Below are 144,179 nucleotides of genomic sequence, written 5' to 3' on the forward strand. Positions count from 1 at the left end.
GCATCCTGCAGACAGGCAGCTCTGGCGGCTCCTTGCAGACTGGCAGCTCTATGCAGACTGGCAGCTCCTTGCAGACTGGCAGCTCCTTGCAGACTGGCAGCTCCTTGCAGACTGGCAGCTCCTTGCAGACTGGCAGCTCTATGCTAACTGGCAGCTCTATGCTAACTGGCAGCTCTATGCTAACTGGCAGTTCTGAACAGGCGGGAGACTCCGGCAGCGCTGTAGAGAAGGAAGGCTCTAACAGCGCTAAACAGGCGGGAGACTCCGACACCGCTGGAGAGGAGGAGGGCTCCGACAGCGCTGGACAGGCGAGGCGCACTGTAGGCCTGATGCGTGGTGCTGGCACTGGTGGTACTGGGCCGAGGACACGCACAGGAAGCCTTGTGCGGGGAGCTGCTACCGGAGGGCTGGGGTGTGGAGGTGGCACAGGATGGGTTAGACCGTGAAGGCGTACTGGAGATCTTGAGAGCGGTGCTGGCACAGGACGTGCAAGGCTAGGGAGGTGCACAGGAGGCCTGGTACGTGAGACTGGCACCATCTTCACCAGCCAACTAACACGCACCTCAGGACGAGTATGGAGCGCTGACCCAGGTGCCATCAAATCACCGACACGCTCCGTCGGGCGAATTCCATGTTTAAAACACCAACATAGCAACTCCCTCATTTCTCTCTCCTCCAATTTCCCCATTAACTCCTTCACAGTCTCTGTTTCGCTCACCTCCAACACCGGCTCTGGTTCTGGTCTCCTCCTTGGCTCCTCACGATAAACAGGGAGAGTTGGCTCAGGTCTGGCTCCTGACTCTGCCACACTCTCCCTGAGCCCCCCCCCAAGAAATTTTTGGGGCTGACTATGGGGCCTCCGTCCGCGCCGCCTTGCTTGCTTCGCAAACTCCATTCTCCTATATCCTTCCGCGCACTGCTCCATCGACTCCCAGGCGGGCTCCGGCACTCTCCCTGGGTCGACCGCCCACCTGTCTATCTCCTCCCAAGAAGTATAGTCCATACTGTACTCCACTTTGGGCTGTTCCTGCCTGTTGACACGCTGCTTGGTCCCTTTGTGGTGGGTGATTCTGTAACGGTTTTCTTGATGAGAAGGAGAGTCGGACCAAAATGCGGCGTGTCTATTGCAATCCATGTTTAATGAAGTAACACACTAAACACAAACACTACCAAAACAATAAACTTAACGAAACCCGAAACAGCCTATACTTGTGTAACCTAACAAAGAACAATGACATCAGGACACTAAGGACAATCACCCACAACAAACTCAAAGAATATGGCTGCCTAAATATGGTTCCCAATCAGAGACAACGATAAACACCTGCCTCTGATTGAGAACCACTTCAGACAGCCATAGACTTAGCTAGAACACCCCACTAGCTACAATCCCCATACATACACACCACATACAAAAACCCATGCCACACCCTGGCCTGACCAAATAAATAAAGATAAACACAAAATACTTTGACCAGGGTGTGACACAGCCGTAGAAAAATGCTTATTGAAATTCTCAATTATGGTGGATTTATCAGTGTTTCCTATCTTCAGTGCAGTGGGCAGCTGGGAGGAGGTGTTCTTATTCTCCATGGACTTTACAGTGTCCCAGAACTTTTTTGAGTTAGTGTTGCAGGAAGCAAATTTCTGCTTGAAAAAGCTAGCCTTGGCTTTTCTAACTGCCTGTGTATAATGGTTTCTAGCTTCCCTGAACAGCTGCATATCACGGGGGCTGTTCGATGCTAATGCAGAACGCCATAGGATGTTTTTGTGTTGGTTAAGGGCAGTCAGGTCTGGGGAGAACCAAGGGCTATATCTGTTCCTGGTTCTAAATTTCTTGAATGGGGCATGTTTATTTAAGATGGTTAGGAAGGCATTTAAAAAAAATATCCAGGCATCCTCTACTGACGGGATGAGATCAATATCCCAGAATAACTGAACAGGAGTTATACTGCAGTGTGAAAAGTACTGCAGTGTTATTTTGGTTGCTGTATTTGTAGCATACTGCAGTAATACTGCACTCTAACTAAGTGTACTGCGGTTATACTAAACTCTGACTGCAATCTTTTTTCGTGAGGGCAGGAAACAGGAAACAGGAAACAGGACACAGGACACAGGGAACAGGGAACAGGGAACAGGAAACAGAGAACAAGGAACAGGAAACAGAGAACAAGGAAACAGGAAACAGGACACAGAACACAGGACACTGGACACTGGACACTGGACTCTGGACACAGGGAAAAGGGAACAGGGAACAATGAACCAGAAACAGGGTACAGGGAACAGGACACAGGAAACAGGAAACAGGACACATTGAGCAAGACACAGTGAACAGGACGCATGGAACAGGACACAGGACAAAGTGAACAGGACACAGGGAACAGGAAACAGGAAACAGGAAACAGGAAACAGGACACTGGACACTGGACACTGGACACTGGACACAGGGTAAAGGGAACAGGGAACAATGAACCGGGAACAAGGAACAGGGGACATGACAGAGGAACAGGGAACAGGACACAGGAAACAGGAAACAGGAGACATTGAGCAGGACATAGTGAACAGGACGCATGGAACAGGACACAGGACAAAGTGAACAGGACGCATGGAACAGGACGCATGGAACAGGACGCATGGAACAGGACGCATGGAACAGGATTCATGGAACAGGACACAGGACAAAGTGAACAGGACGCATGGAACAGGACGCATGGAACAGGACGCATGGAACAGGATTCATGGAACAGGACACAGGACAAAGTGAACAGGACACAGGGAACAGGACACAGGGAACGGGAAACAGGACACAGTGAACAGGACAATGGGAATAGGACACAGGGAACAGGACACAGTTTACTACTGAGATATGGATAAATATGGAGGTTCCAATTATTTGGGTAATTTCAATGTAACCCTCATATTTCTCAAAATGAATGAGCTTGCTATCAGCGATGTATCGTATTTTTTGCTGGAAACGCTACCAAGAGGGTAATCGAAGAAAGAGCCAGTTATGATTAGTTGGGCTATTTAACAACTTTTCCCCCAATACTTTCGGCCAAATTTGCACTCATAGCATATTATCACCTTGTATTTGATCCGCTTGTAGCCTGCAAGTAGAGAAACAAGCTGGATATAATAACTTAACACAGTTTCTTGAAATCTATTTGTTCTCCACAGTGAAGTCAAACCAGCGCAGTTGTCAACGACGTAATAAAGTTTCAAATGAAAATATTTCCTTTCCAAGGTTAAGAACTTTGGTCCTTGCCATCTTTATATGAAACACCTAAGCTGAGTTTGAATACTCATACTAACTGCACTAACTGCACTATTTGTACTAACCGCACTATTTGTACTAACCGCACTATTTGTACTATCCGTACTATTTGTACAAACCGCACTATTTGTACTAACCACACTATTTGTACTAACCACACTATTTGCACTAACCGCACTATTTGTACTAACCACACTATTTGCACTAACCGTACTATTTGTACTAACCGCACTATTTGTACTAACCGTACTATTTGTACTAACCGCACTAACCACACTATTTGCACTAACCACACTATTTGTAATAGCCACACTATTTGTACTAACCGCACTATTTGCACTAACCGCACTATTTGTACTAACCACACTATTTGCACTAACCGCACTATTTGTACTAACCACACTATTTGTACTAACCGTGCTATTTGTACTAACCGCACTATTTGTACTAACCGCACTATTTGCACTAACCGTACTATTTGTACTAACCACACTATTTGTACTAACCGTACTATTTGTACTAACCACACTATTTGTACTAACCGCACTTAACACACTATTTGTACTAACCGTACTATTTGTACTAACCTCACTAACCGTACTATTTGTACTAACCGCACTAACCGTAGTATTTGTACTAAACTCACTAACCGTACTATTTGTACTAACCACACTATTTGTACTAACCGCACTAACCACACTATTTGTACTAACCGTACTATTTGTACTAACCTCACTAACCGTACTATTTGTACTAACCGCACTAACCGTACTATTTGTACTAACCTCACTAACCGTACTATTTGTACTAACCACACTATTTGTACTAACCGCACTAACCGTACTATTTGTAATAACCGCACTAACCGTACTATTTGTACTAACCGCACTAACCGTACTATTTGTACTAACCGCACTAACCGTACTATTTGTACTAACCGTACTATTTGTACTAACCGTACTATTTGTACTAACCTCACTAACCACACTATTTGTACTAACCTCACTAACCACACTATTTGTACTAACCGTACTATCTGTACTAACCTCACTAACCACACTATTTGTACTAACCGTACTATTTGTACTAACCACACTATTTGTACTAACCTCACTATTTGTACTAATCGCACTAACTGTACTATTTGTACTAACCGCACTAACCTCACTATTTGTACTAACTGCACTAACCTCACTATTTGTACTAACCACACTATTTGTAATAACCACACTATTTGTACTAACCGCACTAACCTCACTATTTGTACTAACAACACTATTTGTACTAACCACACTATTTGTACTAACCGCACTAACCTCACTATTTGAACTAACCACACTATTTGTACTAACCGCACTAACCTCACAATTTGTACTAACCACACTATTTGTACTAACCACACTATTTGTACTAACCACACTATTTGTACTAACCGCACTAACCTCACTATTTGTACTAACCGCACTATTTGTACTAACCACACTATTTGTACAAACCTCACTATTTGCACTAATCGCACTATTTGCACTAACCACACTATTTGCACTAACCGTACTATTTGTACTAACCGCACTATTTGTACTAACCGTACTATTTGTACTAACCGCAAGAACCGTACTATTTGTACTAACCGCACTAACCACACTATTTGCACTAACCACACTATTTGTACTAGCCACACTATTTGTACTAACCGCACTATTTGCACTAACCGCACTATTTGTACTAACCACACTATTTGCACTAACCGTACAATTTGTACTAACCACACTATTTGCACTAACTGTACTATTTGTACTAACCACACTATTTGTACTAACCGCACTTAACACACTATTTGTACTAACCGTACTATTTGTACTTATCTCACTAACCGTACTATTTGTACTAACCGCACTAACCGTAGTATTTGTACTAAACTCACTAACCGTACTATTTGTACTAACCACACTATTTGTACTAACCGCACTAACCACACTATTTGTACTAACCGTACTATTTGTACTAACCTCACTAACCGTACTATTTGTACTAACCGCACTAACCGCACTATTTGTACTAACCTCACTAACCGTACTATTTGTACTAACCACACTATTTGTACTAACCGCACTAACCGTACTATTTGTACTAACCGCACTAACCGTACTATTTGTACTAACCTCACTAACCGTACTATTTGTACTAACCGTACTATTTGTACTAACCTCACTAACCACACTATTTGTACTAACCTCACTAACCACACTATTTGTACTAACCGTACTATCTGTACTAACCTCACTAACCACACTATTTGTACTAACCGTACTATTTGTACTAACCACACTATTTGTACTAACCTCACTATTTGTAATAATCGCACTAACTGTACTATTTATGCTAACCGCACTAACCTCACTATTTGTACTAACTGCACTAACCTCACTATTTGTACTAACCACACTATTTGTACTAACCGCACTAACCTCACAATTTGTACTAACCACACTATTTGTACTAACCACACTATTTGTACTAACCACACTATTTGTACTAACCGCACTAACCTCACTATTTGTACTAACCGCACTATTTGTACTAACCACACTATTTGTACAAACCTCACTATTTGCACTAACCGCACTATTTGCACTAACCACACTATTTGCACTAACCGTACTATTTGTACTAACCGCACTATTTGTACTAACCGTACTATTTGTACTAACCGCAAGAACCGTACTATTTGTACTAACCGCACTAACCACACTATTTGCACTAACCACACTATTTGTACTAGCCACACTATTTGTACTAACCGCACTATTTGCACTAACCGCACTATTTGTACTAACCACACTATTTGCACTAACCGTACAATTTGTACTAACCACACTATTTGCACTAACTGTACTATTTGTACTAACCACACTATTTGTACTAACCGCACTTAACACACTATTTGTACTAACCGTACTATTTGTACTAACCTCACTAACCGTACTATTTGTACTAACCGCACTAACCGTAGTATTTGTACTAAACTCACTAACCGTACTATTTGTACTAACCACACTATTTGTACTAACCGCACTAACCACACTATTTGTACTAACCGTACTATTTGTACTAACCTCACTAACCGTACTATTTGTACTAACCGCACTAACCGTACTATTTGTACTAACCTCACTAACCGTACTATTTGTACTAACCACACTATTTGTACTAACCGCACTAACCGTACTATTTGTACTAACCGCACTAACCGTACTATTTGTACTAACCTCACTAACCGTACTATTTGTACTAACCGTACTATTTGTACTAACCTCACTAACCACACTATTTGTACTAACCTCACTAACCACACTATTTGTACTAACCGTACTATCTGTACTAACCTCACTAACCACACTATTTGTACTAACCGTACTATTTGTACTAACCACACTATTTGTACTAACCTCACTATTTGTACTAATCGCACTAACTGTACTATTTGTACTAACCGCACTAACCTCACTATTTGTACTAACTGCACTAACCTCACTATTTGTACTAACCACACTATTTGTAATAACCACACTATTTGTACTAACCGCACTAACCTCACTATTTGTACTAACCACACTATTTGTACTAACCACACTATTTGTACTAACCGCACTAACCTCACTATTTGTACTAACCACACTATTTGTACTAACCGCACTAACCTCACAATTTGTACTAACCACACTATTTGTACTAACCACACTATTTGTACTAACCACACTATTTGTACTAACCGCACTAACCTCACTATTTGTACTAACCGCACTATTTGTACTAACCACACTATTTGTACAAACCTCACTATTTGCACTAACCGCACTATTTGCACTAACCACACTATTTGCACTAACCGTACTATTTGTACTAACCGCACTATTTGTACTAACCGTACTATTTGTGCTAACCGCAAGAACCGTACTATTTGTACTAACCGCACTAACCACACTATTTGCACTAACCACACTATTTGTACTAGCCACACTATTTGTACTAACCGCACTATTTGCACTAATCGCACTATTTGTACTAACCACACTATTTGCACTAACCGTACAATTTGTACTAACCACACTATTTGCACTAACCGTACTATTTGTACTAACCGCACTATTTGTACTAACCGTACTATTTGTACTAACCACACTATTTGTACTAACCGCACTAACCGTACTATTTGTACTAACCGCACTATTTGTACTAACCGCACTATTTGTACTAACCGCACTATTTGTACTAACCACACTATTTGCACTAACCGCACTATTTGTACTAACCACACTATTTGTACTAACCGTGCTATTTGTACTAACCGCACTATTTGTACTAACCGCACTATTTGCACTAACCGCACTATTTGTACTAACCACACTATTTGTACTAACCGTACTATTTGTACTAACCACACTATTTGTACTAACCGCACTTAACACACTATTTGTACTAACCGTACTATTTGTACTAACCTCACTAACCGTACTATTTGTACTAACCGCACTAACCGTAGTATTTGTACTAACCTCACTAACCGTACTATTTGTACTAACCACACTGTTTGTACTAACCGCACTAACCACACTATTTGTACTAACCGTACTATTTGTACTAACCTCACTAACCGTACTATTTGTACTAACCGCACTAACCGTACTATTTGTACTAACCTCACTAACCGTACTATTTGTACTAACCACACTATTTGTACTAACCGCACTAACCGTACTATTTGTACTAACCGCACTAACCGTACTATTTGTACTAACCGCACTAACCGTACTATTTGTACTAACCTCACTAACCGTACTATTTGTACTAACCGTACTATTTGTACTAACCTCACTAACCACACTATTTGTACTAACCTCACTAACCACACTATTTGTACTAACCGTACTATCTGTACTAACCTCACTAACCATACTATTTGTACTAACCACACTATTTGTACTAACCTCACTATTTGTACTAATCGCACTAACTGTACTATTTGTACTAACCGCAAGAACCGTACTATTTGTACTAACCGCACTAACCACACTATTTGCACTAACCACACTATTTGTACTAGCCACACTATTTGTACTAACCGCACTATTTGCACTAATCGCACTATTTGTACTAACCACACTATTTGCACTAACCGTACAATTTGTACTAACCACACTATTTGCACTAACCGTACTATTTGTACTAACCTCACTATTTGTACTAACTGCACTAACCTCACTATTTGTACTAACCACACGATTTGTAATAACCACACTATTTGTACTAACCGCACTAACCTCACTATTTGTACTAACCACACTATTTGTACTAACCACACGATTTGTAATAACCACACTATTTGTACTAACCGCACTAACCTCACTATTTGTACTAACCACACTATTTGTACTAACCACACTATTTGTACTAACTGCACTAACCTCACTATTTGTACTAACCACACTATTTGTACTAACCGCACTAACCTCACAATTTGTACTAACCACACTATTTGTACTAACCACACTATTTGTACTAACCACACTATTTGTACTAACCGCACTAACCTCACTATTTGTACAAACCTCACTATTTGTACTAACCACACTATTTGTACTAACCACACTATTTGTACTAACCACACTATTTGTACTAACCGCACTATTTGTACTAACCACATTATTTGTACTAACCACACTATTTGTACAAACCACACTAACCACACTATTTGTACTAACCGCACTATTTGTACTAACCGCACTAACCTCACTATTTGTACTAACCGCACTAACCTCACTATTTGTACTAACCGCACTAACCGTACTATTTGTACTAACCATAATATTTGTACTAACCTCACTAACCATACTATTTGTACTAACCGCACTAACCGTACTATTTGTACTAACCTCACTAACTGTCCTATTTGTACTATTTGTACTAACCGCACTAATCATACTATTTGTACTAACCGTACTATTTGTACTAACCGCACTAACCTCACTAATTGTACTAACCACACTATTTGTACTAACCGCACTAACCTCACTATTTGTACTAACCGCACTAACCTCACTATTTGTACTAACCGCACTATTTGTACAACCCGCACTATTTGTACTAACCGCACAATTTGTACTAACCGCACTAACCGTACTATTTGTACTAACCGCACTAACCTTACTATTTGTACTAACCTCACTATTTGTACTAACCTCACTATTTGTACTAACCACACTATTTGTACTAACCGCACTAACCTCACTATTTGTACTAACCGCACTAACCTCACTATTTGTACTAACCGCACTATTTGTACTAACCGCACTATTTGGACTAACCGCACTAACCGTACTATTTGTACTAACCGTACTATTTGTACTAACCTCACTAACCATACTATTTATACTAACCGCACTAACCGTACTATTTGTACTATTTGTAAAACCGCACTCTTTGTACTAACCACACTATTTGTACTAACCTCACTTTTTGTACTAACCGCACTAACCGTACTATTTGTACTAACCACACTATTTGTACTAATCGCACTAACCGTACTATTTGTAATAACCGCACTAACCTCACTTTTTGTACTAACCGCACTAACCTCACTACTTGTACTAATCACACTATTTGAACTAACCACACTATTTGTGCTAACCGCACTAACCTCACTATTTGTACTAACCACACTATTTGTACTAACCACACTATTTGTACTAACCACACCTTTGTACTAACCGCACTAACCTCACTATTTGTACTAACCACACTATTTGTACTTACCGCACTATTTTTACTAACCACACTATTTGTACTAACCGCACTATTTGTACTAACCGCACTATTTGTACTAACCACACTAACCTCACTATTTGTACAAACCGTACTACTTGTACTAACCACACTAACCACACTATTTGTACTAACCGTACTATTTGTACTAACCGCACTAACCTCACTGTTTGTACTAACCACACTATTTGTACTAACCGCACTAACCTCACTATTTGTACTAACCGCACTAACCTCACTATTTGTACTAACCACACTATTTGTACTAACCGCACTAACCTCACTATTTGTACTAACCGCAATAACCACACTATTTGTACTAACCACACTATTTGTACTAACCGCACTATTTGTACTAACCGCACTAACCTCACTATTTGTACTAACCGCACTAACCTCACTATTTGTACTAACCACACTATTTGTACTAACCGCACTAACCTCACTATTTGTACTAACCGCAATAACCACACTATTTGTACTAACCACACTATTTGTACTAACCGCACTATTTGTACTAACCGCACTAACCGTACTATTTGTACTAACCGCACTAACCACACTATTTGTACTAACCACACTATTTGTACTAACCGTACTATTTGTACTAACCGCACTAACCATACTATTTGTACTAACCGCACTAACCACACTATTTGTACTAACCACACTATTTGTACTAACCTCACTATTTGTACTAACCACACTATTTGTACTAACCTCACTATTTGTACTAACCACACTATTTGTACTAACCGCACTAACCTCACTATTTGTATTAACCGCACAAACCTCACTATTTGTACTAACCGCACTATTTGTACTAACCTCACTATTTGTACTAATCGCACTAACCATAGTATTTGTACTAACCACACTAACCTCAGTATTTGTACTAACCGCACTAACCTCACTATTTGTACTAACCACACTATTTGTACTAACCACATTATTTGTACTAACCGCACTAACCTCACTATTTGTACTAAACTCACTATTTGTACTAACCGCACTATTTGTACTAACCACACTATTTGTACTAACCTTACTATTTGTACTAACCACACTAACCTCACTATTTGTACTAACCACACTATTTGTACTAACCGCACAAACCTCACTATTTGTACTAACCCCTCTAACCTCACTAATTGTACTAACCACACTATTTGTACTAACCCCACTAACCTCACTATTTGTACTAACCGCACTAACCTCACTATTTGTACTAACCGTACCATTTGTACTAACCGCACTAACCGTACTATTTGTACTTACCGCACTAACCACACTATTTGTACTAACCACACTATTTGTACTAACCTCACTATTTGTACTAACCACACTGTTTGTACTAACCTCACTATTTGTACTAACCACACCATTTGTACTAACCGCACTAACCGTACTATTTGTACTAACCGCACTAACCACACTATTTGTACTAACCACACTATTTGTACTAACCTCACTATTTGTACTAACCACACTGTTTGTACTAACCGCACTATTTGTACTAACCGCACTAACCACACTATTTGTACTAACCGCACTATTTGTACTAACTGTACTATTTGTACTAACCGCACTAACCGCACTATTTGTACTAACCGCACTAACCACACTATTTGTACTAGCCACACTATTTGTACTAACCTCACTATTTGTACTAACCACACTATTTGTACTAACCTCACTATTTGTACTAACCACACTATTTGTACTAACCACACTATTTGTACTAACCTCACTATTTGTACTAACCACACTATTTGTACTATCCGCACTAACCTCACTATTTGTACTAACCTCACTATTTGTACTAACCACACTATTTGTACTAACCGCACTAACCGTACTATTTGTACTAACCACTCTATTTGTACTAACCTCACTATTTGTACTAATCGCACTAACCGTACTATTTGTACTAACCGCACTAACCTCACTATTTGTACTAACCGCACTAACCTCACTATTTGTACTAACCACACTATTTGTACTAACCACACTAACCTCACTATTTGTACTAACCATACTATTTGTACTAACCACACTAACCACACTATTTGTACTAACCGTACTATTTGTACTAACCGCACTAACCTCACTATTTGTACTAACCACACTATTTGTACTAACCGCACTAACCTCACTATTTATACTAACCACACTAACCTCACTATTTGTACTAACCACACTATTTGTACTAACCGCACTAACCTCACTATTTGTACTAACCACACTATTTGTACTAACCTCACTATTTGTACTAACCACACTATTTGTACTAACCACACTATTTGTACTAACCACACTAACCTCACTATTTGTACTAACCGCACAAACCTCACTATTTGTACTAACAGCACTATTTGTACTAACCGCACTAACCGTACTATTTGTGCTAACCACACTATTTGTACTAACCTCACTATTTGTACTAATCGCACTAACCATACTATTTGTACTAACCACACTAACCTCACTATTTGTACTAACCGCACTAACCTCACTATTTGTACTAACCACACTATTTGTACTAACCACACTATTTGTACTAACCGCACCAACCTCACTATTTGTACTAACCGCACTATTTGTACTGACCGCACTATTTGTACTAACCGCACTATTTGTACCAACCACACCTACCTCACTATTTGTACTAACAGTACTATTTGTACTAACCACACTAACCACACTATTTGTACTAACCGTACTATTTGTACTAACCGCACTAACCTCACTATTTGTACTAACCACACTATTTGTACTAACCGCACTAACCTCACTATTTGTACTAACCGCACTAACCTCACTAATTGTACTAACCACACTATTTGTACTAACCGCACTAACCTCACTATTTGTACTAACCGCACTAACCTCACTAATTGTACTAACCACACTATTTGTACTAACCGCACTAACCACACTATTTGTACTAACTGCACTATTTGTACAACTCGCATTATTTGTACTAACCGCACTATTTGTACTAACCGCACTAACCTCACTATTTGTACTAATCGCACTAACCATAGTATTTGTACTAACCACACTAACCTCAGTATTTGTACTAACCGCACTAACCTCACTATTTGTACTAACCACACTATTTGTACTAACCACATTATTTGTACTAACCGCACTAACCTCACTATTTGTACTAAACTCACTATTTGTACTAACCGCACTATTTGTACTAACCGCACTATTTGTACTAACCACACTATTTGTACTAACCTTACTATTTGTACTAACCACACTAACCTCACTATTTGTACTAACCACACTATTTGTACTAACCGCACAAACCTCACTATTTGTACTAACCCCTCTAACCTCACTAATTGTACTAACCACACTATTTGTACTAACCCCACTAACCTCACTATTTGTACTAACCGCACTAACCTCACTATTTGTACTAACCGTACCATTTGTACTAACCGCACTAACCGTACTATTTGTACTAACCGCACTAACCACACTATTTGTACTAACCACACTATTTGTACTAACCTCACTATTTGTACTAACCACACTGTTTGTACTAACCTCACTATTTGTACTAACCACACCATTTGTACTAACCGCACTAACCGTACTATTTGTACTAACCGCACTAACCACACTATTTGTACTAACCACACTATCTGTACTAACCTCACTATTTGTACTAACCACACTGTTTGTACTAACCGCACTATTTGTACTAACCGCACTAACCACACTATTTGTACTAACCGCACTATTTGTACTAACTGTACTATTTGTACTAACCGCACTAACCGTACTATTTGTACTAACCGCACTAACCACACTATTTGTACTAGCCACACTATTTGTACTAACCTCACTATTTGTACTAACCACACTATTTGTACTAACCTCACTATTTGTACTAACCACACTATTTGTACTAACCACACTATTTGTACTAACCTCACTATTTGTACTAACCACACTATTTGTACTATCCGCACTAACCTCACTATTTGTACTAACCTCACTATTTGTACTAACCACACTATTTGTACTAACCGCACTAACCGTACTATTTGTACTAACCACTCTATTTGTACTAACCTCACTATTTGTACTAATCGCACTAACCGTACTATTTGTACTAACCGCACTAACCTCACTATTTGTACTAACCGCACTAACCTCACTATTTGTACTAACCACACTATTTGTACTAACCACACTAACCTCACTATTTGTACTAATCATACTATTTGTACTAACCACACTAACCACACTATTTGTACTAACCGTACTATTTGTACTAACCGCACTAACCTCACTATTTGTACTAACCACACTATTTGTACTAACCGCACTAACCTCACTATTTATACTAACCGCACTAACCTCACTATTTGTACTAACCACACTATTTGTACTAACCGCACTAACCTCACTATTTGTACTAACCACACTATTTGTACTAACCTCACTATTTGTACTAACCACACTATTTGTACTAACCACACTATTTGTACTAACCGCACTAACCTCACTATTTGTACTAACCGCACAAACCTCACTATTTGTACTAACAGCACTATTTGTACTAACCGCACTAACCGTACTATTTGTGCTAACCACACTATTTGTACTAACCTCACTATTTGTACTAATCGCACTAACCATACTATTTGTACTAACCACACTAACCTCACTATTTGTACTAACCGCACTAACCTCACTATTTGTACTAACCACACTATTTGTACTAACCACACTATTTGTACTAACCGCACTAACCTCACTATTTGTACTAACCGCACTATTTGTACTAACCGCACTATTTGTACTAACCGCACTATTTGTACCAACCACACCTACCTCACTATTTGTACTAACAGTACTATTTGTACTAACCACACTAACCACACTATTTGTACTAACCATACTATTTGTACTAACCGCACTAACCTCACTATTTGTACTAACCACACTATTTGTACTAACCGCACTAACCTCACTATTTGTACTAACCGCACTAACCTCACTAATTGTACTAACCACACTATTTGTACTAACCGCACTAACCTCACTATTTGTACTAACCGCACTAACCTCACTAATTGTACTAACCACACTATTTGTACTAACCGCACTAACCACACTATTTGTACTAACTGCACTATTTGTACAACTCGCATTATTTGTACTAACCGCACTATTTGTACTAACCGCACTAACCACACTATTTGTACTAACCGCACTATTTGTACTAACTGTACTATTTGTACTAACCGCACTAACCGTACTATTTGTACTAACCGCACTAACCACACTATTTGTACTAGCCACACTACTTGTACTAACCTCACTATTTGTACTAACCACACTATTTGTACTAACCTCACTATTTGTACTAACCACACTATTTGTACTAACCTCACTATTTGTACTAACCACACTATTTGTACTATCCGCACTAACCTCACTATTTGTACTAACCACACTATTTGTACTAACCGCACTAACCGTACTATTTGTACTAACCACTCTATTTGTACTAACCTCCCTATTTGTACTAATCGCACTAACTGTACTATTTGTACTAACCGCACTAACCTCACTATTTGTACTAACCGCACTAACCTCACTATTTGTACTAACCACACTATTTGTACTAACCACACTAACCTCACTATTTGTACTAACCATACTATTTGTACTAACCACACTAACCACACTATTTGTACTAACCGTACTATTTGTACTAACCGCACTTACCTCACCATTTGTACTAACCGCACTAACCATACTATTTGTACTAACCGCACTAACCGTACTATTTGTACTAACCGCACTAACCTCACTATTTGTACTAACCGTACTATTTGTACTAACCGCACTAACCGTACTATTTGTACTAACCGTACTATTTGTACTAACCGCACTAACCGTACTATTTGTACTACCCGCACTAACCTTACTATTTGTGACGTAAATTGAGTATGTAGTTTGTTTATTTGTCATAGTATGAATATCCCAAAAGTTCCCGGATGTCGTGCTACATTCACCAAAATATGAAGTATACAATCAGTGGACACTATTTCCATGCTTTAGGACCCATCTTCAGAAAATGGGCGTGGCTTCTCAATGTTTTTAGATTGGAAGAAAATGCCTGACCCTGAGCCTGCCTGCCAACCTGTACCTCTGGATTGTTTGACCTCAGCCTACCCTGACCCTGAGCCTGCCAACCTGTACCTTTGCCCCGCCTCTGGATTGTTTGACCTCTGCCTACCCTGACCCTGAGCCTGCCTGGCAACGTTGCCTCACCTCTGGTTTACTGACCCCTGCCTGCCTTGACCTGTCTATTGCCTGCCACTTTCAGAATACTAAACCATTGTCAGTTCGACGTGTCTGCATCTGGGTCTTAACTTGATTATTGATAGTAACTATGCTGCTGGCAATCATTTAATTACACTTTTTTGCAGATGTTTACTGACAACAGCCATTATTCAACGGGTGTTGAGCTTTTGTAAATTCGTCAGTTCTTCTGCGCTCTTGCACACTCAGGCGAGAGTGCTCTGAAATCAGAGTAGATAGCCATTTACAAAGGCAACCTATTGACTTGATTATTCACGTCATTCTTAGCTTAGCTAAGGGGTATAGTTGTTGTGCATTCTTAATGGATATTGTTAATGAAGTCATAAAATGTCTAGCTAGTAATTAGTTATGCTAACAAGCTAGCAAGATGTTGCATTGTAACAGCATCAACTAGACAGGCAAATGTCTAGTAAGCTCAACTGGAAGGATACCGTTCAATTACAGTATACTAAAATGAACTAATTGTATAGAGTATGTAGTGTATACTCATTAAGTATGTAGAATACGATATGTTAGTATGGGTATTCAAACACAGCTCTTGTCTGACCTGTCCAAACTGCAGTGGCTATAAATGACAGCAAAGCATATGTCTCAGTAATAATACATGTATGTGAGACAGTGAGACTTGCTTTTCCAGTGACTAAAAGGTATAATGTGTTTTTGGTATCGAGAGTACCCTTAATATCAAAATGGGGGAAGCTTTACTGCTTGAGAGCGCAGACAAAAGCCAAAAGAAGAGCCTACATAGGCCTAAACACCTTCAAATAATTACTATGCATTAAAAGTTAAGCTGCCTCCCTTGAGTGTGTCGGATATATCCCATTTCACAAAGAAACAATTTGTGCGAGAGCAAAAACATGACCTGCAAATCATATGTGTACAATAAAAAGGGGTTATCACCTACCACTTTAGAGGCTGTTGATTGTGTTTTTACTGATTTATCTAGTCCAAAGGGGAAAAACCGATACAGATTTAACCCCTCAGGTGTTTGATTCAGCTGTGATTTCTGCTGCTCCACCAACATGGCGCCCTGGGTATGCGCAAAATCAAATCACATTATTTTATTTGTCACTATGCACCCGAATACAACAGAGTGTAGACTTTACCATAAATGCAGTTAAAAAAATTATAGTAAAACAAGAGGAATAAAATACACAAGAATAGAGCTATATACAGAGAGTAGAACCAGATCAATGTGAAGCTATATACAGAGAGAAGAGATCAATGTGGAGCTATATACAGAGAGTAGATCCAGATCAATGTTGAGCTATATTCAGAGAGTAGCACCAGATCAATGTGGAGCTATATTCAGAGAGTAGATCCAGATCAATGTGGAGCTATATTCAGAGAGTAGAACCAGATCAATGTGGAGCTATATTCAGAGAGTAGAACCAGATCAATGTGGAGCTATATACAGAGAGTAGAACCAGATCAATGTGGAGCTATATACAGAGAGTAGAACCAGATCAATGTGGAGCTATATACAGAGAGTAGAACCAGATCAATGTGGAGCTATATACAGGGAGTAGATCCAGATCAATGTGGAGCTATATACAGAGAGTAGAACCAGATCAATGTGGAGCAATATACAGAGAGTAGAACCAGATCAATGTGGAGCTATATACAGAGAGTAGAAGCAGTGTGTGTGTGTGGGGGGGCCACACCACACCACAGCCTCTAATCACCTTCATCAAGTTAATCTTACAGCCACCATACATGAGGACAATTGATCACTGAGACTGGTCAGGGCAGGCTTTGATATCACTGTTGGTGTAACGGCGTTCTTCGTTTGTTGAAAGAGAGGCGGACCAAAGCGCAGCGTGGTGGTTGTTCATTGTATTTATTGACGACACTATACATGAACAAACTAACGGAAAAAAACAAGAAACGTGAGAACTCAAAACAGCCCTGTCTGGTGCAAACACAAAAACAGGAACAATCACCCACAAACACACAGTGAAACCCAGGCTACCTAAATATGGTTCCCAATCAGAGACAATGACGAACACCTGCCTCTGATTGAGAACCATATCAGGCCGAACATAGAACTAGACCAAAACATAGAAAAACAAACATAGACTGCCCACCCAACTCACGCCCTGACCATACTAAATAAATACAAAAACAAAGGAAATAGAGGTCAGAACGTGACAGTACCCCCCCCCCAAAGGTGCGGACTCCGGCCGCAAAACCTTGACCTATAGGGGAGGGTCTGGGTGGGCGTCTGTCCGCGGTGGCGGCTCTGGCGCGGGACGCGGACCCCACTTCGCCATTGTCTCAGTCCGCCTTATTGTCCGCCTCCGTGGCTTACTCACCATGCCCACCCCTCTCAATGACCCCACTGGACAGAGGGGCTGCTTGGGACAGAGGGGCAGCTTCTCGGGACAGAGGGACAGCTGCTCGGGACAGAGGGACAGCTGCTCGGGACAGAGGGACAGCTGCTCGGGACAGAGGGACAACTGCTCGGGACAGAGGGACAGCTGCTCGGGACAGAGGGACAGCTGCTCGGGACAGAGGGACAGCTGCTCGGGACAGAGGGACAGCTGCACGGGACAGAGGGACAGCTGCTCCGGGCGGAGGGGCTCTAGCGGCCCCTGGCTGACTGGCGGCACTGGCGGCCCCTGGCTGACTGGCGGCCCCTGGCTGACTGGCGGCACTGGCGGCCCCTGGTTGACTGGCGGCGCTGGCGCTGGGCTGACTGGCGGCACTGGTGGCCCCTGGTTGACTGGCGGCACTGGCGGCCCCTGGCTGACTGGCGGCACTGGCGGCCCCTGGCTGACGGGCGGCATTGGCGGCTCCTGGCAGACGGGCGGCACTGGCGGCGCTGGGCAGACGGGCGGCACTGGCGGCGCTGGGCAGACGGGCGGCACTGGCGGCGCTGGGCAGACGGGCGGCGCTGGCGGCGCTGGGCAGACGGGCGGCGCTGGCGGCGCTGGGCAGACGGGCGGCGCTGGCGGCGCTGGGCAGACGGGCGGCGCTGGCGGCGCTGGGCAGACGGGCGGCGCTGGGCAGACGGGAAGCTCCGATGGCGCCGGGCAGACGCGAAGCTCTGGCAGAGGCGCCGGGCAGACGGGAAGCTCCGGCAGAGGCGCCGGACAGGCGGGAGGCTCCGGCAGAGGCGCCGGACAGGCGGGAGGCTCCGGCAGAGGCGCCGGACAGGCGGGAGGCTCCGGCAGAGGCGCCGGACAGGCGGGAGGCTCCGGCAGAGGCGCCGGACAGGCGGGAGGCTCCGGCAGCGGCGCCGGACAGGCGGGAGGCTCCGGCAGCGGCGCCGGACAGGCGGGAGGCTCCGGCAGAGGCGCCGGACAGGCGGGAGGCTCCGGCAGAGGCGCCGGACAGGCGGGAGGCTCCGGCAGAGGCGCCGGACAGGCGGGAGGCTCCGGCAGAGGCGCCGGACAGGCGGGAGGCTCCGGCAGCGGCGCCGGACAGGCGGGAGGCTCCGGCAGAGGCGCCGGACAGGCGGGAGGCTCCGGCAGAGGCGCCGGACAGGCGGGAGGCTCCGGCAGAGGCGCCGGACAGGCGGGAGGCTCCGGCAGAGGCGCCGGACAGGCGGGAGGCTCCGGCAGAGCTGGAGAGGAGGAAGGCTCTGGACGGATGGGCCGGAGAGACAGCCTGGTACGGGGAGCTGCCACCGGAGGGCTGGGGTGTGGAGGTGGTGACGGATAGACCGGGCCGTGCAGGCGCACTGGAGCTCTTGAGCACCGAGCCTGCCCAACCTTACCCGGTTGAATGGTCCCGGTCGCCCTGCCAGTGCGGCGAGGTGGAATAGCCCGCACTGGGCTATGCAGGCGAACCGGGGACACCGTGCGCAAGGCTGGTGCCATGTAAGCCGGCCCAAGGAGACGCACTGGAGACCAGATGCGTAGAGCCGGCTTCATGGCACTTGGCTCGATGCCCACTCTAGCCCGGCCGATACGCGGAGCTGGAATGTACCGCACCGGGCTGTGCACCCGCACTGGGGACACCGTGCGCTCCACAGCATAACACGGTGCCTGCCCGGTCTCTCTAGCCCCCCGGTAACCACAGGAAGTTGGCTCAGGTCTCCTACCTGGCGTAGCCATACTCCCTGTTAGCCCCCCCCCAAGAAATTTTTGGGGCTGACTCCCGGGCTTCCATCCACGACGCCGCGCTGCCTCCTCGTACCAGCGCCTCTCCGCTTTCGCCGCCTCCCGTTCTTCCTTGGGGCGGCGATATTCTCCTGGCTGAGCCCAAGGTCCTTTACCGTCTAATTCGTCCTCCCATGTCCATACCTCCTCGCGCTGCTCCTGCTGCTGCTTTCTCCTTTGCCCATTACCACACCGCTTGGTCCTGTTGTGGTGGGTGATTCTGTAACGGCGTTCTTCGTTTGTTGAAAGAGAGGCGGACCAAAGCGCAGCGTGGTGGTTGTTCATTGTATTTATTGACGACACTATACATGAACAAACTAACGGAAAAAAACAAGAAACGTGAGAACTCAAAACAGCCCTGTCTGGTGCAAACACAAAAACAGGAACAATCACCCACAAACACACAGTGAAACCCAGGCTACCTAAATATGGTTCCCAATCAGAGACAATTAATGACACCTGCCTCTGATTGAGAACCATATCAGGCCGAACATAGAACTAGACCAAAACATAGAAAAACAAACATAGACTGCCCACCCAACTCACGCCCTGACCATACTAAATAAATACAAAAACAAAGGAAATAGAGGTCAGAACGTGACAGTTGGACCTCAGCTTTGAAGTCCCCAAACATATTTTTTTATCATTATCTTTCAACAAAGGTTATATGGATGTAAAACAATTGATTCACGTCTGACTCATTGATCAGGTATGATAATATAACCAAATCCCCAGCCTTATCAGCAAGGATGAGGACTGGTGCTTTCTATTGCTGGGTTTTGTAAGTCTGTGTTTAAAATTAATTCCGTGATTGTTTTTGGGCTCATTTCTATTCCTGGTGAGTTTGGTTTAGAATTCATTATTTTCCATAAAATGTAAAAGGCTTCTTCACTAGGTAATTTGAAATCCTCCCTGTCTACTATTTCTCTGAACTCTAGCTAACCATATTAATCCATCGCTTCAATACTCCGATAGAACCTCAGGCCTGCCGTCTAAATAATGGCCTCATTAGTAAAGGATGCACAGGTATGGCATAAATATAAACTCTGAGACTGTATCTGTATGCATGTCCAACACACCCTTTATTTATGTGATCAAAATTCAGCTAAATTGTATTGGGGGCTTTAGAACTGAGAGGGGAAATTTAGGAACAGCCAATGCATTTCAATGAGGAAACAGCAATTGCCTTAAAAATGTAACTTACTTTTGGTTCTGTTTTATCTACATAGAATAATTACACCTTCTGATATTTAGAAGTTTATCATAGTGTAGACAGTCCCAAAATCGGAGATCAGAGCAAACGTCCCATGCAATTTTACTTGGCCTTACAGGTCAAAATCCTGTGAAGATCACAACAGCACAACACAGAGCAAAACAAAAGGAATCCGATATCGAGCCTCTCTAGTCCCCACCGTCCAAGTCATTTGGCCAGACTGCAAACCTGCTGAATTGGAGCTTTGCCTCATTTTTCTCCCTGTGATGATGTACTTACCATTACACCTTTGGCCTCCAGAGAGCATCTGAGCCAGCGCCGGGCTAGCGCACGGACCATATGACATAGACCTGTGAGGTTACCTTGAACAACTAGCAACCTGATGGACGGGATTACTTTTTCATGTAGTGCTGTGACAGGAAGACAGAGTGCAGGATATGCGACAAAAACAAATCACCATTGCGTTTAAATAATCTACCCTGTGCTTATGCTAACATATAACACAACTGTTTATTCCCCCCAAACATATGAATGTTGATGGAGAGAACAGTAGCACTGGTAATGAGGAAAATGCATCTGGAGCGCTAGGATGTAACGTAACATTAGCTACTCTCCCATCGTCCATCAACTCTTTACCTCAATGGTATCCATCTGCTTAAATATCTATTTACTTAAGTTGTTATTATTCATACTACCTTGTTTAGACACGACTGAGAGTGTGTTATAAAGCAGTTGAATAATTGTAATTATGAAGATTTAAAATGGATTAAGAGGGACCTTGCGCATTTTTTTGAACAGGCACACACAGAGTGATAACCTGGAAAGGTTGCATAAAACAACACAGCACTTTCCCCGACTCACTTCATTTTCAAGAAGAATGCTGGCAAGGGATAAAGAGCTCTCAAGTCAATGCACAAACTATACAGTCAGAGGCAAAAGTATGTTGGCAACTTCTCCCCTCAGCCTTGGGGTTCTTGCAGCTGGTCCAGTGTGTAATCACATGAAGGCCTGTTTGATGATGTATTATGTCAAGTTTAGCAGTGACACCCCTGGAGAAGGTTCAGTGGAGAGATTGGACAGAGGTGTAGCCCCCTGTAATTAAAAAGTATGTTATCTCTGGCCAGCGTGTTAGGCTAAAGCATTGGCCCCGGTCCAACTCTGATTTAATTCCACCCAGGCATGTCTGTGGACAGGGTCACTGGGTCACAAACCGCCTCTGCACCATGCTATTCAGCTCCACTCAGACAGTGCAGGCTCTCTCACATTGGGTTGCAGCAGGGGCTTTCCCCTCCCCCCGTTCCTCTATGCTGCATTGGTTTGGTGCCAAGCCAGGAATGCTCACCCCCCCCCCCTCCCCACCCCAACACACACACACACACACACACACACACACACACACACACACACACACATACCCCCCCCCCAAAAAAAAAAAAAAAAAAAAATATTATTTTTGTTATCATGGAGATTAAATCAATGACAGACACTGTACGCAAGCAATATTTAACTCATTTGGCCTATTAGCTGTGGCGATGAGGTAACGGGAGGTTCACTAGCAGTTCAGTCATGTATTCCTTTGCAAAGAGGTGTAGAGCACCGTGCTATCCCTCTGTTAGAAATCACATTCAAAGCAAGCCCAAATCAGGTCCAATCAGTTGGCAAGGAGCTGCTCAACACATATGACAACATCATCATGTAATGATTGAGTGGGGCAAAAGTTCCTTTTCTCGTCTCCTGATGCATGTCAATGAGTCTCTTAGAGGACTCTATTATGTATCAGTAATAGCACGGTTATAACTGGGAGGTTATAACTGGCATGTTAACTGGGACGGCAGGGTAGCCTAGTGGTTAGAGCGTTGGACTAGTAACCGGAAGGTTGCAAGTTCAAACCCCCGAGCTGACAAGGTACAAATCTGTCGTTCTGCCCCTGAACAGGCAGTTGACCCACTGTTCCTAGGCCGTCATTGAAAATAACAATTTGTTCTTAACTGACTTGCCTAGTAAAATAAAAAAATAAAAAAATAACTTTGAGGTTATAACAGGTATGTCATAACTGGGAGGCTATAAAAGGGAGGTTACGGTTATGGTATAACTGTGAGGTTATAACTGTGAGGTTATGTTGGGACTGGAAGGTTATAACTGGGAGGTTATAACTGCGAGGTTATATTATAAATGGGAGATTGTAACTGGGAGGTTATAACTGAGAGATTATACCTGGGAGGATGAGCAACGTTGGAGTGTCATTGACTAAAATACAGTAGAATAGAATATGAGATGAGTAAAGCAGTGAGAATATGAGATGAGTAAAGCAGTATGTAAACATTATTAAAGTGTTCCATTATTAAAGTGACCAGTGATTCCATGTCTATGTCTATAGGGCAGCAGCCTCTAAGGTGCAGGGTTGAGTAACCAGGTGGTAGCCAAGTCTGATGGCCTTGAGATAGATGCTGCTTTTCAGTCTCTCGGTCCCCGCCTTTGTGCACCTGTACTGACCTCGCATTCTGGATGATAGCGGGGAAAAGGCCGTGGCTCGGTGGTTGATGTCGTGTTGGATAAACCGCACCACCCCCTGGAGAGCCCTGCAGTTGCGAGTGGTGCAGTTGCCGTATCAGGTGGTGATACAGCCCGACCGGAAGCTCTCAATTGTGCATCATTAAAGGTTTCTGAGGGTCTATGCCTAATTTCTTCAGCCTCCTGAGGTTGAAGAGGTGCTGTTGCGCCTTCTTCACCACACTGTCTGTGTGGATGAACCATTGAAGATTGTCAGTGATAATGTGTATGCCGAGGAACTTGAAGTTTTTTCCACCTTCTCCACTGCTGTGCCGTCGACGTAGATAGGGGTGTGTTCCCTCTGCTTTTTCCTGAAGTCCACGATCAGCTCCATCATTTTGTTGATGTTGAGGGAGAGGGAATTTTCCAGGCACAACTCCGACAGGGACCTCACCTCCTCCCTATAGGCTGTCTCGTCATTGTTGGTAATCAGGACTACTACTGTTGTGTCATCTGCAAACTTGATGATCGAGTTGGAGGCGTGCGTGGTCACGCAGTCATGGTTGAACAGGGAGTACAGGAGCGGGCAGAACACGTACCCTTGTGGGGCCCCTGTGTTGAGAATCAGCAAAATGGAGGTGATGTTTCCCACCTTCACCACCTGGGGGCGGCCCGTCAGGAAGTCCAGTACCCAATTGCACAGGGCGGGGTCGAGACCCAGGGTCTTGAGCTTAATGACGAGTTTGGAGGGTACTATGGTGTTGAAGGCTGAGCTATAGTCAATGAACAGCATTCTGACATAGGTATTCCTCTTGTTCCGATGGGATAGGGCAGTGTGTAGTGCGATAGTGATTGCATCATCTGCGATCTATTGGGGCTGTAAGCAAATTGAAGTGGGTCTAGGGTGTCAGGTAAGGTAGAGGTGATATGATTCTTAACTAGCCTCTCAAAGCACTTCATAATGACCGAAGTGATGGCTATTGGACGATAGTTGCTTAGTTCAGTTACTTTTGATTTCTTGGGTACAGGAACAATGTTATGTTATAACTGGGAGGTTTTACCTGTGGGGTTATGTTATAACTGGAAGGTTATAACAGGGAGGTTATAACATGGGTTGCCATGGCGCCGACAGAGATGGCCGCCTCGCTTCGTGTTCCTAGGAAACTATGCAGTTTTTTGTTTTTTTACGTGTTATTTCTTACATTAGTACCCCAGGTCATCTTAGGTTTCATTACATACAGTCGAGAAGAACTACTGAATATAAGATCAGCGTCAACTCACCATCAGTACAACCAAGAATATGATTTTCGCGAAGCGGATCCTGTGTTCTGCCTTTCAACCAGGACAACGGAATGAATCCCAGCCGGCGACCCAAAAAAACGACTCCGTAAAAGAGGGAAACGAGGCGGTCTTCTGGTCAGACTCCGGAGACGGGCACATCGTGCACCACTCCCTAGCATTCTTCTCGCCAATGTCCAGTCTCTTGACAACAAGGTTGATGAAATCCGAGCAAGGGTAGCATTCCAGAGGGACATCAGAGACTGTAACGTTCTTTGCTTCACGGAAACATGGCTCACTGGAGAGACGCTATCGGAGGCAGTGCAGCCAGCGGGTTTCTCCACGCATCGCGCCGACAGAAACAAACATCTTTCTGGTAAGAAGAGGGGCGGGGGCGTATGCCTTATGGCTAACGAGACGTGGTGTGATCACAGAAACATACAGGAACTCAAATCCTTCTGTTCACCTGATTTAGAATTCCTCACAATCAAATGTCGACCGCATTATCTACCAAGAGAATTCTCTTCGATTATAATCACAGCCGTATATATTCCCCCCCAAGCAGACACATCGATGGCTCTGAACAAACTTTATTTGACTCTTTGCAAACTGGAATCCATACATCCTGAGGCTGCATTCATTGTAGCTGGGGATTTTAACAAAGCTAATCTGAAAACAAGACTCCCTAAATTGTATCAACATATCGATTGCGCAACCAGGGCTGGAAAAACCTTGGATCATTGAAATTCTAACTTCCGCTACGCATATAAGGCCCTGCCCCGCCCTCCTTTCGGAAAAGCTGACCACGACTCCATTTTGCTGATCCCTGCCTACAGACAGAAACTAAAACAAAAAGCTCCCACGCTGAGGTCTGTCCAACGCTGGTCCGACCAAGCTGATTCCACACTCCAAGACTGCTTCCATCACGTGGACTGGGATATGTTTCATATTGCGTCAGATAACAACATTGACGAATACGCTGATTCGGTGTGCGAATTCATTAGAACGTGCGTTGAAGATGTCGTTCCCATAGCAACGATTAAAACATTCCCTAACCAGAAACCGTGGATTGATGGCAGCATTCGCGTGAAACTGAAAGCGCGAACCACTGCTTTTAATCAGGGCAAGGTGACTGGTAACATGACCGAATACAAACAGTGCAGCTATTCCCTCCGCAAGGCTATCAAACAAGCTAAGCGTCAGTATAGAGACAAAGTAGAATCTCAATTCAACGGCTCAGACACAAGAGGTATGTGGCAGGGTCTACAGTCAATCACGGACTACAAGAAGAAAACCAGCCCAGTCACGGACCAGGATGTCTTGCTCCCAGGCAGACTAAATAACTTTTTTGCCCGCTTTGAGGACAATACAGTGCCACTGACACGGCCTGCAACGAAAACATGCGGACTCACCTTCACTGCAGCCGAGGTGAGTAAAACATTTAAACGTGTTAACCCTCGCAAGGCTGCAGGCCCAGACGGCATCCCCAGCCGCGCCCTCAGAGCATGCGCAGACCAGCTGGCCGGTGTGTTTACAGACATATTCAATCAATCCCTATACCAGTCTGCTGTTCCCACATGCTTCAAGAGGGCCACCATTGTTCCTGTTCAAAGGAAAGCTAAGGTAACTGAGCTAAACGACTACCGCCCCGTAGCACTCACTTCCGTCATCATGAAGTGCTTTGAGAGACTAGTCAAGGACCATATCACCTCCACCCTACCTGACACCCTAGACCCACTCCAATTTGCTTACCGCCCAAATAGGTCCACAGACGATGCAATCTCAACCACACTGCACACTGCCCTAACCCATCTGGACAAGAGGAATACCTATGTGAGAATGCTGTTCATAGACTACAGCGCGGCATTCAACACCATAGTACCCTCCAAGCTCGTCATCAAGCTCGAGACCCTGGGTCTCGACCCCGCCCTGTGCAACTGGGTACTGGACTTCCTGACGGGCCACCCCCAGGTGGTGAGGGTAGGCAACAACATCTCCACCCCGCTGATCCTCAACACTGGGGCCCCACAAGGGTGCGTTCTGAGCCCTCTCCTGTACTCCCTGTTCACCCACGACTGCGTGGCCACGCACGCCTCCAACTCAATCATCAAGTTTGCGTAGGACACAACAGTGGTAGGCTTGATTACCAACAACGACGAGACGGCCTACAGGGAGGAGGTGAGGGCCCTCGGAGTGTGGTGTCAGGAAAATAACCTCACACTCAATGTCAACAAAACTAAGGAGATGATTGTGGACTTCAGGAAACAGCAGAGGGAACACCCCCATATCCACATCGATGGAACAGTAGTGGAGAGGGTAGTAAGTTTTAAGTTCCTCGGCATACACATCACAGACAAACTGAATTGGTCCACTCACACAGACAGCATCGTGAAGAAGGCGCAGCAGCGCCTCTTCAACCTCAGGAGGCTAAAGAAATTCGGCTTGTCACCAAAAGCACTCACAAACTTCTACAGATGCACAATCGAGAGCATCCTGGCGGGCTGTATCACCGCCTGGTACGGCAACTGCTCCGCCCACAACCGTAAGGCTCTCCAGAGGGTAGTGAGGTCTGCACAATGCATCACCGGGGGCAAACTACCTGCCCTCCAGGACACCTACACCACCCGATGTTACAGGAAGGCTATAAAGATCATCAAGGACAACAACCACCCGAGCCACTGCCTGTTCACCCCGCTATCATCCAGAAGGCGAGGTCAGTACAGGTGCATCAAAGCTGGGTCCGAGAGACTGAAAAACAGCTTCTATCTCAAGGCCATCAGACTGTTAAACAGCCACCATTAACATTGAGTGGCTACTGCCAACACACTGACTCAACTCCAGCCACTTTAATAATGGGAATTGATGGGAAATTATGTAAAATATATCACTAGCCACTTTAAACAATGCTACCTAATATAATGTTTACATACCCTACATTATTCATCTCATATGTATTCGTATATACTGTACTCTATATCATCTACTGCATCCTTATGTAATACATGTATCACTAGCCACTTTAACTATGCCACTTTGTTTACATACTCATCTCATATGTATATACTGTACTCGATATCATCTACTGTATCTTGCCTATGCTGCTCTGTACCATCACTCATCCATATATCTTTATGTACATATTCTTTATCCCCTTACACTGTGTATAAGACAGTAGTTTTGGAGTTGTTAGTTAGATTACTTGTTGGTTATTACTGCATTGTCGGAACTAGAAGCACAAGCATTTCGCTACACTCGCATTAACATCTGCTAACCATGTGTATGTGACAAATAAAATTTGATTTGATTTGATTTGATTTTGAGAGGTTATGTTTTACCTCAGAGTTTATAACTGGGAGGTTATGTTATAACTGGGAGGTTATAATAGGGAGGTTATGTTATAACTGGGAGGTTATAACTGGGAGGTTATGTTATAACTGGGAGTTTATAACTGGGAGGTTATGTTATAACTGGGAGTTTATAACTGGGAGGTTATGTTATAACTGGGAGTTTATAACTGGGAGGTTATAATAGGGAGGTTATAACTGGGAGTTTATAACTGGGAGGTTATGTTATAACTGGGAGTTTATAACTGGGAGGTTATGCTATAACTGGGAGTTTATTTCTGGGAGGTTATAATAGGGAGGTTATAACTGGGAGTTTATAACTGGGAGGTTATGTTATAACTGGGAGGTTTAACTGGGAGGTTATGTTATAACTGGGAGGTTATAACTGGGAGGTTATGTCATAACTGGGAGGTTATAACTGGGAGGTTATGTTATAACTGGGAGGTTAAAACTGGGAGGTTATAATAGGGAGGTTATAATAGGGAGGTTATAACTGAGAGGTTGTTTTAACTGGGCGGTTATTTTATAACTGGGAGGTTAGTTTGTGTTAAAATAGTAGTATACACTATCAATGCTTTCTCAGACTCCAATGTTTCCTGCTACCATGTTTACTAGTACTTTCCAAATCTAAACATTTTTTTTTTTTTAAATGTTGCATTAGCCACTTGTTAGTCAAAGTGAATAACATAACAAAATACCAAAATGAGTGATCACGACCTAACAGTTGTCAACTTCAATAGATCCCCCATTTTATAACGATTCTCTTTAATATTCATACGGCATGCGTGCTGCCATTGCATGACTGATTTAATCTATTTCCAAGATGGAGATGAGCTCCTCTCCAGCTGACTGAGTCTGGATCACAGTGAGGGGTTTTAAAGCGGAGCACCTTGCTTTACTGAAACTGATTTTCCCTGGTTCTCCCTCCTGTTGCTTCCAATGCCATGCTTCATAAGTCATTGCTGAACACAGTCCAGATCTAGGATGTCCCTGTCTACAAGGAAGCAGGAGGCTAGAAGTTAGGACACCTGAAAATCCCTAATGTACTGGATAAAAATGTACAACATGTGCTAAGGTTATGGAGGTCACAGCGGAGGTCGGTTAAAGCCATGGCGTTTCAATTTTGGACTGGAGTGTCATGAGGCTGAGCTGACAATGGTTTGCGAGAGAAAGAGTGGTAGATCCACAATCCCACAGCTCCTTCTAAAACCCCACAAGGAAAGAGTAAGAGACCGTCAGGAATGGATTGTAGTCTGGCACTTTTTGCCTAAATTGATCGTTTCAGTATCACTCGTTTGATCATTCTTTCAATGTCAGCTTTTAGGCCCACACACTCCCTAATGTCCTTAACTTCACATGGTGCTATCCTCAAAATAACCTTTACACTAAATGTACTTTCAGCTCAAAACATTCTCTCTAGGTTGGGTTTGTAGCTACTCCTTTGCAAATCTACTTGTAAATGATCCACTGTGCCTGCTACAACAGTGCATAAGCAGCCCAGACTTCTGATACGAAGCAGAAGTTGTTGTAAAACTGAAGAGACGTGCTGCTTTATACCAAAGCTAAATTAGAAGAAGATGATCTCACAATTAACTTTTGGTGGTTTAATTCGCTGTGTTTATAGTGTTGGTTGAGGCTTTGTTTTGTTTGATTCAATATGCTAATAGCAACTCTCTCAGATCGCACACTTAGAACTAGCACATCACACCACTCGATTTGGTATCCTCCCATCTCCGTAAAGTTGCTATTGCTTTTCAAAAATCAAAAGAAAACTGAGATTAGATTTTGGGTGTACCAAACGGGATTGTGACAAGTCCTTTGGCTATGGCTTCATGGACATTACAAGACAAATCTTACACAGAACAAATAAGTAATGATGAAGAAACAGCCTTTTCCTTTGTGTATGTCTTCACTTTACGTAAAATAGCTTCAGATTTCACCCACAACCTTCTCTCAACGGGGATGGTAGTGAACTGAAATTCCCCCAACCAAATTCCACAATGATATTTTCTGCGTTACTGATTTGTTTAACATAAGCAAAGGCCTCATCTTCAATGCCAAGGTAGAATAAATTGTTCTGCGATGTACATCTGACTCCAGTTATTCCAATTCAATATTCATATCCTGCTCTCTTTCTCTCCGTATCTGATGCTCCTTAGTAAAGGGCCATGCATCTCTTCTGATTTGATCTTATTGTAGTTGGAAACATTTCGCTATACATTGGTTGATGTCTTTCATCCAACAGCAACAGAGACATTCTCAGACAGACATACAGTATGTAGAAGAAAACACATCTGGGTTGATCGGAGTGTACAGTACTGCAGGAACATGTATGGCTGCAATCAAGTCACTTGGATAAAGCACAAGGTTCTGATCAAAGATCTGTTCGTTTCCATTTGTGATCGGGGCGACTGACTACATACTACCATATGCCATGTGATCCAATGAGAAGCTATCCTGTTGATATTGGCAGGGGAAACTGTGCTCTGTGACGGATTGCTGTTGCAAATAAGTCTCTTAGTGGAGTTATATTACATTTCCTATATTAGTCCAGTTAGAAACTCCATTTCAAACCTCATGGGGTTAAAGTTCATTAGGACATGACACATGTCAAAGAGGGTAGACAACATCTAGCATTGTGTTCCACAGCCAATGGAGCACAGCCATTTCCTCCACCCCCTGCCAGGTAGTACGTTGTTTTAACAGTTTCCCAGAGTGCTCATTTGGCCTGGGAGCAAGAGTGGTCTCTAAAAATTCATTGATGTAAATGTTCATTGAGGGACTGCATATTCAAGAGCAAAGAGTTTTGAAAAACTAAAATGGACCATAATTAAGAAGAATCAAAGGTTGCAATTATGAGAGCACTCTGGATGACAAGTGCCTTGACAGACATGTCAAATAAGAGGTCAGAGTTCACGTAAAACTAATTTTCTACTGAATCTTTACTCAATGACCTCTCACTTTAAGATTTAAATAACTCTCAGAGTAATCAGAAAGAGGGCCATTTATTAAAATGATATCATGTGCTTAGAGAAAGGGGGTGAAAGGGTGAAGCCGGTTATCGGAAAATGCTTTTCCACCTTTACATTTTAATGAACTAAGTTTAATGAACAATGTCTTCAATGTCTCTTATTAGGCAATATTGGCCATTAGCATTTTAAATGACCGGGTATCTTCATTCTAATCAGGGCGGGATTAATTTCTTGTGCCGGGGATTATTGATTGAGTGGCAATGTCAAAGTCTGCATGAAGAAGCAGCGGCATACTGCATCTGACAGGCCTTGGCCCTGGTTGAAAGCAGATCAGCAGTCAGAGCGGCAGAGCAGTCAGAGAGAGGGCGCTGAGGGAAAGGGAATAATCTGTTTTGCACACTTTCAAATAATTACAGTAACATTTAAGATAATTACAGTGGAGGCTCAGCAGCTTTATCATGAGACGGCCACGTTCCGTAATGTAATTTAATTTATGCTTCCTGTGAAAATAATCACTCATTCCGATTACACAGTGGCGAAAATGACAATTGTAATTGTGTTTTGTTCATTTGCACAAGATGTATGGATTTTAAATGTGTGGCCCTCCGTATTTCTCTCCGCATAAAAATCAATACAATGTGTTTGAGGGATGAGCTGGAATTACTCTTACGTATATTAATTGAATACCAACAATCCTTACAAAATGTGTTCACAAGAGGAAATTGTGACTAGGGTGAAATACATGCATCAAAAGCGTTTTACTAATGACTTTTCATTTATTATGACGTATCATCTTTTTGTGCCAGACTCCATACGTTTAAGAACAGGTCATATTTGACAAAAAAGCTATTTAAAACGCCTGTCTTGATTAAGGAAGGATTTATGCTGGGGAATTCCTGCTGGGGGATTTACACTACAAAAGTTATCAAGTTAGGGTTACATTTGCTATGTAACGGGGTAATAAAACCAAAGATGCTATCCTACCTAAGATTTATCTCTATTTCTAGAAAATCTTAACTGAAATCAGAAAAAAAATGATCCAAATCCTTCTTGATATGAAGCAAACTTGACTTGAGTTGGCTTTTTACTGAATCACACACAAACACACACATCACACAAATAATAACAACCCTCTAACTCTTTATCAATCTTGGAGTCCAAGTATGACCGCAATAATCTCATTTTAATTTGGGTTTTATTGGAGTGGGGGGTAAATAATCAGATTGCCCTTGTTGGAGAGGGGTATTGGTTGCCTGCCCTCGTGAATGTCTCCAGACGGTGTGGCCAAAGCTGACGGGCAGTGAAGCAAAACTAAGGGAGGGAGTGTCTTTAAGACCATTGTAAAGCCTTCTCTCTCTCTCTCTCTCTCTCTCTCTCTCTCTCTCTCTCTCTCAGTCTCTCTCTCTCTCTCTCTCTCTCAGTCTCTCTCTCTCTCTCTCACTGTCTCTCTCTCAGTCTCTCTCTTTTCTATTACCATCGATCTCTCGCTCCCCTACTCAACTCTTTCCCTCCCTCCTTCCCTCTCTATATCCCCCTATCTATCACCTCCACTCTCTCTCCCCTCCCAAACAGTTACGTACAATCCTCCAGCAGAGGGCCAGACCAAAGTTACCCCTAGTCCCCTCAACCCACCAGCCAGTCTCCCCACACACCTATGGGGGGCGATAGTGTCCTGCCCTTCCATTACACCAGGGTTTCCTGGGTTAGCACAACGCCCTCAGGACAGACTGACTGTTGATTGGTCATTCTTGTCTGAGATGGTTGGACCACAGGTATTTGAATTGCAACTGAGGTTGAAAATGTACATAATGTGCATGACTTATTTGTGTAAACACAGCCCACTCTAGGGTTATCTTTTAATATAAAACACTACAATTTATAAATGAAACACTAAAATGACACAGTAGGATCTGCATCATGCTAGACACCAATGGAGCAGAAGCCTTACACCCTAGGCATCAGCTCTGCTGCTCCAAAAACCAGACCGCCTCCATTTTAATCAATTCACTTAATCAGATAGGCCCTATTGCCTTATTCCTTCAGGCTGTTCCATTGCAAATGCATTAGTAACCTGTGAATATGACTGCTGTGAGCTTGAATCCCAGCCGCCTGACAGAGTGGCAGCACCGAGAGTTGTGAACAGGTGATAAATCCTTGTCACATTTTATTAGAGGTGAGCATTCAAACAGTTACCTCATATTGGGCCGTAATACCTGAGGAGACACTGTGGGCTGTGCCAGTTGGTTTGCTAGCCACATTTTTGTACGGGTTGTTAAATTTTTCGTTAGGGCAAATCAAGACTGAAATTTCACACTGTAAATTAAAACTCAAAATACACTACAAGTTTGCATTTCCTGCCTTGCAGGAAAATCCTCAGCAACAAAAGTGTGATCAAATTAAGACCCTACATCTGTAATGGATGGGCAGATGAAAACCATCAGCCACTGCAAAGTGAAGGCTCCCATGACTATGACTGGGTGATCACGAGCTGGTTCGGTTCCTAGCCAAATTCATACTTGATCATAATTTGATCACCCTGTTGCAGGAGAACCTTCCTGCAATGCAGGAAATGTAAAACTTGTATTGTTTAAAAAGGCTTCTGAAGTTCGTAATTTCACCATTTAATTTCAGATTTGATTTGATTTTACGATAAATGTATCAACCGGGGCCTTATTTTCCAATAATTTTGTTCTGAACAGAAACATATATTTATAGTTCCATTATACTGTTCCGACCAGCAAAATAAAGTTCTGAACTGGTTCGAACCCCCCAAAAAGTATGGGTTTATATTGTTCCTTTATGTTCCTTTTTAAACCTCTGAAATATATTTTTAAACATTTAGCTCAACATTAAATTACTTCATCAATCATGCAGTGCGGATCAAGCAGCTTGCTATGGAGCGGGCAAGCTATAATTCAGTGAGTTGTTTACATGCAGATGAAAAGACAATTGTAGGGCGTGAGCTGCAACAGAAATTTTGCAGATGGAGAGAGAGCAAGAGAGAGTGGAGGAGGAGACTTGGCTTGAAGCGCTGAGCATCTTGTGATGACATGCTATATCTGAATTAGGCTCACAGAATTATACCTACGGAGGAGCGACTTTTATGGAGGAACTCTGAACTTCAGAGTTTGCTTAACGTTGGACCAGAGAAGCTAGCTGACTAACAAGCGTGTGTGTGCAGAGCGGCACGAGATTTAAAAACATATCTTACATATCTTATAGTTGATACATCTAACGTGATAACTATAGTATCTCTAACTAGCATTAAAAAAAAAGTTAAATCATCCTCCCTAATAAAAAATCTCTCCCTATCTTCCGAATCACACCTGTAACATCCGTAGCTTACAGCTATGCTTCAGAGGGGGAGGGGCAGGTAGCCTACAAGCACACAGACTGGCAAAGATTTTCATCTGGAAGGCAGACACTGGAGGAAGTCTGTGTGGGTTTTTGTATGTTTATGTTTTTTTTTCTAGTATAGGTGTTTTTATGTCTATGGTTGCCTAGATTGGTTCTCAATCAGAGGCAGCTGTTTATCGTTGTCTCTGATTGGGGACATTATTTAGGTAGCCATATTCATTGGGTATTTTGTGGGTTATTGTCTATGGGTAGTTGCATGTCAGCAGTCGTTGTTTATAGCGTCACGTTTGTTTTGTTAGTTTGTATAGTTTGTTAAGTGTTCATTGTTTTGTTTTTTTTGAACCTTTATTTAACTAGGCAAGTCAGTTAAGAACAAATTCTTATTTTCAATGACGGCCTAGGAACAGTGGGTTAACTGCCTGTTCAGGGGCAGAACGACAGATTTGTACCTTGTCAGCACGGGGGCTTGAACTTGCAACCTTCCGGTTACTAGTCCAACACTCTAACCACTAGGCTACCCTGCAGCCCCATTGTTCATTAAAATAATAATATATTCTAATCACGCTGTGCCTTGGTCTCCTCTATACGACGAGCGTGACAGAATAACCCACCAAAACAGGACCAAGCAGCATGAAAAGGAGGAGTGGACATCTTGGACCCAGGAGAAAGAGGAGTGGAGGACATCCTGGACCTGGGAGGAGGTAATGGCAGAGGACAAGACCCTGCCATGGAAGCAGGTGGAGAAAGCACAGGAGGAACGGCGGCGATATGAGGGTACATGGCTAGCACGGAAGCCCGAGAGGCAGCCCCAAGATTTTTTGGGGGGGAGGCACACGAGGAGATTGGCTGAGTCAGGTAGGAAACCTGAGCCAACTCCTCATGCTTACCGTGGGGAGTGTGTAACTTGTCAGGCACCATGTTATGCAGAGATGCGCACGGTTATTCTAGCCAGGTGCGCTCTATTGGTCATCCAGCCAGGACGTATTGAGCCAGCTCTATGTTCTGGATCTCCAATGCGTCTCCACGGTCCAGTGTATCCTGTGCCTCTTCCCCGCACTCGCCCTGAGGTGCGTGTCACCAGCCAAGTACCACCAGTGCGAACACCACGTACCAGGCTTCCTGTGCGCCTCCAGATTCCAATACACCCTGTTCCTCCTCCCCGCACTCTCCCTGAGGTGCGTGTCCCCAGCCCGGTACCACCAGTTCCGGCACCACACACCAGGCCTACAGTGCGCCTCCGGCGACAGTACCCAGTCCAGGGCTTCCGGCGACAGTTCACAGACCGGAACCTCCAACGACGGGCCACAGTCCGGAACCTCCAACGACGGGCCACAATCCAGAACCTCAAACAACGGGCCACAGTTCGGAACCTCCAACGACGGGCCACAGTCCGGAACCTCCAGCGACGGTCCCCAGTCCGGGGTCTCTAGCGACGGTCCCCAGTCCAGGGTCTCTAGCGACGGTCCCCAGTCCGGGGTCTCTAGCGACGGTCCCCAGCCCGGGGCCTCAGGTGATTATCCATGCAGCGACGGTCCCCAGCCCGGGGTCTCCAGCGACGGTCCCCAGCCCGGGGCCTCAGGTGATTATCCATGCAGCGACGGTCCCCAGCCCGGGGTCTACAGCGACGGTCCCCAGACCAGGGTCTCCAGCGAAGGTCCCCAGTCTGGGGTCGCCAGCGACGATCCGCAGTAACGAGCCTCTGGCGAGGATCTACGGATCAGTGCTACAAGGGCGGAGGGCTCAATGTAAAGAAGGGGGGCGGCGTCCTGAGCCAGAGCCTCCACCAAAGTTAGATGCCCACCCAGACCCACCCGGGGGGGGGGGGGGGGGGGGGGTACTGTCACGCCCTGACCTTAGTTATCTTTGTTTTCTTTAATATTTTGGTTAGGTCAGGGTGTGACGAGGGTGGTATATGTGTTTGTGTTCTTCGTTAAATTAAAGAAGAATGTATTCAAATCCCGCTGTGCCTTGGTCTCCTGCTTACGACGAACGTGACAGATAAGCGCTTTGTTGAGTTTTTTGTGGGACTGGAAAAGAATGCCCGGAACATAAAATAACATTATTAACCGTTTCCCATGCTATTAAAATAAGGGTTTTGTTCCAGAACCGTATAAATCACTTATTCTGTTCCTTGAAAAATGTTATTTTCTGATTTTTTTTTGTTCTGTTTCCTGAACTGGTTCCAATCCCTGCTATCAACCCCTACACAAATGTTCATTAATTATAATCCACATAATAATTCACATTTCCTGTTGCTGCAGGATTTATTTTCTCAAAATACGATTCAAAATCTGAATGTCTGCAGAAATGTGTACTGTTACTGTGATTCCATGGTGTGTAGATATTAATTGTGCTGGAATGGAAATGAATGGAAAAAGCATGCTCTGTAACCTAGGTAACACAGCTAGGCTTTTTTCACTGTAGCAAAAGTCTCAAGCAAAGTCAAAGACAGGCCTGGATAGACCAATAAAGAGCGACACTGATCATTCCCTCCCTTTTTGGAAGGAAAGATAACATTAAAATGCAGTGAAAACAAACACAGTACACGCCTCCTAAAGGTTAGGACATCACTGTGATCACAAGCCAGCAATGAAACCCGTGCCCATAAAGATGGCAGCTGTTAACACCAATCTATTTGACTATATAAATATTATATTTTCCACCAAGAAATGTTAACTGTTGACCTCCGCGGGTCAACCGTTGACAGGACAACAGAAATCATCACTTGGCTCATTATTTATTTACCTTGTGTGGTCACTTTTGAGACAATTAATCTTGGCCATTAAAGATTTATAAGTAGGATGACCAGAGCATTCAGACAGTAAATGGGGGCTGTCATCAAGGTATTAGGGGAGTGATCTTAGCAACCCAATTACCATGTCATGGCAACCCCCCTCAAAAATGAATAGGTCCCCAATGCTAGGTCGTCGCAAAGCATGAACCTGAATAGCTCCCTTGAATATTTACATTATTCAGCATTACAGAACAGAAAGGAAGGCCTTTATCATGGCAGTGCATGGAAAGTAGCTGACACTTCCCGGTTACACCTCTTCTCCTCCTCCATCGCTAAATGATGAGCAATGCCTTCCCATTGGCTCCCAGGACATACAGCTTCACATCTGAGCGCACACACTGTATGTAAATGCTCGTATCATCTCAGCACATCTCAGCCGCTGTCTGAAAGAGGAGCAGGGTTCCTTCCTCCCCTTTTCCCTCCTTCTCTCCGTTCCCTCTCTTCTTCCACCTTTCTGTGCCCGTGTCTTTGTCCTTTATGGGCGAGCGTTTGGGTGGTCCGTCTGACCGCCCGGGACCCTGGCGCTTGGGATGACGTAAATTTGCTAATGTTTAGCGTTTCCCTCCTCAGTGACAAGCATTCTTGCTCCAGCTGATGTAGGTTCGTGAGAGGGGAGGTGGTGTAAGGGGGAGGGTGGGGGGTGGGGCTTGACTAGCCACAGCTGTGTGCCGGCGGGCTGGGCTAGGCGTAACAGTAGCAGTCTCGTCTGCTGCAGTACTGTATGTAAGGCTGCTGCACTGTGGTTGGGAGTGGGGATGTTCTCTACTCCTGTGCTATATTCCACTCCAGGGGCACAACTTTTTTTTTCATCCGACATTGGAGATATAATCAATTATTTACTTCTGGGCTGCATGCACATTAGAAAAATATAAAATTGAACGTTGTCCTGGCTTGACGTAGATTCAGGTGAAATACTTTTGAAACGCTGAGCCATTGACTGCCCTGCTGCATCATATTATAGTGTGTGACTGTGTTTATTTTGACAACGAAGCACCGGACTGCAGTCATATCGTTTTGAACTTAAAACAAGACCGACGGGAGTAGGCAAGAAGGATTCGGCCGAGGTTGGCTAAAGAAATGTCTAGTTGGTCAGAAAAGTTTGGTAATTTACCAAGTGAGTGTCTTTGATAACTGCTAGTTGGTTAGCTAGCTAGCTGAGTTTTACACTTAGCGAGTTAGCTAGATATTTTTATTATTTTTTATTTCCCCTTTATTTGTTAACAAGGTAAGCGAGTTCTCATTTACAACTGCGACCTGGCCAAGATAAAGCAAAGCAGTGTGACACAAACAACAACACAGAGTTACACATGGAATAAACAAGTGTACAGTCAATAACACAACAGAAAAAAATAAAGTCTATATACAGTGTGTGCAAATGGCGTGAGGAGGTAGGCAATAATAGGCCATTTTAGCGAAGTAATTACAATTTAGCAGATTAACACTGGAGTGATACATGAGCAGATGATGATGTGCAAGTAGAGATACTGGTGTGCAAAGAGCAGAAAAGTAAATAAAAACAATATGGGGATGAGGTAGGTAGATTGGGTGTTTTTTTTACAGATGGAATATATACAGCTACAGCGATCGTTTAGTTGCTCAGATAGCTGATGTTTTAAGCAAATGAGGGAAATATAAGTCTCCAGCTTCAATGATTTTTGCAATTCGTTCCAGTCACTGGCAGCAGAGAACTGGAAGGAAAGGCAGCCAAAGTAGGTGGTGGCTTTGGGGATGACCAGTGAGATATACCTGCTGGAGCGCGTGCTACGGGTGGGTGTTGTTATCGTGACCAGTGAGCTGAGATAAGGCAGAGCTTTACCTAGCATAGACTTATAGATGACCTGGAGCCAGTGGGTCTGGCAACGAATATGTAGTGAGGGCCAGCCGACTAGAGCATACAGGTCGCTGTGATGGGAGGGATAAGGGGCTTTGGTAACAAAACGGATGGCACTGTGATAGACTGCATCCAGTTTGCTGAGTAGAGTATTGGAAGCTATTTTGTAGATGACATTGCCGAAGTCGAGGATCGGTAGGATAGTCAGTTTTAATAGGGTAAGTTTGGCAGGTTAGTTAACACAGTGTCCAAAGAAGGGCAAGATGTATACAGAATGGTGTCGTCTGTGTAGAGGTGGATAATGAAATCACCCACAGCAAGAGCAACATCATTGATATATTCAGAGAAAAGAGTCGGCCCGAGAATTAAACCCTGTGGTACCTCCATAGAGACTGCCAGAGGTCCAGACAACAGGCCCTCCAATTTGACACACTGAACTCTGTCTGCGAAGTATTTGGTGAAACAGGCGAGGCAGTCATTTGAGAAACTGCCGACAAGAATATAGTGATTGACAGAGTCGAAAGCCTTGACCAGGTCAATGAAGATGGCTGCACAGTACTGTCTTTTATCAATGGAAGTTATGATATTGTAGTTATGCATTAGGGGGCGCTATTAAAGTTTTTGGATGAAAAACGTTCCCGTTTTAAACAAGATATTTTGTCATGAAAAGATGCTTGCCTATGCATATAATTGACAGCATTGGAAAGAAAACACTCTGACGTTTCCAAAACTGCAAAGATATTGTCTGTGAGTGCCACAGAACTGATGTTACAGGCAAAACCCAGATAAAAATCCAACCAGGAAGTGCCGCATTTTTTGAAACCGCCTCATGCCAATGACTCCTTATATGGCTATGAATGAGCTACGAATGAGCTTACGTTTTACACATATTCCCCAAGGTGTCTACAGCATTGTGACGTCTTTTCACGCATTTCCATTGAAGAATAGCCGTAAGGGACCATATATAGCAAGTGGTCACTTGGTGTCTCCCACAGAAAATCTTGCGTAAAATACTGAGGTAGCCATTTTTCCAATCACTTCTTATGAGAAACCAATTGCATCGACGGATATATAATCGAATATATATTTTAAAAACACCTTGAGGTTGGATCCTAAACAACGTTTGCCGTGTTTCTGTCGATATTATGGAGTTAATTTTGAAAAAAAGTTTGGCGTTGTAGTGGTAGTATTTTCCGGTCGATTTCTCAGCCAAGCATGATGAACAAACGGGAGCTATATCGCCTACAAAAATAATATTTTTGGACAAAAAGGAACATTTGCTATCTAACTGGGAGTCTCCTGAGTGAAAGCATCTGAAGTTCTTCAAAGGTAAATTATTTAATTTGGTTGCTTTTCTTATTTTTGTGAAAATGTTGCCTGCTGCCAGCAGAGCCTAGCAAAGCATTTTGCAATGATAAACTTACACAAATGCTTGTCTAGCGTTGGCAGTAACGCATATTTTGAAAATTTGAGATGACAGTGTTGTTAACAAAAGGCTAAGCTTGTGTTTGAATATATTTATTTCATTTCATTTGGGATTTTCATGAATAGGAAAAGTTTCTAGGGGTATTTATGTCCGCTGCGTTATGCTAATTCGTTTGAGGCTATGATTACGATCCCGGATCCGGGATTGCTCATCGCAAGAGGTTTAAGGCCTTGAGCGTGGCTGAGGTGCACCCGTGACCAGCTCAGAAACCGGATTTCACAGCGGAGAAGGTACGGTGGGATTCGAAATGGTCAGTGATCTGTTTATGAACTTGGGTTTTGAAGACTTTAGAGAGGCAGGGCAGGATGGATATAGGTCTATAACAGTTTGGGTCTAGAGTGTCACTCCTTTTGAAGAGGGGGATGACCGCGGTTGCTTTCAAATCTTTAGGGATCTCGGACAATACGAAAGAGAAGTTGAACAGACTGGTAATAGGGGTTGCAACAATGGCTGTGGATAGTTTTAGAAAGAGAGGGTCCAGATTGTCTAGCCCAGCTGATTTGTACAGGTCCAGGTTTTGCAGCTCTTTCAGAACATCTACAATCTGGATTTGGGTGAAGGAGAAGCTGGGGAGGCTCGGTCAAGTAGCTGTGCGGGGGGACGGGACGGAGCTGTTGGCCGGGGCTGAGGTAGCCAGGAGGAAATCATGGCCAGCCGTAGACAAATGCCTATTGAAATGTTCGATTATCATGGATTTAAAAAAAGTCCAAATTGGCTAAATCATAAAAATGAATGATAACAAATGTTAACTTATTGGTCTTAATTTAACGTTAGTTACAGTATAAGGTTTCAGTGTGGTTAGGTTAGGCTTAGGTTTAAAATCAGATTTTAAGAAGATAAATTGTAGAAATATGCAGGATGTATGACTTTGTGGCTGTGGTAATTAGGGTCGACCGCTCTGTTGTCATTTACAGTCTGAATCATGCTTCCAGGTTGAGGCTTGCTATCAGCAGAAACATGGAGCACACCGTGCCAGTAAGTCATGATATAATGTTTTACTTTACATTACATTATACCATTTCAAGAGCTAATACTCCACTCACATGAGAAGTGGAGAAGCCCTTTGCACCATACAACGGTCTACCCGTGGGGTAACTCCCTGTCAGAGATACTGCGATTAGAGTGTTAGGCAGGAGGCCCTGGGCCTGTGGTAGGTCAGGGGTGAGGGCTCCCTTTCAAGCACACTCACTACCTACAGTGCCTTGCGAAAGTATTCGGCCCCCTTGAACTTTGCGACCTTTTGCCACATTTCAGGCTTCAAACATAAAGATATAAAACTGTATTTTTTTGTGAAGAATCAACAACAAGTGGGACACAATCATGAAGTGGAACGACATTTATTGGATATTTCAAACTTTTTTAACATATCAAAAAGTGAAAAATTGGGGGTGCAAAATTATTCAGCCCCTTTACTTTCAGTGCTGCAAACTCTCTCCAGAAGTTCAGTGAGGATCTCTGAATGATCCAATGTTGACCTAAATGACTAATGATGATAAATACAATCCACCTGTGTGTAATCAAGTCTCCGTATAAATGCACCTGCACTGTGATAGTCTCAGAGGTACGTTAAAAGCGCAGAGAGCATCATGAAGAACAAGGAACACACCAGGCAGGTCCGAGATACTGTTGTGAAGAAGTTTAAAGCCGGATTTGGATTCACAAATATTTCCCAAGTTTTAAACATCCCAAGGAGCACTGTGCAAGCGATAATATTGAAATGGAAGGAGTATCAGACCACTGCAAATCTACCAAGACCTGGCCGTCCCTCTAAACTTTCAGCTCATACAAGGAGAAGACTGATCAGAGATGCAGCCAAGAGGCCCATGATCACTCTGGATGAACTGCAGAGATCTACAGCTGAGGTGGGAGACTCTGTCCATAGGACAACAATCAGTCATATATTGCACAAATCTGGCCTTTATGGAAGAGTGGCAAGAAGAAAGCCATTTCTTAAAGATATCCATAAAAAGTGTAGTTTAAAGTTTGCCACAAGCCACCTGGGAGACACACCAAAAATGTGGAAGAAGGTGCTCTGGTCAGATGAAACCAAAATTGAACTTTTTGGCAACAATGCAAAACGTTATGTTTGGCGTAAAAGCAACACAGCTGAACACACCATCCCCACTGTCAAACATGGTGGTGGCAGCATCATGGTTTGGGCCTGCTTTTCTTCAGCAGGGACAGGGAAGATGGTTCAAATTGATGGGAAGATAGATGGAGCCAAATACAGGACCATTCTGGAAGAAAACCTGATGGAGTCTGCAAAAGACCTGAGACTGGGACGGAGATTTGTCTTCCAACAAGACAATGATCCAAAACATAAAGCAAAATCTACAATGGAATGGTTCAAAAATAAACATATCCAGGTGTTAGAATGGCCAAGTCAAAGTCCAGACCTGAATCCAATCGAGAATCTGTGGAAAGAACTGAAAACTGCTGTTCACAAATGCTCTCCATCCAACCTCACGGAGCTCGAGCTGTTTTGCAAGGAGGAATGGGAAAAAATGTCAGTCTCTTGATGTGCAAAACTGATAGACATACCCCAAGCGACTTACAGCTGTAATCGCAGCAAAAGGTGACGCTACAAAGTATTAACTTAAGGGGGCTGAATAATTTTGCACGCCCAATTTTTCAGTTTTTGATTTGTTAAAAAAGTTTGAAATATCCAATAAATGTCGTTCCACTTCATGATTGTGTCCCACTTGTTGTTGATTCTTCACAAAAAAATACAGTTTTATATCTTTATGTTTGAAGCCTGAAATGTGGCAAAAGGTCGCAAAGTTCAAGGGGGCCGAATACTTTCGCAAGGCACTGTATATCTGTATCTCTCCAGGTGATACAGAGACAGACTGCTCCAAGGACCTCCAGAGCCTTCTGACCAACTACCTGTGATCTCTCCAGAGCACAGAGAAGTAAGCTCTACTCAGGGTAGTATAGTATATGCACTGTGTAAACCTCCTTCACTATCGCAGTCTGCTTGTGTGATGCTAGTATATTATCCAGGGCCAATGGTTGGATTGGATGTACTGTACTCACTAATGCGCCCTCCTCCCAGACTTTTATCAAAACAAACATCCGTTCCCCTTTCCTTTAGGTGAGTCTGTTATGCTATGGAACTCTAGAGCAGCACATCAACAAATCTGCCACCCTGTTGTCAGCTATCCACAGACTTTCAATGAGCACATTTTGGGGATGACCAAAGGCAATAAAGTTTTGTATAAACAACTAATTTTCATTTTTTTTATTGTAAGACTACAAGAAAATAACTTTCATAGTGTAACGCTTGTCGTCTGGGGAAGGAGAGGAGGACCAAGGTGCAGCGTGGTAAGTGTTCATATTTTACATATTTTAATGAACACTGAAAACAAAACAATAAACAACCAACGAACAGTCCTGTAAGGTACAACACTAAACAGAAAATAACCACCCACAAAACACAATGGAAAACAGGCTACCTAAATATGGTTCTCAGTCAGGGACAACGATTGACAGCTGCCTCTGATTGAGAATCATACCAGGCCAAACACAGAAATAGAAAATCATAGACAAACTAACATAGACAACCCACCCAACTCACAACCTGACCATTCTAAAACAAAAGACAAAACAAAGGGACTAAGGTCAGAACGTGACACATAGCATGTTTGTCATGTTGTTCATTCACACATCTTCTGAGATAACTAAAACATCCAGACAAATACACTTAGAGAGTATGATTTTAAATGTCTGAAATGAATGCAGGTCTCGTGTCCAGAGTGACTACGTGTATTAATGTATGTCATACAGGTGTTTTAACTAAAATATACTGTATATCCCAGACAATATTGAAGAATGGGACAAAGTGGATATAAGGTGGTGCTTGAGTCCATAGCAGTTGGTATGAATTTGAGTGGTGATATAGTATACATGCTGACAGAATGTCTGTGAGACTGAGAGAGATTGTTGCTGTACTCTCAGGTAAGGCCCATGCTTCCTGAACCACTGAAGAAAACCCTAGTATTCAGTTAGGAAGCTTGAAGAAGTTTGTCACTATCCAAACCCACATCACAGCATTCAGTGACCCGATAGGGCGATGACAAATGCATTATGTACCTTTCATCACTAAAGCCATGTTCACTGCACATGTTGCTGAGCAATTCAACCCTTTTGTTAGTGTCATTGATATGGAAATTCACACAAATATTCAATTTCATAAGCATTGACTGTAATACCTCTAGGGTCCTGTGGTGAAAGACTGCTGTGCAAGGTATTGGGCAACAGTTTTCTTCCGGGGCCCGTATTCACAAAGCGTCTTCAGAGTAGGAATAGTGATCTAGGACCAGCTACCCCTTGTCATTGTGATCCCAAAATCAGTACTCCTACTCTGAGATGCTTTGTGAATATGGACCCTGGTCTGTCTGCACGCTGCTTTCTAGAGATCTAACTCCCTCTTCATCTGAAATGCAACAACACCAAAAACATGAAGAAGAATTAACCCAGTCAGTCAGTAACTTAGTAACTAATGAAACACTAATGTAAATGTGCACAAGCCTATTCAGTGAAATTATTGGAAAAAAGAATAACCTATTTGCGGTGAAATCAAGAGGGGCATTTAATCCGTACCATGGACAGCCACATCACATTTAGCTTACGTTGTTTGGACTAAATCGTTTTGTCACTGTATTAGCCTAAGTATAAGTGTTAATAGGGGAGGCTGGAATAGGGGAGGCAGCTCCTGTTTTCTTTGCGACATTGCCACTCTCCGTGGTTCTAAATCTCTAGTTGTTGAGTAGTCTGAAAATAAAACATTACCTTGTTTGACAATGCTGTAGGTCAGGTAACTGTTTGTTACATATGTTTTGTGGATTTCACCGGACAGATGTTGCTCTCCAGTTTTGTATTGAAACAAATGTGTTTGGTTGAATGTATTCTCCCGCTGTGTCTTCTTAGTGGCTCGGTCTTAGGCCTATATATCACTGTGGCAATGCATATGAACTAACAGATGATAGAGAAAATAACGCAGTTATCACAACACGTAGGTTGAAATAAGGCTTTTTTTCTGGCTTGGCCTCCCCGGTGATATTCACATCAAATCAAAGTTTGTTTGTCCCGCACTCCGAATACAACAGGTGTAGACCATACAGTGAAATACTTACTGACAGGCTCTAACCAACAGAGTGCAATTTTTAAGATAAAATATAGGTGTTAGGTGAACAATAGAGAAGTAAAAAATAAAAACAACAGTAAAAAGACAGTGACATTTTTATTCTGGCTGTGCGCTCTGGACTTCAGACTGGGGTGAAGGTTCACCTTCCAAATGGGACAATGACCCTAAACACATAGCCAAGACAAAGCAGGAGTGGCTTAAGGACAAATTTCTGAATGTCCTTGATTACCCAGCCAGAGTCTGGACTTGAACCCAATCGAACATCTCTGGAGAGACCTGAAAATAGCTGTGCAGCGATGCTCCCCATCCAACCTGACAGAGCTTGAGAGGATCTGCAGAGAATAATGGGAAAAACTCACCAAATGCCAGTGTGTCAAGCTTATAGCGTCATACCCAAGAAGACTCGAGGCTGTAATCACTGCGAAAGATGCTTCAACAAGGTACAGAGTAAAGAGTCTGAATACTTATGTAAATGTAATATTTCAGTTTTTTATTTATAATACAAGGCTTTTTACAATAAAAATGATTTAGATTAAGGCTTTTTAACATAACAAAAAAGTAAAGGGGTCTGAAAACTTTCCCAATCTACTGTAGGTTCTAATACGGCATTCTTTTCTGGATTGGCTTCCCTGGGGATTTTTATCAACTTTAATAACAATCAGATGAATAGCTTAGCAAGTACAGCTATTTGTTTTTCCATCGCATCTTAAGCTGCCCGATACAGCTTGCCAGTTGCTAGTAAAATAGGGTGAATAAGTCAGGAGGCAGCTATCAATGCCAAGTGCATGCCTTTTACCAACAAAAACAATGTCCACGTACAAAATAGATAATTACCTTAAAGCAGATCATTTTAGTTTTATTGTAGGACTTCAGGCCAAGGTGTAATAGCTACAGTACTTGCTCGTAGGACGGGTGTCTTCACCAGATGTTGTATCCAGTCAGCTCCAGAGAGTTCACCTGAACCAACGTCACAGGCAAAATCACAGGCTGTCATGAACTTGAGGGGGTGTCGCTTACTAAGGAAGAGCTTCACAAAGCAAGAGCTTCACAGATCAGTTTTTTGTATTGCCATCTAAAAGGGGTGTTGTATATTCTATTTATATTGGAAAATTGAACTTGCAACATGGGCTTTAATACAGTGGCTTGTACAGCCTCAGAAACACGGACCAAGAACTGATTTCCAATAGAGAGGACAAAAACGAATTGCTGGGTCACAGCAGGCTGGGCTAGTATAGGCTATTAGTATAGGCTATTAGTATAGGCTAACGCCTCATTCCCCGTTCACTTTGTAAGCCATTCAAATTGTATCAAGCTAGGCTCTCATTCACATACAATGGAGTGAAAAAGTTGCAGTTCATGGGTTAATGCTGCAACATTACCCTGAACTCATGTGCTTGACTATCTTCTTACCTTTATAACGTCAGAGCCAACACAGCTGGAAGATCTTAAGGGAAACTTGGCAAAGCTACGCACGATGGTGCTCAATTACAGTTGCAAATTCTGTTTGTTGTTTTGCAAAAATAACAGAGAGAATGAGATTTGATTATTTTCCTCGCATTTAATTCAACCAATCTTTTACAGTAAATACTGTATACCGCTGGGAAACACGATATGTCAGGCTAAGGCCGTGGTTGTATTCCCAAATTAAAAGGACGTTTTCCAATATGCCCCTCTCAGCTACACAATGCATCTGTCTGTCCTCGCCCCCCTTTTCCAGGTGCCTTGTTTTGCATGTTTGACCTCACAAACAACAAACAAACAACGGTTACGATTCAGATGTTAGAACGTAGAACAGCAGAGGTCAAGGAGAGACTCCTTGTTCTTTCACATGATGAGGGAGTGAAAGTAGAACCACAGAAGAGAGCTACTGTAACTACCAGAAGCCCTGGAGTGGAGGTTGAAGTGCATTCTTGGTAGGAGCCCTTCTCTGTCAACATAGAACTGCTCTGCAAGTGCCTGCCTGCCTCTCTCCACTCTTGCCTCACTAACCCCTGAATCTCTCTCCCTCTCTCTCCCTTCCTCTCTCTCCCAGCCTGCCTCTCTCTCCCTGCCTACCTCTCTCCCTGCCTCTCTTTCACTGCCTCTTTCTCCTTGCCTGCCTCTCTTTCCCAGCCTGCCTCTCTCTCCCTGCCTGCCTCTCTCTCCCTGCCTACGTCTCTCCCTGCCTCTCTTTCACTGCCTCTCTCTCCTTGCCTGCCTCTCTCTCCCTGCTTCTCTCCCTTCCTCTCTCTCCCAACCTGCCTCTCTCTCCCCGCCTTCCTGCCTCTCCCTGCCTACGTCTCTCCCTGCCTCTCTTTCACTGCCTCTCTCATTGCCTGCCTCTCTCTCCCTGCCTCTCTCCCTTCCTCTCTCACCCTGCCTGTCTTTCCCTGCCTGCCTCTCTCCCTGTCTGCCTGGTGGTCCTTGCATGCCTCTCCCTGCCTGTCTCTCTCCCTGCCCGCCTGCCTCTCTCTCCCTGCCTGCATCTCTCTTTCTCTCCCTGCCTCTCTCTCCCTGCCTGCCTGCCTCTCTCCCTTCCTGCCTCTCTCTCCCTGCCTCTCTCTCCCTGCCTGCTTCTCTCTCTCCCTGCCTGCCTCTATCTCCTTGACTGCCTCACTCTCCCTGCCTACCTCTCCCTTCCTCCCTCTTCCTGCTTCTCTCTCTCTGCCTCTCTCTCCCTGCCTGCCTCTTTCTCCATGCTTCTCTCTCCCTGCCTCTCTCTTCCTGCCTGTCCCTGCCTGCCTCTCTCTCCCTCCCTGCCTATCTCTCCCTGCCTGCCTCTTTCACTCCCTGCCTACCTCTCCCTTCCTCCCTCTTCCTGCTTCTCTCTCTCTGCCTCTCTCTCCCTGCCTGCCTCTTTCTCCATGCTTCTCTTCCCCTGCCTCTCTCTTCCTGCCTGTCCCTGCCTGCCTCTCTCTCCCTGCCTGCCTTTCTCTCCCTGCCTCCCTCTCTTTCCCTACAGATTTCCTGCCTCTCAGCCAGATTTGCCTGCCTCTCACCCTGACTTACTCTCTCTCCCTGACTCTCCCTCCCTGCCTTCCTACCTCTCCCTGCCTCTCTCTCCCTACCTCTCCCTCCCTACCAATCTCTCCTTGCCTGCCTCTCTCTCCCTGACTGCTGCTCCTTCCCTGCCTCTCTCTCCCTGCCTTTCATTCCCTGCCTTCCTGCCTCTCTCTCCCTGCCTCTCATTCCATGCTTGCCTCTCTCTCCCTGCCTGTCTCTCATTCCCTGCCTGGCTCTCTCTCCCTGCCTCCCTCTCTCTCCCTGCCGATTTCCCCATGCCTGCCTCTCTCCCTGACTTACTCTCTCTCCCTGACTCTCCCTCCCCGCCTTCCTGCCTCTCCCTGCCTCTCTCTCCCTGCCTCTCATTCCCTCCCTGCCTCTCTCTCCTTGCCTCTCATTCTCTGCCTGCCTCTCTATCCCTGCCTGCCGCTCCCTCTCTGCTTCTCTCTTCCTGCCTCTCATTCCCTCCCTGCCTCTCTCTCCTTGCCTCTCATTCTCTGCCTGCCTCTCTATCCCTGCCTGCTGCTCCCTCTCTGCTTCTCTCTTCCTGCCTCTCATTCCCTCCCTGCCTCTCTCTCCTTGCCTCTCATTCTCTGCCTGCCTCTCTCTCCCTGCCTGCCGCTTCCTCTCTGCTTCTCTCTCCCTGCCTCTCATTCCCTGCCTTCCTTTCTCTCCCTGCCTCTCTTTCCCTCCCTGCCTGCCTCTCACCCTGCCTCTTTCCCCCTGTCTCTCTCTCCCTGCCTGCCTCTCTTTCCCTGCCTGCCTGCCTCTCACCCTGCCTCTCCCCCTGTCTCTCTCTCCCTGACTGCCTCTCTTTCCCTCCCTGCCTGCCTCTCACCTGCCTCTTTCCCCCTGTCCCTCTCTCCCTGCCTGCCTCTCTGTCCCTGCCTCTCTCTCCCTGTCTCTCTCTCCCTGCCTGCCTCTCTGTCCCTGCCTCTCTCTCCCTCCCTATCCCTCTCTCCCTTTCTCTCTCTCCCTGTCTGCCTCAGTGTCCCTGCCTCTCTCTCCCTCCCAATCTCTCCCTCCCTATCTCTCTCTCCCTACCTCTCTCTCCCTGCCTGCCTCTCTGTCCCTGCCTCTCTCTCCCTACCTCTCTCTCCCTGCCTGCTTCTCTCCCTGCCTCTCTCTCCCTACCTCTCTCTCCCTGCCTGCTTCTCTCCCTGCCTGCCATAGAGAGGTTAGCGCACTCAAGTGTCCCAGCTCTGTTTATACAATAACCAAACGGAGAAGTGCAGAGGCATCTTCAAAGCAACCTAACTCTCTGTAATCACTCATGTTTGGCTTTGATCTCGGGGAGGGAAGAGAGAAAATAATAACATGTTTCTGGGTGCCCTTTTACAATGAATGAAAGGCGAGATTACATTTGAATGGTAATAAGAGGTTGTCTGGTTAAAAGGTGATGGGGAGGTGTTGAATGCTACTTGGGGGAAATAAAACAAGACCCACAGAGAGAGAGAGACATGGTGTTCTCCAGCAAGGAGGCTCTCAAGGATCAACATTCTTCGTTCTACCTCAGTGCACAAAAAGAGGGTCTGAGCATAACATTGGCTCACTGCGTGGCCAACATTATCATCTGGCCTCGATGCATCCTAGGAGTAAGCTACATTTTGACTGACTCGCTCTGCATTTCAACGTGCTTCTCCACTTATTTGCAACTTCAGTCAGCCTAGAAAATGTTTTTGAAATTACTTTCATTTTAGACCCTGTTATGAGCCTCAGAGCGCTCTATGAACTCTGTAATAAAAGGAGTGAGGCGAGATATATAGATATGATGCTATGAGAGAGACAGAGACAGTTTTCTTCTGCTTTCATCTATTATCAGAGTGAAAGGGATTGTGCGACTCTGAGCAACAGACGTCTGGAATGCTGAAAAGGATGTCCTGACTTGACACAACGTGACTGAACTCAAACGTGTATCTACAATGGATTTCTGGAGTGTATTTTAGTGGAAATAGAAACTGTCTAGGCAGTGACAGTGCGCTAGACTGTGGTGGAAAATAAACATTATGAATACGCACAAAAGTAGTGATTTACTGTAAGTTTGATATTAAGTGGAAGTATTTATCATGAGAATACTTCCGTATGCTGTATATGAAAACCAATCATGTGGGATGTGATTGAGTGTACGGCCAGACAACCAGCAAGGGTTGACTGAGTGGGATCTCTGCGATGTGTGAAAATGTAATCAATTGCTCAATCTATGACAGTCTCTTCCATCTAAGTGCATGGGAGGACAGATAGTTTGTCATCCCTCACCTTTCAAAAGTGATCTATTTCCTAATTCAAACATGTATTGCCACATTGCATGCGCACACAACATACTGTAGGCTCTGGTGTTATATATTGAGGGTGTCCAGACGTGATGATGGTAAAACATGCACTACGCATCCCTCATCTCTCCCAGACAACCCCCTCTGTTTGACTGATGATGTTGGTGTTATGAGAGGCCTCAGTCTCTAAGTGCTGTGGTGGGTAGACTCTGGCTGTGACAACACAACTCCACCTCTAGCTTTGCCCACAACAGGTTTGGAATCAGCCAGAAATCCCCTTGTGACAGGGGGAATGGAAGTTTGATGTGTGCACCAAGGAGTGACAATTAAATGCAAGCTTCACAAATAAAAATAGGGAAATAGTTGATTACATTTCCACACATCGTAGAGATCCCACTCAGTCAACCCTTGCTGGTTGTCTGGCCGTACACTCAATCACATTCCACATGATTGATATTGAGTAAAAAGGTTGACGTGCTATACTCGACCCACTCATTTTCCACCACAAAACACCAGAAAATGGCCAAAAAAAGAGTAGAACAGGATCACCTGCTTTTACACTACGATTTGACTATTAGATGTTCAATGTCTCTTTAAAAAATATATATCTTTCACCATATTAAAATGAGAGGTCAGTTCATGGAACAGGGTTGATCTTAAAATGAGTGACAGACGTAAATGAATCACTAATCACATGAAATAAATAGTGATCTTTAGAAATTACTTTGACAAAACAACAAAATCACAGGGGCTTTACAATATCTCGGATTCCATCCAATTTGCGACAAATTTTCATGTAAATATTCTAGAATCCACATGAAACAAATCTAGGCATTTTCCACCAGTGATGTGTTTCCACCAAATGGTCTTGTTGCAGATAAAAACCAGCGTGTGATGACATAGTGCACATAAAATCGCTTCCATTTTCATGTACCGAATAAAATAAAATAAAAATCATTTTCAATTCTACTGATAGTTTTGTCCCAAAAACAAAAACTGTTGCATTAAATAGCAAAATGTGCCTACCCTGGTCTTGGCACGTGGGCTCTAGCCAACAGCTTGCAGATGCAGTGTGGGTAGGCTGTGTGGGTAGGCTGTGTGGGTAGGCAGTGTGGGTAGGCTGTGTGGGTAGGCTGTGTGGGTAGGCTGTGTGGGTAGGCTGTGTGGGTAGGCAGTGTGGGTAGGCTGTGTGGGTAGGCTGTGTGGGTAGGCTGTGTGGGTAGGCTGTGTGGGTAGGCTAGTCATATGATGAGGCTATTATGGATAAGAATATTTGTATTTGTCAAACGGCAGTCAACCATCGATGTCACCATAATAAGAACCTTGATATTTATTGGAAAGGAGCGTCAAAATCACCGTGCACTTTTACCACCCTGTGAAATTCATCCTAACTTATTTAATCTGTAGTCTACTAAACTGCATGGTTTCCCAAGTCGTAGTGGGAGGACCACATGCTATATCATCGCTTGACTCCAAGTTTACATCGACACAAAACACATTATATGTCAGTATTTATAACATTGTACGAAGATTCCTGTTTCCAATACAGCTGTTGTGATTAATTCTAATATGGTATGACTTTACTAGCATAAACACTACGGAAATGTGGTGAAGGATGGTGAAACTTGTATCATGTCTGGGGAAAAGTGGGATCAAATCTTCCTCGAGGTGACACACAGTTGACGGAGGGAAATGTCAAAATGCTGAATTTTGTTACTTTAGCAATTCTTTATTCAAATTAAAAATCAGATTTATTGAATTCTCCATGTGGTCTATAGTTGCGCTGTCCTGCAGTCAGTGACCAAAAATCTGAATAACATTCCACCCATGAGGCCAAAGAGGGTTTGATCATTTAAAGATGTATTTTTTTTTAACTATTAAAATCTGGTGGTTCTATGTCAAACAGTGTTCTTATATTTCAGTCTCCTGTGATGTATATAAAATGTTATATTGGGATGCAAACTCAAACGTAATACATTTCAACTCTATATCTGACATGGTACAGGTGTCTTATTTTTTTAAGCCCGTAACCATTTGTATGAGGTGTATACTTTAGTTTCAAAGTAGATTTTTTAAGACTATCAAGAATCACTCTGTGTGACCCTGATTTAGCCCATAGCAGTAAAAGGTTAAAGGGCGCTTAATTTAATATAACAGGCTTTTTGGTGCTCAATTTCTCCTATACTTGAAATATCAAAGGGATGCAAAAGGAAACCACTTCATGGAATGACCCTGTTGTAGTTAAAACTGTAACTTAGGGTTTTTTCCCCTTGATGATATGTCTGAAGCTGACAGCAGAGTCCTTGACTTGTCCTGTGGCTCCATGCAGAGGAGATGCTATATAAGGTAGCTAGTCAAATACCTGAGGGAGCGTGGGCTGTGCTCCACTGCTTCATGCTCTAAAGATGGAGAGATGGAGGATTGAAGGAGGAGGGGTGCGGAGGGGTGCGGAGCAGAGGGGAGATGAGGCAGCAACGCAGCAGGTAGTCTCAGCAGGTCTACCGCCTCCACCGTTCCCAGCCCTAACCTGAGGAGACATGACTCATGGTTTGCTCCATCTCAGACCTTACAAATGACTGACTGAGCACTGGAACGTTGCACACATCCCAAAAAGCAGCCATAATGGCCGCCACAGCCCATAACAGCCCCAGGTTCCTGATTGATTGAAGCGGCAGGTGTTTTCTTTTGAAATTCTAATATTGTTTTTTGTTTTTGGTTGGTGTTTTAGTTATGTCTGACAGACCAGGTGGATTATTTTGGTTCCTGTGTCAGTTAAAGCACAATACATCAAGCACAGCTATGTTAATCTGAGGCGAGGCTTCGGTGTGATGTCTGGTCTGTGAATGCTCTGGATTAACTAAAAATATTCCCAAAACCTATTAATCCCAAACAAACCAGACCTGATTCTATACTAACTGACAGTTTTGTTCTCAATCAGGACGATACGCTTGAAGTCCCACTTCCTCCAAAAATCCGATGAGTGAGACGAAGGAGGTAAGTCATTGCGTGAAATATCTGGTAAAACTTTTTAACAGCTTTAGTTCAAAGGAGAGATGCTATTAAGCCAGTGTTGAGGCATCTCGGAGCGCATTCTCCTTTTGGTATGGTTTCCACTTTGACATTTCAAATCAATAAGGAATGGAGAGATGGGTTTTTACGGTAGTGTTGAGCTCTGGTGTAAACACACTTCAATCAGACCCACAGAAGTCTGACACGGGAGACATGGGAGATCGATTCGTAATGAGAAGAACTCTACCTGTGAACTTTTAAAGGCTGACCTGAACTCAACTACTTCAAATCCCCTAAATCAGTGTAATACACTTATTACCATTCCAGTACAATGTCTATTGAAAACTAAATTAAGAACCTTTTATCCTTTCTTAGCTATGGGTGACAAGCACGATACGGTACAGTGTTTTACTGAAAGTAGACGTTATTGGTGGGTTCCTCATTCAGTTGAACATTTGGCACCCTCACATGACCAACTTGTCATTCATCAGGATTAAGAGAGAGTGAATATAGGCCATAATGGACCCTCTTGCCCCCTGCTTCCCAACTCCCCCGCTGCCTCCCTCCCTCTCTCCTTCTCTCCAGTGGCCTTGAATGGCCTCCATACTAGAAAGGTTTAGTCTATTTCAAAAGATGCTATTGTATCATCAGGCACAGCCAGACCTGTTAATTAAGGCAAACAGACTCTCTCTCTCTCTCTCTCTCTCTCTCTCTCTCTCTCTCTCTCTCTCTCTCTCTCTCTCTCTCTCTCTCTCTCTCTCTCTCTCTCTCTCTCTCTCTCTCTCTCTCTCTCTCTCTCTCTCTCTCTCTCTCTCTCTCTCTCTCTCTCTCTCTCTCTCTCTCTCTCTCTCTCTCTCTCTCTCTCTCTCTCTCTCTCTCTCTCTCTCTCTCTCTCTCTCTCTCTCTCTCTCTGCTGAATGCACAGTCTCTCTGGGCCCCACGGCTGCTTCCTGTAGAGGTTAAGTGCTTAAACATGTTTCCAACCATACAAGACCTTATGGAACTAGAGCCTCATAAGCCTCATAAGTTCCTAAGCTCTTGATCTGAACTGGGTCTGTTACCAGAACCGTTAGACATGGAGGAGAGGGTGGGCAGGAGAGCCCGAGGAGTACAATGACCTGATAACGGTCGTAACAGCTTGTTTGAAAAGACACTTCAGAATACTGAGGGAAAATATGGAGGCATATATAGAATAATGTATTCATGGAGAAAAACTCCAACACAGTGAATTCAATCGTCCAGGCATCATTTTAATATAATTCCCTATGAATAAGTTGATTCACATTCAGCAAAGGTGATTTTTCATACTCTTAACTCGAACCATTTCCCCACCAGCCAAGTAAATATACCTACTATAACAGCATGTTCACCTTAAAATGCCTCACCAAGATTCCATGTGAGCTCACCGACACTGACTACATGTTCTGTCTAAGATACGATGCTATGAGCCAGTTTTAAATTATACGCATCAGCAGTTCAGAATAATTTTCTGTTTCAATAACCACTGGTCCCGCACAAAAGGTCACTGAGATACTAACAACAACTCCTGAAATTGAAAAAGAGAGCAATAGAGCAATACATCTCAGCATGAAAAAGTATCTAGGAAGTTGTGGAAGATTTCCTTAATGATTTGTAAAAAGTATTAGCAAGCATTAGCTTTATAATGTTGTTTCTGTCTGTTTTGACTGCCGTTTTGAGTCATGATATTGTCCTGTGTATACAGTACTCTGATATGTAGCCTAGGAACAGGACATCGAAACTCCAAAGACAACTGATGGAGGTGAAGGAGGAGGAAGATGCAACGAGTTGGCACACGGCGCTCCAGCTGTTGCTATGAATTATGGGAGGTACATCTTATCTGCTATCCCAGAGATTGTGATTAATCAGTGCCAGCCTCATTCAAAGCAACCTTCGTGTTCCACTGAAATTGATGTCCTTGCATGCGCTTATACTGGGATGATGGGTTTCTTAAATTATCTTTCCGCACACACCCAAAGGATTTAGGCCATTCTTAGTAAGTGAGTTGTAGAGTATGTGTGTGTTTATGTGTGCGTGTGATTGCATGCATGCCTGCAATCCATCCACTTGCATTAGACCAGATAAATAGAACACAAGTGGCGTACATCTGGTCAACGGGGCGTGAAAGATAATTGACACTCATTGTCAACCCTCTCTGACAACTGCCCTGTTCTTCCTGACTCTGTCCCTTCTGTCTACTTCTGAAAACAGCATGCGACTTAAGACCAACCACATTACAGTGATTGTTTTTATAGGATCATCTTGGCAAGACAATTTTGCAGTGCACCATACACATTGCACGCCCTTTACAAGTAAAACAAATGAGACGTGTGTATTTTCTCTGACTCTTATCCTATGTTTTTCTATTAAGAAATCCATTCGTAGCCGACGTCACTGTTGGCTTGTTTATCAGTGTTGGAAAGCAAAACAAGTCCATACTCTATGGGTCATTGGTCTATCTATGGCACAGAAACAGAGAAAGAGTACATGTAAGCTGACGATTTAGCTACAGGGCACAGATAGAATCTCTAGCCAAAGGGCAAAAGCAATTATTAATCATTGTATACCACACCCTGTGAGTCGCTGTATCTTTCCCAGACTAACACTTACCAGGCATCCAGCACTGACTACAACATATGACTTGCTTAGTCATAGGAAAGGGACAGAGGAGAGGTGATATGAGGTGTCCCCTATAAACACTCACCTTACAGTTGACAGCCTGCACCTAGAGCAACAGACAGTCAGTCTGACCATGTGTATGGGAAATGGGCACCACACCATAACACATTAGGCTTCCCCTGGCTATAATCTCACGTGTGTGGAGGGTGAGGCTTTTGTGTGTGTGTGTGTGTGTGTGTGTGTGTGTGTGTGTGTGTGTGTGTGTGTGTGTGTGTGTGTGCGTGCGTGCATGCGTGCGTGCGTGCGCGTGCGTACGAGTGCGTGTCCATGTGAGATGCGTTCTAGTGGCACACAGCTCATAAGAGTCCCTCCCTGGATTGTTTTGTTTTCTTAGCAACTTTTTTTTTTCATTTGCTGAAAAGGTTACTACTGCGTTTGTAATACCCCCTAAACGTCATCCCCTCAGCCCAGGTTGAGGTATGGTGCAAATCTCCCCCCGCCTCATGCTTGACGCCAGGCTAGGAAATTTCAATGGCATTATCCCTCCCTATCCCCCTTACACAGGTGCCGAAATATAAGCAGAGAAATAAATAACTACGCCAGGCTAATTATTTGGCACAGGGCCCCGCAGATTAATATACAAAATAAAAGCCCATCAGCCATGTGGTGACTGAAAGGGAGGTAGTGGTGGGCAATTGAGCAGAGTTATTGGAAGTAACGGGGCTATGAATATTCTGTCTGGGAGGAAGGAGATTAACGCGACACCCTGACATCACCGCCCCGAGAGACAGTTCTGAGGAGGCTCCATCTTGGGCCTCATCTCCACGAATGGAGAGAAAAATAATGATATTGTGAGTGGAAATATCTGACTGGCTGACTGGCTGACTGGCTGGTAGGGTATGTATTGTATGTACATTAAGAGAAGGCCGTTGCTCATCTCCATATTATAATTGTCAGGGTGCACAATCCATTTGTGGAGGAGGTCTTCTGAATTGACATACTTTTGGGAGATATATGGTATCAGCGTTTATTTTTATTTTATTCATTTGAATTACATTACTAGTTTCTTTTATCTAACCTTCACAGACAAAAAAACATACACACAGAGAGAGTAAGAGAGAGAGAGAGAGAGAGAGAGAGAGAGAGAGAGAGAGAGAGATGAGGGGAGAACAACATTTCATATGAACCTCTCTTTGTGAAATGGGTGAATCTAACCCATATACTCTTAATCTAGTCATAAGTAAAGCCTGTGCTGACCTAGTCCCCATGTTGCAGAGTGAAGCTCAGGCTCATTGAACCATTTTCCACCTGATGAGGGCAGGCTGGGATAAGAGAGAGAGAGAGAGAGAGAGAGAGAGAGAAAGAGAGAGACAGATAGAGATAGAGACAGAGTGAGAGACAGAGTGAGACAGAGACAGAGAGAGGGAGTCAGATAGAGATAGAGACAGAGAGAGACAGAGACAGAGATAGAGAGCGAGAGTAGGCTAGTGATTTCCCTATGGGAGAGGAGCAGGCTACCATCCACATTCAAGAGAAGGATATAGACATAACCAGGATACTTTGTCAGTTGATAAAGACTATTCCCGTTTATGTTTGAGTGTTCAAATGTCAGATTTCAAAAAGGCTTTACGGCGAAAGCACATCATGCGATTATCTTGAGGACAGCGCCCAGCACACAAAAGCATTAAATACATTTTCCAACCAGGCAGATGCGCCACGAAAGTCAGAAATAGCGATACAATAAATCACTTACCTTTGAAGATCTTCTTCTGTTGGCACTCCAAAAGGTCCCAGCTACATCACAAATGGTTGTTTTGTTCGATAAAGTTCTTCTTTAAATCCCATAAAACTCAGTTTAGCTGGCGCGCTTCATTCAATAGTCCACCGTTTTCCCTCCTTCAAAATGCATACAAAATGAATCCCAAACGTTACCAACAAACTTCTCCAAACAAGTCAAACAATGTTTAGAATCAAACCTCAGGTACCCTAATACGTGAATTAACAATAAAAATTAAGACGGAGAATAGTTATTACGAGTAACAAACACTACAGTCAAAATGGGAGCCACTTTGAAAAACTAAAAATTATTGCAAATTTTTCCAAAAACAAGCCTGAAACTCTTTCTAAAGACTGTTGAGATCTAGTGGAAGCCCTAGGAACTGCAGTCTGGGAGGTTTTCCCTTCAGATTAAAAATGACAGCCATCGGAATCAGTGGTTGGCTGAATTTTGTTTTTTTCTGGATGGTTTGCCCTCAGGTTTTTCCCTGCCATATCAGTTCTGTTACACTCAAATACATTATTTTAACAGTTTTAGACATGTAGAGTGTTTAAATCCAAATCTACGAATTATACGCTTATCCTAGCTTCTGGGCCTGAGTAACAGGCAGTTTACTTTGGGCACGTTTGTCATCCAGACGTCAGGTCGGTTAGGACGGTCGGTTAGGACATCTACTTTGTGCACGACACAAGTCATTTTTCCAACAATTGTTTACAGGCAGATTATTTCTCTTATTATTCACTGTATCACAATTCCAGTGGGTCAGAAGTTAACATACACAAAGTTGACTGTGCCTTTAAACAGCTTGGAAAATTCCCAAAAATTATGTCATGGCTTTAGAAGCTTTAGTTGTACCTGTGGATGTATTTCAAGGCCTACTTTCAAACTCAGTGCCTCTTTGCTTGAAATCAAAATAAATCAGCCAAGACCTCAGAAAAAATATTGTAGGCCTCCACAAGTCTGGTTCATCCTTGGGAGCAATTTCCAAATGCCTGAAGGTACCATGTTCATCTGTACAAACAATAGTACGCAAGTATAAAACACCATTGGACCACGCAGCCGTCATACCGCTCAGGAAGAAGATGAGTTCTATCTCCTAGAGATGAACGTACTTTGGTGCGAAAAGTGCAAATCAAACCCAGAACAACAGCGAAGGACCTTCAGAAGATGCTGGAGGAAACAGGTACAAAAGTATCTATATCCACAGTAAAATGAGTCCGATATCGACATAACCTGAAAGGCCACTCAGCAAGGAAGAAGCCACTGCTCCAAAATTACCATAAAAAAAGACAGACTACGGTTTGCAACTGCACATGGGGATAAAGATCATACTTTTTGGAAAAATGTCCTCTGGTCTGATGAAACAAAAATAGAACTGTTTGGCCATAATGACCATTGTTATGTTTGGAGGAAAAAGGGGAAGGCTTGCAAGCCGAAGAGCACCATCCCAACCTTGAAGCGCAGGGGTGGCAGCATCATGTTGTGGGGGTGCTTTGCTGCAGCAAGGACTGGTGTACTTCACAAAATAGATGGCGTCATGAGGTAGGAAAATTACGTGAATGTATTGAAGCAATATCTCAAGACATTAGTCAGGAAGTTAAAACTTGGTCGCAAATGGGTCTTCCAAATGGACATTGACCCCAAGCATACTTCCAAAGTTGTGGTAATATGGCTTAATTAAGGACAACAAAGTCAAGGTATTGGAGTGGCCATCACAAAGCCCTGACCTCAATCCCATAGAAAATGTGTGGTCAGAACTGAAAAATTGTGTGCGAGCAAGGAGGCCTACAAACCTGACTCAGTTACACCAGCTCTGTCAGGATGAATGGGTCAAAATTCACCCAACTTTTTGTGGGAAGCTTGTGGAAGGCCACCCGAAACGTTTGACCCAAGTTAAACAATTTAATGTCAATGTTACCAAATACTAATTGAGTGTATGTTAACTTCTGAGCCACTGGGAATGTGAAGAAATAAATTAAAGCTGAAATAAATAGTTCTCTCTACTATTATTCTCACTGTCCACATTCTTAAAATAAAGCGGTGATCCTAACTGACCTAAGACAGGGACGTTTAACTAGAATTAAATGTCAGGAAATGTGAAAAACTGTGTTAAAATTTATTTGACTACGATGTACGTAAACTTCCGACTTCAACTGTAAGCGCATATTTGTCTTATGAAGCATTTTAGGAATATGCAGGGCAGAGGGAGCTGCTGTGAGTTGCTTCATTCAAGCCTGAGTGCTGCAGCTACAGTATTGAATGGAGGAAAGATTCAGATCCTCCAGTAGTCTGCGTCAAGCCTTGCTCCAACAGCCCCGTGCTCGGAGACCGAGAGGAAGAAGGAGGAGCTCCACAGGGACTACAGACCCTGGTAATTTCCATGACTTCCACGAACCGGGCCCTTTGCCATTCCCCCATCCCCCTACATCCATCCATCCACCCGCCCTGCACCCACCCCTATCCCCTCCCCTTTCACCCGGGTCCCCTCTGGCCCTGTGGGGGTAGTCCCTGCCTCCCATCTGCTGTCTGTCCCAGCGAGGAGCTGCCCCTGCTTCCCCTATACTCACATTTACAATTCAATTAAAGGCAACAAGCCCCTTCCTTTCCTCTCCTTTTCCTCCTCTCTCTATTCAGACAAGCACGGCTGGGCCCAGAGGAGAGGGAGAGAGGTCCCCGTACAGGGGTGAGGCAGGACATTACACAGTCTGAAGGGCTGGGGTAAGAAATACTCTATGGGTAATCTTAATCCATGTGATTGGGAGCCATGCAAGTGTGCGCACACACACACACACACACACACAGTGGTATAGTGGTGCCTGGAGAAGTGGGTATACTCTAATTTGACAACAACAGAAAATCCTAATTGGCCTGCCTAACGAAGGAAAGACGCCATGTGAAAAACGAAACATTTTCCTAATTATTTGTTTAGGTTTTAACTCTCATAATCACACTTTTTTATAGACAGAACAAAAATTATTTTTTGTTTTAAGTCCACAAAAATGCTTAAATTACATTATTTTTTATTTCACCTTTATTTAACCAGGTAGGCCAGTTGAGAACAAGTTCTCATTTGCAACTGCGACCTGGCCAATATAAAGCAAAGCAGTTCGACACAAACAACAACACAGAGTTACACATGGAATAAACAAACATATAGTTAATAATACAGTAGAAAAATAATGGCAATAAATAGGCGATGGTGGCGAAGTAATTACAATATACCAATTAAACACTGGAATGATAGATGTGCAGAAGATGAATGTGCAAGTAGAGACACTGGGGCTTCTACACCTGCATTGCTTGCTGTTTGGGGTTTTAGGCTGGTTTTCTGTACAGCACTTTGACATATCAGCTGATGTACGAAGGGCTATATAAATAAATTTGATTTGATTTGACTGGGGTGCAAAGGAGCAAGATAAATAAATAAATACAGTATGGGGATGAGGTAGATGGAAGTGCTATTTACAGATGGCCTGATCTGTGAGCTGCTTTGACAGCTGGTGCTTAAATTAAGTGAGGGAGATATGAGTCTCCAGCTTCAGTGATTTTTACAGTTCGTTCCGGTCATTGGCAGCAGAGAACTGAAAGGAAAGGCGGCCAAAGTAGGAATTGGCTTTGGGGGTGACCAGTGAGATATACCTGCTGGAGCGCATGCTACGGGTGGGTGATGCTATGGTGACCAGTGAGCTGAGATAAGGCGGGGCTTTACCTTGCAAAGACTTGTAGATGACCTGGAGCCAGTGGGTTTGGCGATGAATATGAAGCAAGGGCCAGCCAACGAGAGCGTACAGGTCGCAGTGGTGGGTAGTATATGGGGCTTTGGTGACAAAACGGATGGCACTGTGATAGAATGCATTAAATTTGTTGAGTAGAGTGTTGGAGGCTATTTTGTAAATGACATCGCCGAAGTCGAGGATCGGTAGGATGGTCAGTTTTACGAGGGTATGTTTGACAGCATGAGTGAAGGATGCTTTGTTGCGAAATAGGAAGCCGATTCTAGATTTAATTTTGGATTGGAGATGTTTAATGTGAGTCTGGAAGGAGAGTTTACAGTCTAATCAGACACCTAGGTATTTGTAGTTGTCTACATATTCTAGGTCAGAACCGTCCAGAGTAGTGATTCTGGATGGGCAGGCAGGTGTGGGCAGCGATCGGTTGAAGAGCATGCATTTAAGAGCAGTTGGAGGCCACGGAAGGAGTGTTGTATGGCATTGAAGCTCATCTGGATGTTAGTTAACACAGTGTCCAATGAAGGGCCAGAAGTATAGAGAATGGTGGTCGTCTGTGTGGAGGTGGATCAAAGAATCACACGCAGCGAGAGCAACATCATTGATGTACACAGAGAAGAGAGTTGGCCGGAGAATTGAACCCTGTGGCACCCCAATAGAGATCGCCAGAGGTCCGGACAACAGGCCCTCCGATTTGACACACTGAACTCTATAGGAGAAGTAGTTGGTGAACCAAGCGAGACAATCATTTGAGAAACCAAGGCTGTTGAGGCTGCCAATAAGAATGTTGTGATTGACAGAGTTGAAAGCCTTAGCCAGGTCGATGAATATGGCTGCACAGTAATGTCTCTTATCGATTGCAGTTATGTTATTGTTTAGCAGCTCTGAAACCAGATTGTATAGCGGAGAAGGTACGGTGAGATTCGAAATGGTCAGTAATCTGTTGGTTAACTTGGCTTTCAAAGACCTTAGAAAGCCAGGGAATAATAGATATACGTCTGTAGCAGTTTGGGTCTAGAGTGTCTCCCCTTTGAAGAGGGGGATGACTGCGGTAGCTTTCCAATCTATGGGAATCTCAAATGATACGAAAGAGAGGTTGAACAGGCTAGTAAATAGGGGTTGCAATAATTTCGGCAGAAAGTTTTAGAAAGAGGGGGTCCAGATTGTCTGATTTGTAGGGGTCCAGTTTTTGCAGCTCTTTCAGAACATCAGCTATGTGGATTTGGGTGAAGGAGAAGTGGGGGAGCGCAGGGCTGTTGACCAGGGTAGAGGTAGCCAGGTGGAAAGCATGGCCGGCCATAGAAAAATGCTTATTGAAATTCTCAATTATGGTGGATTTATCGGTAGTGACCGTGTGTATTGGGCAGGAGAGGGTGTATTGGGCAGGGTGTAGTTGCTCTTTAATTCAGTTGTGCACATAGCAAGAGACGGTTTGGCTAGCAGTGTTTCTGTACTGTACAACAATGCCAACAGTATACGTGATTTTAAATTATATGAACATAAAATATTCAATTTTATTTGGAACGGCAAGCCAGATAAAATCAAAAGGGCCTATTTATATAACAAATATGAATTCGGAGGGCAGAAATTATTAAATATCAAAGCATTAGACCTCTCACTAAAGGCATTAGTCATACAAAAGTTATACTTAAATCCAAACTGGTTCTCTAGTAAATTGATACGAATGTCTCATCCTATGTTCAAGAAGGGCCTTTTTCCCTTTATTCAGATTACACCAGCCCACTTTCGATTGTTTGAAAAGGAAATCATTTTGCAAATAAATCAATTTGCAAATAAATTCATAAAAAATCCTACAATGTGATGTTCTGGATTTTTTTCTCATTTTGTCTGTCATAGTTGAAGAGTATCTATGATGAAAATTACAGGCCTCTCTCATCTTTTATGTGGGAGAACTTTCACAATTGGTGGCTGACTAAATACTTTTTTGCCCCACTGTATGTGTATATGTATGCATGTGTGTATGGATGTATATATTTACCCAAAAATATATGGGGGATTGGAAATGATGCAGACAATTACATTGATGGAACCAATATTCGTTCCGCAATATTTAGCTGATCCACCCCTTTTTTTTAAACACAAAAAAAACAGTATACGGGATGGCAGAATTTGCTAAACAAATACCCTCCCGATTTATAAAGTACAAATCACCATGATTCTGTATCAATAGAACAGGAAGGTCTAGTCTGCATTCAACATTTAATTGTTAAGGTGTTTTGGGAAAGCCTTTCAAAATATTCATTCAAACAGTGCATGAAGCCTGGATTGTGGAAAGATTCAACCAAGAACCAAACTTGTTCAATACCTGGTTTGCATACCCATTGTTGCTGTAGTTAGCATTTAAAGGGTAGATATCAAGTTGAAATGTCTTTCCTACCCTACCGGCTACCAATGTCATTCATCTGGAGCTGCTCCATGCAATAACCAGTTGAGAACTGCAAGGGGAAAATAACTTTTTTGCCCGCTGAGCTAAACGACTACCGCCCCGTAGCACTCACTTCTGTCATCATGAAGTGCTTTGAGAGACTAGTCAAGGACCATATCACCTCCACCCTACCTGACACCCTAGACCCACTCCAATTTGCTTACCGCCCAAATAGGTCCACAGACGATGCAATCTCAACCACACTGCACACTGCCCTAACCCATCTGGACAAGAGGAATACCTATGTGAGAATGTTGTTCATCGACTACAGCTCGGCATTCAACACCATAGTACCCTCCAAGCTCGTCATCAAGCTCGAGACCCTGGGTCTCGACCCCGCCCTGTGCAACTGGGTACTGGACTTCCTGACGGGCCGCCCCCAGGTGGTGAGGGTAGGCAACAACATCTCCTCCCCGCTGATCCTCAACACTGGGGCCCCACAAGGGTGCGTTCTGAGCCCTCTCCTGTACTCCCTGTTCACCCACGACTGCGTGGCCACGCACGCCTCCAACTCAATCATCAAGTTTGCGGACGACACAACAGTGGTAGGCTTGATTACCAACAACGACGAGACGGCCTACAGGGAGGAGGTGAGGGCCCTCGGAGTGTGGTGTCAGGAAAATAACCTCACACTCAACGTCAACAAAACTAAGGAGATGATTGTGGACTTCAGGAAACAGCAGAGGGAACACCCCCCTATCCACATCGATGGAACAGTAGTGGAGAGGGTAGCAAGTTTTAAGTTCCTCGGCATACACATCACAGACAAACTGAATTGGTCCACTCACACAGACAGCATCGTGAAGAAGGCGCAGCAGCGCCTCTTCAACCTCAGGAGGCTGAAGAAATTCGGCTTGTCACCAAAAGCACTCACAAACTTCTACAGATGCACAATCGAGAGCATCCTGGAGGGCTGTATCACCGCCTGGTATGGCAACTGCACCGCCCTCAACCGTAAGGCTCTCCAGAGGGTAGTGAGGTCTGCACAACGCATCACCGGGGGCAAACTACCTGCCCTCCTGGACACCTACACCACCCGATGTCACAGGAAGGCCATAAAGATCACCAAGGACATCAACCACCCGAGCCACTGCCTGTTCACCCCGCTATCATCCAGAAGGCGAGGTCAGTACAGGTGCATCAAAGCTGGGACCGAGAGACTGAAAAACAGCTTCTATCTCAAGGCCATCAGACTGTTAAACAGCCACCACTAACACTGAGTGGCTGCTGCCAACACACTGACACTGACTCAACTCCAGCCACTTTAATAATGGGAATTGATGGGAAATGATGTAAATATATCACTAGCCACTTTAAACAATGCTACCTTATATAATGTTACTTACCCTACATTATTAATCTCATACGCATACGTATATACTGTACTCTATATCATCGACTGTATCCTTATGTAATACATGTATCACTAGCCACTTTAAACTATGCCACTTTGTTTACATACTCATCTCATTTGTACATACTGTACTCGATACCATCTACTGTATCTTGCCTATGCTGCTCTGTACCATCACTCATTCATATATCCTTATGTACATATTCTTTATCCCCTTACACTGTGTACAAGACAGTCGTTTTGGAATTGTTAGTTAGATTACTTGTTATTACTGCATTGTCGGAACTAGAAGCACAAGCATTTCGCTACACTCGCATTAACATCTGCTAACCATGTGTATGTGACAAATAAAATTTGATTTGATTTGATTTGATTTGATTTGAGCTGTTGCTGCCTGACAAATTATATTTTGCTGAAACTAGGCTACATGTGCATCTCGCATTAATATATTTCACGTGCTTTGCCTTTGTGTAGGCTACTTTGTGCATGATTTCTCTATTGTTTTACATAATTAATATGGTGTATTCCTCCACTACACTACTTTGATACGCATCAATGGGGGTTAAGAAGTGAATATATGCATTTCCCACTGAAATAAAAGTGGGTATATGACATATACCTGTTTGTAGCCCCCAGTACAGCACTGTGTACACACACACACACACACACACACACACACAGTTAAGCATACATACACATGAATTAAAATTGAGTTGGAAAACCATGCTAATGTTAAGGGCATCACAGTGCTTGAGAGCACAACCTCCCCGCGACTCGGTCCATACCTGGGGCGAAATCGGGACCTCTGCCTCACAGAAACACTTGACCGCCCTCCTCAAGCATCTTAGCCGATCACACAACTTCAAAAGCTAGCTAATGACGCGACACAAGTGGGACACTTCAGGCTGAGGAGTACTTTCACACATTCCCATGTGGTACAATAACATGTAAATAGACAATATGAATTCCTGTCTGTCAGGCTGATTTTGAAAGAAGAGCCAAAAGCCATGTATCATCAATTTCAAATATTCAAATGAGGTGATGGTAGATGTGTGAAATATTGTATATAACCCTTCTTAGATCTTCCTCTCATCTCTTTTCATCTCATCTCTTTTCAACTCGTCTCATCTCATCTCTTCTCATCTTCATCTCATCTCTTTTCATCTCGTCTCATCTTCATCTCCTCTCTTTTCAACTCGTCTCGTCTCATCTCATTTTTATCTTATCTCTTCTCGTCTTTATCTCATATCTTTTAAACTCATCTCATCTCATTTCCTGGACTGGCTGGGCTAAATATTAAGAAATGGCAGCAACTTGCCTCCATTACAAGAATTCCTCTGAAGTTTTGAATAGATTAAAACAACCCTGTGCAAGGAGCTCAAGAGCAAACTTACGCAATATGGGATCCTCCGGAAAACGTGCAACTGCGAGAACAACAAGGCAGTAGGAAACTGGTCAACAAATGACAGTATATTGTGTGCACCCGCCATGTGAGCAGTACAACATGCACATCAGAGTTGGACAATAAAGATCACTTGCCAGGTCTGCAGGCTGACCCTCAGGCAATTGATGTCACCCGCTCCAAGCCAATAGAGTCCATACAGTGCGCAGTGGACCTCCCCTCCCCCCCAAGACAAGCACCTCTTCTATCTCTGAGTTTTCTGAACTAATAACCTCTGCATGCCCCACCCTCTCCAACATTGTAATTTCTGGAGACTTTAACATCCATTTTGACTCATCCAAATGCTCTGTGCTCTGTTAAAAAAATACCTAAAGTTGTATTACAAAAGTAGTTTGAAATGTTTTGGCAAAGTTTACAGGTAACTTTTGAGATATTTTGTAGTCACGTTGAGCAAGTTGGAACCGGTGTTTTTCTGGATCAAACGCACCAAATAAATGGACATTTTGGATATATATCGACGGAATTAATCGAACAAAAGGACCGTTTGTGATGTTTATGGGACATATTGGAGTGCCAAAAAAAGAAGCTCGTCAAAGGTAAGGCATGAATTATATTTTTATTTATGCGTTTTGTGTCGCGCCTGCAGGGTTGAAATATGGTTTGCTTTCACTGAAAAGCCTTTTTGAAATCTGACATGGTGGTTGGATTCACAACAAGTGTGGCTTTAATTTGTTATCGTGCATATGTGATTTAATGAAAGTTTGATTTTTATAGTAATTTATTTGAATTTGGCGCTCTGCATTTTCCCTGGCTCTTGGCCAGGTGGGACGCTAGCGTCCCACATATCCCAGAGAGGTTACATTTCACAACCTCAGGAAACTTAACCCATCCCTCTTTTAGGAACACATTCAGCCCACGTGAAGTAACATTCCAACGCTCTTCTCCTGGTTCACTGATGAACTGCCCCGAATGAAAACTGATGGCCGTAAACTTGAGAGACATTGGAGGAAGGATGGGTTCACTGGCCACTTACTGGTCTCTAAGATGGCCGACCACCAGGCAAACTACTCTGCTGCCTTAAAAGCAGCACAATCAGTCTTCTACTCTGCCACAATTAACACTGACAAAGGTTACCACAGAACCCTGTTTTCTACCATCAACAAACAGATCTTTCAATCCTGCAAACTCATGTTCTCCTGCAGTCGCATCTAAGCAGTGCAATCACTTCTCAGATTTTTTCAAGACAAATATTGAAACCATCAGGACAAACATCATGGCCTCTAAGATTACCTGCACTCCACCTCCTGAGCCCCCAACCCGGATTTCCCCTCCCTTCAGCAGCTTTTTCAGAAGTCACTTCCTCCACCTACAGTTAATCATCTGTAAAATGAAGGCCACCACTTTGTCATGACTGGCCTATTCGGGTCAGGTTACCGTGGACTTTGGGATAATATGTTTCGTCAGCTAAATGGTAGTAATGGCGATAGATGGAATATGAAAATTAATGTCATTTTTGTTATGTTATTAAACGTTAAATGACAACATTATAACGGAAAAAAATGTAACTTGAAGAGTTTTCACAATATGTACCTGATGTTTGCATAATGTACATTGTGTGGAAAATGTCGAGATCAAAGACACTGTTTTTGTAAAAATCCAGACCTTGCCTTGTGACTAGTTATGCCCAGAGAACTTGCCCTAAAGGCGAAACACCCATTTCTGACCCGAGGGTATAAAACATGTGAGTTAGAATTAACATTATGACTGGCTGACCAAGCGATGCAGCCAAGGTCTGAGTAGTCAGCAACCCCAAAACACAACACGAGGTTGAAGAAGACAAAGGAACCTTTTAACAATCTATGCTACGGATGAGTAGTTGTGTCTAAGCGGGTAAATTCAAGTAGGACCACCTGGTTATTTTCTCCAAAGATTTGTGTCTACACTGCTTTCATTCCCAGGCTGGAACCACCTATGGCTGATTACCTGTCTTCAGAAGTCCCCTCTTTCAGAACAAGGGTGAGGAAACAGACCACTAAGAGAAAGGACACTCACATCGTGTGGGCAATCAGAGAGTTACACCCGGTAACAACAGAAGTGTCGCCATCAGAGGAGAAGTCGGTACTCGGTCCACGAGGAGATAATCCAGGACGATATACCTCTCTGTTGATACCACATACAATCAGTGGTGTAAAGTACTTAAAATACTTTAAAGTACTACTTAAGTTGTTTTTTGGGTTATCTGTACTTTACTTTACTATTTATATTTTTGACAAATGTTACTTTTCCTTCACTACATTCCTAAATAAAATAATGTACTTCTTACTATGTACATTTTCCCTGACACCCAAAAGGACTTGCTACACTTTGAATGCTTAGCAGGGCAGGAAAAATGTCAAATTCACACACTTATCAAGAGAATATCCCTGGTCTTCCCTAATGCCTCTTGTCTGGCAGACTTACTAAATATGAATGCTTTGTTTGTAAATTATATCTGAGTGTTGAAGTGTGCCCCTGACTATCCGTAAATTAAAAGAACAAGAAAATTGTGCTATTTTATTTGCTTAATATAAGGAATTTGAAATCATTTATACTTTGACTTTGACTTTTGATACTTAAGTTTTGAATTTATTTTTATTTAACCTTTATTTAACCAGGAAGGGCGGTTTTCAAGAGCATCCTGGCCAAGATAGGCAGCACCAAGTCATTACAGTAATTACAGACAAACCACATGAAAAACTACAAGTAATCTAGTAAAAACCATAGAATTCACAAGAGTATAACAAAATCAAAAACAGCAAATTAAAAATATTGACAGATCAGGGAATCAGTCTCAAGATCATTCATCAGTGATTTAAACATACCAATCGGAACAAGTTCTTCCATTTTAAAAGTATTTTGTAAGGCGTTCCAAGACGATGGCACAGAGTACATAAAAGTACACACATTACCAAATTCAGTTCGGACATTTGGAACAGTTAGCAGGATAAAGTCCAGTGAACGAAGAGAGTACCCACCACATTTCTGAACAATATAAATGCCTAAATAAAAAGGTAGTAAACCCAAAATGCTTTGTAAATAAAAGTATACCAGTGACTGAGCCTACAAGTTTTATTTTTTTATTTATTTTTTATTTTACCTTTATTTAACCAGGCAAGTCAGTTAAGAACAAATTCTTAGTTTCAATGACGGCCTAGGAACAGTGGGTTAACTGCCTCTGAGTGACTAGAGAAGGCCAGCCAACCCTGGTATACAAAGTGCAGTGGTGCGTAAGGGTTTTGCAGGTTAAAATAAATCTCAAAGTGCCATGGTAAAGGGTGTCAATTGATCTCAAACACTAGGTGGAAGCATTCATATATAAAATATCCTCATAGTCTAGTAAAGGCATAAATGGAGCTGATACTAGCCTCCTTCTGGCTTCAAAAGAAAAACAGGCCTTATTCCTCAAATAAAATCCCAATTTCAGCATCAATTTTTTTGTAAGTTGTTGAATATGCAATTTAAAATAGAGGCCGTCATCAATCAAAATTCCAAGATATTTATATGAGGTTACAATCTCAATCTCCTTGCCCTGACAGGTAGTAAATAACAGGTGAAAGGTTCAGAGGTCTATTTCTTGCTTTAGAAAAAACCATTAGTTTAGTTTCGTCAATATTGAAGATAAGCTTCAATTGACACAAGTTATGTTGAACAGTATAAAAAGCAGTTTGCAAGTTCTGGAAATCTTTTGTAAGAGACGAGGCACAACAGTAAATAAAAGTATCATCAGCATAAAAATGAAGTTGCGCATTTTGGAAATTTTTGTCTAAATTATTTATATAAATAGTGAATAAGAGAGGACCAAGTACAGAGCCTTGGGGCACACCATTACAGACAGACAATTTAACAGATATGAGCCCATCAAATTGAGTGCACTGAGTTATATCAGACAGGTAGTTAGCAAACCATGCAACTGCATGCTCCGAAAGACCTACACTCAACAATCTCTGCCTTAGTATAGCATGATCAACTGTAGCAAAAGCCACAGAGAGGTCAATAAAAAGTGAGACACAGTGCTGTTTTTTGTCAAGGGCTTCGGGGATATAATTTAAAACCTTCATGGCTGCTGTAATTGTGCTATGCTTCTTCCTGAAGCCCGATTGGTACATTGATAAAATAGAGTTAGTAAATAAGAACTCTATTAGCTGTTCACTCACAAGGGTTTCAAGTATTTCCACCAGGGGTGACAGGTTTGAGATTGGCCTATAATTATTTAAAAGAGTTGGATCTCCCCCTTTTAAAAGTGGTAGGACAAATGCTTATTTCCAGATCTTTGGAATTTCATTACGTTCCAGGGTTAGATTGAACAGATGTGTAAGTGGTTCAGCTATGAAATCAGCTGCCAGATTTAAAAAAGCAGGGATCCAAAAGATCAGGACCTGCAGGCTTTCTCTGATCTAAGGATTTCAGGGCTTTATGTACCACCTGCACTGAGAATGGCAAAAAGCAAAATGTTTGACCAGCTCTCACTGGTTCAACCACACGGGGTTGTACAAAGACAGAGGACACTGAATCAAACAGCCTAACAGATGATACAAAGTGCTCATTGAAACAATTCAGCATTTCAGTTTTGTCATAACAAAGTCCTTCAATACACATGACGGTATTTCATTAACATCACTGTTTCCAGACATAGACTTAATAGCCTTCCAAAACATTTTAGGGTTATTCAGATTATCAGTGGTAACAGACATAAAATATTCAGACTTGGCCTTCCTGAGAAGAAAATAACACTTGTTTCGTAACTGCCTAAAAATAATCCAATCAGCATCAGAACATGATTTCCTTGCTTTAGCCCAGGCTAGATTACGTTTGTGAATAATACAAGACAGCTCAGAAGAAAACCATGGATTATCCCGACCTTTGACCCTGAACCTTCGGATTGGGGCATGTTTGTTTACTATTTGGAAAAAGCCATCATGAAAGAATTTCCAGGCAGTTTCCACATCAGGGATAAGCTCAATCATGCTCCAATCAAAATAAAACAAATCATGGAGAAAAGCCTGCTCATTAAAACACTTTAAATTTCTCTTACGAATAAAACGTGGGTTTGTCTTAGGAACCTTAGTATTTCTAACAGCAACAACAGTACCATGGTCACTTCAATCATTACTAAAAACACCAACCGCAGAATATCTATGTGGAACATTTGTCAATATCAAATCAATCAGGGTAGATTTATCTGGGCATTTGAGATTTGGGCGAGTGGTTGAGTTAATCATCTGGGTAAGATTCATAGAATTACAAAACATTTTTAAATCATCAGACACCGGCTTTAACCAACAACATTTGAGATCACCAATCAAGATCATTTCACTGTAAAGAAGTTTAGACATAAGGTGTGTCAGAGAAGAAAATGCATCACCCAGAGCAGAAGGGGGTCTATAACAGGCAATCACCATTATAGTGAGACCCTTTGAAACCTCAATATTGAAAGGAAGAAATTCCAACTGTTTACAAATAGTTTCAGACTTTGCCACAACTACAGGGAATTTAGTTTTTACATATATAGCCACACCCCCACCTTTCTTAACTCGATCAGTGCGATAAACATTGTAACCACTTATACAAATATCCTTATCAAAAACAGACATGCTGAGCCAGGTTTCAGAAAACACAATTACATCAGCATCAGTTGATTTGGCCCAAATCCTAACTCCATCAATTTTTGAGCACAGACTGCGTACATGTTAATGAAAAATACCAAAACCAGATCTAGATTTAAAATCAGAGTATATTTAAAACCAAAAACATGTAGACTTTTACTAAGTAATATTTTTCTTGGTGACTTTCACTTTTACTTGAGTCATTTTCTATTAACGTATCTTTACTTTTACTCAAGTAGGAAAATTGGGTACGTTATTCACATCTGCATACATTATCAAGCATTTCACTCATGTTATCCAGATACTGACTGTTAACACTTGGTGGTCGATAGCAGCTTCCCACAAGAATGGGCTTTAGGTGATGCAGAAGAACCTGTAGCCATATTACTTCAACATAATTTAACATGAGATTATCTCTAATCTTTACAGGAATATGGTTCTGAATATAAACAGCAACACCTCCACCACTTGCATTTCTGTCTATTCTGTAAATGTTAGAACCTTGTTTTGCTACCACCGTATCATCAAAGGTATTGTCTAAGTGAGTTTCAGAGAATATGAAGGTCATCTGTTACTAGCAATTTGTTCATTTTTTTAACCTAGTTTCTTAAGCGCCATATGTTAACGAGGGCTATTATGAACACTTTCTGGGATGCTTGCTTGTTTTCATTTCATTACTGGGAAGCTTAGCAGAAGTTGATATTCTCATGTTATTTAAGTTAGTACAGGGTGGGCTGCACACAGTGGACTTCCTACTAGGGCACACCGCCTCCTCAGTAATAACACCTTACATCTGGTTCATAGGCACATGATTGCAGCACACAATAGCTTTAGGATCAGCACAGTCATTCAGGGCAGATAGAGGGACATAAATTAGGTCACTTACAGTTGAAGACGGAAGTTTACATACACCTTAGCCAAATACATTTATACTCAGTTTTTCACAGTTCCTGACATTTAATCTCAGTAAAAATTCCCTGTCTTAGGTCAGTTAGGATCACAACTTCATTTTAAGAATGTGAAATATCAGAATAATAGTAGGGAGAATGATTTATTTCAGCTTGAATTCCTTTCATCACATTCACAGTGGGTCAGAAGTTTACATACAATCAATTAGTATATGGTAGCATTGCCTATAAATTGTTTAACTTCGGTTAAATGTTTTGGGTAGCCTTCCACAAGCTTCCCACAATAAGTTGGGTGAATTTTGGCACATTCCTCCTGACAGAGCTGGTGTAACTGATTCAGGTTTGTAGGCCTCCTTGCTCCAGACACTTTTTCAGTTATGTCCACAAATGTTCTATAGGATTGAGGTCAGGGCTTTGTGATGGCCACTCCAATACCTTGACTAGGTTGTCCTTAAGCCATTTTGCCAAAACTTTGGAAGTATGCTTTGGGTCATTGTCCATTTGGAAGACCCATTTCCGACCAAGCTTTAACTACCTGACTGATGTCTTGAGATGTTGCTTCAATATATCCACATAACTTCCTCCCTCTTGACGCCATCTATTTTGTGAAGTGCACCAGTCCCTCCTGCAGCAAAGCACCCCCACAACATGATTTTGCCACCCCCATGCTTCACGGTTGGGATGGTGTTCTTCGCCTTACAAGCCTCCCCCTTTTTCCTCCAAATATAATGATGGTCATTACGGTCAAACAGTTCTATTATTGTGTCATCAGACCAGAGGACATTTCTCCAAAAAGTATGATCTTTGTCCCCATGTGCAGTTGCAAACCGTAGTCTGTCTTTTTTTATGGTAGTTTTGGAGCAGTGGCTTCTTCCTTGCTGAGCGGCCTTTCAGGTTATGTCGATATCGGACTAATTTTACTGTGGATATAGGTACTTTTGTACCCATTTCCTCCAGCATATTCAGAAGGTCCTTTGCTGTTGTTCTGGGATTGTTTGCACATTTCGCACCAAAGTACGTTCATCTCTAGGAGACAGAACGGTTCTCCTTCCTGAGCGGTATGACAGCTTCGTGGTCCCATGGTGTTTAAACTTGTGTAATATTGTGAACTTGGTACCTTTACGCATTTGGACATTTTTTGGAGGTCTACACATTTTTTTCTGAGGTTTTGGCTGATTGCTTTTGACTATCCCATGATGTCAAGCAAGGAGGCACTGAGTTTGAAGGTACGCCTTGAAATACATCCACAGGTACACCTCCAATTGACTCAAATGATGTCAATTAGCATATCAGAAGCTTCTAAAGCCATGACCTAATTTCTTTGAATTGTACAAGTTGTTTAAAGGCACAGTCAACTTAGTGTATGTAAACTTCTGACCCACTGGAATTGTGATATAGTGAATTATTAGTTACATAATCTGTCTGTAAACAATTGTTGGTCCCCCCTTCAGCAGTGAGGTAATGGGAGCCGCTACCTGACCAAAACCCTGGATAAACCTCCGGTAGTAATTTAAAACCTAGAAACCGCTGCACCACCTTTCCCTTGTGGGAGTCAGCCAATTACGCACGGCTGAGATGCGGTCACTCTCCATCTCCACCCCTGAGGTGGAAGTGCGGTACCCTAGGGAGGAGACGGACTGTTGGATGAACAGACATTTCTCAGCCTTGGCATACAGGTCATGCTCCAACAGTCGACCAAGCACCTTGCGCACCAGGGACACATGCTCTATTTGGTGAAGAAGTGCGCCCCGTTTATTGACTCAATCGCTGTGGCGATAAGAGGTAGCTGGTAACTGTACCACACAGTTATCTGATTAAGGCCTTGATAGTCAATACACTGGCGCAGACCTCCCTCCTTCTCCTTCACAAAAAATAAACTTGAGGAGGTGGGGGAAGTGGAGGACCGAATGTACTCCTGATGCAGGGATTCGGAGACATATGTTTCCATAGCCACCGTCTCCGCCTGTGACAGAGGATACACGTGACTCCTGGGAAGTGCAGCGTCTACCAGGAGATTTATCGCACAATCCGATGGGTGGTAATTGAGTCACCTTCTTTTTGGAGAAGGCGAGAGCCAAATCGGCATATTCGGGGGGAATGTGCACGATGGAGACCTGGTCTGAACTTTCCACCGTAGTAGCACCTACGGAAACCCCTAAACACCTCCCCGAGCACACTCGCGACCACCCCGTGAGAGACTTTCGTTGTCATGAAACAGTGGGGTCATGACAAGCTAACCAGGGTAGGCCTAGCACCACGGGAAACGCAGGAGAGTCAATGAGAAAGAGACTCAATATCTCCATGTGACCCCCTACGTCACCATGCCCAGAAGAGCGGTGGCCTCCCTAATCAACCCTAATGGTCGAAGGTGAGGGTTGTGTCCCTGCAGGCCAACTCTCGACGGACGTCATCGCGCAAACTGCAGCAATAGTGGTCGATCAGGGCCCTGTCGTTCCATCCTGCTCCGGAGGCCAGCGTCTGAAAGTCCAACTCGAATTCCTGTGCGCTCCTTGTCCCCTGCCGTAGGTGGAAAAGACGTTCACCCGCCGCTCTGTCCTCGGGCGGGTGGTCGAAGACTGCCCGGAAATGATGGGTGAACTCCTCAAAGCGGTCCACCCACACGGCGTTGGCCCACTTTTAGGGCTTTTTTTAGGGCTTTCCCCGAAGGAGCCGTGTGGACGGTTGCCAGGTATAACTCCAACTGCAACAGGAAACCCTGGCAACGGGCAGCCGTCCCATCGTACTCCCCAGGGAGGGTGAGGTGAATCCCACTGGAACCGGGTGCAGGGGGAGTGAGTAGTGGAGGCCCCTGTTGTGCTGGGGGAGGCGCTGGAGGAACTCCCTGTCTCTCCCAGCGGTCCATGGTTTGGACAACGCGGTCCATGGCAGCGCCGAGATGGTGAATCATCGCCTCTTGCTCCAGGACGCGCTCCTCGACCCCTATACCAGGGGCACCTGCTCCTGCTGTCTCCATATGGCTGGTGTGGAATTCTGTAAGGGTTGCGGAACTGGTGGCTGTCAAGTCAGACACAGGAGAGCAGAAATAGGTAATAGCCGGAGCAGTTTAATTTCAAAACCAACGGCAATAAAAAATGAACCTACATGGGTACAAAACCCGATGTGCACCTATCTCAGTGATCTTGTCTCAATCAATAAGCCGCCTCGCACTTTCTGCTCCAGCCACTCCATAGTACGTCTTCAAGTCCCCAAGACAAGTCTCCAAACTATGGGGGAACAAGCCTTCTGCTCCCTTTCCCCTCTTCTATGGAATGCTCTCCCTGACCATCTGAGAGCCGCTCCTTCACTCAGAACTTTTTAAATAGGCCTTAAAACTCACTTCTACAGACTGTCTTTTTCATAGCCCTAGTCCTAATCTAAAAATAAATTTGGTATTTTTATTTTTATAAATAATAAGAATATTATTATTACTAGGACTATTATTATATACATGATTGACATTCGGAATATATTCAGACCATTTACTTTTTACACATTTTGTTACGTTACAGCCTTACTCTAAAATGAAATTATGATCTTCTGATCATCAATCTAAGCACAGTATCCCATAAAGATGAAACAAAATCAAGTTTAAAAAATAAATAATAATAATAATGATTACAACTGAAATATCACATTTAAATAGGTATTCAGACCCTTTACTCAATACTTTGTTGAAGCACCTATGGAAGCAATTACAACCTCAAGTCTTCTTGGGTAGGACGCTACAAGCTTGGCAAACCTGTATTTAGGGAGTTTCTCCCATTTTTCTCTGCAGATCCTCTCAAGCTCTGCCAGGTTGGATTGGGAGCGTCAGTGCACAGTTATTTTAAGGTCTCTCCAGCGATGTTTGATCGGGTTCAAGTCCGGGCTCTGGCTGGACCACTCAAGGACATTCAGAGACTTGTCAAGAAGCCACTCCTTTCATCAGATCAGAGTATCTTGTTTCTCATGGTCTGAGAGTCCTTTAGGTGCCTTTTGTCAAACTGTCATGTGCCTTTACTGAGTAGTGGCTTCATTCTTGCCATTCTAACATAAAGACCTGATTGGTGGAGTGCTGCAGAAATGGTTGAAATGGGTGACCATCGGGTTCTTGGTCACTTCCCTGACCAAGGCCCTTCTCCCCCGATTGCTCAGTTTGGCCAGGCGGCCAGCTCTAGGAAGAGTCTTGGTGGTTCCAAACTTCTTCCATTTAAGAATAATGGAGGAGACTGTGTTCTTGGGGACCTTCAATGGTGCAAAAATGTTTTGGCCTCGACACAATCCGATCTCGGAGCTCTACGGACATTTTCTTTGACATCATGGCTTGGTTGTTGCACTGACATGCACTGTCAATTGTGGGACCTTATATAGACAGGTGTGTGCCTTTCCAAAGGTGTGTGCCTTTCCATGTCCAGTCAACTGAAATTACCACAGGTGGACTCCAATTAAGATGTCAAAACATTTCAAGGATGATCAATGGAAACAGGATGCACCGGAGCTCAATTTCGAGTCTCAAAGCAATGGATCTGAATACTTACATGAATAAGGTATTTATGTTTTTAAATTTAATACATTTGCAAAAATGGGTTATTGTGTGTGGATTGGTTTCAGAGCTGGTAATGGGTGCACCTCAGCCACACTCAAGGTCCTAAACAATATCATAACCGCAATCGATAAGAGACATTACTGTGCAGTCGTATTCATCAACCTGGCCAAGCCTTTCGACTCTGTCAACCACCAAATTCTTATCAGCAGACTCAACAGCTTTGATTTCTCAAAAGACTGCCTCGCCTGGTTCACCAACTATTTCTCTGATAGAGTTCAGTGTGTCAAATCGCAGGGCCTGTTGTCCGGACCTCTGGCAATGTCTATACGGGTGCCACAGGGTTAAATTCTTGGGCCGACCCTCTTCTCTGTGGCTCTTGCTGATGATTCTCTGATCCACCTCTACGCAGACGACACCATTCTGTATACTTCTGGCCCTTCTTTGGACAATGTGTTTACTGACCTCCAGACGAGCTTCAATGCCATACAACTCTCCTTCCAACTGCTCTTAAATGCAAGTAAAACTAAATGCATTCTCTTCAACCGATCGCTGCCCACACCTGCCCGCCCGTCCAGCATCACTACTCTGGACGGGTCTGACTTAGAATATGTGGGCAACTACAAATACCTAGGTGTCTGGCTAGACTGTAAACTCTCCTTCCAGACTCACAGTAAGCATCTCTAATCCAAAATTAAATCTAGAATCGGCTTCCTATTTCGCAACAAAGCATCCTTCACTCATGTTGCCGAACATACCCTCGTAAAACTGACCATCCTACCAATCCTCGACTTTGGCGATGTCATTTACAAAATAGCCTCCAACACTCTACTTAACAAATTGGATGCAGTCTATCACAGTGCCATCCGTTTTGTCACCAAAGCCCCATATACTACCCACCATTGCGACCTGTACGCTCTCGTTGGCTGGCCCTCGCTTCATACTCGTCGCCAAACCCACTGGCTCCATGTCATCTACAAGACCCTGCTAGGTAAAGTCCCCCCTTATCTCAGCTCGCTGGTCACCATAGCATCTCCCACCTGTAGCACACGCTCCAGCAGGTATATCTCTCTAGTCACCCCCAAAACCAATTCTTTCTTTGGCCGCCTCTCTTTCCAGTTCTCTGCTGCCAATGACTGGAACGAGCTACAAAAATCTCTGAAACTGGAAACACTTATCTCCCTCACTAGCTTTAAGCACCAACTGTCAGAGCAGCTCACAGATTACTGCACCTGTACATAGCCCACCTATAATTTAGCCCAAACAGCTACCTCTTTCCCAACTGTATTTAATTTATTTATTTATTTTGCTCCTTTGCACCCCATTATTTTTATTTCTACTTTGCACATTCTTCCATTGCAAAACTACCATTCCAGTGTTTTACTTGCTACATTGTATTTACCTTGCCACCATGGCCTTTTTTGCCTTTACCTCCCTTCTCACCTCATTTGCTCACATTGTATATAGACTTGTTTATACTGTATTATTGACTGTATGTTTGTGTCGTTGTATCTGTGTCGTATCTGTATCTGTCGAACTGCTTTGCTTTATCTTGGCCAGGTCGCAATTGTAAATGAGAACTTGTTCTCAACTTGCCTACCTGGTTAAATAAAGGTAAAATAAATAAATAAAATAAAAATCATCTTCTGAACATCTATCATTCCAGCGTCTAATTGGTATATTGTAATTACTTCGCCACCATGGCCTATTTATTGCCTTATCTTACCTAATTTGCACATACTGTATATAGACTTTTCTACTGTATCGTTAACTGCATGTTTGTTGACTCCATGTGTAACTCTGTGTTGTTGTATGTGTCGAACTGCTTTGCTTTATCTTGGCCAGGTCGCAATTGTAAATGAGAACTTGTTCTCAACTAGCCTATCTGGTCAAATAAAGGTGAAATAAAAAATAAATAAATAAATAAATTGATGAGGAAAATGTTTTATTTAATCAATTTTAGGATAAAGCTGTAACATAACAACATGTGGGAAAAGTCAAGGGGTTTGAATTCTTTCCAAATGCACTGTATATTGTTTTCTCCATTGTCACAAACTTCCTAGAAAATAGGGTGGTTGTGGTCCTGGGTATGAGCCTAGACAATACAACTAAGCAAAACTATGTCACACTTTGCATTACTGTGGCCTTATTACAGGGTAAGAGTGGAATAACCTATGCAAGTATGACATACAATTGTAATAGTGTCAGGACTTTCAGATATGCAGGAGATATTGTTATGAATTCAATTTGTTTGGAGAAAATGTATACTTACCTGAAGCTGTATAGTTAGTGATTCTACTATAGCTAGAGGTGCTAAATACCATAAAATAATGACACATTCATGTCAAAACAGTTTACCCTCTCTTTGAAATTAGCTAACTTTCTCCCAAACAGTTTTGCTTCTTATGATAGAATCTAGGGGTAAATAGAGCATTATGAAAGGTTGAGAGTCTAAATTAAGTCACTCATACATTTTTCTCCACTGTAATGTGAAAGCAATATCCCAAGGGCATCCCTTAAAAAAAGAAGAAGACTACGACAAAACAAAAGCTTCTTTAAAATTTAATTACAGCTGTGCCAAAATTCACATTTTACCATTTCTTCTGTCATTTGCATCTTGGGTGAGCCCAGAAGATATACAAAGAAAGAAAGAGAGAGATAATACAGAGAGAGTGGGTGTCTTAGGTGGGCCCAGAAGACTAACAAAGAGTGTGAGTAGTAGAAGGAGAGAGAAGAGAGTTGGAGAGGGAAAGATTTTGTCATGGTGGAGCACATAAGAGTGAAGAAGAATGCGAGAGAGAGGGAAAGAGAGAGAGAGAGAGAGAGAGAGAGAGAGAGAGAGAGAGAGAGCGAGAGAGAGAGAGAGAGGAGAAAGAGGAGAGACAGAAAGAGCAAGATACAGCAAAATAGAGAGAACAAAACAGACAGAGAGACACACATTTTTTGTGCAAAAACACTACTCCATGGGCTCAGTGGAGGAGGTGGTGTGATGTGCAGTGTGTTGCAGTGCGCTGCTGTGCTTCTGCCTCCCTGGCGTGTGCAGACAGAGAGCCCAGCCCTATAGCTCTGGCTGGAGCACTGTGTTATTAGCTGCTGTCTGTCTGCCTGTCGTCCCCTCTGATAGCTCCCCCCCCCTCACTGCTTCACCCTCCACCGCCGTCCAGCCCCAGCTCTCGTCTGAGACGAGGTGGCAGACTGCGTTAATGACTGATAATGTGTTAATTATCAGACCAAGAAAGAGAGAGACACAGAGATGGAGACAGAGCAAGGGAGACAGAGAGAAAGAGCGAGAGACAGAGAGAGAGAGAGAGAGAGAGACAGAGAGAGAGAGAGAGAGAGAGAGAGAGAGAGAGAGAGAGAGAGAGAGAGAGAGAGAGAGAGACAGAGACAGAGACAGAGACAGAGACATGGAAAAGACAGAGACAGAGACAGAGAAACACACACAGCTGATGAGGGGCCTCATGCTCCTCAACACTCCTCATTTAGGCTCTTTGTTCCCCCTCATTCGCTCTGAATGGAGCTAGAGTACAAATGAGGGCCTCGGACTGCGGTGCTGCCTGTCATTAAGAAGACAATAATAATAAAAAACTGTCATTATCATAACAATGGCAATGGCCGCGTGTTCAGTCTGTTTTACGGTGCAAGCACTTCACGTTTTCTACTCATTTATCCCCCATAGAACTTTTGATTTATCCCGGGCCTCCTACCGAAAGCAAATAGAAGCCTAATGAGGGTTAGTATTTCTTATTCCTCCCAAACACATTCATGAAACATGTTTTCCGAGCCGCGATATCTAAACAAGTCTAAATATTTAATACCTTGTGTACACAAACATGGCCGAACCCAGTGGACACACACCTGTGTAAACTCATAAAGCTCAGCTAAAAATGTGGAATGTCGGTCGGGTCCAGAAAATTGTTTTTATTCCTTTGAATTCTCTGCGGCGGTGTGAAGAAGGCAATTTTAGTTAGAGTAGAGAGAGGACCGTGTGAGGACAGGATGCAGGCTGGGATCCAGGCGGAGCCGCTGTGGTGGCGAGAGCAGATGTGAGATTTATGACACAGAGAAGCGTCCTTGTTTTCCCATCATGATTCGGCCCATCCGAGTGGAGCTGGGAGAAGTGCTGGGGATAGAGCTGTACTAATCGTGTGCTACCGAGGGTAAGGGTGCCAGAAGGCAAAATGTTAGATAAAGTCTGACTACTCCAACTTGAGCAGGAGACTCTCAAGACTCTCACCCAGCTCATAAACCACACTGCACAGGAAAGGTTTTCTTTCAGCACGCGGTACCCAATGTTCCATATACTCTGCTCCCTCTGTCTCTCAGAAATAACAGACTTACTGTATTTCCAGAAATTCCAATTTCCTACAATAACATCTGACGGGCCAGTCTGGTGGGTAATCTTTGGATGTACTTTCATTCGAAACAATTTTATGCTAGCCTACAAGTAAATAGACATTTATAGTGAGCTCCAAATACAGTGAGCTCCAAAAGTATTGGGACAGTGACACATTTTGGTTGCTTTGCCTCTGTACTCAGATTTGAAATGATACAATGACTATAAGGCTAACGTGCTGAATGTCTTCTTTAATTTGAGGGTATTTCAAACATATCGGGTGAACCTTTTAGAAATTTCTTGGGGTATGATATTTCAGGATTATTTGTAGTCATGGTAATGTTCTCTTGGTAGAATACTACCATGTAGAAGTGTTTAGAAACATATTCTATTACGTAGAAGTGTTTAGAAACATATTCTATTCTAATTTACAATAAAAGTTACACAATACATTATTTATCATTAATTTCAATTGGGCACAAAATAACCCGAAAGTCAACAAAAACAAACAAAGCAAATGCATCCAACAAGTTTGTTGAGTCAGAAGCTTGGTGTAATCATTGCTAGGAATATGGGATGAAATACTAAACTTTTGACTACTTTAAAACCTCTTGGTGACAGGGGGCAGTATTTTCACGTCCGGATAAAATGCATGCCCAAATTCAACTGCCTGCAACTCATCCCCAGAAGATAAGATATGCATGTTATTAGTAGATTTGGATAGAAAACATTCAGAAGTTTCTAAAACTGTTTGAATCATGTCTGTGAGGACTAACCATTCAGATGGGTTTTTTGGAGGTCACTCTTTTCAATGCGATTTCATTGGGAAGGCAGATTTCTAAGGGACCTTCTTGCAGTTCCTATCGCGTCCACTGGATGTCAACAGTCTTTAGAAATTGTTTGAGGTTTTTCCTTTGTGTAATGAAGTACAGCCATCTTGAACGAGGGTAAATTGAAGTGTACTGTTAGATAGAGGCGCATGACCAGAAAGCTAGCTACAGTTTATTTTCCTCCTGTATTGAACACAGATCATCCCGTCTTCAATTTTATTGATTATTCACGTTAAAAAATACCTAAAGTTGTACTACGAAAGTAGTTTGAAATGTTTTGGCAAAGTTTACAGGTAACCTTTGAGATGTTTTGTCACGTTGCGCAAGTTGGAACCAGTGTTTTTCTGGATCAAACGCGCCAAATAAATGGACATTTTGGAGATATATCGACGGAATTAATCGAACAAAAGGACCATTTGTGATGTTTATGGGAAATATTGGAGTGCCAACAAAAGAAGCCCGTCAAAGGTAAGGCATGAATTATATTTTTATTTCTTCGTTTTGTGTCGCACCTGCAAGGTTGAGATATGCTTCTCTCTCTTAGTTTACTATGGTGCTATCCTCAGATAATAGCATTGTTTGATTTCGCGAAAAAGCCTTTTTGAAATCTGACATGTAGGCTGGATTCACAACAAGTGTAGCTTTAAATTGCTATCTTGTAATTTATTTATTTATTTGTTTACACTGGCGTTTGGCCAGGTGGGACTCTTGCCACATATCCCAGAGAGGTTTTAATACACATTTAAGTAAATTTGTCCCAAAAGTTTTGGTCCCTCAAAAAGAACAAAAAGCGCTGTAATTTCTAAACGATTCACCAGATATGGATGAACATACCATACATATAACATTAAAGCTGACAGTCTGCACTTTAACCACATAGTCATTGTATCACGTACAATCTTAAGTTCTGGAATACAGAGCCAAAATAACAAAAAATGTGTCACTGGCACAAAACTTTTGGAGCTCACTGTAATGCATGGAAGACTTTTGAAAATGTATGCATTGATCCCATCGATCCCAAAAAAAGCTTGTTGACCCTACAAACTTGAACAAACAACCTGTAAGCACTAAGCAGACCCCACCACTGAGTTTCTCCGGGGGTAAGATGCAATGACGCTGTATGTGGTGCAACAGCATGAACCGTCATAACTGATGGATGGAGAGTGAAGCCGCAACGTGGGCTGAAGTGTCTGAAGAGTGGGAATGCCTTCACACAGCTCTGACCCTCATCTGGTGATATCAGTGGTTGTTCATCGTTGTTCACACGCAGCAGGAACCAGTTAGCAATCAGGAACAAAATGCTTCAAAGTTCACCGATCTGGACTCCGCTAACGTAATGACTCATCGGCGAGAGCATTCATAAACACATGAAGATTTCAACATTTTAAAAACATTTTTAAAATCATTTTAAAAAGCTGTTTAAACCTCTCGCTCCGAGCGTTAGGTCTATATGAGCATCTCTTCCTTGATTAAACCTTGATTGGGGACAAGTTGGCTTCAGTTAAACATTACCTTGAGTGAATACTCACGGATGTACTAACCTAATGCACATCACCTCAAAAACCCCTCCACATAAATCTAAAACTATCCTCCTTATAACATCGCTTTAATTGACTGCTAGGCTCATTTTTCTTGAATGTATGGCACTTAACATTTAGAGAGAGGGGAAGTGTGTTTTTTTCCTCTCTCCCTCCCTCCACGTCAATGCTTGTTTTGAGAAAAGAAACAGACATGGCTGGCAAATCCGAAGCTCCAGGCGATGTCTAGAATGGTGTCTGTTTTCCACTGTCCCAGTGCTGCTGAGTCTTAATGCATTTGGCACTTGGAACAGCATGTTGCTGCAGTTTTAGCATAACAATCTACGGCTTCCACCCAGGAACGGGCTCGAGGAGTAGAGTAGAGACACAAATTGTTTACATACACACTACAATCCTCTCTCAAATGGCACAGGTGAGGAATTGAGAGCGGTGGAAGTCAGGCAATAGTGGATGTGGGAGAATATGTTCTGCAAGATGAACGACTGTACTGTAGGGCCTATTTAGATTATATCACTCTTTACAGAAAAATGCTTAGGAAGGGAGAATTTCGACATCATTAATTCAGGTCCAGCTCTCTTGGCTCTCATTCCTGATCTTTCAATGTGTTTTATCATTTGTATACCGGGAACTCAATAATATTAATATATTAATGTCAATACATTACAAATGACACTGTTTGCGTTAATGACAACCTGGGATTATAACGGATAATGCTGACTGGGAAGATCAATCGATTAGATCCAGTTGCAGTGCTCAGATTCGGATCAAATTAACTTTATGGTCTTAATTTAAGGTTAGGGTTAAGGTTAGGGTTAGGGTTAGGGTTAAGGTTACGGTTAGGGTTAAGGTTAGGGTTAGGGTTACGGTTAGGGTTAGGGTTAAGGTTAGGCATTAGGGTTAGGGTTAAGATTAGGGTTAGGGTTAGGGTTAAGATTAGGGTTAGGGTTAAGGTTAGGGTTAGGGTTAGGGTTAAGATTAGGGTTAGGGTTAAGGTTAGGGTTAGGGTTAGGGTTAAGATTAGGGTTAGGGTTAAGGTTAGGGTTAGGGTTAGGGTTAAGATTAGGGTTAGGGTTAAGGTTAGGGTTAGGGTTACGGTTAGGGTTAGGGTTAGGGTTAGGCATTAGGGTTAGGGTTAGGCATTAGGGTTAGTTAGCAGTGTGGTTAGGGTTAAGGTTAGGGTTAGGGTTAGGCATTAGGGTTGGTTTGCAGTATGGTTAGGGTTAGGCATTAGGGTTAGGGTTAAGGTTAGGCATTAGGGTTGGTTAGCAGTGTGGTTAGGGTTAGGCATTAGGGTTGGTTAGCAGTGTGGTTAGGGTTAGGCATTAGGGTTGGTTAGCAGTGTGGTTAGGGTTAGGCATTAGGGTTGGTTAGCAGTGTGGTTAGGGTTAGGCATTAGGGTTGGTTAGCAGTGTGGTTAAGGGTTAGGCATTAGGGTTGGTTAGCAGTGTGGTTAGGGTTAGGTATTAGGGTTGGTTAGCAGTGTGGTTAGGGTTAAGGTTAGGTTTCAAATCAGATTTGAGGACATTGTGGCTATGCCAGCTAGTGACCACTCTGCAGGGCTGCCTCTAGGGCAAGATTCATGACAACAAATGCCAACCTGCAAGAAGATCAATCGATTAGGTCCCGTTGCAGTGCACAGAATCAATGGGAGATACGTGGTGATGAGTGAACCTAAAAAGGCCTTTCTTGGATATCTTGTAGAGCCTGCTGTGCCTGATAACCTCTCAGAAATCTCAGAGAAGAGTTGAGCAGGTGTCATGATGAAACGCTGGCTAATGTCAAAATGTTGAAGCATCTTAATTAACACTGGGGCTATAGCTATGATCAAGGCTCCCCTGATGCAATCCACAGTAAAAGAGGAGAGCCATGGAAAACTGTGTAGAACCAATCCCTCTGCCTCAACTTTGCTCCTGGATCGATGGACATCGATTTTCTGCTTTGGCACACACCTGAACGCTGTCAACAGGACATAAATGTGGTTCTCTTTTTTCTTTCCCTACCTTATCCAGTATTTCTGATGCATCCATATTTCCCCAACACTGTACATGAAAACCTCGGGAGCTTTTTTTGGCAGGAACAGTACCCTGCCATAAAACAGGAGAGTCTGTTTATGGTGGCCTCGCTTTAACTCTGTCAGCTTGACTGGAGACTGAAAGGATTCTTTGAAAGGGGGAACAGACACGAGACCTTCTCTCGTTACTCCTCAGCCTTTCACGGTTGACCTGCTTTTTAACTTCTGATCTGGATTAGCAGAAGATAATTTGGGAGAGAGCGAAGGAGGCATGTTAGAGAGGAGAGGGGGAGAGGGTTACAGGTTACAGTCCACTGTTGTCATTCACATACTGACTCAGAGTTGACACTGCCGCTCCAGAGATTTACTGGTCCGGCAGGCAGCCCGATGCCTCATTCTAGGAGTAGTTCCTAGTCTTCCCACGCTGCTGATTCCGAGAGTTCCCGAGGTTCGCAATTGACTTGTTAGCAATAGTGCCGAGTTAGAAGAGTGCCCCCTCGCTAGGGGATAGAGCCACGCCAGTGATAAATCCATTTTAATCCCCTCCTGTTTTATTTGCTCCCGTCAAACTCCGCTCCCCGTCCCTCCATTCAGGCTTGTTTACCTGGCAAGCCGAGTGTGACTAAAGAAAATCCCCACAGCCCGAGATGGTATTGGAGAAAGGAGGGGGATTGAGCAGGTTAAGGGGGGTTGGGTTGGAGAAGGGGGTGAGCAGTATTACCTAAAGCTGTAACCCTCTTACCCCATTCAGCCCCCAAATGGTTAATTATCATGTGCAGCCTAGTGGAGATGAAATAAGGGAGAATATCACACTAACACCCACACAGGGAGTTGACAGGCTGAAGACAACATAGCGCCGCTGCTCTGCTTTTAATCTGGGCTAATCAGGAAAGAAAACAAATACACTTCTAGCATGACAGACATATACTATATATGCAAAAGTATGTGGACACCCCTTCAAATTTGTGGATTCGGCTATTTCAGCCCCACCCGTTGCTGACAGGAGTATAAAATCGAGCACACAGCCATGCAATCTCCATAAACAAACATTGTAAGTAGAATGGCCTTACTGAAGAGATCAGTGACTTTCAACCTGGCACCGTCATAGAATGCCACCTTTCCAACAAGTCAGTACGTCAAATTTCTGCCCTGCTAGAGCTGACCCGGTCAACTGTAAGTGTTATTATTGTGAATTGGAAACATCTAGGAGCAACATTGGCTCAGCCAAAAAGTGGTAGAACACACAAGCTCACAGAATGGGACCATCAAGTGCTGAAGCGCGTAGCGTGTAAAAACTGTCTGTTCTCGGTTGTAACACTCACTACCGAGTTCCATACTGCCTCTGGAAGCAAGGTCAGCACAATAATTGTTCGTTGGGAACTTCATGAAATAGGTTTCCATGTCCGAGCAGCCACACATAAGCATGTGTTCTAGTCTTTAAACATGTCTGCTCTTCAGTTGGAGAAGTAAGGTTATAATATGGGCGGAAGCAGGCCAGAAATGAAGAGGTTAAATTATTGGATGGATTTCTCAGAGACATTGATCACCCCCAAATTTCATTCGCAGGTCATCCCAGTCTTAAAGGCAGACCTTATGAAGGATCCAGAAAGGCAATGCCTTGAAAAGTGAGTCAGATCTGACAAATCAACTGTTTGCAACTAATCTGTCAAAGTTGCCACATAGCTTAGCATAAATATTTAATTAGCTGTTAGCTGAGGAGTCAGACTATGAAAAAACAACCATTTGAAAAGACAAAGTCTTCTGCAGCGATTCTGCATTGCCTCTGCTCAATAACAGGATAATACACAGTTGTCCTTTTCCTCTGAGATTCCCTAGTCTACTCATAACACAGTAATGAAATTGAAAAAAAGAGCAGGAAAAGACAGTCAGACAGGCAGCAAAAATAACTGATTTATACTTTCAACTGGCTATAAAGGATCACGACTGTTGCATCTCTAGCTTTGTGGGGCGTAGAGGAAGTAAATAATATTTTTGGGGATGAGTTACATGTGTAATTCACAGATAGGGCTGCTCTCTTAGAACAGGGGGCATTTGGCCACATTAAAAGGAAGGAGGGAGGAGAAAAGGAATGAATCACAAAGTATCAGTCAGTGATCGGTGCAGTCAGTGGCCAGGGTGATGAATCCATTTTCAGAGACATTTCGGAACTCATTGAGAATATGGTCCCCAGTTATGTGCTAGTAGAATTCACACACACACACATCACAAGGCATTCTGGCCCACACACTTATATTGTCACGACCAATATTGGATTTCACAGTCCTGCGATAGGTAAGTACAATTAAATTGTTACTTCCCTTGTTACTGACTGGATGTACCCGTCTTCCCTAGTTACTGATTGGTACACAGGATGTAGCCATCTTCCCTAGTTACTGACTGGTACACAGGATGTATCCATCTTCCCTAGTTACTGACTGGAACACAGGATGTACCCGTCTTTCCTAGTTACTGACTGGAACACAGGATGTACCCATCTTCCCTAGTTACTGACTGGAACACAGGATGTACTCGTCTTCCCTAGTTACTGACTGGAACACAGGATGTACCCGTCTTCCCTAGTTACTGACTGGAACACAGGATGTACCAGTCTTCCCTAGTTACTGACTGGAACACAGGATGTACCTGTCTTCTCTAGTTACTGACTAGTACACAGGATGTACCCATCTTCCCTAGTTACTGACTGGTACACAGGCTTAATCTCTTCAATGACAACAGAGAAAACAACCTGCAGATTTTAGACATAAAAAAAGTCAGTTGCTTGGTTAGTGTTTGAGAGTTTTTTTAACGTTAGCTGTGTTTTTGTATTCAGACAGTGGTGTTGCGATCACTGAGCTGTAGCAGCGGGTAACCCAACCCTACCCAGACGGGGCTAATTTGGTGGGGATCACTGGGTAACTCCCTCATCCCTAGATGAGGTGGCAGTTGACAAAACCTTAATTTCCTCTTGTTATTGTAGAGATGGGAGCGGAGAGCAGAGCGGAGACAGAGAGCCAGCCCGTGGTCCGGCTAAAAGGTGAAGGCATGAAGGCAACGCTCCAGTGAACTTCAGGACCTGATAAAAAGGGATGCGACCTGGGCTTGGCGAGGCAGCGGGGCTTATCGCCACAGCAGCAGAGGCTTTGGGGAGAAGATCCAGGGGTGTGAACCAGCAACTAGCTTTTCCCAGGCACTGCTCAACTGAGGCTCTGCTCAACTGACCCCAGCTAAGTGGGACCGCATCAATTAATAGAACTTGAAGTTAAGAAGTTGTGGTGCAGCAAAAAAAAAAGTACATCATATTGATAGCCTATATGTCTTTGTTTGTGTGCTTAAGGTGTTTCTAACATGTGGCTAATGAAGGCATGTTACGCCCTGCATGGCTAATACAGCTGTGCTAATGTATAGTTCCTGCTTTTAATTGCTTGTAATTAACTTGAGCCCAATTAGCAAGAGAGATAATCAATAGGTGTTGATCAACGTTGAGGTGCACTCTCTCGCTCAGTGGGGGTGGGGTGTACACTTATGGGGGGGCAAGTACATAGCACAGTGGAGCAATAGGTAGCATAATCAACCTGTTGCTTGCACATTTATGGAAATGCATACATCACCGTGGCCCCCACCACGGATGATAGTGTGTTGACCGCTCACCCTTCTGGGTACCTCTGGCCCATGCTTACACTATACATTATATTCTGGCCCATGCCTACACTATACAGTATACTCTGGCCTGTATTTACACCTTACAGTGTAACATTGGCGGTTGGTGTCTTTTAAAACTTGGGGCGGTGGTTAGAGCGTTGGACTAGTAACCGAAAGGTTGCAAGATCAAATCCCCAAGCTGACCAGGTACAAATCTGTGATTCTGCCCCCGAACAAGGCAGTTAACCCACTGTTCCTAGGCTGTCATAGAAAATAAGAATTTGTTCTTACCTGACTTGCCTAGTTAAATAAAATGAAGGAGGACCATTTCTTTTGTTATGAGCATGGCCTTATTTCTACTGCAGCATATTGGATGACTGCCATTCATAATCCATTCACCCAGCTCAATGTAACATAGATAGACAACATGATACTCACATTTTCCCTATACCTCTCATTAATTTGCTACAACCTAGCCTAGAAATTAAAGTTTACAGCGAAGGTGCACAGTTTGAGAGAAATTGGAGTAATCAAGGTGACAGTCATTGTCACATTCAACATCGCCTTGCACAATTTTTCCTGCATCTAGTTGATCTAGGGTGTAATCATTAGTCCAGCAGTTGCAAACGAGAGTTTCTGTTGGACATTTTTAAAATGTTTTTCAACAGAATTGGTGGAATGAATACACTCCTGATCACATGCAAAAGAAGTTCACTTTCATAGCAGCCAGATTGTTGTATAATTCCTTTTTGCTTCTACTTGCTCTCCTCTTATCTTTCCCCCTCGCTTGTGGACCTCAGCGCACAACACATCAGCTGTCTGTGACCAGGCAGAAAAACGTTCCAAGCCAAACCGTCATATCATATCTGCTAACCGCTACACACAGCCTACATTGTTGTCTCCATATTAGCTAACGTCAAGTAAACAACATAGCTCCTAGACCTAATGCATTAGTAAACCTGCTACAAGCATGCAGTGCAGTACAGTGTACAGTTAGAAAGCAGTTTAGCAGGCGATAAATGAATAAAAACCAAAGCTTACATTGACTTGGAAGAGTTTCAGTGTTGGATAGACATAGCCAGCTAGGTAACATAGCATCCCTCTCTGTTTGAGCCGGGTGTTTGAGTAGGCTCAACTAGCTAGCAAGCATCATTTGCCAGCTAAGTAAGTGAAAGTGAAACAAATACGAAAACAATATTTTGTTCAAAACTGTTCAAGTATTTTCTTTCTCTCTCTTTGAGTCAACTACTCCCCACATTGTATGCACTGCAGTGTTAGCTAGCTGTAGCTTATGCTTTCAGTACTAGATCCATTCTCTGATCCTTTGATTGGGTGGAGAACATGTCAGTTCATGCTGCAAGAGCTCTGATATGTTGGAGGATGTCCTCCGGAAGATGTCATAATTACTGTGTAAGTCTATTGAAGGTTTGAACAATGTTTTATGCTGCTACCATGTTGTGCTGCTGCCATGTTGTGTTGCTACCATATTGCTGTCATGTTGTGTTGCTACCATGCTGTGTTGTCATGTGTTGTTGCCATACTATGTTGTTATCTTAAGGCCTCTCTTTATGTAGTGTTGTGGTGTCTCTCTTGTTGTGATGTGTGTTTTGTCCTATATTTATTTTGTATTTTTAATTTTTACTCCTAGACCCCATCTCCGCAGGAGGCATTCATTGTAAATAAGAAGTTGTTCTTAACTGACTTGCCAAGTTAAATACAGGTAAAAAAAAATATATAATAAATGGGTGAGAACCACGAGCCTCCTAGGTTTTGTATTGAAGTCAATGTACCCAGAGGAGGACGGAAACTATCTGTCCTCCGGCTACACCATGGGGCTACCCTACAGAGTGCTGTTGCACAACAGTGTGTTTTAATCAATTATTTGGTGACGTGAATATATTTAGTATAGTTTTATCTAAAAAGTAGATTTTTTTTATGTTTTGGGGGAGGGGGTGATTCACTGAGGAGAATGAGGAGCCTCCACTGCGGTATACCCTGGTCCTTGCTTACACTACATATACATTTGAGTTATTTTGCAAACGCTCCTATCTTAGGGGCGAATAATGTGCTGACTGCAGATTACATAGACACCTGAGTGACACATCCACACGCATGTCAAAGGTTCTCCGTCAGGGAGGAAGATGAGAGGAGGATCCATGGCAAGCGATGACGGAGGGAAAGGAATTGGAGAGAAATTGAAAGAGATGTAGGGCAAGATGGAGATAGAGAGTGGTTTTGAGTATGGGGAAGTCATTGGAGGGTATGACATGTTCTTCACCTGTCCTAGTTACAGTTTTAGAGTTCTTTAATGAAACACAAATTAACAATGAAAAACTTAGATAGTAATGAGGTGGTAACCCATGATGCTTTGCAGACATCTCCCATCAGCCACATGATAGTGTGTCAGAGAGAGAGAGAGAGAGACAGACAGCGAGCGAGCGAGCGAGAGAGAGTTAGAGAGAGAGAGGCTCCTCCATCACTTTGGCTGCTCAGGGGTTCATGAGAGTGTGTCCGAGAGAGAGAGGGGGTGGGGGGAGGCTCCTCCAACACTTTGGCTGCTCAGGGGTTCATGAGAGTGCGTGACTCACCCCACACTGGGCCCCACTAATAGCCATACAAACACACATTTAGCCATGACACCATAATCCAATAGTACAAACCCGTCCATCACAGTCTAGCAAAAAGCTTTGAGCTGAAAAAAAATATAGAAAGAAAGACAGACAGAAAGACAGACAGAAAGACAGAGAAAGACAGACAGAAAGACGGAAAAAGATAAGAACTGACCCACCATTAGCAGCCACATGAGAAAGACAGATTTATTTGCAGCTTTCCTGCTGTAAGAGATCCAGTGAATCTCTGTCACTCCTGACCAAGGAGCTGTCATTGGCCAGGATAGGAGAGGGAACCAAAAGGCAACATGGCGCCCAATCGTTTTTGCCATTTGAACTGCCTCTTTGCTGTGTAAATGTGAATAGTGCTACCACGCTACAAAAACGCTATACCGCTGAAGCAACGCATGCACGGATATCTCCTGGCTTGGCTTCAACCACAACATGTGACAGGCAATGACAACTACTCGGGCATATTGACAAAATTAAGGCCTCCTATGAAATACTTTGTCTCTGTGTGTGTGTGTGTGTGTGTGTGTTTGAGTGTGTTTGCCCATAAGAAACCATCATGTCTCGGCTGGGGACGACAACTCCCAGACGTGAACATAGGGATTATTTTATATATATTTTTTATTAATTTCTAGTAAATCTTTCACTCAATAACTACCGAAGTGGAAGATAAAGATACTGTACATTTAGACACAGTAGGAGTCTTTAAACAGCATATTAATCATAGGTTCATAAAGAGTTCTTTTAGATATGCCACTGCGATGCCAACGCCAAGGCATTCCAAAAAGGATAAATATTTGAATAGACTATGAGCTTTTAACACACCATAACTGAGTCATTTTACACAATGTGCTCTCCAAGTTTGTGTCTGGAGATGTATAGGCCTTAGATTTTTGCTTCAACGGAGAAGTTGTAATAGGTCTTGTTTTAAGTGGTGTAACGAGGAGTTGAAATAGGTCTTGTTTTATGTTGTGTAACGAGGAGTTGTAATAGGTCAATGACAGAGGATGTTTTTATATGTGTTTAAACGTAATAGCAAAATCAAATACATGGTATAGTGGGGATTTACACATTCATATACAGTGCATTCGGAAAGTATTCAGACCCCTTCCCTTTTCCACATTTTGGTAAGTTAAAGCTAAGTTAAGCTTATTCTAAAATGAATAAAATCATTTTTATTCCTCATCAATCTACACATAATACCACATAATTACAAAGCGAAAACAGTTTTTTAGAAATGTTAGCAAATGTATAGAAACATTTTTTTAAAGAAATACCTTATTTACATAAGTATTTAGACCCTTTGCTATGAGACTCGAAATTCAGCTCAGGTGAATCCTGTTTCTGTTGATCATCCTTAAGATGTTTCTACAACTTGATTGGAGTCCACCTGTGGTAAATTCAATTGATTGGACATGATTTGGAAAGGCAAACATCTGTCTATATAGGGTCCCACTGTTGACAGTGCATGTCAGAACAAAAAAACAAGCCATGAGGTCAAAGGAATTGTCTGTAGAGCTCCGAGACCGGATTGTGTCGAATCACAGATCTGGGGAAGGGTACCAAAATATTTCAGCAGCATTGAAGGTCCCCATGAACACAGTGGTCTCCCTCATTCTTAAATTGAAGAAGTTTGGAACCACCAAGACTCTAGAGCTGGCTGCCCGGCCAAACTGAGCAATCGGGGGAGAAGGGCCTTGGTCAAGGAGGTGAACAAGAACCCGATGGTCACTCTGACAGAGCTGCAGAGTTCCTCTGTGGAGCTGGGTGAACCTTCCAGAAGGACAACCATCTCTGTAGCACTCCACCAATCAGGACTTTATGTTAGAGTGTCCAGACGATTTGCCACTCCTCAGAAAAAGACACGTGACAGCCCGCTTTGAGTTGTCAAAAGGCACCGAAAGGACTCTCAGACCACGAGAAACAAGATTTTCTGGTCTGATGAAACCAAGATTGAACTCTTTGGCTTGAACGCCAAGCGTCACATCTGGAGAAAACCTGGCAGTATCCCTACGATGAAGCATGGTGGTGGCAGCATCATGCTGTGGGTATATTTTTCAACGGCAGGGACTGGGAGTCTAGTCAGGATCGAGGGAAAGATGAACAGAGCAAAGTATAGAGGGATCCTTGATGAAAACCTGCTCCAGGGAGCTCAGGACCTCAGACAGGGGCTAAGGTTCACCTTCCGACAGGACACAGACAAGCACACAGACAAGACAATGCAGGAGTGGCTTCGGGACTAGTCTCTGGATGTCCTTGAGTGGCCCAGCCAGATCCTGTACTTGAACCCGATTGAACATCTCTGGAGACACCTGAAAAAAGCTGTACAGCATTTGTCCCCATCCAACCTGACAGAGCTTGAGAGGAACTGCAGATAATAATGGGAGAATCTCACAAAATACAAGTGTGCCAAGCTAGTTGTGTCATATCCAAGAAGACTCAAGGCTGTAATCACTGCCAAAGGTGCTTCAACAAAGTACTGAGGGAAGGTTCTGTATACTTATGTACAGTTGAATTCGGAGGTTTACATACACTTACAGTTCAAATAAAATCTAAATTATTTATAAAGCCTTTCTTACATCAGCTGATGTCACAAAGTTCTGTACAGAAACCCAGCCTAAAACCCCAAACAGCAAGCAATGCAGGTGTAGAAGAACGGTGGCTAGGAAAAACTCCCTAGAAAGGCCAAAATCTAGGAATAAACCTTGAGAGTAACAAGGCTATGAGGGGTGGCCAGTCCTCTTCTGGCTGTGCCTTGTGGAGATTATAACAGAACATGGCCAAGATGTTCAAATGTTCATAGATGACCAGCAGGGTCAAATAATAATAATCACAGTAGTTGGTGAGGGTGCAACAAGTCAGCACCTCAGGAGTAAATGTCAGTTGGCTTTTCATAGCCGATCATTGAGAGTATCTCTACAACTCCTGCTGTCTCTAGAGAGTTGAAAACAGCAGGTCTGCGACAGGTATCACATCTGGTGAACAGGTCAGGGTTCCATAGCCGCAGCCAGAACAGTTGAAACTGGAGCATCAGCACGGCCAGGTGGACTGGGGACAGCAAGGAGTCATCAGACCAGGTAGTCCTGAGGCATGGTCCTAGGGCTCAGGTCCTCTGAGAGAGAGAAAGAAGGAGAGAAGGAGAAAAAGAGAAAAAGAGAGAAAAAGAGAGAAAGAATAAGAATTAGAGAGAGCATACTTAAATTCACACAGGACACCGGATAAGACAGGAGAAATACTTCAGATATAACAGACTGACCCTAGCCCCCGACACATAAACTACTGCAGCATAAATACTGGAGGTTGAGACAGGAGGGGTCAGGAGACACTGTGGCCCCATCCAACAATACCCCCGGACAGGGCCAAACAGGCAGGATATAACCCCACCCACTTTGCCAAAGCACAGCCCCCACACCACTAGCGGGATATCTTCAACCATCAATTTACCATCCTGAGACAAGGCCGAGTATAGCCCACAAAGATCTCCGCCACGGCACAACCCAAGGGGGGGCGCCAACCCAGACAGGAAGATCACATCAGTGACTCAACCCACTCAAGTGACGCACCCCTCCTAGGGATGGCATGGAAGAGCACCAGTAAGCCAGTGACTCAGCCCCTGTAATAGGGTTAGAGGCAGAAAATCCCAGTGGAGAGAGGGGAACCGGCCAGGCATAGACATTAAGGGCTGGTTCGTTGCTCGGGTGCCTTTCCGTTCACCTTCACACTCCTGGGCCAGACTACACTCAATCATAGGACCTACTGAAGAGATGAGTCTTCAATTAAGACTTAAAGGTTGAGACCAAGTCTGCATCTCTCACATGGGTATGCAGACCATTCTATAGGAGAAAGCCTTGCCTCCAGCTGTTTGTTTAGAAATTCTAGGGACAGTAAGGAGGCCTGTGTCTTGTGACCATAGCGTACGTGTAGGTATGTCATTATTTGTCATTATTTATTATTTATTATTATTTGTCATTATTGATCACAATCTATTATGTGTAGATTGATGAGGAAAAATGTGTTTTCATCAATTTTAGAATAAGGTTGTAACGTATAACAAAAGCAACTCCCCCCATTCATAAGTACAGGCCACTGAGGTGTCATTTTTGTCAGGCTGTCGCTTCAGCCAACTGTGACACTTTCGGCACTTGCCTCGCATTTGATGTGCATTATAATGGTGTGGGCATGGACATTCTTTATGTATGTGGCGTCGCAGCCATTCTCCAATGTTCCAAATGTGCCCGCCTGAAATACTGCCACGAGACTACAGGGCTAGCAGGAATGACAGCGGCTGCATTTCATACGAATGGGGCTGAATACATAATGTATACTGTTGTCTGAATGAACCCTTTCTCATGCTAATAGGAACCTTTCTGCAGATATCTCCAAAGTATGTGTGATGTCGAGCCCAATGACAGTCAGTTAATGTGAGAGAAGAGAAGAAAAAAAAAAAAACGAAAATGCCCAGTAAAATCATCACCACCTTCAATCCTCTGTATAATCAAGGCATTAGACAAAACATCTTTAAATATACTTCAGTTTTGTTTGGCAAGTCGAAAAGGGATCTTAGTTCCAAGTTGCCGTCAGCCTATGATCACAACTTTCCAGAAAATCATAGCAAAAGTACTGTAAGGTTATTTATGGTTGTACAGGGCTGGACCCAGACAGAACTCCTGGACAACACGTATGGCAGAGCCATCAGTAGCTGTGATTAACATGTCGGAGAATAAAACCGCTGTAAGAAGGAGGACTGGCTCTCGAGGTAAATCGAGTCCAGGCATTAAATCCCAATCCATTTAATTGTATGGCCGAGAGGTATAGGCACTAACTACTGTTGGGGAGACAGATGAAATGCTCATTTATGTTCCCTTAACATAAATGTTTTACAATTCCCCTTAGCTTAGGTGCACGTTTCAGTGATCGAGAACACACTTTCAACTAAAATGCAAATACAAAATGACTTTTTACGAGTATGCGAATGCTATCGTCTAAGTTAGTTAAGCATGCTAACTTTTATTTGTCTTCATGTACTGTACGTATTGCAAATCACTAGACACATGCATTGGATATGTTTACGGTCTGCATGCTCCTGTGCAATGTTTTTTTTGATTGTTTCTGTCTTCAAATCTATTATTACCTATGTTGTGTTTATGTGAACTCTGTATGTGAATGATTGATTTGTATCGTGTTTGTGTGGAGGATGCTGCTACAGTAACAATGAATTAGGATTTAAATTACTGAATAAACTGAGTGTCCCACATAACGGCCTTGTTTGCTGTCTTCTTGTAGTTTCACAGTGTGCTCTGGGCTGTGGTGACCTCTCCCCTACTGTGGACAGTGCTCCGTGGTCAGGCCTCATGGTTTAGGGTTTCAGCCACTGTCCTTAGCTCTGTTTACTCTCCAGCCTGTCGCTGATGCTAAGGCAACACTAGCTAGATTTGGGCTTCTAGATTCAAGCCACTCATTCCACACCAGTCTTATCTGATTGGATTGGATCGTGTGAAAAGGCCAGCTTTCCACTGACATAAATGTGTTTTCACTCCCTTAGTTAAACGGGTATTCATAAGGCCAGGGTAGGGTTGTTGAATAACCTCTGCACTTTGCCATTAACAACCTCCAGACCAGCCTGATCTCAGACTAGACATAACATAGTAAATATGTATCTGGGACACTCAAATTAATATTATATGTTACGTTTGGTATGGTTAAATAAGACAGATGGTTACTTAATTAAGGCAAAAACAAAAGTGGGTTGGTTGGTCGGGACAGATGGGTGGACATATAACTCTAACTTCTAGCATCCCAAAGGTGCTAGACTTTAACATTTGATCTAATTAGAAACTTTTCAACTACTTACTACTTTTTAGCTACTTTGCAACTACTTAGCTTGTTAGCTAACCTTTCCCCTAACCCTAACCTTAACCCTTTAATCAACCTCCTAAACTAAACCTAGCTAACGTTATCCACCAAGCTAGAATTCGTAAAATATTATATGTTTTGCAAATTCGTAACATTTAGTACGAATTGTAATTCATAACATATCATACGAAATTGGTGATCCATCCACAAATTAATACATTCCATTCCATAACATATCATACTAATGTGTCTCGGATTTAGTGTCACGGATTTAGATACAGAATTATACTAAATACTCTGAGACCAGATTGTCTAGACATACTCTAGTAATGGAGAATAGATATCCCCTACAGAGGCTCAGTGAGTGTAATTATGTTATTCAATAAAGCCCTGCTCTACAAATGAGTTCGACATCCAATTTTGGCCTAAAGTTTCAGATACAACTCCATTATTTGCCCTTGGACAAAACATTGGATATGGCTGGACCTTGTATTGATTAATACTGAATTGTATAACAAATAATTGATTGTTTGCACACATGCCAATAAGGTTCCTAAAGACAAATATTACCATCTGGTATTTCCAATAAGGGGGAGTAGGCTGCATTTGCTACTCATGTGTTTTCCAACTTAACACCCGAGGATGGGGGGGGGGAATGTTTTTTTCTCTCTGAGGAATCATCCATTGGCTGCAGAGAGAGGTGAGAGAGCCTTTAACACACATTTTAGTGACCTATTAAGAGCATTACTAGATCCCTGTCCACATTGTTCCCCAGTCCAGGTAATCTGGTCTATCCTCTTAAAAGAGGAATTGATTGAAATAATTGATCTGCTCAGGGATGGCAGAAACAGACCCATAATTACCTCACCTAAATCTCAGCATTCACGTATGAAATGTCTGAGGGGGATCTTCTGGCTGTGTGATGCTCCTCTTGCAATAGAGGACTCAGAGTCAGCCCTGATTTTTGACAGTGGACAGAATAGTGTGAGAGAAAAGTGGGGATGACTTCTCATCAATTCCACAGGCCACAATACTGGATGAAAAAAAATATTATATATATATATATATATATATATATATAAATATTTTTTTTTTTATTGTCACATATACTAGATGGAGTGCAGTGGAGATTGTTAGGATTTTTGTGACATTTTACATAAGAACATGGGGCACTGCTATATAGAAATATTTAAGGTAAACCTCCTTAAAAAGGAGGCTGCTTGACACATTTTAGCCAGTTTATTGCATGGCTGGTTATGAGTTAGACATCATCTTAAACAGTGGTTCCCAACCCTGGTCCTCCAGATGTCCAACCCTGGTCTCCAGACGTCCAACCCTGATCCTCCAAACGTCCAACCCTTGTCCTCCAGATGCCAAACCCTGGTCCTCCAGTACGCCCAAACCTGGTCCTCCAGTATGCCCAACCCTGGTCCTCCAGTACGCCCAACCCTGGTCCTCCAGTACGCCCAACCCTGGTCCTCCAGACGCCAAACCCTGGTCCTCCAGTACGCCCAACCCTGGTCCTCCAGACGCCACACCCTGGCCCTCCAGTACGCCGAATCCTGATCCTCCAGTACGCCCAACCCTGGTCCTCCAGTATGCCCAACCCTGGTCCTCCAGTACGCCCAACCCTGGTCCTCCAGACGCCCAACAATACAAAATGTGTTGTAAACCCTGGAGAAACCCACCAGGGAAACACTGATCTAAAACAAGAAGAATTCACACATCCATATTTACCCCAGCCTTTCAAACAACTGATTCAGATTTATATCAGACAATCGATCTCCTCATATACATACATCCTAATCCACCATCAGGCTACCACAGAAGATGCATCATGGGTTAGTTTCTATACCCCACCGCAACCAAATGATGGGGGGCGGACGATTGGTGCCATGATGACCTAAAAAGCAGCTGTGCCATGGAGGATTAGGGCCTTGCTTAGCCTTACTCAGCTGGACCATTTCCATGACAGTGAGCTGCGGCTTCGGCTTAGCAAGACACCACTGTTTATGCTTTTTGTTGGAGAAGTCAGATTCCTTCACTCTGACAGATGGCCCTTCAGCCCACAAAGTGCAGTGTTTAGACTTAGCTCCGCTCTGGGGCAAGGCAAAAGGCTCTGATGACACAGCACTCAACAAACAACTCCCATTGCAGAGGTGGCAGGTTAGGCAGGACGGACTGCGGAGGAGGAGAGAGGCAGTATACGAGAGAGAGATGGAGAGAGAGAGAGAGAGAGCGAGAAAGAGAGAGGGAGAGAGAGAGAGGGAGAGCAAGAGAGAGAGAGAGCAAGAGAGAGAGAGAGAGAGAGAGAGAGATGGAGAGAGAGAGAGAGACGGGAAAATGGGACACCGAGATAACGACGGGACTAAAACACCAATTAGCTGTCTACGATTCCACACACAACTCAATTTACACCGCCCTGGTTCGAAATGTGAGTCATAAGTTTGACCGTGCTTCAACCCATCCAACTCCCCTCCCCTGAATCAATACTGTCCAAGAGAGATTGAGAGATCCGGTTCAAGGCCCTGTTGATTGTTATATTCAGTCATTGGAAGTGTAAAGAGATATCTTCATGGGCAATCAGCCAAAAAATATTTAGCATTGATAGGGTAGACAGTAGAGTGAAAAGGACCAGCTGCTCCGGAGAATTAGCCTGGCCGCATCTGATCCAACACAAACTGCTTACTCTCAGAAAGAGGAGGGTTGGAGAAAAAATGTGAGCTTGACCCAGACTGACCCCAGACACAAAGCGAGAGAGGCTAACCCTAATCCTGGAGGCGGTGAATGAATTTCAGCCTCCTAAGCCTGATAGAGCACATGTAAGAGCAGCTAGCAGTGAGTTAGCAATGCAGACAAGTGCTAGGCACACAGCAAACAAACACTTGAGGAACATTGAGGGATCGACCAGGAATATGACTTTCCCGAAGCGGATCCTATGTTCTGCCTTTCACCCAGGACAACGGAATGGATCCCAGCCTGCAACCCAAAACAAAGACGTCGTAAAAGAGGGAAACGTAGTGGTCTTCTGGTCAGGCTCCGGAGACGGGCACATCGCGCACTACTCCCTAGCATACTACTCGCCAATGTCCAGTCTCTTGACAACAAGGTTGATGAAATCCGAGCAAGCATTCCAGAGGGACACCAGAGACTGTAACGTTCTTTGCTTCACGGAAACATGGCTCACTCGAGAGACGCTAATGGAATCGGTGCAGCCAGCTGGTTTCTTCATGAATCGCGCCGACAGAAACAAACATCTTTCTGGTAAGAAGAGGGTCGGGGGCGTATGCCTTATGATTAACGAGATGTGGTGTGACCACGACAACATACAGGAACTCAAGTCCTTCTGTTCACCTGACTCATCACAATCAAATGTTGTCCGCATTATCTACCAAGGGAATTATTTCCGATTATAATCACAGCCGTATCTATTCCCCCCCAAGCAGACACATCGATGGCCCTGAACAAACTTTATTTGACTCTTTGCAAACTGGAAACCACATATCCTGAGGCTGCATTCATTGTAGTTGGGGATTTTAACTAATCTGAAGGCTAATCTGAAAACAAGACTCCCTAAATTGTATCAGCATATCGATTGCGCAACGAGGGCTGGTAAAACCTTTGATCATTGCTATTCTAACTTCCGCGACGCATATAAAGCCCTCCTTTCGGGGGCCCTCCTTTCGGAAAAGCTGACCATGACTCCATTTTGTTGTTCCCTGCCTACAGACAGAAACTGAAACAAGAAGCTACCGCGCTAAGGTCTGTTCAACACGCGCTCAAAGACTGCTTCGGTCACGTGGACTGGGATATGTTCCGCATTGCGTCCAACAACAACATTGACGAATACGCTGATTCGGTGAGCGAGTTCATTAGAAAGTGCATTGATGTTGTCGTTCCCATAGCAACGATTAAAACATTCCCAAACCAGAAACCGTGGATTGATGGCAGCATTCGTGTGAAACTGAAAGCGCGAACCACTGCTTTTAACCAGGAAAAGGTGATTGGAAACATGACCGAATACAAACAGTGTAGCTATTCCCTCCGAAAGGCAATCAAACAAGCTAAGCGTCAGTATAGAGACAAAGTAGAGTCACAATTCAATGGCTCAGACACAAGAGGTATGTGGTAGGGTCTACAGTCAATCACGGATTATAAAAAGAAAACCGGCCCCATCACGGACCAGGATGTCTTGCTCCCAGGCAAACTAAATAACTTTTTTGCCCGCTTTGAGGACAATACAGTGCCACTGACATGGCCTGCAACCAAAACCTGCGGACTCTCCTTCACTCCAGCAGATGTGAGGAAAAGATTTAAACGTGTTAACCCTCGCAAGGCTGCAGGCCCAGACGGCATCCCCAGCCGCGTCCTCAGAGCATGCGCAGACCAGCTGGCTGGTGTGTTTACGGACATATTCAATCAATCCTTATCCCAGTCTGCTGTTCCCACATGCTTCAAGAGGGCCACCATTGTCCCTGTTCCCAAGAAAGCTAAGGTAACTGAACTAAACGACTACCGCCCCGTAGCACTCACCTCCGTCATCATGAAGTGCTTTGAGAGACTAGTCAAGGACCATATCACCTCCACCCTACCTGACACCCTAGACCCACTCCAATTTGCTTACCGCCCCAATAGGTCCACAGACGACACAATCACCATCACACTGCCCTAACGCATCTGGACAAGAGGAATACCTATGTAAGAATGCTGTTCATCGACTACAGCTCAGCATTTAACACCATAGTACCCTCCAAACTCGTCATCAAGCTCGAGACCCTGGGTCTCGACCCCGCCCTGTGCAACTGGGTACTGGACTTCCTGAAGGGCTGCTCCCAGGTGGTGAGGGTAGGTAACAACATCTCCACCCCGCTGATCCTCAACACTGGGGCCCCACAAGGGTGCATTCTGAGCCCTCTCCTGTACTCCCTGTTCACCCATGACTGCGTGGCCATGCACGCCTCCAACTCAATCATCATGTTTGCGGACGACACTACAGTGGTAGGCTTGATTACCAACAACAACGAGACGGCCTACAGGGAGGAGGTGAGGGCCCTCGGAGTGTGGTGTCAGGAAAACAACCTCACACTCAACGTCAACAAAACAAAGGAGATGATTGTGGACTTCAGGAAACAGCAGAGGGAGTACCCCCCTATCCACATCGATGGGACAGTAGTGGAGAGGGTAGTAAGCTTTAAGTTCCTCGGCGTACACATCACGGATAAACTGAATTGGTCCACCCACACAGACAGCGTTGTGAAGAAGGCGCAGCAGTGCCTCTTCAACCTCAGGAGGCTGAAGAAATTCTGCTTGTCACCAAAAGCACTCACAAACTTCTACAGATGCACAATCGAGAGCATCCTGTCGGGCTGTATCACCGCCTGGTACGGCAACTGCTCCGCCCACAACCGTAAGGCTCTCCAGAGGATAGTGAGGTCTGCACAACGCATCACCGGGGGCAAACTACCTGCCCTCCAGCACACCTACACCACCTGATGTCACAGGAAGGCCATAAAGATCATCAAGGACAACAACCACCCAAGCCACTGCCTGTTCACCCCACTATCATCCAGAAGGCGAGGTCAGTACAGGTGCATCTCAGCAGGGACCGAGAGACTGAAAAACAGCTTCTATCTCAAGGCCATCAGACTGTTAAACAGCCACCACTAACATTGAGTGGCTGCTGCCAACACACTGACTCAGCTCCAGCCACTTTAATAATGGGAATTGATGGAAATGTATGTAAAATATATCACTAGCCACTTTAAACAATGCTACTTAATATAATGTTTACATACCCTACATTACTCATCTCATATGTATATGTATATACTGTACCCTATATCATCTACTGAATCTTTATGTAATACATGTATTACTAGCCACTTTAAAATATGCCACTTTGTTTACATACCCTACATTACTCATCTCATATGTATATACTGTACTCGATACCATCTACTGCATCTTGCCCATGCCGTTCTGTACCATCACTCATTCATATATCTTTATGTACATATTGTTTATCCCTTTACACTTGTGTGTATAAGGTAGTAGTTTTGGAATTGTTAGGTTAGATTACTTGTTGGTTATTACTGCATTGTCGGAACTAGAAGCACAAGCATTTCGCTACACTCGCATTAACATCTGCTAACCATGTGTATGTGACAAATACATTTGATTTGATTTGATTTTGAGCTTGTGGCAAGTGGAGAGAAGCCAATGACACAAGACAGGGGTGATATGTGTCACACACACAAACACACACGTGCAAATACACGCACACACACACACACTCGCAAGCATGCACACACACACACACACACACACGCACAATGGTCTTCATTCAGCAAACAAGTCTTTCGTCAGCAAAGAAAAAACTCCTCTCCCACATCATACACATCCCAGAGAAAATAGATAGTGAAAATACCGTCTTCTCACAGACTGAAATAATTTACACAGTGTGGGCGTTATTCAGTTGTGTTTCCTTAGTTGCAGCCTTCAAACCCACACTGTTGGAGGAACGCTAAATTGGCCTCTCGCACTGTATAGATTTCCCATCACTAGCCAGGATCTAAAGAAGACACAGAGTGGAGTGGCAGAGGCAGAGGCAGAGGCAGAGGCAGAGGCAGAGGCAGAGGGAGAGGAGAGGAGCAGAAGCAGAAGCAGAGGAGAGAACAAGAGAGGAGATAAAAAGAGTGGAGAGGGAGAGGGGGAGGTAGGAAGGAAAGGAGAGGGAGAGGGAGAGGGAGAGGAGAGGTAGGAGGGAAAGGAGAGGGAGAGGGAGAGGGAGAGGAGAGGTAGGAGGGAGGGGAAGGAGAGGGAAAGGGAGAGGAGAGGTAGGAGGGAAAGGAGAGGGAGAGTAGAGTAGAGGAAATGTAGAGGAGAGGGAGAGGCAGAGGAGAGGAAGCAAAGAGGGAGAGGAGAGGGAGAAGAAAGAGATCGGAAAGTAGAGGGACAGGGAGAGAAGATGGAGATAATAGGGAGAAGATATGGAGAAGAGGGGGAGGGGAGAAGAATGGGAGAGGAAGAGAGAAAGGGAGAGGGATAGGCAGAGGGAGAGAAAAGGCAGGGGAGAGGAGAAGAGAAGAAAGGAGAAGGACAGTGAGAGGTAGAAGAGAGGGAAGGAGAGTGAGAAGAGAGGGTGGGAGAGGGAGAAGAGAAGAGAAGATAATATAGGAGAGGCAGAGGAGAGGAGTGGAAAGGAAGAAGAGAGGGAGAGAGAAAATGAGAGGCAGAGGAGAGGGTGAGGAGAGGAGAGAAGAAGATGAAGAGAGGGAGGGAAAGAAGAGGAGAGGGAAGGAAAGAAGAGGAGAGGGAGGCAAAGGAGAGGAGAGGAGAGGAGAGGAGAGGAGAGGACATGAGAGGCAGAGGCAGAGGCAGGGGACAGGGAGCGAGACCGAGAGAGAGAGAGAGAGAGAGAGAGAGCGAGAGAGAGAAACCCAGTCTAAAACCCCAAACAGCAAGCAATGCAGATGTAGAAGCATGGTGGCTAGGCAAAACTCCCTAGAATGGCAGGATCCTAGGAAGAAACTTGGAGAGGAACCAGGCTCTGAGGGGTGGCCAGTCCTCTTCTGGCTGTGCCGGGTGGAGATTATACCAGTACATGGCCATTAAGGCCAGATTGTTCTTGAAGATGTTCAAACGCTCATGGATGACAAGCATGGTCAAATAATAATCACAGTGGTTGTAGAGGTTGCAACAGCTCAGTACCTTTCTTTCTTGGGACCTAGAACTAGCATCTCTGTTTTGTTCGTGATTTTTTTATTTATTGATACTGTCCACTTACTTATGTTTGAAACACAGTTTTACAGTGTAGGCAAATTTTGGGTTTCACAATGTTTCATCAAAATGTACAGCGGTGTGTGATCTGCATAGCAGTGAAAGTTGACATTGTGTTTCTGAATGACATCACCTTGAGGTAAAATATATAGTGGAGAGGAGATGGAGAAGAGAGGCAAATGAGAGGGAGAGGAGAGGGAGAAGAGAGACAGCGGAGAGGGACATGAGAGGAGAGGGAGAGAGATATGAGAGGAGAGGAGAGGAGGAGAGGGAGAAGAGAGGAAGAGGAGAAGTGAGGGAGAGGAGAGAAGAGGAAAGGAGAGGGAGAGGAGATGGAGAGGCAGAGTATTGGCCAATCAGAGCTCATTGTTTCCCCTTAGATGAAATACATACAGATGAATAGGGTAGATAACAATATAAGCCTGTCATTGAAAGTAAGAAAAGATGCCCAATCTCAGATTTAGCTGGTGTTTTCTGGAGTGCTCCCATAGATAATGTAACATTAGTTCTAAACACACAAGTATTTAAGCCCAAACTGCCAATCATATCCTCCTTCTCCGACTTCCCTATAAGATAAAGCCATTAAATTACTAGAACGTGGCCAGTGAATGGATGAATGTAGTATTTAGCCAGAAGCTATTGATCCCAGCAACTCAAGTCTGGTCATTCTGAATGGTGCTGGATGCTTGACATTGATAGTGATGTAATGGGCTGGGCAGCATGGGAAACATGAAATGTCATCTATAGGGGGCCGCTGACTTCGCCGGATCAATAGTGGACCTGACGTATAGAATCTGGAAAGATACTATCTGTCTGACTGCTGATGGCAATAAACTGAAGATGAACCTTTACATTATTTGGTTGGTTGCAGGAAGTAGCCTGAAGGGCATGCTCTGCTGTTTACTAATAAAAAATATAGCCTTCCAACAGCAACACAGACTTTGGAATTATTTTTGGTATTTTATTAGGATCCCCATTGGCTGCTGCAAAAGCCGCAGCTACTCTTACAGGGGTCCACACATAACATGAAAGATGACATAATACAGAACATTAATAGAAAAGAACAGCTCACGGACAGAACTACATCATTTTATAAAAGGCACACATAGCCTAAATATCAATACATACACACAAAATATCTAGGTAAAATGTGGGGGGAAGCATTGGGTCGTGAGGTGTTGCTTTTTGTAACCAGGTTCGTTGTTCATTTGAGCAATATGAGATGGAAGGGAGTTCCATCCAATAATGGCTCTATATAACACTGTAATTTGGGGACTATGAAAATACCCCTGATGACATCTCTGGTGGGGTAAGTGTGTGTGTCAGAGCTGTGTGTAAGTTGACTATGCCAACCATTTGGAATTTTCAACATTTTAATGTTTCTTATAAAAAATAAACAGTCAGTCTCTTCTCAAATCTTAGCCAAGAAAGACTGGCATACATAGTATTTCTATTCGCCCTCTGATTATAAATACGAGCAAGACGTGCCGCTCTGTTCTGGGCCAGCTGCAGCTTAACTAGGTATTTCTTAGCAGCACTTGACCACATGGCTTGTCAATAATAAAGTTAAGACAAAACTAGAGCCTGCGGGACTTGCTTTGTGGATTGTGATGTCAAAAAAGCACAACATATATTTATTACAGACAGACCTCTCCCCACTTTACAACCATTGAATCTATATGTTTTGACCATGACAGTTTACAATCTAAGGCAACACCAAGTAATTTAGTCTCCTCAACTTGTTCAGCCACACCATTCATTACCGGATTCTAGAGCTTATGGAATGTTTTGTACCAAATGCAGTGATCTTAGTATTAGGGATGTTCAGGACCAGTTTATTACAGGCCGCCCATTCCGAAACTGACTGCAACTCGTTGGTAAGGGTTTTAGTGACTTCATTAGCTGTGGTTGCTGACACGTATATGGTTGAATCATCAGCATAATTGGAAACACAGGCTTTGTTTAATGCCAGTGGCAAGTCATTGGTAAAAATAGAGCAAAAGTAGAGGGCCTAGAGAACTGCTCTGTGGTACACCTTGATGACAGCTTTGCACACTCTTGGCATTCTCTCAACCAGCTTCATGAGTTAGTCACCCAGAATGCATTTCCATTAACAGGTGTGCCTTGTTAAAAGTTAATTTGTGGAATTTATTTCCTTCTTAAAATGTTTCAGCCAATCAGTTCTGTTGTGACAAGGTAGGGGTGGTATACAGAAGATAGCCCGATTTGGTAAAAGACCAAGTACATATTATGGCAAGAACAGGTCAAAAAAGCAAAGAGAAATGACAGTCCATCACTACTTGAAGACATGAAGATCAGTCAATACAGAACATTTCAAGAACTTTGAAAGTTTCTTCAAGTACAGTTGCAAAAACCATCAAGTGCTATGATGAAACTGGCTCTCATGAGAACCGCCACAGGAAAGGAAGACCCAGAGTTTCCTCTATTGCAGAGGATTAGTCCATTAGAGTTACGAGCCTCAGAAATTGCACCCCCTAAATGTTTCACAGAGTTCAAGTAACAGACACATCTCAACATCAACCTTTCAGGGGAGATTGCATGAATCAGGCTGCAAAGATACCACTTCTAAAGGACAGCAGTGGTTAGAGTGTTGGACTAGTAACCGGAAGGTTGCCAGTTCAAACCCCCGAGCTGACAAGGTACAAATCTGTCGTTCTGCCCCTGAACAGGCAGTTAACCCACTGTTCCTAGGCTGTCATTGTAAATAAGAATTTGTTCTTAACTCACTTGCCTAGTTAAATAAAGGTAAAAAAAAAAAAATAAATAAATAAATTAGAAGAAGAGTCTCTGTGGAAATCTGTCTTTTGGTCTGATGAGTCAAAATGTCAGATTTTTGGTTTCAACCGGCATGTCTTTGTGAGATGCAGAGTAGGTGAACAAATGATTTCCGCATGTGTGGTTTCCACCGTGAAGCATGGAGGAGGAGGTGTGATGGTGCATTGTTGATGACACTGTCTGTGATTTATTTAGAATTCAATGCACACTTAACCAGCATGGCTACCACAAAAGGCTCCACTGAAATTTAACAGTACAGCTTCTACAATTTCCTTGTTTTAATTTATTTCAACCAATCATCAGTCATTTTTGTTAGTGCAGTACATGTTAAGTGCCCATCTCTATAAGAATGCTGAAAGTCTGTTGTCAATTTGTTTACAGAGAAATAGCAGTGTATTTGATCAAACACAATGTTTTCCAACAGTTTTCTAAGCGCTGGCAGCTAGCTGATTGGTCTGCTGTTAGAAACAATAAAGGTTGTTTTACCACTCTTGGGTAGCGGAATGACTTTGGCTTCCCTCCAGGCCTGAGGACAAACACCTTCCTCTATACTTAGATTAAAGATATGACAGATGTGGCCATAGAGTCATCTACTATCCTCAGTGGCCTTCCATCTAAGTTGTCAATGCCAGGAGGTCATCATTATTGATCGATAACAATATTTTTTCAACCTGTGTAACTGTCATACACTAACTTTATAAAATTCAAACTTACAATGCTTTTCTTTCATTATTCTTTGTTTTCACTGTTGGCATTTCCTGCTTAAGTTTACCCACTTTGCCACTGAAGTAAACATTAAAATAATGGGCAACATAAAACGGTTTTGTGATGAATCTGATTTGATGAAAGATGGATTTCAATTAGTCTTTCTGCTCATTTAAAGTATGCCAACATTTTTTTCCATCATTCTTTATGTCATTGATCTTGGCTTTATAAAACACTTTCTTCTTCTTTTTGTTAAATTTAGTCACATCATTTCTCAATTTGCAGTAAATCAGCCAGTCAGATGTGGAGCCAGACTTATTAGCCACTCCTTTTACCCCGTCTCTTTCAACCGTACAGTTTTTCAATTCCTCATCAATCCATGGAGCCTTGACAGTTCAAAAAGTCTGTTTCAAATCAAATCAAATTAAAGTTTATTTGTCACGTGCACCGAATACAACAGGTGTTTACAGTGAAATGCTTACTTACAGGCTCTAACCAACAGTGCAATTTTTAAGTTAAGAAAAGGTATTCGGTGAACAATAGATAAGTAAAGAAATAAAAACAAAAGCAAAAAAGACAGTGAAAAATAACAGTAGCAAGGCTATATACAGTAGCGAGGCTATATCAGTAGCAAGGCTATATACAGTAGCGAGGCTATAACAGTAGCAAGGCTATAACAGTAGTGAGGCTATATACAGTAGCGAGGCTATATCAGTAGCAAGGCAATATACAGTAGCGAGGCTATAACAGTAGCAAGGCTATATACAATAGCGAGGCTATAACAGTAGCAAGACTATAACAGTAGCAAAGCTATATACAGTAGCAAGGCTATATCAGTAGCAAGGCTATATACAGTAGCGAGGCTATATCAGTAGCGAGGCTATAACAGTAGGAAGACTATAACAGTAGCAAGGCTATATACAGTAGCAAGGCTATATCAGTAGCAAGGCTATATACAGTAGCAAGGCTATAACAGTAGCAAGGCTATAACAGTAGCGAGGCTATATTCAGTAGCGAGGCTATATCAGTAGCAAGGCTATATACAGTAGCGAGGCTATATCAGTAGGAAGGCTATATGCAGTAGCGAGGCTATATCAGTAGCAAGACTATATACAGTAGCGAGGCTATATACAGTAGCAAGGCTATAACAGTAGCAAGGCTACATACAGACACGGGTTAGTCAGGCTGATTGAGGTAGTATGTATATATACAGTATGTATGGTTAAAGTGACTATACATATATGATAAACAGCGAGTAGCAGTAGCATAAAAGAGGGGTTGGCGGGTGGTGGGTGGCGGGATACAATGCAGGTAGTCCAGGTAGCCAATGTGCTTTGGCACCGGTTAGTCGGGCTAATTGAGGTAGTATGTACATGAATGTATAGTTAAAGTGACTATGCATACATGATAAACAGAGAGTAGCAGCAGCGTAAAAGAGGGGTTGGGGGGGGGGCACAATGCAAATAGTCCGGATAGCCATTTGATTACCTGTTCAGGAGTCTTATGGCTTGGGGGTAAAAATTGTTGAGAAACCTTTTGGTCCTAGGCTTGGCACTCCGGTACCGCTTGCCATGCGGAAGTAGAGAGAACAGTCTATGACTGGGGAGGCTGGGGTCTTTGACAATTTTTATGGCCTTCCTCTGACACCGCCTGGTGTATAGGTCCTGTATGGCAGGCAGCTTAGCCCCAGTGATGTACTGAGACGTACGCACTACCATCTGTAGTGTCTTGCGGTCGGAGGCCGAGCAGTTGCCATACCAGGCAGTGATGCTCTCGATGTTGCAGCTGTAGAACCTTTTGAGGATCTGAGGACCCATGCAAAATCTTTTTAGTTTCCTGAGGAGGAATAGACTTTGTCGTGCCCTCTTCATGACTGTCTTGGTGTGTTTGGACCATTCTAGTTTGTTAGCGATGTGGACACCAAGGAACTTGAAGCTCTCAACCTGCTCCACTACAGCCCCGTCGATGAGAATTTGGGCGTGCTCGGTCTTCCTTTTCCTGACGTCCACAATAATCTCCTTAGTCTTGGTTACGTTGAGAGATAGGTTGTTATACACCCAGCCAGATCTCAGACCTCCTCCCTACGTTGGTTCCTCCTTTAGAGGTTGAGTCATACTGCGGCACACCCTGCGTGCTGCTGCAGCATTCTGTGGCACGTCATTTAATTCTCAGCCATTTCTTCTGTTACTGCAAGTTATTGCTAGTTTGACCACCAGAGGGCATCTTTGAGAAGCATTTGCTAGTATTCCGTATTGGCATTACCAGAGAATTTAAACCTTTTTTGAAATAACATAGTATATGGGATTGATTTTAAGCAATTGGCTTAATTAATTTGATCAATATTATGGTGTTTCCATTCAGAGAAAAATTGTCCGTTTATAAACTCTGGACGTTCGGGCCGAGGAGAAGGGTTGATTTGAGCGTCCTAGTCTTACAACGGCAGTCAAGCACCCAAGCTTACGTTGGCTAGCTACTTCCTAACACAAATGAGACCACTCTGACCATTTTACTCGCCCTAGCAGAGCTGGCAAGGAAGTTTTTGTGTTAACCAGAGCGTTGCTGACTGTAAATGTGCTGCTGGAAACAATTTAATTACGATTTTTTTCCCAACGTTTACTGAAACCGGCCATATTCAACGGGCGTTGAGCGCTGGTAAAGTAATTATTCTGCTCTCTGGTACACTCAGAGGAGAGTGCTCTGAAATCCGTGTAGATGGTAGGCTGGACACATGAAATTCTTAACAATGTTCTTTTCTGATAAAAACTAGTTCATTGCATCCGCTGTGGAGACCAGTTTCATAATATGACCATATTTTCCAGCTAATTGCTGTCGTTTTGAAGTATTCACGAAAAAAACAGGCTTCGTGTTTGTGCATTTTTCACCCTGCCAGCTCCTATTAGTTCTATTGAGCATCGTGGCACAAACGTTCTATTCCCAGCTTAATTTTCAACGCCACAATGCCTGCTTCGCTATTGTTGGTAATGAGACCTGCTCATGTTGTTTTATAGTTAAAATGTAAACAACAAAATGTAAACAACAAAATAATATTCGAACTCTGTGGTCTTCCCATTGTTTCCCATGGGGGAAATATAAGCATGTCTGTCTATTTCGCCAAATATCTCGCAATGTGTGTATTTTGTAACTGGTGTAACTGGTGTAGAATGGCTAGCTAGTTAGCGGGTGCGCGCTACTAGCGTTTCAATTGGTGATGTCACTCACTCTGAGACCTTGAAGTAGTTGTTCCCCTTGCAGCTTTTGTGGAGCGATGGGTAACGACACTTCTAGGGTGGCTGTTGTCTGTGTGTGCAGAGGGTCCCTGGTTTGAGTCCAGGTAGGGGCAAGGAGAGGGAAGGAAACAAAACTGTTACACAGGCACCATTTTAATCAGGAGAATCTCCTCCTTGTAATTATGTAAGTCTGGGCATCGAGTTCATTTGTCATCGATCACTAGACCAGAAATAGTCCGAAGTTTTTATTTTTTCCCTACTTTTTCATTACGCTGTTGTTTACTTTCTACACAAGTAGTTTTTTTTCAAGTTTTGTCCGAAAGAACAGATTGTCGAAAGCAAAACCTTTTTTATTTTCAATCAAAAATAATTGTTCTGAAAGCAACTTTTTTCTTACACAAAGGAAGTCGAAGTGGACACCTGTGAACATGGCATCTCAGGTAAGCAGCACTGGGCTGTATTGACTTATCCTAAAAATGACATCTGCTGCTTTAGATTGAACGGTCATATCTCAGTTATTGTTTTCATATCTATAAAAATAAGCTGTTTTCTTTACTTTCAGAGAGCGAGCTGACCAAGGCGTCGAAAATGTAGATATTGCCAGATGTTCACTGTCCGAGGAACAGGCTATGGAAGCTTTATTTCTGGCAAAGTGTCCATAACCAGAGGTAATTAAACTGTTCTGGGTTCTTTTTCTCCATCTCTGCCTGTCTTGTTGTACATGGAACCTGTCACGTGCATGAATTAAAAAACCCTTAAGATGTCAGCTGCTAATTTTCAGATTTACACCACAAACACAGCCATTTTCATTGGACTATCTGTTGCTACCAAGTCATGATTTCCCTGGGGGTTAGCCTTGCAATAACCAAGTGGTGAGACACATAGCCCTCTATCTTTAAATGTTTGCCGGTACAGTCCAATAGGTGTCTGCGTCACAAACAGTATCTTCTATTGACATTATCTTCTATTGTTTGTCCTCGTGTCTGTTTTTCATCATAAACTACTCTGTAGCCACTTAGTGTGGACACCAGGTGAGACCACATACTCACAATAACAGTCTCTCTTCTTCACTTCATCCCTCTCCCCCTTCTCCCTAAATCCTCTAGGTTATACAGTATGTCCAAATTATTTAATGAACACTGAAATCACAAAAATAACAACGCGAACAAACGAAAAAGTTCTGTCTGGTGCAGAGACAGAAAACAACTACCCACAAATCATAGTGGAAAAACAGGCTGCCTAAGTATGGTTCTCAATCAGAGACAACGATTGCCAGCTGCCACTGATTGGGAACCATACCAGGCCAAACACATAGAAATAGAAAACCTAGAAAACACAACATAGAATGCCCACCCCAACCCTCGCCCTGACCAAACTAAAACAGAGACATAAAAAAGGAACTAAGGTCAGGACGTGACATGTCCATTAATCAGTTGGTGTGTGTAAGTGTATGTGTGTGCTGCGGGGTTAGAGCTATGAACCCATAGGCTTGGCTCTCTCATCCCTCCCATGCTCTTGGGAGGGAGGGTGGACAAGGAGCCTGTCATATCGGATGTAAGCATTGTCCCCTTTGCTCTGGCAGCTTTCGTGGGTGGGATAAGTTCTTTCCTCTTCTGGAGCACAGCTTCAGGATAGTCCTCGTTGAGGAAAATGTACATTACCCTCAAGTTATTGGTTCTTTCCAGAACCTCTACATTGACCTCGAACCTCACGAACTTGACAACTATCGGCCTGGGCCTGTCTGTTGAGCCGTGGTGGGTTTTCCAGCCCTGTGGCTGGAACACTTGAAGCTGGAAACTGCTTGTAAAACTATTTGTGTTTGTTTATAAGATCCTTCACCTGTGATAGAGAGACACCACTGTCTTCAACGGTACTTCCACTGGCTTTGGTCTTTGTCATGGTAGCAACAGTTACGCTGTTACTGCCCACAATTCAAGGCAGGGTAGGTCGCAGGGAAGATGGAAACAGTACCAAACAGTAGGGATCAAGACAGCCACAAGCCCGCGACAATCAGCGGTCCCAGCCACAAGGGCTAACTGAGTCACAGGCTGCTTTCAAGCCCTCAAGGAAACCCAGCTAGCTTGATAGGCAGCTAATAATGGTAGCAGGTAAGCTGCTACGCCAAGCAGCTCATCATCAGACCCTCGGTCGACAAGATCTCTGGACAGATAGCAGCGGTCCCAGCAACTGACGCCAACCGTGTTGCGGGATCCAAAATCAAAAGCTAGTAACCTTTTCAATGGAACACATTTTCCAAACTTTCTAAACCATCAAACCAAGCGCTGCCTCATTATTGGCTTCTACCCGTATGAGTATCGTAAATGTGAAAGATGAACACCTTCCCACCAGGAGGCACAACATACAACCGCCAGCCCTTGAGAACACATGCAGACAACTTGATTATTAAAAACCAACTAAAACCAGCTATATTGGTCCACACCGCCATTATGGCTAGTGCAGTGCAATAGAACTCAACTCAGTATAACAGCACAACAGAAAATTGTTGGTGCTTGTTTGGGAGTTCCTTCACTGTGTCCTTTTTGAATTGGGGAAACAATTCACCCCCAAAGTATGATCCTCTATCACCCTGAAGCTTTGAGCCGGGGCCAAGGGTCTGAATGGTGCTGCTGAACCCCGGCCCTCCTAGTGACCCCTATCCCCGGCCCTCCTAGTAACCCCTACCCCCGGGCCTCCTAGTAACCCCTACCCCGGACCTCCAAGTGGCCCCTATCCCCGGCCTTCTTAGTGACCCCTATCCCCGGCCCTCCTCTGGCCCTCAAACCTAACATAAACTGCCCAGCATCCCAATCTTCTCAGGTGCCAGGAGAACACATACACACACACACAGACACAGACACAGACACAGACACACACACACACACGCACACACACACACACACACACACACACACACACACACACACACACACACACACACACACACACACACACACACACACACACACACACACACACACACACACACACACACACACACACACACACACACTACAGGGCAGAGCAGAGCAGAGAAGAGCAGGGTACAGCAGCACCACTCTGGGCCTATAGACCGACCTTGGTCCAAGACCACAACAGAGCACCACAGTTCCCACACAAGCCCTGGAGCATGACGAGGGAAACAGAGGAAGAAAGAAGGAGATGAGTGTCGAGGAGAGGGAGGGGAGGGGAAGTGTGGGGGACAGGGATAAACACAGGGGTAGAGGAAGACGGGCTGAGAGATAGGGAAAGGCAAATATTAGACAGGATATAGGTGAGGTGTAGGCAAGAGAGAGGGGGAAGAGATGGAAGGAGAGATAGAGTGAGGCGAGAGGTAGGTGATGGATAAAAACAAAAGGATAGTCAGGCAAGCAGAGAAAGAGTGAGATGAAAGAATTGGGGGGAGAGGCAGAGGCCAGTCAGGCAGACAGACAGGCCCTGCTGCAGAGACAGAAGTGACGGTGCAGCGGTGCAATGAGAGAACTTCTTTCCCTTCCTTCTTCTTCTGCATGACTGAGTCTGATGACAGGGCACTATTCCCTGAGCGTTCCCTCATAGAATGACATCACCTTCTTCTTCTTCTTATATTCTTCTTCTTCTCCCTTTGTGATAAGTCAAGGCAACCAGAGGAGGACTACAGTCAACAGACAGACATTGGTCCCGTCTTCGTTTGTTTACCTCTGGAAATAATAACCGCCTCGGGCTGGCTTCTCATTAAAGCGACCAGATGAAACAGCAACAACATGAGTCAGGTTTTTAAAAGGATCTGTAATTTGATGGAAGAAAAGATGGATGCTCAAAAGACCTCCAACTCGGGGCGAGAGGCCGTTGAGAATCTTCCTCTAAATAGAACATGATGATTTCTCTTCTCCTTGAGTATACAGTTAACATTGCCCTGGGCACTAACCCTTGAAACTCAGGATGTAATTGACTAGAGGGTGTGTGATACAAGTGCCAGGGTCTGTCATATATAAAACACTTGCATTATTATTTCTCCCTTTGCATTACACATATTTCAAGATTTCATTCTCTGCACAAGTTGCATAAAGCAATGATGACTCATAGAAGTTCTGTTCGCCTATTTCCATACATTACTGTCAGAATTATATGAGGATGATTCACTGGTGGGCTTATTGAATAGGACTGTATTCTAATATGAATGTGTGTGAAATTGCATTGTGTCTGTGCATATGGGTTTCTTTATCTCTCTTGCTATGTCTCTGACCCGGTTTGTGTGTGTGTGTGTGTGTGTGTGTGTGTGTGTGTGTGTGTGTGTGTGTGTGTGTGTGTGTATGTGTGTGTGTGTGTGTGTGTGTGTGTGGTGTGTGTGTGGCTGGTTGGAGGGGTGTTGGCAGGATGGTGGTACCCTGCTGAGACAAGCCCTGCCCAGGCAGCCTGGCTGAGGGGAAAAGCTGTAGCTCACACACAGCAGCTGCTCCTTCTGCAGCTGCTGCTGCCACTGCCCAGCCCAGCACTCCCTGACCCATCTATAGGAGAAAAAAAGAGATAGGAGAGATGGAAGGGGGGGTGAGGGGACAGAAGAAACACAGAGATATGGGGGAAAGAACAGAACGGGGGAGAGAGTAGGGGAAATATGTACTGTACACAGAGAAGAAGAATATGAGAGGGATGAGGGAAGGGGATGGAGAGACAAAAGGAGAAAGAGAAGGGGTGGGGTTAGGGGGATGGTGCACAAATGAGTCATCACCACAGATGGATCCAAGCATTGCCACACAACCACCACACAAGACACAATCAGTCAGTGACACATTGACAAACGCTAAAGCCTACAAAATCGGATACAATTAAGTGGTTTAGTCACAATGAATCAGTGACACAATTAACTAACGTTGCAATCGGCATAATAACACATTTGTCTGTGGTTAACCTAAATGCAACACCACACCAGGCCTGTATTCAACAGATACGTTCTACATTTAATGGAAGACAATATTTCTTAGACCATAAAATGGCTATTCCTTAGGCTATGTCTAATCAATGAAGATAATGCTGGGAGTATGGTCAAGGACACTGAGAAAGGAATGTCTGCCATCAGGCCATTAGGCCCCAGAAAATACATATAGTGGCTGGGATGGGAGGCACAGTGAACGCCTCCAATTTGGAGAGTAATTAGTTCATTAACACGGAAGACCTTGAGGTCGTTCTCTATAGCAGCGCAGTAGACCTCTTCTTCTTTATAGCAGCACAGTAGACCTCTTCTTCTCTATAGCAGCACAGTAGACATCTTCCCTAAAGCAGCACAGTATACCTCTTCTTCTCTATAGCAGTGCAGTAGACCTCTTCTCTATAGCAGCACAGTAGACCTCTTCTTCTCGACAGCGGCACAGTAGACATCTTCTTCTCTATAGCAGCACAGTAGACTTCTTCTCTATAGCAGCGCAGTAGACATCTTCTCTATAGCAGCACAGTCGACCTCTTCTTCTCTATAGCAGTGCAGTAGACCTCTTCTTCTCTACAGCAGCCCTGCCTGGGAACATGATCTGTCACACTGCTGTGCTCCCCAACAATGCATCACACATACCTACAGAGAGAGAAAGAGAGAGAGAGAGAGAGAGACACACACAAACACAGACATTCACACACAAACACACACATACTAACACACGCACAATATACCACATTAAAAACACAAACTGTAAGCAGGGAATATGGCAGTGTGAGTTGAGTCGAGCACAGTATGAGCCCCCAGGCCTGGTACTGGTTTTATCCTCCACTCAAGGCCATTACACACTGTATTTAAAAAAGTATGTGGACACCCCTTCAAATTAGTGGAGTCGGCTATATCAGCCACATCCGTTGCTGACAGGTGTGGAAAATCGAGCACACCGCCATGCAATCTCCATGGACAAACACTGGCAGTAGAATGGCCTTACTGAAGAGCTCAGTGACTTTCAACATGGCACCATCATGGGATGCCACCTTTTCAAAAAGTTAATTTGTCAGATTTCTGCCCTGCTAGAGGTCAACTGTAAGTGCTGTTATTGTGAAGTGGAAACGTCTAGGAGCAACAACGGCTCAGCCTCAAAGTGGTAGGCCACACAAGCTCACAGCTCAGGACCTTTGAGTGCTGAAGCGCGTACTGTGTAAACATCGTCTTTCCTTGGTTGCAACACTCACTACTGAGTACCAAACTGCATCAGGAAGCAAGGTTACCACATGTACTGTTTGTTGGGAGCTTCATGAAATGAGTCTCCATGGTCGAGCAGCTGCACACAAGGCTAAGATCACCATGCACAATGCCAAGCGTTGGCTGGAGTGGTGTTAAGCTTGCCAGCATTGGACTCTGGAGCAGTGAAAACACCTTCTCTGGAGTGATCTGGCAGTCATATGGACGAATCTGGATTTTGCGGATGCCAGGAGAACGCTAACAGTGCCAACTGTAAGGTTTGGTGGAGGAGGAATAATGGTCTGGGGCTGTTTTTCATGGTTCGGTCTAGGCTCCTTAGTTACAGTTAAGGAAAATCTTAATGCTACAGCATACAATGACATTTTAGAAAATGCTGTGCTTCCAACTTTTTGGTAACAGTTCAGGGAAGGCCCTTTCCTGTTATAGCATGACAATGCCCCCATGCACAAAGGGAGGCCCATTCAGAAATGGTTTGTCAAGATCGGTGTCGAAGATCTTTACTACCCTGCACAGAGACCTGATCTCAACTCCATTGAACACCTCTGGGATGAATTGGAACGCCGACTGCTTGCCAGGCCTAATCACCCTAGATCAGAGCCCGACCTCACTAATGCTCTTGTGGCTGAATGGAAGCAAGTCCCAGCAGCAATGTTCCAACATCTTGTGGAAAGCTTTCCCAGAATAGTGGAGGCTGTTATAACAGCAAAGGGGGAACCTACTTCATATTAATGCCCATGATTTTGGAATGAGATCTTCGACGAGCAGGTGTCCACATACTTTTGGTCATTTAGTGTGGATTACAGCAACATAGGGAGGCAAGGTGGGCTTACTGTACCTGGGGAAAAACCTTCTGGCATGTCTCATCCATTGCCTGAAGTACGGTGGTACAGTGCCTTGCAAAAGTATTCATCCCCCTTGGCATTTGTCTGCATGAAACACTGATTAAAGTTGGTCAAAAGGTGACGTTATGATTTTGTGTGTCGTAATTAGTCAACTGAAAATAGTTTTAAAACAAATGTTTTTTTGATGATCTGTTTAGAGTTTTATAGTAAGAGTTGTGAAAATGTACCACATACAAAAAAACTGTAATTTAACAACAATAACAGTATAACTATATCACCGACCAGGTGAGAAGCATTTTATAAGTTTACTACCTACATGTATACACAACACCAATACATTTCCGTAAACTTTAAAAGAGTAAAAGTTTGCGATTGACTTAAAAAGTGGAGATAAGAGAATGTAGACATTCTGCCCTGCATCTCTTCATGCCTACAAGCAGTGTACTAGACAACTATCCGGTAGCAGCAGTTGTCCAACACTCCTGTAGAGGGCAGTGTTAATACCAGAAATACGAGAGAATGAGCGAGTGAGAGTGAGAAAGCAAGAGAGAGAGAGCGAGAGACAGAGAGAGAAAGAGAGAGAGAGAGAGAGAGAGAGAGAGAGAGATGATATTTGACCTTAAAGAAAGAAACCAGTTTTTTTTTTTTTTACATATTTTGCCATGACTTATGCTAAGTTAATGAGTGACTAACAAAATCAATGGGGGCCCTCTGGATGTCAGGGCCCTTGGGCACGTCTCCTACATGACCGGTCAGTATTCAGACATGATTACTACAAGTTTAGATAACTGGCTAATCTAACTACCTAAAATAGCTGGCTTGTCTAACACTCTAAAAATTGTTAGCTGACATGGCTAATTCAGTGACTGGCAGTGACTGACATAAGAAGACAAATATTGCTGATGCACCACCTAATGTTGAACTTGCACCTTGTGTATTCCACTATTCTAGATCTCAGCAGCATGTTTTGAGACCAAGACCTCCAAATAAATTATAAAACATGTTGCAGTTTTAAAGCAAGTTTTCTACGGTTCTACATATTTTGCCATGGGGCGGAGATAACATTTAGAAATTATAGAAGACATTTCATGCAGTTCAACTCATTTTGCCATGGGGCAGATAGAAGATAGAACAATTCTAACGCTCAGCAGTAAGTTGAGACCCAGACTGAGGCCCTAGGTGTCCTCATGGAGCTTTATGCATTTAGCCGGCCCTGGAAATTACAGTAGCAGAATACCTGACCACTCTGACTGACCCAAAATTAAGAAAAGCTTTGGCTATGTACAGGCTCAGTGAGCATGGCCTTCAGTGAGCATGGCTATCGAGAGATGTCGCCGTAGGCAGACCTGGGGGCTCAAAAGAAGACAGGCTATGTACACACTGCCCACAAATTGACTTGGTAACCAAGCTGCACTTCCTAACCTCCCGCCAAATGTATGACCAGAAAGTATTCATACCCCTGGTCTTTTTCCACGTATAGTTGTGTTACAGTGTGAATTTAACATTTATTAAATTACTTTTTTTCTCTCACCCATCTACACACAACTTACTGAAAATTAAATAAGGTCAAATACATCTCATCAATATATCTAATTTAAATAAGTATTCACACCCCTGAGTTAATGCTTGTAGAAACACCTTTGACAGCGATTACAGCTGTAAGTCATTCTGGGTATGTCTCTAAGAGCTGCCACCTGACATCTAACACATGGATTGTGTAACATTTGCCCATATTATTATTTTCTAACTTAAAGCTCTGTCAAACTGGTTGTTGATCATTGATAGACAACCATTTTCAGGTCTTGCCATAGATTTTCAAGATTTTAAGTCAAAACTGTGACTCGGAAACTCAGGAACATTCATTGTCTTCTTGGTAAGCAACTCCAGCGCAGATTTGGCCTTGTTTTAGGTTATCGTCCTGCTGAAAGATGAATTCATATCCCAGGTTCTGGTGGAAAGCAGAATGAACCAGGTTTTCCTCTAGGCTTTTGCCTATGCTTAGCTCAATTCCGTAAATTTTTTATCCTGATAAACTCCCCAGTCCTTAACAATGACAAGCATATGCTTAACATGATACAGACACCACTATGCTTGAAAATACGGAGAGTGGTACTCAGTAATGTGTTGTATTGGATTTGCCCCAAACGTAACACTTTGTATTTAGGACAAAAAGTAAATTGCTTTGCCACATGTTTTGCAGTATTAATTTTGTGCGTTGTTACAAACAGGATGCATGTTTTGTAATATTATTTTTCTGTATAGGCTTCCTTCTTTTCACTCTGTCAATTAGGTAAATATTGTGGACTAACTACAATGTTGTTGATCCATCCTCAGTTTTCTCCTATCACAGCCATTAAACTCTGTAACTGTTTTAAAGTCATCATTGGCTTTGTAGTGAAATCCCTGAGCGGTTTCCTTCCTCTCTGGCAACTGAGTTAGGAAGGACGCCTGTATCTTTGTAGTGACTGGGTGTATTGATACACCATCCAAAGTGTAATTAATAACTTCACTATCCTCAAAGGGATATTGAATGTTATTTATAATGATCTACCAATAGGTGCCATTCTTTGCGAGTCATTGGAAAACCTCCCTGAACTGTGTGGTTGAAGCTGTGTTTTAAATTCCCTGCTCGACTGAAGGACCTTACATACAATTGTATGTGTTGGGTACAGAGATGAGGTAGTCATTCAAAAATAAAGTTAAACACTATTATTGCACACAGAGTCTATGCAATTTATAATGTGACTTGTTAATCAGATTTTTACTCCTGAAATTATTTAGGCTTGCCATAAAAAAAAGGGTAGATATTGAGTCAAGACACTTCAGCTTTTCATTTTTATAAACGAGACAAATGTAAAATAAAAAAATAAAAACATAATTCCACATTGACATCATGTGGTATTGTGTGCAGGCCAGTACCATTTTTTTCTCTCAATGTAATCTATTTTAAATTCAGCCTTTAAAACAACCAAATGTGGAAAATGTCAAGGGTTGTGAATACTTTCTCAAGGCACAGTATTTTCCTCAGACACAGACCCACGAAGAATTAAAAAAATAAAATACAATCTTGATAAACTCCCATATCTGTTAGGTGAAATATCACAGTGCAACCAGTAGAACACAAACAACATTATAAATACAACCTATGTACAGTATATCTGTTTATTTATTGTTTATTTTGTATTTCAACTACTTGCACATTGTTACAACATTATACATATGATATGATAACAGCCATCAGACTGTTAAACAGCCACCACTAACATTGAGTGGCTGCTGCCAACACACTGACACTGACTCAACTCCAGCCACTTTAATAATGGGAATTGATGGGAAATGATGTAAATATATCACTAGCCACTTTAAACAATGCTACCTTATATAATGTTACTTACCCTACATTATTCATCTCATATGCATACGTATATCCTGTACTCTATATCATCGACTGTATCCTTATATCACTAGCCACTTTAACTATGCCACTTTGTTTACATACTCATCTCATATGTATATACTGTACTCAATACCATCTACTGTATCTTGCCTATGCTGCTCTGTACCATCACTCATTCATATATCCTTATGTACATATTCTTTATCCCCTTACACAGTGTACAAGACAGTAGTTTTGGAATTGTTAGTTAGATTACTTGTTGGTTATTACTGCATTGTCGGAACTAGAAGCACAAGCATTTCGCTACACTCGCATTAACATCTGCTAACCATGTGTATGTGACAAATACAATTTGATTTGATTTGATTTGAAATGTCTATATTATTTTAAAACGTGTGTGAGTGAAATGTTTACTGTTAATTTCTGATTGTCTATTTCCCTAGTTTATTTGACTTATGTTTACTGTATTTTCCACTTGCTTTGGCAATGTTAACATACAGTATGTTTACCATGCCAATAAAGCCCTTTGAATTTAATTGAAAATTGAGAGAGAAAGTGAGAGAGAGTAAGAAAGTGTGTGAGAGAGAAGGAGAGAGAGAGAGAGAGAGAGAGAGAGAGAGAGAGAGAGAGAGAGAGAGAGAGAGAGAGAGAGGAAAACGCAGGTGCACACAACTAGGATTTCTGTCATTCTTGGCAGCCTTTCAGAGAGGTCACTGCAGAAATATCCAGGCAGAGCAACCTTCAAACTTCAAGAGGTTCTGTTCTCCCCAATCCAAGGGGGATTTAATGAATCATTAATTTAAATCGGCATGGGGTATAAATGACTCTTTCTGATAAAATTCCTGGGCCTGCTCTCCAAAGCATTAACCCTCCTCTGATTTACTCAAGATGTTTCAGACATTATACAACGAGCTCGTGTCATACCATGGTAAATAGTTTGTGTGATACCATGGTAAATGGTTTGTGTGATGCCATGGTAAATGGTTTGTGTGATGCCATGGTAAATGGTTTGTGTGATGCCATGGTAAATGGTTTGTGTGATGCCATGGTAAATGGTTTGTGTGATACCATGGAAAATAGTTTGTGTCATACCAAGATAAATTATTTGTGTGATACCATGGTAAATGGTTTGTGTGATGCCATGGTAAATGATGTGTGTGATACCAGGGTAAATTATTTGTGTGATACCATGGTAAATGGTTTGTGTGATACCATGGTAAACAGTTTGTGTGATACCATGGTAAATGGTTTGTGTGATACCATGGTAAATGGTTTGTGTGATACCATGGTAAACAGTTTGTGTGATACCATGATAAACGGTTTGTGTGATACCATGGTAAATGGTTTGTGTGATACCATGGTAAACAGTTTGTGTGATACCATGATAAATGGTTTGTGCGATACCATGGTAAATAGTTTGTGTGATACCATGATAAATGGTTTGTGCGATACCATGGTAAATGGTTTGTGTGATGCCATGGTAAATGATGTGTGTGATACCAGGGTAAATTATTTGTGTGATACCATGGCAAATGGTTTGTGTGATACCATGGTAAACAGTTTGTGTGATACCATGGTAAATGGTTTGTGTGATACCATGGTAAACAGTTTGTGTGATACCATGATAAACGGTTTGTGTGATACCATGGTAAATGGTTTGTGTGATACCATGGTAAATGGTTTGTGTGATACCATGGTAAATGGTTTGTGCGATACCATGGTAAATGGTTTGTGCGATACCATGGTAAATGGTAAAAGGTTAATGGGTTTTTCCTTAGGCTACATTGACCCGGTTTAGTGTGAACATGTCAGACAGAGCTTGCATGTAACATGTGAGATGTGAGTCACTGATGTTCAGAACAGACAACAACATGAAGGGTGGCGTTGTGAAACCCTCCCACAGTCAGGTTCAACTCACTAAGAGGAAGATACTGTCTCTTGGGAAAAGACCATTTTGGAGAAAATGTTTGAGCTTCAATAATAAAGCAAACACATTACATTGAACATACGGCATAAGGGCTGAATTAAGCCAAAACGGAATTTGACAGAAATATCCAGAGACATTTTTCTCGCCATCAGACAGATCTTAAAGAGACACACAAACACACACACCAATAAGTCACCAGTATACATACACTCACTACATACAATATCACCCTATCCTTATCCTTCCATATAATCATCAGGCTACATGCATGGCTGGAGCACCACACAGCTCCCTTGTTCAAATAGTGTGTATCAACGTAATCTCAACGTTATTTCAATCCACAACAACATTTCTCAAAGCATAATGCAATGAGTGATAGGATCGGGCCCCAAATGCCTACTGAACACGAGGGCTATAAATACAGTGAAATACACCGCATTCTTGTCATTCTTGACTCTTTTTATGCCCGTGCTAGCTGGTGTCTCCTGCCCCATAATGCCCCCCTTCAGTCTGTGCTGTATAGAGGTTTGGAGGTTCCAGAGGCGTGGGCAACCAGCTGCACAGCTTGTTCTGGATGCTGATTGGATGTGAGTGTTGAGCGCACAGGACAATTGCGGAATAATTACCGCCGCCACGCCAGAGGCAAAATATGAACGCCGTGAAACTTGTCAACCACACACAGGCTTTCTAATCAAGCCTTCTGTGTTTGTATGGGTGTGGGGTATATGTTTGTGTGTAATGCCTGAGAGCCCTGGCATGCTGGCAGAGAGGGCGGAATGTCACCCCCACACCCTGCCAGAGATGATCTGTGAGTGTGTGTGTGTGTGTGTGTGTGTGTGTGTGTGTGTGTGTGTGTGTGTGTGTGTGTGTGTGTGTGTGCGTGCGTGCGTGCGTGCGTGCGTGCGTGTGTGTGTGTGTGTGTCATGAGGAGGCCGGAATGCCCTGCACAGGCGAGATTGTTTGGACACGTCCCCGTCAGCTGTCTCTCCACTATTGAGAAATAACTTTGTGTGAGCTATTTGTTTTTCCATGGGGCTCACACCGATCTCTCACACCAGCTGCGTACTACATAACATGGGAATGCCCCAGTGTGGCTTCTTTTAGTCCGTGAGCATCGAGGGGTTGGGGAGGGAAGTATCATCCAGAAGCAGTGAAAAAAAGAAGGGATGCAGGGCGGAGGAGAGGAAGAGAGGAACCTATTAATATCCTCTTTTAAACAGTATTTTTTTCCATCTACAGGAAGCACCTGCAGTCCATCTCCCCACGCTGGGATCAGCAGGGCAACCAGTGGCGTAAATGTTTTAAGGAAGACTTAATTAATTGATTCATTGAGTGGTAATAGCAGGCGGTATATATCACAGGTGCATTCGCTTTCATGCCTGTGGATCGCCAGTGGCAAAGTCAAACCTACAGAGGAAGTCTGTGCCAAAAGTAGTGCACCAACCACAACAGCTGTAGCAGGCATGTAGTGAAAGGCAAATGAATGCAAACAGAGGGGCCTTTTTGGAAAACAGGGATCTGTTCGGCAGGGTGCAACGCTACAAAATGTTAAGATCAAAAGGTAATGTGTAGCATATACACTGTATATACAAAAGTTTATGGACACCCCTTCAAATGAGTGGATTCGTCTATTTCAGCCACACCCGTTGATGACAGATGTATACAACCGAGCACACAGCCATGCAATCTCCATGGACAAACATTGGCAGTAGAATGGCCTTACTGAAGAGCTCAGTGACTTTCAACGTGGCACCGTCATAGGATGGCACCTTTCCAACAAGTCAGTTCGTCAAATTTCTGCTGCACTAGAGCTGTCCCGGTCAACTGTAAGTGCTTTTATTGTGAAGTGGAAACGTCTAGGAGTAGAACGGCTCAGCCGTGAAGTGGTAGGCCACAAAAAGCTCTCAGAAGGGGACTGCCGTGTGCAGAATCTTTGTATACATAAAAACTTTTTTTTTTAACTAGGCAGTCAGTTAAGAACAAATTCTTATTTACAATGACAGCCTACTCCAGCCAAATCCAGACAACAGTGGGCCAATTGTGCACCACCCTATGGGACTCCCAATCACAGCCAGATGTGATACAGCCTGGATTTGAACCAGGTACTACAGTTACACATCTTGTACTGAGATGCAGTGCCTTAGATCGCTGCGCCACTCGGGAGACTGAATGAAGCACGTAACATGTAAAAAAATAAATAAATAAATCACTCACTACGGAATGAATTCCAAACTGCCTCGGGTAGCAATGTCAGCACAATAACATTTCGTCAAGAGCTTTATGAAATGGGTTGCCATGGCTGAGCAGCCGTACACAAGCCGAAAATCACCATGTGCAATGCCAAGCGTCGGCTGGAGTGGTGTAAAACTTGCCGACATTAGACTCTGGAGCAGTGGAATCACACTTCACAAATCTGGGTTTGGTGGAGAATGCTATCTGCCCGAATGCATAGCGCCAACTGCAAAGTTTGGTGGAGGAGGAAAAATGGTATGGGGCTGTTTTTCATGGTTCGGGCTAGGTCCCTTCGTTCCAGTGAAGAGAAATCTTAAAGCTACAGCATACAATGACATTCTGGTCAATCAATCTAGGCATAATCACCCAACATCAGTGCCCGACCTTGCTAATGCTCTTGTGGCTGAATGGAAGCAAGTCCCCACAACAATGTTCAAACATCTCATAGAAACCTTTCACAGAAGAGTGGCGGCTGTTATAGCAGCAAAGGGGCAACTAACTCCCATATTAATGTCCATAATTTTGGAGTGAGATGTTTTGAGGAGCAGATGTCCACATGTAGTGTAAGATTTTCTGTCAGCTCTATTCATTACATTTCTACCTGCAACATTCTGAACATTTCATTTTTAGTATTTATCTGACTTACTGGGGTATAGTTGGCTGACCTAAATTCAATATGATGTTTTTAGGGTTAAAAAGCATGCCCCATAACACGGTTAAAATCAAAAATCAATTCAAATTTCACTTTGTCACATGCGCCGAATACAACAGGTGTAGACCTCACCGTGAAATGCTTACAAGACCTTAACCAACAATGCAGCTCAAGAAATAGAGTTAAGAAAATATTTACTAAATAAACTAAAGCAAAAAATCGAATAAAATCAAAAAGTCATAACAATAAAATTACATAACAATAAAGAGGCTATATACAGGGGGTACCAATGTGCGGTGGTACAGCTTAGTCAAGGTAATTTGAAAATTGACTATGCATTGATAATAAACAGCGAGTAGCAGCAGTGTAAAAACAAAAACATGTATGTAAATTGTCCAGGTGGCCATTTGATTAATTGCTCAGCAGTCTTACGGCTTGGGGGTAGAAGCTGTTAAGGAGCCTTTTGGTCCTAGACTTGGTGCTCCGGTACTGCTTGACATGCAGTAGCAGAGAGAACAGTCTATGATTTGGGTGACTGGAGTCTTTGACAATGTTTTGGGCCTTCCTCTGCCACCGCTAGTATATAGGTCCTGGATGTCAGGAAGTTTGGCCACAGTGATGTACTAGGCCGTACGCACTACCCTCTGTAGCGCCTTACGGTCAGATACCGAGCAGTTGCCATAGCAGGTGGTTATGCAATCGGTCAGGATGCTCTCGATGGTGCAGCTGTATAACATTTTGAGGATCTTGGGATCCATGACAAATCTTTTTAGTCTCCTGAGGGGGAAAAGGTGTTATAGTGCCCTCTTCACAACTGTCTTGGTGTGTTTGGACCATGGTAGTTTGTTGGTGATGTGGACACCAAGGAACTTGAAACTCTCCTTCAGCCCTGTCAATGTCAATGTGGGCCTGTTCGGCCCTCCTTTTCCTATAGTCCACGATCATCCCCTTTGTCTTGCTCACATTGAGGTTAGAGTATGTTGTCCTGGCACCAGACTGCCATGTCTCTGACCTCCTCCCTATAGGCTGTCTCACTGTTGTCGGTAATCAGGATTACCACTGTTGTGTCTTCAGCTAAATTAATGATGGTGATGGAGTCGTGCTTGTCCACACAGTCGTGGGTGAACAGGGAGTACAGGAGGGGACTAAGTGTTGAGGATCAGCATGGCAGATATGTTGTTGACTATCCTTACCACCTGAACGTTGAGCTGTAGTCAACGAACAGCATTCTCACATAATTGTTCCTTTTGTCCAGGTGAGAAAGGGCAGTGTGGAGTAAGATTGAGATCGAGTCATCTGTGGATCTGTTGGGGCAGTATGCGAATTGGAGTGGGTCTAGGGTTTCCGGCACGATGATGTTGATGTGAGCCAGGACCAGCCTTTCAATGCACTTCATGGCTACCAACGTGCTACGGAGTGCTACGGGGTGGTAGTCTTTAGGCACGGATCCCTTTGCCTTCTTCTTCATGTAGGTATTACAGACTCGGTCGAGGAGAGGTTGAACATGTAGGTATTACAGACTCGGTCGGGGAGAGGTTGAACATGTAGGTATTACAGACTCGGTCGGGGAGAGGTTGAACATGTAGGTATTACAGACTCGGTCAGGGAGAGGTTGAACATGTAGGTATTACAGACTCGGTCAGGGAGAGGTTGAACATGTAGGTATTACAGACTCGGTCAGGGAGAGGTTGAACATGTAGGTATTACAGACTCGGTCGGGGAGAGGTTGAACATGTAGGTATTACAGACTCGGTCAGGGAGAGGTTGAACATGTAGGTATTACAGACTCGGTCAGGGAGAGGTTGAACATGTAGGTATTACAGACTCGGTCAGGGAGAGGTTGAACATGTAGGTATTACAGACTCGGTTCGGGGAGAGGTTGAACATGTAGGTATTACAGACTCGGCCGGGGAGAGGTTGAACATGTAGGTATTACAGACTCGGTCGGGGAGAGGTTGAACATGTAGGTATTACAGACTCGGTCAGGGAGAGGTTGAACATGTAGGTATTACAGACTCGGTCAGGGAGAGGTTGAACATGTAGGTATTACAGACTCGGTCAGGGAGAGGTTGAACATGTAGGTATTACAGACTCGGTTCGGGGAGAGGTTGAACATGTAGGTATTACAGACTCGGTCGGGGAGAGGTTGAACATGTAGGTACAGCTTTTTCCTGCATTGACGCTTTGTCTATTTGATGGTTCCTCTGAGGGCATAGCGGGATTTCTTATAAGCGCCTGGATTCGTGTCACGCTCCTTGAATGCGGCAGCTCTACCCTTTAGTTTGGTGTGGATGTTGCCTGTAATCCATGGCTTCAGGTTGGGATATGTACATGTACTGTGGGGATGACGGTCACTGTGGGGATGATGTTGCCGATGCACTTACTGATGAAGCCGGTGACTGAGGTGGTATACTCCTCAATGCCATTGGAGGAATCCAGTCTGTGCTGGAATCCAGTCTGTGAATTCCAGTCTGTGCTAGCAAAACAGTCCTGTAGCGTAGCATCCACGTCATCTGACCACTTGCGTATTGAGCATGCCACTGGTACTTCCTGCTTTAATTTTTGCTTGTAAGCAGGAATACGAAGGATATAATTATGGTCAGATTTGCAAAATGGAGATTGAGGGAGAGCTTTGTATGTGTCTCTGTGTATGGAGTAAAGATGGTCTAGAGTATTTTCTTCCCCTGGTTGCACATGTGACATGCTGGTAGAAATGAAAGTCCCCAACCACTAGGAGCGTCGCTGCTGGATGAGCATTTTCTTGTTTGCTTATGGCCTTATACAGCTCGTTGAATGAGGTCTTAGTGCCAGCACCGGCTTGTGGTGGTAAATAGATGTGGTGGTAAATAGAATAATATAGATGATAACTCTCTTGGTAGATAGTGTGGTCTAAAGCTTATCATGAGGTATTCAACCTCAGGCTAGCAATACCTCGAGACTTCTTTAATATTAGACATCGCGCCCCAGCAGTTATCGACAAATGGACACACACCCCCACCCCTCGTCTTACCAGACATAGTTGCTCTGTCCTGCCGATGCACTGACAAGCCACCCTGCTCTATATTATGTGTGTCGTCGTTTAGCCTCGTCTCAGTGAAACATAAGATATTACAGTTTTTAATGTCCCATTGGTAGGATAGTCTTAATCATAGATCATCCAGTTACTTTTCCAATGATTGCACATTGGCCAATAATACGGAGGGTAGTGGTGGTTTACCTACTCGTCGGCAAATTCTTACAAGGTACCCTGCCCTCCTCACCCTTTTTCTCCATCTTTTCTTCACGTGGATGACGGGGTTTTGGGGCTTGTCTCGACAAAGCAGTATATCCTTCACATCGGGCTCATTAAAGAAAAAATCTTTGTCCAGTTCGAGGTGAGTAATCTCTGTTCTGATGTCCAGAAGCTATTTTCGGTCATAAGAGAAGGTAGCAGCAACATGATGTACAAAATTAGTTACAATGTGAAAAAACAAAAAACAAAATAGCACAGTTGGTCAGGAATCGGTAAAACAGCAGCCAATGGTGCCATTATCTGTTTTTAAGTGCCGCAAGGACTTTTTCTCTCTCTTTCTCTTTCTCTCTCGCTCTCTCTCTCTTTTTTTCCATGAAACAGTTGACTGAATTGGTAGTGGTGCTGTTCTCTTGCCTGTTGCTGTGTGTGTACATTAAGTCCTGCACTGAGCTATTTGCTTTGTAAGTGCACGAGGGATTAGAAACTCCAACATCGATCACAGATAAGCTGCCAAAGTGGCCATGCGTCTTGCCACTAACACAACAACCCTCTGCTGCTTGCACACTCATTTGCAGCCTGTACAGCCTAAGTGTTGGAAGATAGCAAAAACGTGCCCTTCCTCCAGAAAAATCCTGTTTGACATGGCTATCTTGAATCCACCCAGACAAAAACAATGTTAACCATTCCCATTAGTTAGAAGATCAAAGGCATACTGGGCCCCAACGTCATCTCTCGCCATTCCCTGAGAGCAACCTCTGACAGCCATCCTGCATTAGCAGACAGAAACAAACTGTGGACATTGATCAAGTCTGAGTTCTCATTTGTTCTGAGTCAGGCCTGTTGCCTGGCGCTTTCTCCCTAAGAGTGAGCAGAGTGAGCAAGTCTTGTCTTGGAAGGTAGAGGGTAGAGCAGTGTTTCCCAAACTTGGGGTCGTGACTCCATGTGGGGTCACATAGTTTGAAAATAGGTTCGCGAGAGAAAATCGTAAATACAATTTTAAAATATTTGCTTGGTTCATTGAACAGGGGTTACGTCACTAGATGTGGTTGTAATAAACAGACCGGTTAATGTTTTCTTCCAACAAATGTGGCTCTATCTTTTGAACGGTTTAAGCTACAAAATACTTTGACCCCATCGCTGAAAGATAGGACTCTCAGGAACACGTCTGTTTCCCTCTACAAGCCTCATTAGAAAAGAGTGGAAAGGACAAGGCAATGAATCAGACTCGGGGGAGTCTCATACAAAATGATTGTCTGAACTTCCTAATACCTTTCTGATTAATTAACTTCAAACCATACTTCCTTCAGATTGAAATACTGTCAAAAAGTTATGTCTGACTGATTTGTAATAGACTGTCATAGCACCAATTAAAAAAGTAAACATTGATTACATTTTTTTTTACATTGTGATGTCACCAATTTTTTTATGGTTGGAAACCCCTGTGGTAGAGAGATAGAAAAAAAGAGTGGGAGGGTGGAGGGGGAGGGGGGTTAGGACTGCCTTCCCTTGAGGGGGAACCGGTGAGAGACAAACTGGCAGGAAGTTCAGAGTGAGCAACTCGGCAACTTCTTCATCTTTGAGTCTTGTGGAGCTGAGGATGCCCAGGACACATCAGAGCCTTTTAAAATCCTGCTCTCCCAGGCCCGCAAACACACACACACACACACACACACACACATGAACACACATGAACAGACACACAGGCATGCACAGACACTCACACACACACAGACACACACACTCATGCACAGACACAGAGGCACACACACACACACACACACACACACACACTAATTTTCTTTCTTTATTTAACCTTTATTTCACTAGGCAAGTCAGTTAAGAACAAATTCTTATTTACAATGACGGCCTGCCAAAAGACAAAATGCCTCCTGTGGTGACGGGAGCTGGGATTTTAAAAAAAATATAGGACAAAAAACACATCACAACAAGAGAGACACCACAATACTACATAAAGAGAGACCTAAGGAAACAACATAGCACAGCAGCCACACATGACAACACAGCATGGTAGCAACACAACATGACAACAACATGGTAGCAACACAACATGGTCTTGCGACGGGTATACAGAGATGACCAGTTTACAGAGGAGTGTAGAGTGCAGTGATGTGTCCTATAAGGAACGTTGGTGGCAAATCTAATGGCCGAATGGTAAAGAACATCTAGCCACTCGAGAGCAACCTTACCTGCCAATCTATAAATGATGTCTCCGTAATCTAGCATGGGTAGGATGGTCATCTGAATCAGGGTTAGTTTGGCAGCTGGGGTGAAAGAGGAGCAATTACGATAGAGGAAACCAAGTGTAGATGTAACTTTAGCCTGCAGCTTTGATATGTGCTGAGAGAAGGACAGTGTACCGTCTAGTCATACTCCCAAGTACGTGTCTTAGGTGACTACCTCAAGCTCTAAACTCTTAGAGGTAGTAATCACACCTGTGAGGAGAGGGGCATTCTGTGCCTGTGTGTCATGCATGGACACACAGGCACGCACAGGCACAGGCACACACACACACACACGCACACACACTTACACACACTTACACACACTTACACACACACACACACACACACACACACACACACACACACACACACACACACACACACACACACACACACACACACACACACACACAAACAAACACACACACACGGCAGCACAACTGCATCTGCAGAGGAAGAGACACTAGTCTAAGCTAGCCAAGCCGAAAACACTAACACTACGTCGTCCCTGTAGATTTCACTTTCCTTTACTCAACTTCTTCCCTACATTCCCTTTCACCACCAATGATCTGAAAAGTTTTGAAAACATTGGACACCTGTCAATCCCTTTCACCTAACAAAGAGGAAGGGAAGGAAGGAAAGCAAAGAAAGGAAAAAAGACAAGGGAAAAGTCAACCATACAAACATGTTAGGAGCCAGCCAGAGACAGCCCACCCACTGGGCACAGATGTCAACTCAACGTCTATTCCACATTGGTTTGATGTAATTTCATTGAAATTACATTGAAACAACACTGATTTAACCAGTGTGTGGCCAGTGGGCCGCTGATGAAAATGAGCACAAGAGGAGAGGAAGGAAAGCAAGGAAAGGAGACAATGACAAGGGAGCCATGTAAAAGTATTGGGAATCAACCCAGTGCTGCACGGAAAATGAGCTGTAGGACACATGGGAGAGAGAAGTACCATGTGTGCCGTGGTCACACTGACCAAGCCTGAACCTGCAACAGACGCTTTGTTCTAACATGTGTTTTAGCCATCAAAGCCATTAGAAACCCACTACATTCGGCAACAACACAGATCATAAGTCTTTTTTTCCTGACTCGAGGAACCATCACTCTTGTAAATTTACCATGAAGACGCACTTTTAGTGACTTAAGAGCTTTGTCACCATTTATCTCCTTCACTTTTTGAGATATGACCGCATGTCTCCTCTGAAATCGAAAGACAAGTGTAGTAGTTCACCAAAAAAAATTGTGATAACTTGTTTCTCATGTAGATTTGTCAGTTGGCCAGTCTATACAAACTGCCTGTAGCTCAGGCCCAGGACCAAGGATATGCATATTCTTGGTTTCATTTGAAAGAAAACACTCTGACGTTTGTGTAAATGTGAATTGAATGTAGGAGAATATAACACAATAGATCTGGTTTAGATAATACAATGAAAAAACCATATGTTTTTTCATTTGTATTGTTGTATCATCATCTTTAAAATGAACAAGACAAGACAAACATTCAGATAGGATGATGGGGACAATTTCAGTGAAAAACATAAGAGGGCAACAGTACTTGTGCAAAGTTTCAGAATGATAACTTCCTAAATGAGTGTGCTACATGACATTTATCATGAAGTCACCCAGGTGTCCCACACAAGTAGCCCAAATGTACCCAAGTGGCCAAATTGGTGAAGTTATACATTTTGAATGGAATAACTATATACAAAATACCAAAATGGTATTCTAACACACCCCCCCCAAAAAAATTTAGAAAAAAACATGAAAAAAATATATATACATTTACAAATTAACACTTTCAATATTTGGAAGACCCTCAGTCCTCTACACAATATTGTGCTGCTGATGCCAGGTGCCATAGCAGTCTCTTTCTGCTGTAAAGCAGACGGTCACCAAGCATGTGGTACAGGTGATGGGGGACTTAATTTTGCAAAGAACACATGCCTGCAGAAATAAATTTGGGCAGATGAACACCACTTGTGGCAGGAGCTGGATGAACCAGCTTCAGTGGGGGATGGACACCTTGGCACTGGGGGCTCCCATTCGGAGTCAGTGTCACTGTGAAAGATAATGTTCCGTTAGAATAGTTTCACATATGAACCCTGTATCAACAGGTATAATAAACAGATATATATAGAGTACAGGGAACATAAGGTTGAATATATTATTATAGACCTGCTAGATCTACTGTCTCATTTATATTATGACATTTCAGCTAGATCTACTGTCTCTATTATATTATGAGAGACCAGCTAGATCTACAGTCTTTATTATAATACAACAGACCAGCTGTATCTACTGTCTCCATTTCACTTTGGCCATTGTTGTGGGCCTGCCCTGCCCTCAACAGGCTATTTCATTTCACAAATAATATTTTATATTATTAATTTCAAACAACGGCATTGGCATGAGAAAAACTTACCAGTCCAAAACTATGTCCTCTCCATTCAAAAAATATTCCTCCATTTGGGAATCGCTAAATGAATCGTCCTCCAACAATCTTCTGTCTCACTTTCCCAATCAATTTCTTCTAAAATTGTATGTACATCTGTATATCTAGACTTAGATTTGCTTTCCCTGACTTAGTCGCCATACTGATTGATATATAAACAGCTGAAGATGCGCTTTACCAAAATAACGCTGTGCGTAACATGCATGGCTCCTTCCGGTATGAATCTTCAATGGCGAATGAACCTCTTTACGCCGGAGTTTACTACATGGGTTGGTCACATAAACATTACATATTGCCGTTTACCTCAGCTCATTGGCTATCTACCCAGCTAGATTTCAAGACGATCAGTGGTCATTGGGTTAAAATACAGTCAATCAACGAAACAGCGGTCATATCATTGGTGCACAATGATGTCATTACTTGTTGTCTTCAAATCGGTTTCTTTCAGTCAATACATCCCGTGAAATAACCCATCAGGTTTGGTTGTGTTATAAACAAACCAGTTGATTGAAATTAAACCAAATATGACTGGAAAAGTCACATTTAGTGTGTGTATTTACATCGAATGTGTAGTCGAAAATGGAATGAGACGGAATTCACGACACAAGTGGTTCACAAAATGTTTCGTGTTAGGCTATAAAAATGGATTTTATTAAACAAAAGAGCATTCATTGTGTAACAATGACCATTGGGATTGGAAACAGAGGAAGACCGTCAAAGATAAACAATTTATTTTATTGCAGTTTGTGATTTTATTACGTCTGTGCTGGTTGAAATAGTTGTTTTTTATGGGCCTCAGATAATCACATCGTATTATTTCGCTGTAAATCCTTTTTTAAATCTGACAACGCAGTTGGATTAGCAAGATTCTAGGCTTTCGAAACATGTGAGACTTGTATTTTCATGAACATTAATATTTATGTAGCGATCATCGCGGGTTCGGTGCGCAGAGGTTAAATTCTTTACAGTGAGGGCTAAAAGTTACACTCTGGATTGCAGACATAGCCAGAATGGACCTGGAGGGTCAAAGGGCACCAGCTTACACAACTGGTTACCAAGGAGGGTCAATAGAAAACCTGGCATGAGGTCTCCAACTAAGAATATGCTCTTAATTTTATCTTTATTTAACTAGGCAAGTCAGTTAAGAACAAATTATTTTTTTCAATGACGGCCTAGTGGGTTCAGGAGCAGAACGGCAGAACGACAGATTTGTACCTTGTCAGGTCGGGGGTTTGAACTTGCAACCTTCCGGTTACTAGTCCAATGCTCTAACCACTAGGCTACCCTGCCGCCCCTGCTTAGGCTATAGAGGAAACTGCAGAGGAAAATGCAGAAAAGACTGATCCAACAGTTAAATACTTTGAGGAAGGATGTTGTTTTTCAGTCACTTTTTTCTGTCACTGAGAAACACAAAGCAGCCAGAATGATCTACATCCAAGTCACTAGTTGTGTGTGACGATGTCAATTTAGCAGTAAAGATTCACCAACTTACTCCTACAGTACCTGAACACGGCTAGAGGGATCTCATCAGGATATGGAGCTCTTGCACCCTAAGCTTTGTTCTACCATTAGGTGTACATGTATATCAAATCTGTGAATGCATGAACAGCTAAAGTTAGACTGAAAATCACAATAACAATTAAGGATTGTAGTAGATACACTATATATGCAAAAGTATATGGACACCCCTTCAAATTAGTGGCGTCGGCAATTTCAGCTACACCCATTGCTGACAGGTGTATAAAACCGAGCACACAGCCATGCAATCTCCATGGAGAAACATTGGCAGTATAATGGACATACTGAAGAACTCACTGACTGTCCACATGGCACCATCATAGGATGCCACCTTTCCAACAAGTCAGTTTGACAAATGTCTGCCCTGCTAGAGTTGTCCCGGTCAACTATAAGTGCTGTAATTGTGAAATGGAAACGTCTAGGAGCAACAACGGCTCAGCCACGAAGTGGTAGGCCACACAAGCTCACAGAACTGGACTTTCCGCATAGTGCGGAAATATTGTCCGTCCTTGGTTGCAAACACTCACTACCGAGTTCCAAACTGCCTCTGGTAGCAACGTCAGCAGAATAACTGTTTGTCGGGAGCTTCATGTTAGTAACAAAAAAATGATGTTTCCATGACCAAGTGTCGGCTGGAGGGGTGTAAATCTTGCCGCCATTGGACTCTGGAGCAGTGAAAACGCATTCTCTGGAGTGATGAATCACACTTCACCATCTGGCTGTCCGACGGACGAATCTGGGTTTGCCGGATTCCAGGTGAACACTACCTGCCCTAATGCATAATGCCAACTGTAAAGTTTGGTGGATGAGGAATAATGGTCTGGGGCTGTTTTTCATGGTTCGGACTAGGCCCCTTAGTTCCAGTGAAGGGAAATCTTAACGCTACAGCATACAATGATATTCTAGACAATTCTGTGATTCCAACTTTGTTTGGGGAAGGGCCTTTCCTGTTTTAGCATAACAATGCCCCCGAGCACAAAGCGAGGGCCATACAGAAATGGTTTGTCGAGATCAGTGTGGAAGATCTTGACCTTAACCCCACCTAGGACGTTTGGGATGAATTGGAGCGCCGACTGCGAGCCAGGCCTAATCGCCCAACATCAGTGCCCAACCTCCAGTGGTGGAAAAAGTACTCAATTGTCATACTTGAGTAAAAGTATAGATAACTTAATAGAAAGAAACTCAAGTAAAAGTAAGTCACCCAGTAAAAACTACTTGAGTAAAAGTCTAAAAGTACTTGATTCTAAATATACTTAAGTATCAAAAGTAAATTGAATTGCTAAAATATACTTAAGTATCAAAAGTAAAAGTATAAATCATTTTAAATTCCTTCTATTAAGCAAAGCTTGCGGCACCATTTTCTTGTTTTTAAAATGTATGGATTGCCCTGGGCACACTCCAACACTCAGACATAATTTACAAAAGATGCATTTGTGTTTAGTGAGTCCGCCAGATCAGTGGCAGAAGGGATGACCATGTGTTGTCTTGATGTTCCTGTCCTGCTAAGCATTCAAAATGTAACAAGTACTTTTGGATGTCAGGTAAAATGTATGGAGTAAAAAGTAAATATTGTCTTTAGGAATGTAGTGAAGTAAAAGTAGTCAAACATATAAATAGTTAAGTACAGTGTAGGTACCCCAAAAAACTACTTAATTTGTATTTTAAAGTATTTTTTACTTAAGTACTTTACACCACTGGTGACCTCACTGACGCTCTTGTGGTTGAATGGAAACAAGTCCCCACAGCAATGTTCCAACATCTAGTGGAAAGCCTTCCCAGAAGAGTGGAGGCTGTTATCGAAGCAAAGGAGGGGACCAACTCCATATTAATGCCCATGATTTTGGAATGAAATGTTCGACGAGCAGGTTGCCACATACTTTTGATCGTGTGCTATACATACCGTAGACCTATAAACCACTGACTGCTTGCCTTGACTGTACCACTAACGTACTCTCGTTAACTCTTCAAGTGATGTTTCACTGTCTGATAGTAGAATAATAAACATGAGCTGGCGTACACCCAGAAAAATTATTTTGTGTGGAGGTGCTAACGGCAAATAAACTATGAACTATAAAAATAAAGATGTATAAAATCCCAGTAATTTATTGAGTAAATCGCCAACGTTTCGGCATCACTGTACCTTCTTAGTCAATTTCCCCACTTAAACCTGCTGTCTGAGGAGCAGCTTTAGCGCTAGGTGAATGCTACATTGTGGGGCCAGTCTGATTGTAACAACACAGAATCCCAGTGGTGACAAAGACTGTAGGAAGCCAGTCTACAAACCAAATAATGAGGCGCGGTTAAGTTTCATTGCAGTTCCTGGTATACTTTGTGACTGTCTGGGATTGCTTGGTCATTAGTGTCCTTGCAGGTTATGAGTGTATGCTTTAATTGCCTCATTTGGACGCTAGCAGAAACATTTAGCAGATATCTTCTATATCCAAGGCAGACTGTTTTCTGTCTGACAAACTGTGTTCGGCATGAGTCTACTTTAACCTCATCAAGCTCTCTATCTGGGTTAAACAGAGGTATATCAGGATTACCTAATGACTGGAGTATTTTTATTGGTGAAAACTAGAAGTTTCAGAGGGCCAATAAATTGGACTTGCATAATGCCGGGATGCCTGGAGTGTGAATGGCCATTAAAGTGGAGTCACCTAAGCAATGAGCAATAGCAACAACAACAGAGCATCTGCATTGGTCCATTTCTCACTTCATAAACCGAAGACATATTTATTCCATGCATTCATACTCTACACACTATAGCCAGGTAATGTATACGACCTGAAATTATTCATTTATTAAGTCATTTTCCCCCACTTAAACCTGCTGTCTGAGAAGCAGCTTTAGCGCTAGGTGAATGCTACATTGTGGGGCCAGGTCTTGACCTTTGGTTTTATCTCACTGTTGGGACTTTTGGAGGGAATTACCTCTGGACCGTAACATTCCATAACAAACCCACACCACATCATGCTGAAAGAGTAGCTATACAGTACATTAGTCTAAACCAAGTCTCTTCATTTCACAAACCCGCCTCAGGTAGCCCAATCCAACACTGTGGTTTTGCTACATAATACTACAGCACTATCCAACACTTTGGATTTCGCTACATACTTTACACATCAACACAAGTAGAAGTAGAAAACATTTTGTTTTCTACTTCATTTCTAAGTCAATGATTATTTAGCACGGTCAATAAGCGTACAGTTCTTCAGGCAGCTAATTTGTTCCCTTGAGAGACATAGAACTCTGAGAAAGAAAAAAAAATAAGCTAAATGGCCTGGCCTGCCTGGCTGCTTGCCTGCTGGGTAAATGATATGCAGTGGGTGTTAGTAGTACACACACACACACACACACACACACACACACACACAGGAGACCGTAGTAAAACCAGCAGGGGATTAAGGGGTCCCCAGACCATGTAGAGTAACTACTTCAAATCAAATTGTATTTGTCACACGTGACTATTTAGCGGTCTGGCTATTTAGCGGTCTTACAGCTTGGAGGTAGAAGCTGTCTCAGAGCATGTATTTCCGAGAGCCGATGCTCCGGTACCGTTTGCCGGCCGGTAGCAGAGTGAACAATCTATGGCTTGGGTGGCTGGAGTCTGGCAATTTCTTAGGCCTTCCTTTGAATCCGCCTGTTGAGGTCCTGGATGGCATGGAGCTCAGCCCCAGTGATGTACTGCTGTCTGCACCACACTCTGTAGCACTTTGCAGTCAAGGGCGGTGCATTTTCCATACCAAGCGGTGATGAAGTCAGTCAAGATGCTCTCAATGGTGCAGCTATATAACTTTTTGAGGATCCAAGGGGCCATGCCAAATATTTTCAGCCTCCCTGCACCCCTCAACTCAATTCTATAGGCTTGACAACTGAGGCCTACATTCAACCTGTATATATGAGAAAACGTTCCTTTATCCCCTTCAACTCAACACTCCCTCACTTGAGAGAGACACCCCCATGCTAATAAAGCCCATTGAATTGGAGAGAGAGAGAGAGAGAGAGAGAGAGAGAGAGAGAGAGAGAGAGAGAGAGAGAGAGAGAGAGAGAGAGAGAGATGTGAACAATCTGAGAGACAAGGCAAGAAGGGCCTTCTACAACCATCAAAAGGAACATAAAATTCGACATACCAATTAGGACCTGGCTAAAAATACTTGAATCAGTTATAGAACACATTGCCCTTTATGGTTGCGAGGTCTTGGGTCCTCTCAACAACCAATCATTTACCAAATGGAACAAATTGAGACAGCATGCAGAATTCTGCAAAAATGTCCTCAGTGTAAAACCCCAAATATTGCATGCAGAGCAGAATCAGTCCGATACCCGCTAATTATCCAGAAAAAAAACTTCCATATCAAAGCCATCGCCTACAGAGAGTGAACCTGGAGAAGAGACACCTAAGTAAGCTGGCCCTGGGGCTCTGTTCACAAACACAAAAAGATGCCACAGAGCCCCAGGACAGCAACACAATTAGACCCAACCAAATCATGAGAAAAGATAATTACTTGACACATTGGAAAGAATTTACAAAAAAACAGAGCAAACTAGAATGCTATTTGGCCCTAAACAGAGAGTACACAGTGGCAGAATACCTGAGGATACAAATATATATTCAGTTATGTTTCAAACACTTTTCCCTCAATGCATTTAAGCGCATTTCCCCAAAAAAGCCATTCTTGTTCGGTTGAAAGAGGAAGTGGTGTTCTGAGAACCACATTATTACCATCATTTTATGTTCTAGAAAGCATTGTCATATCAAATCAAATCAAACCATATGTGTCACATGCGCCGAATACAACTGGTGTAGACTTTACCATGAAATGATTGCTTATGGGCCCAACAATGCAGAGTTTAAAAATAAAATTGAATTAACAAGAATGGAGCAATATACAAGGGTTACCTATACCAGATCAATGTGGAGCTATATCCAGGTATTACCAGTACCAGATACATATGGATCTATATACAGGTATTAACAGTACCAGATCAATGTGGAGCTATATACAGGTATTACCAGTACCAGATACATATGGATCTATATACAGGT

Source organism: Oncorhynchus mykiss, chromosome 19 (genome assembly GCF_013265735.2).
Source record: "Oncorhynchus mykiss isolate Arlee chromosome 19, USDA_OmykA_1.1, whole genome shotgun sequence".
Lineage (NCBI taxonomy): Eukaryota > Metazoa > Chordata > Actinopteri > Salmoniformes > Salmonidae > Oncorhynchus > Oncorhynchus mykiss.